Source organism: Schistocerca americana, chromosome 10 (assembly GCF_021461395.2).
Source record: "Schistocerca americana isolate TAMUIC-IGC-003095 chromosome 10, iqSchAmer2.1, whole genome shotgun sequence".
Taxonomy (NCBI): Eukaryota; Metazoa; Arthropoda; class Insecta; order Orthoptera; family Acrididae; genus Schistocerca; species Schistocerca americana.
The window spans coordinates 56,576,604-56,720,782 of NC_060128.1; the positions used below are offsets into that span (position 1 = coordinate 56,576,604).

At 41.4% G+C, this 144,179-nt stretch overlaps 1 protein-coding gene and 1 pseudogene across 1 annotated transcript; one reads left to right on the forward strand and one right to left on the reverse strand.

Annotated features, from left to right (window-relative positions):
- The first annotated feature begins 7,410 nt into the window (after positions 1–7,410).
- Positions 7,411–7,514, forward strand: LOC124552775 (annotated as a pseudogene).
- A 682-nt stretch (positions 7,515–8,196) lies between these two features.
- LOC124552661 (molybdenum cofactor biosynthesis protein 1-like) lies at positions 8,197–92,593 on the reverse strand. The gene is made up of 6 exons (XM_047126985.1): positions 92,521–92,593; positions 65,656–65,882; positions 47,769–47,993; positions 38,499–38,629; positions 29,659–29,744; positions 8,197–8,252 (listed from the first exon to the last, which is right to left on the reverse strand). The coding sequence occupies exons 1-6, from the start codon at positions 92,591–92,593 to the stop codon at positions 8,197–8,199; spliced, it is 798 nt and encodes a 265-aa protein (XP_046982941.1).
- Positions 92,594–144,179: the final 51,586 nt, after the last annotated feature.

Below are 144,179 nucleotides of genomic sequence, written 5' to 3' on the forward strand. Positions count from 1 at the left end.
CTGAGACCAAAAATCGGTCCTTTATACACCCTCACAATAATAGGCACTGAAACTATACATTTTTCGATGTTTAACTTACTGTAACCACAATTAAAACATAACTCACTCAACTAACTGAATACATCGAAAAATTCCTTCTTTTTAACAATTCCTTCTGCCACAAAGGTTAGTTCAAAATGCTTCAAATGGCTCTGAGCACTATGGGACTTAACAGCTGAGGTCATCAGTCCCCTAGAACTTAGAACTACTTAAACCTAACTAACCTAAGAACATCACACACATCCATGCCCGAGGCAGGATTCGAACCTGCGACCGTAGCGGTTGCGCGGCTCCAGACTGAAGCGCCTAGAACCACTCGGCCACTTCGGCCGGCAAAGGTTAGTCCTACTTATTTGTTTAAGTAATGATAATTAACAGATGTAGTTATACAACAATACTTTTGACAGACCTGATAACTATTTTGGAACGAATTAAGAGCTGGCTTTGCTAATATGTTTTCGAATAGAGCCAAACAAATACTTTAAGAATCCTAGTAGTAGATCTTCTTCAAGATGTCTATAATTAGTAGAGAATTTATATTTGTTTATAAGTCAACAATAGAATCTCAGTCACGAAACAATTACTGATCCACCCTATAATGATCTGTAGCAAAAGATATTAACTAGGAATCGTCAAAATAAATTAGGAAATTAATTACATACATAAAACTAAGCACATAATTGAAGATGATGCTATATTCCTTAAGGTTGAGGACCAACGTTTCTCTTTTGTGGAAATGCAGGTTATACTAGTGCATGTTAATGGTAACTAGACATAAATGAAAATAAAATGAATTTAAGCAGGCAGATGGCAAAATAAGAGAGGAAGTAAAGAGATCCCAGCTTGCTTCGTCACAACTTGCAGTACAGACAAGCATATCCAATGTGAAACTGTACTTGGCACAAATTGATCAATTTTGAGTTTTTTAAATTTAAATGAGTAAATACATGGTAACAGAGTTCAGAACCACACAGTTAAACTACTGTTATATAAAGGGCGTGTCATGTTTATGTTTTATTTCGTGACTGGTTCCAGGTATCAAAACAAAGTTTTTAGCACATTATAGTAAACTGCTTGTTAATATTGAGACCAAAACTCTTCGCAATGGAATCTGACAAATGAACTGAAACTTGATAGCAGTGCGGACAGGATAACCATGGTGGTGGAAACACTGCCAAGCGGAGGTCTCATGCTAAGCTCCGTCGTTACAGGCACCAAGACAGGCCTACACTACTCAGAAAAAACACTACATCGATACAAAGTCAGCTATGATTCTTGTGTATGGAACTACGACATACGCTAGCTTCTCACCAAGCTGCGGCAGGAGAATACACACGTATAGGTATTTAATTTGCAAGCTTTCAGAGCCAGTGGTTCCTTCCTGCAGAAGGGCTGAAGGGGAAGGAAGAGGAGTGAAGGAAAAGGACTGGTGAAATTTAGAAAATAGGGAGAGTTCAGAAAAATCGCGCAGATCCCGGAGTTAGAGGAGACTTACCAGACAAGATGAGAAGCAAAGACTGATTTTTGGAAATTGTACCAGACGGATGTGAAAACCTGAGAGTTTAATGGTGGAGGGTAACACAAAAGACAGATATTGTTGGTCAAGTCCTGTTCCAACATATGAAGAATTGTTGCATCAATCTAAAGGTGTTCGTTATGATTATGTAAGATCAAATGCCAACAGACTTACTGTGCGTACTGTATCTGTTCCTACAGAAAGGGCGTACGAGGAAAGATGTAGCCGCAGTGCGCGGAAGCCAGGAAAACGCTGACTACTTGCTGAGTACGTGGTTTGCAGTCTATGGACCCAGAAGACATGCACAGAATAAATGATTATGCAATCTCTTAGGAGAAAAACAAATGATGTGTTTAATTGTAATGTAAGAAAGATTTTGAGTCACTATTAGATCGGCAGCACTCTTGTTTGAGTTCTCACAGAGATAATATGTATTAGTGCCATGTTAATGGACTGAATTGTAAATGCAGTTACGCAATAAACATCTGGAAATGGATGTTCAAACTGAAAATATGCGTTGTCGTCATTTGATAACATGAAATAAGTCCTCAGGTTGAAAGTCAGCAATTTTCTGCAGTGGAGAAGATGCTTCAGTGAAGTCCGCACACACGTGGCACACACCTGTTGGTGTTCATTTGCCATTTTAAACACTAAATTCGAGAGTTTGGGGAAAAATTTTGAAACATTGTCTGTGAACTCACGGAGTTCAGAGGAACGTATTAAAACCTTAATAGACAAACAGGATGCTAAACATTCTACAATAGAAGACATTGTAGCTATTAAGTTTAATGGAAAAAGGATATCATACAGGCAGCTATTACTAGTAAGGTAACTAAAGCAATAAAAGAAGGACTTCACAACTCAAATAAAAGAGCAGGCAACAAAGTTAACAGATAATGACACAAAGCTTGACAGTCTCACAGAAAACTTACCCAATAAAGTACATCAAGTAGTAGGTATGGCGTTTAAGCAGTATTTTTCTAATGTTAGAGATAAGTTCGACAAAGTACAACTTGAAATTTCCAGTACAGATATATGGGGTGGCATCAACAGTAACAAGTAAGACGTGTGGAGGGGAAGTGAGAGGGGCACAAATTTCAGACGATCTACGAAATGGTTGGTGGGTTTAATATAGGAGGGAAGTTCTTGGACTGTAAGTCGCAGGTGTTGATTGACTAAGGGACTGTAGGTCAGTCTGATTCAAAGGAATGGGATCTCGGTGGCACTTGCTGTATGTAAAGGTGTAATACAGCTGATGCAGACCCACACTTACTTGCGTATATTAAGTACCACAGTGGTAGATCTCTTATCCACTGGGAGGATAATGATAGAGTCATTAGTTTTTAGAGAGCATAGATCCTGAAGTTCTACAGAGGACAGATGTACGCCAACTTTTGCAGGGTCACAATTTTTTTTAAACCTAGTGCTGGTCTGGGTCAGGTGACAAAGGATTTAGGTTCACTCTGTAAAGATTTTACCAAGGAAGACACCGTGGTTATTGTGGGTGGACCGCTCAATAGTACTGACAGAGATCCTGAGTATAATATAGAGTGTGACCTGGCAAAGACTACATCAGTAACGAGACATACCAGTGTTGAGTTTGTGTCTGTTCTGAGATGCCATGACCGACCTCATTTAAACTCTTCTGTCGGGAGAGTTAATTTGGAGTTCGAACTGCGATTTGGGTCGGGTGTGGGGTCACATATTGGTTTGGTTCCTGTTGCTTCTCTCAGTAGGTGGGATTATACTAGACATGGCATAAACCTCAACACGAAAGGAAAGAGTAAACTGGCTGGGCTAATAGCAGGAAATGTAAGGGGGGGGAGGCACCGCCATGAAAGGTAATATACCAGTGGTCATAGGTGTTGGAGCAGCACCTTTGTTGCTTCTCTCAGTAGGTGGGATTATAGTAGACATGGCATAAACCTTAACACGAAAGGAAAGAGTAAACTGGCTGGGCTAATAGCAGGAAATGTAAGGGGGGGAGGCACCGCCATGAATGGTAATATACCAGTGGTCATAGGTGTTGGAGCAGCACCTTTGTTGCTTCTCTCAGTAGGTGGGATTATAGTAGACATGGCATAAACCTCAACACGAAAGGAAAGAGTAAACTGGCTGGGCTAATAGCAGGAAATGTAAGGGGGGGAGGCACCGCCATGAATGGTAATATACCAGTGGTCATAGGTGTTGGAGCAGCACCTTTGTTGCTTCTCTCAGTAGGTGGGATTATACTAGACATGGCATAAACCTCAACACGAAAGGAAAGAGTAAACTGGCTGGGCTAATAGCAGGAAATGTAAGGGGGGGAGGCACCGCCATGAAAGGTAATATACCAGTGGTCATAGGTGTTGGAGCAGCACCTTTGTTGCTTCTCTCAGTAGGTGGGATTATACTAGACATGGCATAAACCTCAACACGAAAGGAAAGAGTAAACTGGCTGGGCTAATAGCAGGAAATGTAACGGGGGGAGGCACCGCCATGAATGGTAATATACCAGTGGTCATAGGTGTTGGAGCAGCACCTTTGTTGCTTCTCTCAGTAGGTGGGATTATACTAGACATGGCATAAACCTCAACACGAAAGGAAAGAGTAAACTGGCTGGGCTAATAGCAGGAAATGTAAGGGGGGGAGGCACCGCCATGAATGGTAATATACCAGTGGTCATAGGTGTTGGAGCAGCACCTTTTTAGGATAGGTAGGACAGAACCAAGTCAAGTTCTGAGAGAAGTAAAGATGAAACAAACCTTCAGTTTGAGAAAGAAATCAAACAGCATAATACTGGCACATTGGATCAGCGAACACAGCTGTTGGTTAACAATTTACAGCAATAAGCAGTAATTTTATTTCCACCCGATTTCATCTTGGTAAAAGTGAAATGCCACCTATCTTCAATGCATCAAAACATTCGAAGGCTTGGAAGTAAAATTAATGAACTACTTATGTGCATTGATGAATTAGAGTCATCGAACCCAGTTGATATAATCTGCGTCTCTGAACATCATGTGACCACTGGTATAGATATGTTAAACCTTACAGAATTTAAGTTAGCCTCTTACGTCTCTAGACAAAATATGGAGAAAGGAGGAGTTGTCACATTTGTTAAAAACAGTTTTAAATTTAAGAATATTGACATGAATAAATTTTGCTTAGAGTACCACTTAGAAGCATTTGCAGCAGAGATAGAATTTCATAATAGGTCCTTTATAATAGTAACCATATACAGAGCACCTTCAGGAACTTTCAACCCGTTTATAAACGGCCTTGAAGATTTATATCTCATCTAAAATTAAAAAACAAAGAACTAGCGGTTGCTGGTGATTTTAATATAGATGTCCTGAAAACACTGTCAGTGAACAGTTACTGAAATCAGTTACATTGTCATTCAATTTAATTTCTACTGTAAATTTCCCAACTAGGATACACAACTGTTCAAAGGCTGCCATTGCTAATATCTTGATAGACAATTCTAGGCAACTAAGCCACATTACAAAACCAGTAGCAAATGGGCTATCTGACTACATAAAGAGTAAGCTATTTTTGTAAAACGAAAATTGTAATTTTGTAAATAAAAGTTTTCTAACGATAAAAAAAAATGCTGTTGGCTCCCCTTCATTCTTTCGTTTTCATTTCGCTACCCCTGCCAACCCTTTTTTCATACCACCATTCTTTTGTGACAATGATGCTTCCTTAAGCATTTTAGACTACTGTAATGGTACGAAAATGCAGCAATTAACTCAGCTTGACGGAGAATGTGCTAACGAAGTTTGCCAGGAAGTCTTTGAAGTCGACAAAACAGTACGAATCGGTACATGTGTTCTGAAATACACTCCTGGAAATGGAAAAAAGAACACATTGACACCGGTGTGTCAGACCCACCATACTTGCTCCAGACACTGCGAGAGGGCTGTACAAGCAATGATCACACGCACGGCACAGCGGACACACCAGGAACCGCGGTGTTGGCCGTCGAATGGCGCTAGCTGCGCAGCATTTGTGCACCGCCGCCGTCAGTGTCAGCCAGTTTGCCGTGGCATACGGAGCTCCATCGCAGTCTTTAACACTGGTAGCATGCCGCGACAGCGTGGACGTGAACCGTATGTGCAGTTGACGGACTTTGAGCGAGGGCGTATAGTGGGCATGCGGGAGGCCGGGTGGACGTACCGTCGAATTGCTCAACACGTGGGGCGTGAGGTCTACACAGTACATCGATGTTGTCGCCAGTGGTCGGCGGAAGGTGCACGTGCCCGTCGACCTGGGACCGGACCGCAGCGACGCACGGATGCACGCCAAGACCGTAGGATCCTACGTAGTGCCGTAGGGGACCGCACCGCCACTTCCCAGCAAATTAGGGACACTGTTGCTCCTGGGGTATCGGCGAGGACCATTCGCAACCGTCTCCATGAAGCTGGGCTACGGTCCCGCACACCGTTAGGCCGTCTTCCGCTCACGCCCCAACATCGTGCAGCCCGCCTCCAGTGGTGTCGCGACAGGCGTGAATGGAGGGACGAATGGAGACGTGTCGTCTTCAGCGATGAGAGTCGCTTCTGCCTTGGTGCCAATGATGGTCGTATGCGTGTTTGGCGCCGTGCAGGTGAGCGCCACAATCAGGACTGCATACAACCGAGGCACACAGGGCCAACACCCGGCATCATGGTGTGGGGAGCGATCTCCTACACTGGCCGTACACCACTGGTGATCGTCGAGGGGACACTGAATAGTGCACGGTACATCCAAACCGTCATCGGACCCATCGTTCTACCATTCGTAGACCGGCAAGGGAACTTGCTGTTCCAACAGGACAATGCACGTCCGCATGTATCCCGTGCCACCCAACGTGCTCTAGAAGGTGTAAGTCAACTACCCTGGCCAGCAAGATCTCCGGATCTGTCCCCCATTGAGCATGTTTGGGACTGGATGAAGCGTCGTCTCACGCGGTCTGCACGTCCAGCACGAACGCTGGTCCAACTGAGGCGCCAGGTGGAAATGGCATGGCAAGCCGTTCCACAGGACTACATCCAGCATCTCTACGATCGTCTCCATGGGAGAATAGCAGCCTGCATTGCTGCGAAAGGTGGATATACACTGTACTAGTGCCGACATTGTGCATGCTCTGTTGCCTGTGTCTATGTGCCTGTGGTTCTGTCAGTGTGATCATGTGATGTATCTGACCCCAGGAATGTGCCAATAAAGTTTCCCCTTCCTGGGACAATGAATTCACGGTGTTCTTATTTCAATTTCCAGGAGTGTACATCAGCGCCTATTGTTGTTGCAGCATTCGAAATTTGATTTGTAATCGTAAATTTATTCTTTAGTCGTCTCGTCTCCTCCCGCAGACGTTTCTCGTGCTTGCGCTGTTATAAGGACCACGACCTGAGCGGCAGTCGAGCAAAGTCGAGACGGGGATAGGGATAGGAATGGTGCGAATGCACTGCAAATTACGCAAACATGTCGTGTGAGGCGAGGCGAGGCGAGGAAGCTCACATCGCTAGCAGTGGCGCCCTCCAACACGACACTGCCACACACCGCACAGGCCGCACGCCGGTCGGCCGCGCGCCAGCCCTCCGCCGGACTCCAGGGACAAGATGCGCCTTCCGCGAGTGTCGAAGGCAGCACGCGCCAAGCGAATGAAAGGAGGTGCGACAAGCAGCTGGGCGTCCCACACACGCGGCGGCGCGCCCGCTAAATCGGCAGTCGCTCTGCTGGCACGTCGGGCGCGCGCTCAGCGCCGTCCTCGAGGAACTCGCTGCAGCGGAGGGAAGTGCTTTGCGTCAAATGCGGCCGATTTCGACCGAAAGCTATTTGGATACGAGCCGACTGCGAATTCTGACGTGCGCCTACAGTACATGAACGCCACGGCCATACCATGTTGAATACAGCGGTTCTCGTCCGAGCACCGAAATTAAGCAACATTGGGCCTGGTTAGTACTTGGATGGGTGACCGCGTGGGAGAACCCTGTGCGAAACTATAGAAGACCAAAGGAAATAATTACATGGACACTAACACTAAAATAAAAGCACCGAATGGATTCTCTTATCGAAACAAGTAAAGAGTAAGCTATTTTTGTAAAACGAAAATTGTAAACCACTAAATGTAAACCACTAAATGAACTTGGAAATGAGTTGTCCTAGCTTCAGTATATTATTATTCACACTGTGTTTCTATCGAGCCACTGGGTAAGATCTTAGGAAAAGAAGTGAATAGTCCAATTTACTTACCCTTTAGACGCAACACACGGTAAATCCTGTAAGAAGGATAACTCTATTGATTATCTTTTCCTATAAACAGTGTATTTTATTTGGAAACTAAACTAAATTTTAGTAAGAGGGTTATACGTGGCAACATAGAGACAGGGTTTCTGTTATTTATGTATAAGCATACTAATATAATAATGGTAGTGTTATAAGGTCCTATTAATGTGTGGTCATGACATTTGTTAAATGTCTCACCACATTCCTATTGAAACTATTTACTCTTCTTGTAAATAACACCTATGACAATTTTGTATAAATGTCCACTAAGACTTTGCTCGTCAACTTTCATTTAGGTAACAGCGATCTTTTAGATGTATTTAAATCAGTACTGTTAAGAAATACTGACTAGCTTTATTTTCAAGAATCTCAAGTTTAAGTTATACATACTGTTATCCTCCAATAAGAATCATTGGCCGATTCTTCATCTTTGACAGGTTCATCATGCATGCAATGCAAAACATTATCTTTTGTATTAACAGATGAAATCCAACTTTTTAAATTTAATAAATGCTTATACAAACATAAAGTTTCTTCAAAAAATGTATTTCTGACAACTTCCTGTCACAGATAATTTTCGCTGAATGTTGCAACCCAGTTATATTGCTGATGAGAAGCAAATGTTGATCTTTTCCCTCTCTTCCTTCACCATCTCCTGTTTTGTTCACCTTGACATATTTCTACCAAAAAGACTACCCCAATGGGTCCACTGCTTATATTTAACACACAGTAAATCCAGTGCAAATATTTCCTTAACACAGGATGTGCATTGACAAGCTTGAATTAATCAGAAAAATATAAACAGATACTAACCATTCCACAGCTCTTAGAAAATACTTGCATTAAGTAATCATCAAAGCTACTTTTTGTACAGCAAGAGGACTAACAGTCAAAATGGTGCTACATGCTACAGGCAGTGCAATACAATTTATTTTACTCATTGCTACAGCAATAAATGTACTTATAAAAATATTCAGACTTAGGCTATAATCAAATACAGAGAGAGAAAATATTCTAACTAAAGAGATATAGCAGCCATAGGCAGAAACAAATAAAAAAACTGATACTAATCTTAGCTTTGAGGACCAAAAGTTTCTTCATCTGGAAAAAGTATAAAGAGAAATGAGACTGTTCAAGAATTAAGGATGAAAATTCAGGATCTTGAGTCAAGGAAGATGGATGGTTAAATGAATGAAAAAACTAGACTGGACATGATGAAATTCAGTTGCGAAAGAGCAGCAGATGATGTAATTTTAAATGCTGAGAAATAAGATCTCCTCAAGAGGAGCCACCAAAAGGTCAAATAAGTGAAGAACAAGCTGAAAATACCGGTAAATGGGCTAAAATGGCGGCAAATAGATCAAGGAAACAGAAAGAAAGTGCTGAAGAACAGGCAACCAAACAACAACAACAACAACAACAATAATAATAATAATAATAATAATAATAATAATAACAGCACATTGTAGCAATATATAATAGCAGTCCCACAACATCTGGAGGAAGATTTTCCACTAACAGAGCAATAAATTCATGAAGCCATCAAGTCATTCCAAAACTTCAAAGCAACAAATGAAGACTCCACTACAGCAAAATTATTGAAATAGTCAGAACACACAAATGATCTACAACTGCTGTTTGAGAACATTTGGAAAGCTGAAGAGATTATGGAAAGCATTAATCCACAGCTATGAAAAAAAGGGGACACACAAAATGTCAACAATTGCAGAGATGCCTAACTTCCGCCAGTGGTATACAAAATATTATCAAAAATTCTCTGGACAGAGTTGTAGAAACTTTAGACAAATAACTGGGAGAATCTCAAGGAGCTCTAGAAGGGGAAGACCCTGCACAGAACAGATGTTTATTAGAAAATCGATAATTCTCCACAGACTGTTAATCACCAAACCTATAATAGTATCATGTATTGGTTTCAAGAAAACATTTGATTTGGTAGGCAGAGAAATTATAGGTAAAATCATCAAAGAATTTTGTGTTAAAGCAAACATAATCCTCAAAACACTAGCAAATAGGATGACTGAAGCTAAATTTACGAGAGAAGTATCTCAACCACTTGAAATGAAAACTGGTGTTAGACAAGGGGACAGTTTGTCACCTTTACTGTAACACTGCATTCTAGAAAAAATAGAAAGTATCTGGAATTTGGAGAAAAAAAATCACAAAATTGAACCAATAATTCTAGGATGAAAAACAAATGGGATTAAGGTAAACTGCCTGGCTTCTGCAGATGATTCTGATATACTTTCAAAAAATCTGACAGACAGTTATTGAAAGAAATCTTTTGGAAGAAATAGCAAAGAGAGCTGGTCCCAAAATTTCAGCCGAAGAAACAACATTGATGACAATTTCAAACAATGCATCAACATTCTTAGAAAAACAAAAATGTAAAATAGCATTAGTAAGTAAATTTAAGTATACTGGACAAACTGTACAACAAAATGGACTAGAAGAATTAACAGTAGATGCAAGAGTCAGCAAACTGGAGAGAGCAAATCGTTTGAAAAAGGATATTTACAACAAGAAATGTACAACTAAATACACAAAACTAAAACACTATCCCACAGTGGTATGACCAGGATGTTTATATGGATGAGGATGCCTAATGATGAACTATAAGCTGGACAGAACAGAGGTTCCTCAAAGGAGCATTATTAGAAAATAATGGTTGAAATACAAGCTACAGATGGCTGGAAAATGAGAAGTAATGAGGAGATCTACAAAAATTTTGAGAAAATATCAGAAGTAATGGCTAAAAGAAGATTAATCTTTTTTTAGAGACCTCTACTGAATGAGTAGTTCTGGAAGAAGGAATCAATGATAGCATGGATTACAGAAATAAGAAAGAAACAACATCAAACAATCAGAAGTAATAGAAAGAAACCTTTTTACAGATAAAATACTAAATTTAAAAGGATCATCACCTCTCCAAGATCAAAATTAATTTCATCCCTCTCAATAAGACTGTGAAAACCGGAAATAAAATTCATAAATATGATATTGCGAAGCTCAAAATCAATCAAAACATATTGGAACAATGCCACCAGTAACTGACAGTTGAATCCCATAAATGGGCATACATTGCCTCCATGATCCAACAAGCAGCTAATACTAAAATCCTGACAGCTAGAAAGAGGAATCATACATGGTGGAGTGAGGTGGTGGCCCAAGCAGCAAGTGCATGGAAAAAGTGGAACTCTACCAGGAGACCTGAAGATTTTGATGTATCCCATGAAGTTTGAAAATATGCAGCCAGAACTCTACGAAGGGCTAAGCAATTGCATGAGAAACAGCAGTTAGAACAGATCGATCAGCGTTTCCAGATAAACAATGTCAGAGACTTCTATCAGATGTTCAAATCGAATTTGAAATGATACCAAGCCCCTAGTTTTTGTTTTAGAGACGAAAATGGAAAGCTCAGTGTTGTGTACATAGTTCCGCATATTCGGCGCGTACACAAATTTCACACTAGAGTGCGCCCCACTAAGTACAACAGCGCAGGCGCAGCGCTCGTCCATCTCCGCACTACGAGATGGCACTGCCTTAGAGACAGACCAAATTCTGCTTCCGCCGATCCACGTATTAATATGTAACGCAGCCAATGAGATTGCTGCTAACATAGAACACTTTCTCCTTGCGCATCACACTCGTGCAGTGATACATGAACGCGCGAGGTATTATAACGAGTGTAAAGACCTTCGATCAGTCAGTCTGCATTTGTCTGCACCAGTCTGTACCAGTCTGCATTAGTCTGTACCAGTCTGCATTAGTCTGTACCAGTCTGTACAAGTTCTACAATTGTCTGTACCAGTCCATAGTCAAGATTCAGTCTGCACCTAATAAGATTACCATATTCCTGTACATAGCCATGAAGATAAATGTATAGACACTTTTGTCAAGTATCCGAGATATATGTGAGAATAAGATTAACGTACCAATACCAAAGGAACTTCAGATTGTCAATTGTAAATAGCATCCAGAACCAAGATAAGTAATTTTTATATTTGTTATTATTTTAATAAATGTGTGTGAAAACTAATCAAGTTCTGTTTAAAGTTGCTCACCATCAATCTGCTACTCTAAGCATGCAAGTGGCATTTCTATCATCTGACCTAATGGCAGAAGCTAAACACGCCATGATAAGACCACGAGACATATTGCTGACACTCGCTTACTTTGTTAGAGCAACAAGTCAAATAATCTGATGGTGTGTGTACTGAAGGTCTTACAGTACGCACACCACACTCGGCCTGACCAACAAAGAAAACTCCAAGATCATGTCTCGTTACTTTGAAAACCTACTTAATTGTGATGAACTGAAAGAAAGATTCCCCGTATGTGCCCCAATCCACAAACTACCCCTCATCTCCATCTAGTAAAGAGGAGACCAAAGAGATCATCAACAACTTTAAGAATAATAAGGCAGCTGGAGAGGATTCAATAGTGGTGGAACTACTGAAGCTGGCAAATAATGAAACTCTAGATATACTAGTCCAACTTTTTGAGGAGATCTGGAGAGCTGGGATGATACCAACTGAATGGCAGTCAGCTTTAATCCATCGTCTACACAAAAAAGGTGATAAATACAGTGTCAATAACTATAGGGGTACCTCATTAGTATCTGTTCCATATAAGATTCTCTGCAAAGTGATACAGAATAGAATAGAAGATCATTGTAACCAACTGATTGGGGACTATCAAGCTGGTTTCCGAAAGGGCAATTCTTGCGCAGAACAGATCTTTAACCTGAAGAACATCATCAGGTATAAAAAAACTGGAAGAAATAACTATGTGGTCATGTCTGTTGATTTTCAGAAAGTATATGACTCCATTGACTGACAGGCATTAATGAATATTTTGGAAAAGTTTGGGGTGGATAATACATCAAGAAAGCTGATCAAACAAACTCTTACTAACACAGTGTCAAAAATTAAATTTATGGGTGAGGTATCTGAACCCTTTTCAAACAGAACGGACATAAGACGAGGAGATGGACTATCCCTCTCCTTTTCAATTGTGTCTTGGAAAAGGTCATTCGAGAGTGGAGAAAGTTATTAGCCCAAGAAGAAAGAAATGAAGAGTGGTTCAGACTTGGTCCTAAGAACAAAGGGGTTTTTTATTGACTGCTTAGATTTTGCGGCTGACCTGGCCATTTTTGCTAACAACATAGAGTCAGCAGTCAACAAGATAAATAGGCTGTCAGGAATTGCTGAAAAAAGTTAGACTCCAGATCTCTATTCAAAAGACAAAATATATGACGAACAACTGTGACGGACCTGAATGGATGATAACCAACCTGGGAAAAATCGGACGAGTTAAGAATTTCAGGTATCTCGGTGAAGTCATCCACCAGGAGAATGGATTAAAAGAAGAAGCAATTGTCAGGATGAGGAAGTTAGACCAAGCATATCAACTGACAAAGAATACTTATAACAAAAAGTCTATGAGTATATGGGCCAAGTTCCAACATTTTAATACAGTTGTAAAACCTGAGGGCTTATAAGCATCCAAAACTTTGACCACGAATAGACAAGGTCAAGCTGAGCGGCTGGAAAAGTGTGAGTGTAGGATATTAAGGAAAATCCTAAGGTAATAGATGGGTCGATGGACAATGGCGAATGAGAGCAAATGAGGACTCGTGCAGCAAGACAGAACCTATCACAGCATCCATTACGAAGAAATGATTGTTATTTTATGGTCATCTCATGAAAATGGACGGTGATCGACTAACAAAAAGAATACGGAGTTTCATCCTATCTAAGAAAACGAGGCCGAGATGGTTCAAAGAATGTGAAAAAGATCTTAAGCAGATTGGTATCTCAGAGAGAAATTCCTGAAAGGAACAAATTTAGAAGATTGGTGACCAACTACCAAGGTTTTAACACGGCATCAACATCCAAAAGACAGTGAGGACCATTATCTGAAGAGCATAAAAAGGCACTTCTTGGAGGAGCTCAGAAGATACTGGCAGGAAGTCAAAGCTGGAGCAAGAACAAGACCTGGACACTAGAGTGAAGTCGGTTGTTACCACGCAGTCCGTAGAGTCTCACCTCGATAAAAAAAAAAATAAATAAAAATAAAAGGCTTTCGATGCAGAAGAAATAGGGGATTGAGAACAACGTGAATAGAATAAAGGGGGAAAAACATGAGGAGGAGATGGACGAGTACTGGAAAAACGGGAGACGACAAGGGAAGAAGAAGAAGTGAAGTTATTACATGATGAGAGATGGTGATTGGATTTGATTTGATTCAGTTTTCGTTACATACACCGAAAAAATGAGATGATTCTCGAGGGTGTGGAACATGTCAGAATGTATAACACAAAACATTTTAATATAATGAATACTACCCTGATCATTTGCCACGAGATTGTCAAATTTTTACTTAAGCTGGCCTAACAGTCTCTGTTAGGATATTCATCTATAGAGTAGAAGGCATTGCCTATCAAAAAGTCATTCAAACTCTGTTTAAACTGTGCTTTATCTGAAACCAAGTTTTTAATGGTTGCTGGTAATTTATTGAAAATGTGTGTTCCTGAATATTGGACCCCCTTTTGGACCAACATAAGTGATTTTAGGTCTTTATGTAGATTGTTCTTATTCCTAGTATTGATAATATGTATTGAGCTATTTGTTGGAAATATAGATATATAACTTGCAACAAATTTCATTAAGGAGTAAGTATACTCAGAAGCAATGGTTGGAATTCAAAGTTCCTCAAATAGGTTCTACACGATGTTCTTCAAAGACTGGTCCCAGATACTCTATTGCACCATTCACCGAACCTGATAACCCCGAGCCATCAGTAACAAAAATTAAGTCTTGTTTAAGAGATTTACAACACTACATGCACTTGTTACCAAAGTCTCGTTTACTTTTAGAGTTATCTGTTCCACTTCCTTTTTGGCCCCACTTCTCTCTGTCTTCACTATATCCCATACAGTTCTTATTTTGTTGCCCGATACAATTATCTTTTTCTCTTAATAAAGCTACTTCGATTTCTGGATTACTTGATTCAATATTTTGCAGTATTCTTTGTAATGCATTACAATGCTAATATCAGAAATGTTCCTAGATAGTAGATACAGTCTCCTTTTTGCCCCACATGATATCTTTATTCCTTGTGTAATCTATGGTTTATCTTTTGACTTCTGTGTGATTTGAGTTACCTTTAGGGGAAAACAATTTTCAAAAGAGGAGGTAACTTTATTAATAAATGCTTTGTATTTTCCATTTGAGTTAGGCAAACATCTCTCCAGTTCATGTCTTTGAGCAATTTCCTGAATTCCTCAATTTCTGGCTTATTTATTATCCTCCTGTACTCAGATTTAATATTTTTTTATCCTGACAAGTTTCAACATTTAACACAAGATGCTGCACGTCGTGATCAGATAGTCCATTTACTATTGGTTTTGTGACATGACTTTTTTCCCCTAGATTTGTTCATAAAGATATTATCAATAGCAGTCTCAGAGCATTTACATATCCTAGCTGCGAAGTTCACAGTAGGAACTAAATTGAATGATAGTGTTAAAAACACCAGCAACTACTATTTCCTCTTTTTTTTTTTTTTTCTTTTTTTTTACAAGCCATTCCTTCCGCTTTGTGAAATGAAGCACTGCCTAGTTCCAAAACACAGGACTACTATGACAAGGTGAAATGTTCTCAGAGTGCTACATGTATGATAGTAAATGTAATCAGCACTATAGTTGTCTTCTGAGTAGTTATGCTGTGTGTGTTTCATTCAATCAGATGAAATGGAATAAAATCACCAATTTATTTATTTTGGCTCTTTATCACCAAGATACATTCAATGTTGGTTGAGGTTTATCTTTTGAATTCACTCCAGTGTAGATTGTCAAAATTTTATCAGTTGTCAAAGTACTTGTAACACAGTTTTCGAATTTACTGCCATCCAGGAAAGTCTCGCACTCAAATTATTCTCAGAGACTGAGAGCTGGCTGAAACCCAGAGTAGAAAGCTCTGAGATATTTAGTGATTAATGGAATATATATCAGAAAGGCAGGCTAGACACTGTAGGAGAGGGAGTGTCCATTGTCTCTATCGAGGTCAAAGCTGATTGTGACAGTGAAGTTATCTGGTTGCGTATAACAAGTCTATGTGAAATCACGTTAATTAATGGATGTTTTAATCAGCCACCCAGTTCTGCTATGACAGTTTTGGAGCCATTCAAAGAAAGTCTACAGACAGTAGCACGTAAATACCTAGATCATACAATACTAGTTGGAGGTGAATTTAGCCTACTGAGTATAGATGGTAGCCCATGGCTTCATTGCAGGGGGTGCAGTCAATCTTGTGAAGCACTTTTGAATGTGGTTTTCGAAAATTGTCTTGAGCACCTAGTTTGGCACACCACATGCAATGGAAATATCTTAGACCTTGTAGTTACAAACAGGCCAGATATCATCAATGACTTCAGCATAGAGATGGGGATTAATAATCATGATAACATCATAACAACTAAGGTTACAAAAATTAATAAATCAGTCAAGAAGGCTAGGAAAATGTTCATGCCAGAAAGAGCAGATAGGCAGATGTTAGCATCTCACTTAGACAGAACAGACATCACTTAGTTCCATTAAGATGGACGTAGAGAGATTATGGTAAAAGCTTAAACAGATCGTGAATTGCACTCTCAGCAAGTCTGTACCTAGTAAACGAATTAAGGATGCAAAAGAGCCACTGCGGTTTAACAATGAAATTCGGAAAATACTGAGGAAGGAAAAGCTACTGCAGTCTTGGTTCAAAAGAGAATGCCAAATGGCAACAAGGAAAGGTTACTACCACTGTCATACCTTAGCAAAAGATCTGGCTGAGAAGCAGGGGAAATTATTGTCCTATGTAAAATCACTAAGTGAGTCAAAGGTTTCCATCAAGTCACTTGACCAGTCTGGTGTGGCAGTAGGAGATAAATGTTTTAAATTTTGCATTTAAGAAATCATTCATGCAAGAGAATCATATAAACATACCGTCATTTGACAATAGCACAAAGACACCTAACAACAATCACCACAAGAGGCCAGCGCTAGCACAAGTTGTTCACATGATATTCGTTGGACTGTTGCCTGTAAACATGTGCCATGTCAGTGCTCTTGGAAGAGAGCTGTGGCAGTGACACGGCTCTGTTGTTGTTCCTGTGTAGTGATCTGCAAAGACTGGACGGGACGGGACAGGGCAGGGGGGGGGAGGCGGGTCGAGATTCAAGCAGTGATTAAGTACTTCATAAAGAAAGGTATGAAAGCGAAGGACATTCATGCCGATTTCCAGAATACACCAGGGGACTCTGCTCCTTTGTCTTCAACTGTTGCCAAGTGGATAAATGAATTTAAATTTGGTCAGGAGAGCTTAGATGATGATCATCCATGAAATGGTCAGCCAAGATGTGTCACTACTCTAGAAATCATTGCAAAAGTGCGCATAATGATCAAGGAGGATCACCAATTTAGAGTGCATGAAATTGCTCACGCTTGCCAGATGTCATCTGAAAGGTATCCACAAGATGGGTGCCGCGACTCTTGACGCTGGATCAAAAACGCATGAGAATGGACATATCACAACAATGTTTGGCCTGTTTTAGGAGAAACAAACAAGATCTTTTGTGCTGGTTTGCGACCACGAGGAAACTTTGGTTTACTACTATACCCCCGAGACAAAGCAACAATCAAAGCAGTGGAAACATGCTGAATCTCCGCCGCCAAACTCCTTCAGCGGGGAAGGACTTGGCGTCAGTGTTCTGGGATGCGCCACCAAATTCCTTCAGCGGGGAAGATCGTGGCATCAGTGTTCTGGGATGAGAAGGGGATTCTGTTTGTACATTGTCTCCCCACTGGGCAAACAATTACTGGAGAATACTATGCTAACCTTCTGGACAAATTGCAACATAAGATATGCGAAAAAGGCCAGGTTTAATAAGGAAGAAAGTCATCTAGCATCAAGCCAATGCACACTCGCATGCATGTGTCATCGCCATGGTAAAATTACACAAACTAAGGTATGAATTGTTGCCACACCTGCCTCTTCCCTAAACTGAAAATTTTTCTTTGTGGATGAAGATTCACTTAAATGAAGAATTGATAGCCTGAGTTGACAACTATTTTGTAGGCCTGGAGGAAAATCATTGTCGAGATGGGATCAAGGCATTGGAACACTGTTGGACCAAGTGAATTAATCTACAAGCAGGGTACACTGAAAAACAAAAAAGTTTCAGTGACATAAGTACTTTTCTTCTATTCTGTTTCAAGAACTTTTCAAACCACCCTCGTAAGCATCCCTGATGCCTGAAATAATTAAAAACAAATAAGTCGCCAGTTGCAGATGGAATCTCAATTTGGTTTTACAAAGAGTGCTATATGGCACTGGACCCTTACTTAGCTTGTATTTATTGTGAATCTCTCACCCAGCAGAAAGACCTAAGCAACTGGGGAAAAAATACAGAGGCGTCTCCTGTATATACGAAGGGCGAAAGAACAGACCCGCGAAATTACAGACCAATACCCGTAACATCAGTTTGCTGCAGAATTCTTGAACATATTCTGGGTTTGAATCTAATCAGTTTCTTAGAGACCAATAAGTTTATGTCCACAAATCAGTACAAAGCATCGCTCATGGGCAACTCAGCATGCTCTTTTGTCATACGACGTCTGTTCAAAAAATTCCAGAACTTTGTCCACAAAATTTTCTATGCTTATCTTTTAGTTACTATGGATTGTCTCCTTCGAAATACTCTCCTCCACAATTGATACACTGCTCCCAATATCGTTTCCACTTCCAGGAGCAGTCTTGACACACCTCTTGCTGGGTCGCATAAAGTGCCGTCTGCGAATTTTCTTTTATCTCATCTACCATTGCAAAACTTCATCCTTTTCAACTTTGGAAATAAAAAGACGTCTGCAGGGGTCATACTATTCTCACAAGGAACATCTCATTCTCATTTGTGAGATCCAAAAACTTTTTTTGGTCTTGACTCTTGAGCCGTGGAATGAACTTGGCGGCAACACAATGCGTTCCAAGATTCTGTGCCATTTCATAACATGATCCAATTGAAATGTTACATTCTTCTACAATCTCTCGGACAGTGAATCTTCGACTGGCACACACAATTTCGTTGACGTTCCTGACACAAGCGTCATCAGGGGACATCTAAGAGCGTCCTGAACAAGGATCATTTTTGACTTTTGGAAAGCCATTTTTAAAATGTGTGAATAATACGTAACACCGAGTATGGCTTAAGCACTCATCGCTATAGGCTCCCTGCATCCATCATTTGGTGTGTCTCTGTAAAGGTTTTCTTGAGTTTCACGCAAAATTTAATGCAGATCCATTGCTCCTCTAACTTTGCCATCACAAAATTCACAAACCCAGATTCCATATTTCTTGATTTCTGAGAAGCATTTGACATAGTGCCTCACTGCAGACTTTTAACAAAGGTACAAGCACATGGAATAGGTTCCCAGACATATGAGTGGCTCAAAGACTTCTGAAGTAATAGAACCCACTACATTATCCTGACGGTGAGTGTCCATCAGTGACTAGGGTATCATTAGGATCGTTCCAGGGATGTGTGATAGGAGCGCTATTACTCATATTTTCTATGTGCATAACTGATCTGATGGACAAAGTGGACAGTAATCTGTGGTTGTTTGCTGATGATGTTGTGGTGTATGGAAGGTGTCATCGTTGAGTGATTTAGGAGGATAAAAGATGACTTGGACAAAGTTCCCAGTTGGTGTGATAAATGACAGCTAACCCTAAATGTAGAAAAATATGAGTTACTGCAGATGAGTTGGAAAAACAAATCCATAATGCCAGAATCCAGCATTAGTAGTGTCATGAATGAAGAAGTCACATTGCTTCAATATCTGGACATAACGTTGCAATGTGATATGAAATGGAACAAACTTGTGAGGGTCATGGTAGGGAAGGCGAATAATCATCTTTCGTTTGTTGGGTGGATTTTACTACAGTGTGGCTCAGCTGTGATGGACATCACATATAGGGTGCTAGTGTGATCTCTTCTTGAGTACAGTTCGAGTATCTGGGATCCGCAAGGGGTCGAATTAAAGCAGACATTGAGGTAATTCAGAGGCAGGATACTAGATTTGTTAACAGTAGGTTGAAACAACAACATACAAGTATTATGGAGATGTTTCTGGAACTCAAATGGGAATCCCTGGAGGGATTTTGAGGAACACTGTGCTGACTGCAGAACAATTCTGCTTGCACCAACATACATTACGCATAAGGACCACGAAGATAAGAGACGACAAATTAGGACTCATAGAGAGGCATATAGACATTCACTTTTTCCTCACTTGATTGGCAGATGGAACGGGAAAGGAACTGACTACAGTCGAATTAAAATTACTTGATAGTTGGCACTTCAAACGCCAATAAGAGTAGTCAGCGTCACACTTGAACTGTCTGCTGTTGCCAAACTCCACCAAAATTGGCCAGTCACTTCCAATTCCTGGTTCAGCATTCTTTCTTGATGTATTTGTATCCCGAATTACGAGCCCGACACTTTTATTATGTATTTCGTGACACGCAATAACTACGCCAAAAACAACACACATTAACAATGCTAATGAAAGACACACATTTCATTCATAGCACTAACCAAACACTACCGAATAACTCAGCACTAGGTGTAATTCAGTATCATACATATAGTTATCATATTCACAGAGATCATCTTACATTAGATAAGCTTTTCACTATACTGCGTGAAACTGAAATTTTTAAGGTTGCAATTCATAGTTGCAACTGGGTCACTACATTCACATATATAAATACTTAATGCAGTGCTGTGGCATAGCAGAATGGTTGGCAGATTAATCTAATGTGTAGCATGTCGTAGGTTTGAATCTCATCAATGTAGCAAAATTTTTATTTCTAAATCTAACCAAAAGAGTGTGATTATTATTTTCATTCAATTAATTGGTTTAAATGTATTTTTTTATTTTTAATACTTTGCTGCATCATTTTTCATCATTGTTTTGACTGTTCTATTTGGTCTTATTTTTCTTCCTGTCATTATTTCTTCATTTGGAATCTGCCTCAGTCATCTATAATCCACGACCAAGTGCCCACACGGACTGTTCACTGGTTTCTAACATGGCAGCACGTGCAGCTAGTGTAAGGATAGTTACAGGTAACAAATGACACGGAGAAATTTCAATTTGCTTTCAGCCCTGAAATTGAGTTTTTGTTGTCTTGAGTTTACCCTTAAGGGTTAGCTTTAATCGCCATGAACAAAGCGATCATGATATTAGTACTGCTGCAGACTGTTGACCACAATTTTCTCGGCTGGGTTAGGACACAAGTTTACAGTCAGGGATACAAAACGGGTCGTCTGCCCCAGTTCAGTCACTAGTCACTTTAAATCAATAGTCCACAGAGTATCCAACATTTCTGACATACCTTGCACCAGCCACTAGAAAAATTGCTCTGTGTTAAACATTTAACATAATTTGTGAAGTGAGCCGCTTGTTTGTTGTCACCTGTAACCAAACGGTAGCTGGTAGCCAATGTGGCAACATTGTTGCAGCAAGTGATTGATGTCAACTATCAAGTAATTTTATTCAGACTATTGTAGTGAGACAGGGTACCTTCTGCCATGCACCATATGGTGGCTAGTGGAGTATGTATGTAGATGTGGAATCAGTCTTTCCTTCTCATCCCATCTGGAAAGTCTCCCCTGATCTGCAGTTCTGAGTAACTTTCTCAAAATCTACCCTTTTTCCTAGACCTATACTTCATCCCTCTTCCTTCCACTTCAACCCTTCTGCCTGAAGAATGAGCTACTGGCTCTGAAAGCTTGCCTAATTATAATCTTCTTTTATGTGTGTGTTCTGCCGCCACTTAGCGAGTAGATTGTTTATCTATCCAATTCAATTATCATGTAATCAAAAGCTGCATTTAACACACCAAGTCTCTTTTACCAATCATTTTTAATATGTCCTACAGAATGTACTGTCTATCCTGTCCTTTTTTGAGATTACTGTTTTGTTGTACTTTTCTACAGGCATCATCTTACTTATTAGGAGTCAGTTCCTTCATAGTCAACAGTTAAGGAATGGGTGGCTGAATTCATATGTGGCATATGTCTCTGTAAGATGACTCATGAACAACTTCCTAGAATTACAATCAAATATGAAAATGCTGAGAAAGAACACAGTGTGATATTGCAAGATCAGTAATTAAAAAGATGTGCAAAACAGTTGATGCCGTGGCCGTACCAGAAAGTGAGTGGCATGTCTGTTGAAGCCTGACTACAACCTAATGTGAAAAACAATTTGGGACAATCTGACACACAACTGATTCTATGCACCAATCTGTTCCCGTGGATGAGAGATGACCGAAATGAAACAGCAGTTGCACAAAAATAGCCAAGGTGACTTCATCAGAGAGAAAGAGTGGTCATTGTTTTCTAGGATGCAAAAGGGATTTGTATTTTAGATTAGCTTGCAAGACTGAAACAATACCTCACAAATACTATGCAAGTATTCTGACTCAACTGGATGAAAAAATATGGAGCCAAGACCCAGGGGGGAAAAAAGTTTATCGTCAGTGAAATGCATATGGTCACAAAGGCACTTTCACAATAGGAAAACTGGGAGTTTCAAGTGTGAAGTCTTCAAATATCTATTCCATTCTCCAATTTTTTCACATTCTGACTTTAGCTTCTTCTTCTTTTGTTTTTGTATGAATGATTCACTTAAGACTACATGCGTCACAGCTCAAAACCATTTTGTGAGTCAACAACTGGATATGTTTTCACTGTTCTGTCTCTTGTAACTCCGTTGGACATGGAGGTAGCAAATGAGGATGTAGGATGTCCATGACATACTGCTGTGCTGTCAGAGTGACCTGAAGTCATATCCGATGCTGCCCCACACGCCCTCTCCCTATGTCGTTGTCATACTCACTGACAACTGTCATCACGGGTCTTGCAGAATGTGACTCACTGCTGATCACATGACAGGTGCAGGTATGAAAGGGTTACAATGTGCTCGGCGTACATTACAGCAATTCTCCCATGGGCTCGTCAGACACAGTCAACCGGAAGCTTGCTGACAAGTACGCCGCCCTTACGTTCCCAAGCAGTCCAACATGGGGTCACTACCACATCTGAATGTCTCACAAATCTGCATATTGCATAATTCAATCAGCCTGGCAAATGGAGACACACAATTAGGCCCCTTCAAATTTTGTTAGGTGCTGATAATGTTGACTCACAGAAGTACAGGGCATCTGTGTCCTTCACAGGGATCACTCAACATCTTACACTCTTCACATCTCTTATAGCTCCTACCATTCATGGTAACAATCCGAGACACAAACAAAGCTAATGCAATCTGGTGGCCTTTGTATCCATTTCAGAGAGTTGCAACTCTCATAATTTACCACTGGTATGCACACTCATGAAACTATGTTGCTTCAGGGAGCTTCCCTTTTTTTTCTTCAAGCAGTTTAGTTCTTTGAATCCTTTATTTTTCTTGTAGCTCAGAATAATTATTTTATTGTGTAGCAAACTTACAGACTAGCATTCTGGTCTGAGCTGTCGGAGTTGGCGGTCATGTGTGTGTGTGAGGTGTGCTTGCTTGTGTGAATGAATGGTGTGTATTTCTATTTCTTTTTCTGATGAAGGTTGTGGCCAAAAGCTTATGTGTAAGTGTCTTAACTGTGCCTGTCTGCATTTTAACGTGCCATCTTTATGGTAATTAGCACTCTATCTTTTCCTACACTGCTGATATTCCAACCTGGAGTTTCCATTGTTTGAACTCACAGTCTACTGTTTTATGTTGCAGTGCACTTCTACTAGTGTAATACACAAATGTTGCCTTAGGAAAGAGTCACAATAACATCCATGTCTACCGTTTGCTATTTTTTACGAAATAGCATGTCACACTCGAAATTTAACTTAGCCAATGAAATAAGTTTGAAGAGTTATTGTGCGTAAAAGACACGAGGGCCCACTGTGTGGGAAATGTGGGAAGTTCTGTGCAGAGACGGAGTTATGCACAGACGCGGTAAGTCTGGGGAGCTATACAGGTGTTAAAACATTGCCACCTGCTGGGATGAGGGGCCACTTACTCTGTGGTGGCGCTGTGCCAGCAACGAGCACGACCCATTGATTAGCACCACAGATGACAATGAGCAACCAGCTGCTTCTCTGTGCAGAGATATAAAATTTATCGATTTTGGACGTCGGGTGACAATCTGTCACATGGAGAACAATGTTTACTCTGGCAATTTTAGCACTAATCTAGTGTTCTGCAACATATTAATGTGAAATGTTGTCTATGATGTTGAAGAGTGTAAGTTAAACTGATATCTGAGAATTTGTTGTTTTTGTGGCATTACCTGGAAAAATGGCCTCTCTTGCAGCTCCAAGCATAAATGTCAAGTGAAGAAGAATAATTAGCACAGCACACTGGAACCGAGTAGGGATCCGGTTTAGTGCTCAGCCACTAAATTAGCATATCCTGAGTACACCAGAAGAGACGCTGTACACACTTGCATATACTACATACACAAGTACAAGCATTGATCAAGCTACTGTGAAACCGCACTCTGTGTGACTCATCACTACATCAGAATACTGTAAATATGGTGATTCCAATTTCTTAAGGTCTCTTCCTGTTTGTTTTCATCAGTTGGATCTTATTTTTCAAGTATGTGGGAATCCAATGAGCTGCCTGTTTGGATACATTCTTTCTGTATGTCCCACAAGTTGGATTCTTTGGAGACACATTGTAACAAGAGTTTTTAGGAATTTGCCTGGAGATTTCACACTGGGTTCTGTGTGATGTATTCCATCTTTTATTCTTGGACCTAAGATTTTTACTACAATTTTACATTCTTCTAATTCAGTTTGCTGTTTTCATGTCTTGTGTTGGACAAAGAGTCTCTCTCATGGATAAAGAGATTCTAATTTGATCACTGTTGTACAATGTTAGATTTTAGAGTTCCAGGAAAAATACTTTTAGTTAACTGAGAGACAGTTTGTATTTTCTGAAGTCTGGATTCTATGGCCTTCTTTTCATTATGATGTTCAGTGGTCTTTTTCACCTAATTATTTAAACTCTTTAACACCGAATACTATGTCGTTGCCTATATGAGTTCACCCAGTGCCATTTTGGTATCAGCCAAGAATTTTTTCTCCAGGTGAAATTAGTAGTCCAATTTTCCTAGCTTGCTCCCTTAATATTTCCAATTGCTTTAGCACATCAGTGATGTTTTTGTCAATTAGTACAATGTCATCGGTATAGGTTACACAATATAATTCTATCTTTAAGTTTACGTTCTAGTCAGTGTAATAGTGCACCTGCTCTTCTCCATTATCTTACAATTTTCTTAGGGGCATAGTTGAATAGCAATGTGATATTCCATCCCATTTTCATATTCTTATGTCTCTCTTAAATTACACTGCTTGAAAAAAAGTGAGACACTCAGAAGGTGGGGAGAAAACGAATTGAAACATAGCGAATTTAGAGGGTATGTGATGTTATTTCAGTGATTACAAAACAGAGTCAAATTTACACAGAACTTATCAGTTTGAGCCCACTTATCAATACAGCATTGCACCCTGTCTGGCCTGGACAGTGCGGGAGGATGTCGTAAAGCTGCTGCATACCCTCCTGAGCAAGGTGATCCACAACTGTTGTAACTGGACATTGCAATCATGGATACAGGCAGTGGGATGGAGTTGACATCCATGTTGGTCCCATAATGTTCTATCGGGGACAGGTATGGGGATTTTGCTGGCCACAGGAGTATATCAACATCACGCAGACAATTTAAAGAGACACATACTACATGTGGACAAGCACTGGCCTGTTGAAAAATAGCACCACAATACTATTACACACTGCTGTACCATCAGAGTTCCCTCAGCCATTACAAGCCATGACCTGAAGTCATACCCAATGGCTCCCCACACCATGTGACTCCTTTGTGACCCCTCCCCCCCCAAAATGTGGAAGAATGGGACCTCTCCCCATCTCCCCGGGTCACTGTCAAACTTCTCCACGATAGTCATGTGGAGCAGTGCAGGACTGGGACTCATTAGTGAACATAATGTGACGCCATTCATTAGCAGTCCGTACTTCTCGATCATGGCACCACTTCACCTGCAGTCATTTGCTTGGGTGTTAATGGCAGCCTATGCGCTGGACGGCAATTCCATAGTCTGGCTGCTCCTAGCTGTATGACACAGCATGTTGCAAGGAGTCTATTACAGTGAACTCCTGTTTATCTGAAATGATCGGGACGGTGGCCGGTTCCGATAATGAAAATTTCAGATAAATCAAAGTCCCCCCGTTTTCACATGTGAACACTCCAAATTGCGTCAATATTGCGAAATACAAACGTAAAACGTGCGTAGGGTATGTCAAATGTTACTGATATGGTTGCAAATAACCCTGCACTTTTTTACTGAAAAAATTGTGCTGACATGTTAAAAAGGCACCAAACTATGATTGAAAACTCAAAGTTTTTAAATGCTATATATCAAAGCTCGTTTATTTTGCATTCTTACAGAAAAAATCTCCCTTATTTGGCAGCAGGAAAAAACAGGAGTTTTAATTTTATTACCTACTCTTTTGAATAAAAAATACTCTACTGAACAAAATTATGAAACAAATCTAGAGATTACTTCAAGAAAAGTAAAAAAAAAACTTTTTAAGTTATGGACATAGAAGTTCTAGGATGCTTCATTAGAGTTTATTTTTTGGTAATGAAGTCACGAATGTCTTTTTTTTGTTTTTTTGCTTGAGAAACTATTGCTGCAACAATACATCTCCAACGTTGAAAACAAACTATTTCAGGATAAATTGTCTCCTCCTGTTGGCTGATGTACTCCAGGGCAGTTTGGATCACTTCATAACAGAATGTGTGAGGAATATTTTTCTCTGATTCATCATCAGAAACATAGTCTTCTGACGCTTTATGATCGGTCACAATTTGGGTGATTTCATCCTCAGTCACATGAAAATATGCAATTTTCCATCCACTCTTCAACGTCTTCGAAGTGTGTGTCTTTACAACCAGCTTCTCCAGTAAATTCACCAAAATTATGTCAGCTTTAGTTTCGGTGTTGCCTCCTCCTTCCCACCACTTAGGTTGCCTTACGATCTAAGAGCTTTTTCCAAGACCTAACAAGAGGAACTGGAGGAATTAGATTCCAAGCTTCAGCAATCAATGAATGACAAAACATCGATTTTTTTAAGAGCTTCCACAAAATCATCTGCAGCATCAATCACACCTATTAAGTATTCCAGCATCTTGCGTCTGTAATGTTTTTCCATCGCCTCAAGAATACCTTGGTCCATCGGTTGACATAGAGATGTGACATTTTGTGGGAGAAATACAACTTTGATATCCCCATCTTGCAGATCACCTGCGTGAGAAGGAGCATTGTCCACAAGAAGTAGCGCTTTTCAAGGAAGTCCATTTCCTTCCATGTAATTTACTACAGCTGGAACAAACTCTGCCTGGAACCACTCTCTGAAGATGGCACTGTTCATATATACCTTAAGACTGATTCGTGTACCTCAGTGGCAAAGCTGGTTGGTTGGTGTCTAAATGCTCTTGGTGTTTTGGATTTGCCAATTAAAGTAAGACACAGTTTATGATTGCCAGTGTCATTACTGCAAGCGAGGACAGTAAATCTTTCTTTGATTTTTTTTGTATCCGGAAGCCATTTTTTCTTCTTTAGAGGCAAGGGTTTTCATTGGCAACATTTTGTAATCCAAACAGTTTCATCACATTTGTAAAGTTGATTGCCAGTATAACCTCCTTTGTCAATGATTGTGTGCAGTTTCTTCTTAAAACCAGCGTAGCAGCTTCATCCCCAGATAATGATTTGGCACTGATGGCAATTTCATGAATGCCATGCCGCTTCTTGAAACGATCCTGCCGGCCATTACTTCCGAGGAATTCTTGCTTCTTTCCTTCAATCAGCTCATCTTGACAAAGTAGAGGACCTGAAACTGACACACCTTTGGCTCTTATTTATTCGTGCCACAAAAATAATGCCTCTTCTAACTGAGGATGTGCACCTTTTCTCATTGTTTTTCAAGATTTCACTGCGCTGCCCAATGCTTGGATGGAACAAAATTTTTCAATTCCTGATCAATTTGTCTTCCGATCAGTAATTGTACTCCTACTCTGCAGCCACTTTTGTGGGTGGCTCACCAGCATCAATTCTCTGCAAAGTGTGAAGCTCTTTTTCCAACAAGATCACATTCGTTTTATGTTTCATGCCCGTAGTCACGTTCAGTGTTCTTTTAACAGACACTCGACTGAGTCCTTTATGGTTTTTGGCCCCTTTTATCTCTGGACACTTTAAGGCACATAGTGGGAGCACAAAACCTCAAATCAGAAACACACAGATGCACAACTTGACAACACTCGAGATGCACTAGACAAACTTTTGACTTTTGAAACCAGGCTGTGGCAGCCATCAAATGAAAGCATTTGATACATCTATGCCATTTCCTCTGTTCTACCCAAGCCCACGTGGCAACACAACAGGATGTTGTCCGTTCACTGTTAAACACTCAGCTTTGATGTACTGACAACAAGTGGAAAGTGTTAGGCGGCGCACTCTAATTGTCGGTTTCGACAGGGCTACGTTGCGCTGCATAGAACAATACTGTATGTACTGTACTTCCAAGGAGTTCCAATAGATGGCAGTGGCATGAAACCATGCAATACGAATAAGAAACACACTAGAGCTTCAACCAACACACGCACGAATTGACGATACTTGGACTTTTGACACGCACCAGTGCACTGATTAGCAGTAGATTGCCAAAAAACACCAGCAAATGCTTGGCTCCAGGTGCACGCAAATTGAAACTGAGTTTACTGTACTTGTTCTCAGATGGCAGTCACAGACGTGAACAGGTTACAATGTACTCAGTACACTACACAATGATGCCCCCTTGTAGTGGTCTGATGTAGTCAACTGGAACATTGATGATGAGTATGCCCTTACTTTCCAACATCAGGCCACTGTCAGATCCAAATACTCCAAAAATACAGATGTTGCAAGGTTTAACCAGGCGACCAAATGGACATCCACAATGAGGTTTCTTTCAAACTCTCATCAGATAATGCTGTCCCACACCAATATGCAGCACCTTCATATTCTCCAGAGTGATGATTCAACATCTGACACTATTCGCATCCCTTATATACCACACAATGCTTGCTAAACAGCAATAAAAACAAAGAACACTAATGAATAATGAAGGAAAAGACAGACTGTTACTTACCATAAAGAAGATACCTTAGGCTGCAGATGGGCAGAATTAAAAGACACTTACATAAAGCTTTCAGCCACAGCCTTCATCAGTAAGTACTAATCTGTCTTTTCCAACATTGTTGATATTCCTACTGGAGTTTCCATTGTTTCAAGGACACTGATGCTTTTCTGTGAGTGTTTCCTTTATGATATTTTCTGCATTTTAGCTTTTTTTAAAAAAAGAAAAAAAGAAAGAAAGAAAGAAAGAAAAAAAAAGATTTGTTGCTGGAAAACTTCTGAAGTCCAATAAAGGAGTTACAACAACCATATATGGTTATCTGGTGGACCTTGCAGAACCAAATTCTAGGGCTGAAATGTACTGTTGACCAATGGGCATTAATCAGAATGAATACTAAATAAAAAATTAAATCCAATTTTACACAAAAAACACAGGTTCTATCACTGTTGTTTTTCGTTCTATTTTGCTCTTATGTTTGCTATGACTAGTTAAGCAGAAATTTTCTTTCTATCTATAGAGTTACATTTGCTGTAATGTATCTTACCTGCATGTTGTTTCTTCTCTCTTCTCACTGCTGCCCCAATCATGGCAAGCAAGTCATCCTCACTGCATTTGCTTCGTATTGCATCTCTGAAACAACAGTTAAAACACCCGTTAAACAGTACTAGGCAATTACCACACAGTGAAATGTTGGCACACTGAAAAGGAAGAAAAACTTTGCAGAAATCTTCAACAGTAATCTTGTAGTCTGCAGTAGGCAACAACAGGATAACAAACCCACTGGACAAGAATGGGAAAGTCATGATAGAAGTTACTTTTATTTTTATAAATAAACAGGTATCTTACACAAATGCTCAAGGGTATACATAGGATCTCGGGCTGAAGAGGTGGAGCAGAAACTGACATTTGTTTTGTTGAAGAGGGAGTAGTGGAACACAGCACAATTTCTTGCAAAATGAAGCCAAATTTATTGATAAACTGTTAATTAATTGCCAAGCTCACTAATGTGACCATTTTACAACAGGTACTTACTGCTTGGAGTATATGTGAATTTTCAGGCTTGCCTGATAGATCTGTTGCAAAAACACTTTGGGTTCCCCACCAGATAACATTATGCAAGTCCCTCCCTCAATATTTCAGTGACACAACTTTTTGGCATCTTCAGGTGGTGGTGATTTCCACCATCACTGCTGCAAGATGCAACTGGCAATTTCCACGTGACAGCTTTGAAATTTATCATGTGGATGACTATGACCATCATATTTAGAATTCAGAGGATTTCATAGAATACCTGAAGATGCTTAAACTAGAACTTTCAGATCTTTTAGTTAGCTCAAATGTTATATCATTACTTACAAAAGTGCCCCTGCAGCCCTCATTAGAGGTTATTAGCAGCAAGTTTGAGAAAGAAATTTTGGTGCTGTTTAAACATGTGCATACCTCATCCTATTTCTTATGTAACACCAACTACTTTGATCAAGTGGACAGTGTTCCCATGGGAGATCCTCTATTTCCCTTAGTAAATATCCAACATTCCTCCTTCTGGCAGAATGCTGAAGAGACATTTGTGGTGTGGCCCACATAATACAGACACTACCTATGCTCCTGCAGCATTTGCACTCGCTCCATCTGAATATTCAGTACAAAAAGATAGCAGCTTACCATTCCTGGATGTCACGGTTAGAAGAAAAGCTGACAGAACACTGGGGCATTGTCTCTACTGCAAACTGACACACGCAGAGTTATATTTGCGGTCCAAAAGTTGCCATCACCCTGCACAATGTGGTAGTGTCTTACACTCCCTGGCACATAGAGCACACGTGATCTCAGATACCGACAGTCTGCCTGGTGAACTGTAACACCTAAGAACAGTGTTCCAGCAGAATGCTTATTCTTGTAAACAGATTTGCAATGTGTTCTGAGCAAAGCAAGTTCAGTGTAGGGATGTAAATGAAGATACTTAGACAAGCACTGCAAATGGCTTTCTTGCCATATTTCAGTGGCATGCTTTCAAAAATAGAAAGAATCGCTAAGAGAAACAGAATCAAGTGTGTTTTTCGTCTACCAGCAAAACTAAGGAATTGTTTGTGTTCAGTTAAAGACAATCTTGACCTTAGAAAACACAGATCATATATAAGATCTGATGCCATTATGGGAAATCTTATATAGGGCAGACACCTCACATTGTGCAAGAACACTGTGTTCAACAGTGCTGACAAAAATGCCACCCAGTAAATTAGTGGTAGCAGACCACTGCCTGAACACAGGGCACCACATGTTTCCCAAGAGGACTGAAATTTTATCCTCAGCATCATCACTCTAGGATTGTGTTTTTAAGAATGAGGCATGTTTCCATACGGTGGGCAATCTTACCAACAGGAATATGGAATTCTGACTAAGCACTGCCCAGAATCCAGCACTGACTGCCATGAAATTAAAACAGTAGAAACCAGGTCCTCCGATGTATGACCTGATGCAGCACCTTACAGAGAGTTAATTCAGCTTTTAACCACACGAGTGTCCAGAAGTGCAGTCATTGCCCACAACACATAAGCAGAAGGCTACTATGAATGGCATTTCCATCCAACTGGGAGTGCCTGTCCACACATTCGTAATCCTGCTTCTAGCCTGACAAATTTCAATTCTGCTGTGCGAATATCACCAGTCACATCTTGCAGCAGTGATGACAGGACCCACCACTACCTGAAGATGACGAACAGTTGTGTTGGTGAAATATTGTGAGGCTTGCACAAAGTTATTCAGTGGCAAATCTGAGAAGATTTGCATACATTATTTTTCTGTGACGCAGGTAATGTGCAGCAAAATGTGATAACTTTCTGCATTTGCCTTTTTGTACATTTCAAAATACCCCAAAAATTGGTGAGAAACACTGAACATATGACGTAACCAGATGACATACCCCACAGCATGTGCAGCAGTCGGGGTTGAGTGTAAAGGAATGATTGAGCAGTGCAATACTTTCATTTGAGCAAACAGAGCAAATTTTGAAAACATTTTGTAAATATGATCTGTTGCAAATGTAGATGTTACAAAATTATTGTCCCTGCTGTAATCAAGCAAAAGCAGTTCTGATTTTGTGTTTTTTGCTTCTGTCCCTTCTCTTTTTGTTTACAGACATTAGTTAGTAAAGAAAACATAGGTCATTTAATGGTGATGATGCTATTCAGAAGTTTATACTCATCTACCTGTTATGCAATATGGTAGGTTTTCATTGTACTGTACTTTGCAATAAATCAAGGAAACTGCAAGACCGGTAAATAAAATAATAAACTTCAATATAAATACATAATTGTTTAACACAATAAAAAAATACTGCCTGCCAGATGCAAGACTCAAATCCTGAACGCCATCACTGAAGTCGCACACGTGTGTCCGTAGCCACAATGATATGAATACTTGACTTGAGTTGGGATGATCAAGTGTGACAGACCGAGAGGCTCAACCACTGCAAGCATGGCAAGGTACATCATCTGGTGACATTTGTCATTCGCTTTTGACACATTTCCCAACATTTGTATCGTATCCAACATTTGTGATCCCATGTGTCTTGTATTAAATTACTTGTCTCAGGGTCATCTACAGTGCTTTGGAGGTTTTTAAATATTAATACGCATCACCCTGTGTGTGTGTGTGTGTGTGTGTGTGTGTGTGTGTGTGTGTGTTTGTGTTTATATATATGAAACAAATACTAACAAAGAGATAGAGGGCCTGGCCAGTACTTACCTCAGCTCAGTACAGCCGATAGATACACAAAACAGAACAGAAAATTGACGTATCCTAGCTTTCGGAACTTCGTTCCTTCATCAGGGAGGAGAGAGGGGAAAAAAGGGAAAGAAGGGAAAGTGGATTCAGTTATTCACAACCCAGGTTATGAAGCAACAGAGGAAAGGTAAACAGGGAGGGTAGCAAAGATGGAGGCATGGATGTCAGAGGGAAGCCAAAGATATTCTACTGTAAGTACTGTGCCAGCTTCAAACCAAGGAGGATGAATACAGAAGTAAAGAGGTACATAGTATAAAGATAAATGCAACTATGTAGAATGAAAAGATGCATGAATGGTTAAAGAGGAAAGGGAAAGAGGAGAAGACTAAAGAGTAAATGGGAGTGAGGTTGGTTAACGTAGGTTCAGTCCAGGGGGGTGGCGGGATGAAAGGATGTGTTGGAGTGCAAGTTCCCATCTCCGCAGTTCCGAGGGACTGGTGTTGGGTGGGAGAAGCCAAATGGCACATATGGTGTAGCAGGTTCCTAGGTCCCTAGAATTATGCTGGAGGGCATGCTCCGCTACTGGGTATTGGACATCACCTAGGCGGACAGTTCGTCTGTGCCCATTCATGCGCTCAGCCAGTTTAGTTGTCGTCATACCAATGTAAAAGGCTGTGCGGTGCAGGCATGTCAGCTGATAAATGACGTGTTGTCTCACATGTGGCCCTGCCTTGAGTTGTGTATGTTTTACCAGTAGCGGGGCTGGAGTAGTTGGTTGTAGGGGGATGCATGGGGCAGGTTTTGCGTCGGGGTCGGTTACAGGGGTAGGAACCGCTGGGTAGAGAAGGTGGTCTGGGAATATTGTAGGGTTTGACAAGGATGTTACGGAGGTTAGGGGGTCGGCAAAAGGCAACTCTGGGTGGTGTGGGGAGAATATTGTCAAGGGATGATCTCATTTCAGGGCTTGACTTGAGAAAGTCATATCCCTGGCGGAGTAATTAGTTGATGTATTCGAGGCCAGGATAATATTGGGTGACAAGGGGGATGCTTCTGTGTGGTCTGGGGGTAGTAACATTGTTGTTGGACGGGGAGGAATGTATTGCTCGGGAGATCTGTTTGTGGACAAGGTCTGCAGGATAGTTGCGGGAGAGGAAAGCACTGATATATAATATAAAACAGGGAAACATTCCAAATGGGAAAAATATATCTAAAAACAAAGATGATATAACTTACCAAATGAAAGCGTTGGTATGTTGATAGACACACAAACAAACACACACACAAAATTCAAGCTTTCGCAACCCACAGTTGCTTCATCAGGAAAGAGGGAAGGAGAGGGAAAGACGAAAGGATGTGGGTTTTAAGGGAGAGGGTAAGGAGTCATTCCAATCCTGGGAGTGGAAAGACTTACCTCAGGGGGGAAAAAGGACAGGTATACACTCGCACACACACACACACACACACACACACACACACACACACACACACACACACACACACACACATATATCCATCCGCACATATACAGACACAAGCAGGGTATATGTGCGGATGGATATGTGTGTGTGTGTGTGTGTGTGTGTGTGTGTGTGTGTGTGTGTGTGTGTGTGTGGCATACTGATCTGAACTATGCAGCCCTCAAATAGAAGTTTTTTGATCATTCCTTATTTTGCACCCTGCCACCTTGGCAATATGTACCGCAAATCATCAGACAGACGACCTTCCTGCATGCTTCGAGCATCCACTGGTGCTGTTCCGAACCAATGCTAATCTTTGTAACTGTGACGAGCAGTGTGCAGATTGCATCTTTGTATCCCACAAAGAGGTGACAGTTCCCAGTGGCATGATTGGTTACTGTTTATTGACTGTCACTGAGTTGGTGAGTCATTTGCTACATTGTGGCCCACCTGTTCGCTGCTAAAGCCATGCTAGTCAGTGGTAACCCCTGTCAATGATATCCTGTTGCCCATAGCAGCTCACTCTGCTGATTGTGGTAGTATTTTCCTTCAATAAATCTGCTCACAGTACACCTTTGACACTGTGGTACAAGAAAGCCCAATGACTACACACCCTTATAGAATAAGTGTCTCGAGCCATGGGTACCTACGATATGGCAGTGATAAAATCACCCTGTGATCAACTGTCACACTGCAGCTGTAAGGTGCACCTCCTTTTTCAGAATACTCAGGTTTATTAATTTGAAGTAAATCAGATCTTTTGAAGGAAGATTTAACAAAAAGAGCACATCCAGGAAAGGATGAAACCATGTCTAATTAACTGGCACACAAAATTAATAATTAGTGGTGACAAAGATCCTCTGCAATAAAAAATAATGTCCACTGACTTCATGTATTAGTCTTCAAGTGACAGAATATATGTAACTGTGTCCTTCTTATTTACACTGATTAAACAATGGAAATTCCAGGTAGGAATATCAACAGTGCAGGGAAAGATAGATCACTATTTACCATAAAGAAAACAAAGTTGCACACAGGCACAACACACAAGCAAGCACACTGCGCGCGCACGCACACACACACAGAGAAAAAAAAACTGCCAAGTCCAGCAGCTAGGGGCAAGCTGCTGGAGTTGGCAGTCATGTGTGTGTGACATGTGCTTGCCTGTGTGTATGAATGTGTGTGTTTCTCTGTATCTCTTTTGCTGATGAAGGCTGTGGCCGAAAGCTTTGTGTAAGTGCCTTTTTAATTGTGCCTGTCTACAATGTAACATGTCTCCTTTACAGTAAGCAGCAATCTATGTTTTCCTATATTTTTCATTTACACAGATGTAATTAACAAATCAGAGTCTATTTATTCCAGAGAAGTGACAGTTTGTTCATGACAGTTCAGCACAAATCTGATTTTTTATATATAGCAAGGCTACCTATAAATTATTCTGTGTGCCAGTGTTCATGCTGACTATAGGGATTCACACTGATCATGTGTAATTTGACATCTGGTCCTGTAAACTTACTTCTGCTCTACGTGAAAAATTCTCCAATTCACATTTTGTAATTAACCTTAATATATCAAATAATGCACCCTTCGATATAACTGCTTATTGTCCACTTCCCATCACTCTATTCCCAATGTCAACCCAGCTGACCTCTACTTCTAATCCAAAAACCATGGTTGACTCAATGTTTGCTATTGCAAGCTATTGCTATTGCAACACAAAAGTGCCAGAGGCACCAGTAATGATATATAATTAAAAATACTAGAAAGTAAGGCTCACCGGTTAGTACATGCTAAGACAAACACTACAAGTGTCTAAGACACTGTGCTCTCACACAACAAGTGCGAGGTCTGAATACATTCCAGTTACGATACACTAAACTGTTTCATTCAGAGTGGCAATATACATACTCTCTCCCCAATAAACAGAATAGTTATAACTCAATTGTTCACAAGTGTATATTATGCCTCTTGCCACAGCTATGCAGTAAGTATGCCACAGGTGTGCCATAGAAAGGGATCAGGTTCAATTCCTTGTAGAGCCGGAAATTCTGCTCGGTGGACAGACTGGAATAGGGTACACTCTGCTTGTAGTTCCAGTTGAGGAGCTACTCAAGTGAGAAGTAGTGTCTTCAACTTCTGGAAGTTGATAACAGCCTGGAGAGTTGTATACTGACCCCCTAACTCTCCATAGATATATAGTAGAGGACATCTCTCGAAGAGCATTGCGTGGTCTTCTGGGCCCAATGCAGAGTTCCTTTATCAATGTATATTGTAAATCACCACTTGTACACACTCATCAGCACAGTACCATATTGTCTCTTCACGTGGCAAATTTTTATTTCCTTGTTTCCAGATCAATATTTTTCCTCTTCTTCTTCTTCTTCTTTTTTTACTTGTACCACACATATTCCACACGGTTTATGCTCACTCCTTCAATGATACTGCCCATCCTTCTCTAGTGTGTGAGTTGTCCCTGCCTTCCTGCGTGTTTGTTGGTTTAAACACCCTTGTTTCAAAAGAGAGTGACAGCTTAGATACAGTCTTGTCAACATTTTGTATTTTTATTTAGCAATTATTGTTTGAGCCTTATAGGCGAATGTCACAAGATATTGTCAACCACTGCATTCACTAGATTGGAATGGGGTTTATGGTAATTTATCAATTCATTTTTTAAGTTGCTGTTATCTTTTTCATCCTATCTTGGACTAGCTTTTCCATACTCCCACTCTATTTTACGTAGTCAAACAGTTATCTGCCCTTGCAAACTTGCTCCTTTACTACCAAGTTAACTAATACTGGGCAGCCTAACAGAAGTTCCAATATCCAGTCTTTCACCACAATTCACCTACACACACTTTTCACTCACTGATTTTCTTTTTTCAATGTCATAAATATTTTGCTTTTACAGAATGCTGTGCTTTGAACATAAAATTGTAGGAACATCTGCCTCACATGTCAGTTTTTTTCTTATTTATTAAAGAATATGCTCCTTGCTTATTCCTATCTGCTTCTGATACATTTCCATTCTCACTTTCATTTTGTTTTGATCCATTTCTTTTTTCTTTGATAGACAAGTCAAACAACAATGGAAATATGTTGCAGCCCTGTTTTCACCCTACTTACTACGAACTTACTTTTCTTAGCTTCCAATTTTATTAGTCATTTGGTTTTTAAGATACTTAAATTAATTGTTTGACCCTGTATTTTTATATCTTATTTTACCTTGGGTTGATAAAGGATTTCTGGTATGCTCACAAAGAGAGAGCTGATTCTTCCCACCCCCCACCCCCCTTACCTTGTCCTGAAACAAACTTATCACCAAGTATCTTGCAGTTTTTTTCCTATTACTAATCTCTTAATCTAGTCATCAATTTAAAAGTGTCAGTTGTTGGTCCCATTGTCTAATAATTTGTACATTTATACACATGAAGTTCCAATTTTTATTTGGAACATATAGACTCTGATAATCATGAATCACAGTTCAAATGGCTCTGGGCACTATGGGACTTAACATCTGAGCCAAGGCAGGATTCAAACCTGCGACCGTAGCAGTCGCGTGGTTCTGGACTGAAGCGCCTAGAACCGCTCGGCAACTGTGGCTGGCGAATCATAGTTACCATCACATGGACAGAAATACTGTGTTAACTTTATTACAACCTAGGGACATAGCTAAAAATGTCTTTACATAATTTCCAGTCCTGATTACTTTCCTTTAATTTAATCTCACAAATAGGTTAGTGTAACATGATGTTGACAGAGGAAAATTATATATACTCACAAATTATTTAGCTAGAGGTATCTGGTTTGTATGTCTGGGAGGGAGGAGGGTGCAAGCTGAAAACTTCAAGAAAAGATTACTCATTTCATACCTGCTGAATTTAACTGCAGTTTATCTCTTCCATATACCAACCACATACCTAATGTGCATGGCAAACAGTCTGAAAGTATTATTCTATACTCAGCATTTGGAACTATCAGTTCCTTCATGAGAGAGGAAAGAGGGATAAGTTTCTGAAGGTCTGAAAGGTCACTCGGACTCCACAACTAATGTGAGGACAAGAGGAACGAATGTGTCTATAAGAAGTTTTGGAATTTCACCTCCTGAAGGTATAATACTGATCAGTCTGTCAGTCTTCTAGTAATTTTATGGTTTCCTCACATGAATTTTCACTTTGACACGATTATTCTGTGTTTCATCACTCACCTGAGAGATATCTCTGAATTCCCAAAATTGCCATCAGCTGTTATCTGTAAACGGTTGCACGTGCCACAGAAGTGTTCACTCATTGAGGTAATAAATCCCACACGTCCCTTGAAGCCCGGGACATGGTACGCCTGCAAAAAGAAATTGTAAGAAAATAGCTACTGCTGTTGTGAAAATACCATAAATGTGTTGCTCACCAAGTGGAGGAAGGGGGGAGTTTGAACGCCCTATCCTGACAATGTTTAATTTAGTGACTTAACTTCCCCGTATTTCATGAACAACTGTAGCCATTGACAAGAAACGTTTACAGGACATTAAACTATATGTTCTGAGTCTTACAATAATTGCATTTCAGCCACTGCTTTTTGAAATACAATTTTTTAATTACACAGTTACAATTTTGTGTACTTTTTTGTATGTTATTCTAAATAATTTTATTTATACATAACATTATGTTCTTCTTTTAGTTCAGAAGACTCAGGATACGTATGTTATTACTCCCTGAAAATTTGAATTCGCTACTCGAAGTAGTTTCTGAGATTTAGGAAAAAATGCAAGAGAAAATGTAAATTTTCAGGAAGAGTTTTTAAAGTTTTAATAGACTGTAACTCAATATATGCTTAACATTTTATTTTTAGTCACTCAGAAGCACCCTGCACCATACTGTATATCATCCTCTTGATCTTTTTTAAGTTTTTTCTTGTTTTCTTCTTTCTGGACTCCATAGTGGCCAACTGTGCTGCATACTTGCTTTACCAGTGCAAACCTTGTCCATCCATTCAAATTCTCTGGTGCAGTTTGCTCCAGAATTAATTCCCATATGTTGTAGCACTTTCACGCTACCAATGTTGCCATCATTATAAGCAATAACAGCATGACTGACCCCCACTTTAGTGTCTTCATTACAAGAAAAACATTTTTTGGTCTACATCTACATCTACACCCATACTCCTCAAGCCACCTGACGGTGTGTGGCGGAGGGTACCCTGAGTACCTCTATCGGTTCTCCCTTCTATTCCAGTCTCGTATTGTTCGTGGAAAGAAGGATTGTCGGTATGCCTCTGTGCGGGCTCTAATCTCTCTCATTTTATCTTCATGGTCTCTTCGCGAGATATACGTAGGAGGGAGCAATATACTGCTTGACTCCTCGGTGAAGGTATGTTCTCGAAACTTCAACAAAAGCCCGTACCAAGCTACTGAGCGTCTCTCCTGCAGAGTCTTCCACTGGAGTTTATCTAAAATCTCCGTAACGCTTTCGCGATTACTAAATGATCCTATAACGAAGCATGCTGCTCTCTGTTGGATATTCTCTATCTCTTCTATCAACCCTATCTGGTACGGATCCCGCACTGCTGAGCAGTATTGAAACAGTGGGCGAACAAGTGTACTGTAACCTAATTCCTTTGTTTTCGGATTGCATTTCCTTAGGATTCTTCCAATGAATCTCAGTCTGGCATCTGATTTACCGACGATCAACTTTATATGATCATTCCATTTTAAATCACTCCTAATGCATACTCCCAGATAATTTATGGAATTAACTGCTTCCAATTGCTGACCTGCTATATTATAGCTAAATGATATGGGATCTTTCTTTCTATGTATTCGCAGCACATTACACTTGTCTACATTGAGATTCAATTGCCATTCCCTGCACCATGCATCAATTCGCTGCAGATCATCCTGCATTTCAGTACAATTTTCCATTGTTGCAACCTCTCGATATACCACAGCATCATCCGCAAAAAGCCTCAGTGAACTTCCGATGTCATTCACAAGGTCATTTATGTATATTGTGAATAGCAACGGTCCTACGACACTCCTCTGCAGCACACCTGAAATCACTCTTACTTCGGAAGACTTCTCTCCATTGAGAATGACATGCTGCATTCTGTTATCTAGCAACTCTTCAATCCAATCACATAATTGGTCTGATAGTCCATATGCTCTTACTTTGTTCATTAAACGATTGCAGGGAACTGTATCGAATGCCTTGCGGAAGTCAAGAAACACAGCATCTACCTGGGAACCCGTGTCTATGGCCCTCTGAGTCTTGTGGACGAATGGCGCGAGCTGGGTTTCACACGATCGTCTTTTTCGAAACCCATGCTGATTCCTACAGAGCAGATTTCTAGTTTACAGAAAAGTCATAATACTCGAACATAATACATGTTCTAAAATTCTACAACTGATCGACGTTAGAGATATAGGTCTATAGTTCTGCACATCGACGTCCCTTCTTGAAAACGGGGATGACCTGTGCCCTTTTCCAATTCTTTGGAACGCTACGCTCTTGTAGAGACCTACGGTACACTGCTGCAAGAAGGGGGGCAAGTTCCTTCGCATACTCTGTGTAAAATTGAACTGGTATCCCATCAGGTCCAGCGGCCTTTCCTCTTTTGAGCGATTTTAATTGTTTCTCTATCCCTCTGTCGTCTATTTCAATATCTACCATTTTGTCATCTGTGCGACAATCTCGAGAAGGAACTACAGTGCAGTCTTCCTCTCTGAAACAGCTTTGGAAAAAGACATTTAGTATTTCGGCCTTTAGTCTGTCATCCTCTGTTTCACTACCTTTTTGGTCACAGAGTGTCTGGACATTTTGTTTTGATCCACCTACCGCTTTGACATAAGAGCAAAATTTCTTAGGATTTTCTGCCAAGTCAGTACATAGAACTTTACTTTCGAATTCATTTAACGCCTCTCGCATGGCCCTCCTCACATTACATTTCGCTTCGCGTAATTTTTGTTTGTCTGCAAGGTGTTGGCTATGTTTATGTTTGCTGTGAAGTTCCCTTTGCTTCCGCAGCAGTTTTCTAACTCGGTTGTTGTACCACGCTGGCTCTTTTCCATCTCTTACGATCTTGCTTGGCACATACTCATCTAATGCATGTTGTACGATGGTTTTGAACTTTGTCCACTGATCCTCAACACTATCTGTACTTAAAACAAAACTTTTGTGTTGAGCCGTCAGGTACTCTGAAATCTGATTTTTGTCACTTTTGCTAACCAGAATAGTCTTCGTACCTTTTTTAATATTTCTATTTACGGCTGAAATCATTGATGCAGTAACCGCTTTATGATTGCTGATTCCCTGTTCTGCGTTAACCGTTTCAAATAGTTCGGGTCTGTTTGTCACTAGAAGGTCTAATATGTTATCGCCACGAGTCGGTTCTCTGTTTAACTGCTCAAGGTAGTTTTCAGATAAAGCTCTTAAACTTTCATAACGGGTGGCAGGGACAAAGAATCCAGTGAAATTTTTTCGTGTCCCAGTCTATTATATCCGGCAAATTAAAATCTCCACCCAGAACTATAACATGGTGGGCAAATCTACTCGAAATATTTTCCAAATTATCCTTCAGGTGCTCAGCCACAACAGCTGCTGAGCGAGGGGGCCTATAGAGACATCCTATTACCATGTCTGAGCCTGCTTTAACCGTGACCTTCACCCAAATTATTTCACATTTCGGATCTCCGTCAATTTCCTTCGATACTATTGCACTTCTTATCGCTTTAAACATGCCTCCCCCTTCACTGTCCAGCCTGTCTCTGTGGTATACATTCCAATCTGAGTTTAGAACTTCATTACTCTTTACATCTGGTTTCAGCCAACTTTCTGTCCCTAGTACTATGTGGGCATTGTCACCGTTTATTAATGAGAGCAGTTCTGGGACCTTTCTATAGACGCTCCTGCAGTTTACTATTAGTACATTAATATTGTTATTCCCTGTTGCATTTTGTCTACTCCTACCTTGCCGCATCGCAGGAGATGTCTTGTCGGGCCTAGGGAGGGAATTCTCTAACCTAAAAAACCCACATGTGCACTCCACACATACTCCGCTACTCTTGTAGCCGCTTCCTGCATGTAGTGCACGCCTGACCTATTCAGGGAGACCCTACATTTCTCCACCCGATAGCGGAGGTCGAGAAATTTGCACCCCAGATCTCTGCAGAATCGTCTGAGCCCCTGGTTTAAGCCTTCCACTCGGCTCCAAACCAGAGGACCACTATCGGTTCTGGGAACAATACTACAAATAGTTAGCTCAGATTCCACCCCGCGAGGCTTTCCGCCTTCACTAACTCCGCTAACCGCCTGTACGAACTGAGGATGACCTCTGAACCCAGACGGGAGGAGTCATTGGTGCCGACATGAGCAACAATTTGCAGTCGGGTGCACCCAGTGTGCTCTATCACCGCTGGCACGGCCTCCTCCACATCTCGGATGAGACCCCTGGCAAGCAGACAGAGTGAACACTGACCTTCTTCCCCGACCTTTCCGCTATTTCCCTAAGGGGCTCTATCACCCACCTAACATTGGAGCTCCCAATAACTAATAAACCCCTCCCCCCATGTGCCTGCTCAGATCTTGCTGAAGGAGTGGCCACATGTCCACTCAGAAGCAGAACGGGTGATGCCACACGGCCAGCCTCCACACTGACCCTCCGCCTCGTGTGCCACGAACGCCGCTGAACCCGCCACTCCCCTTGGGAAGAGGGTGGCCCAACCGCGTCCGGTACCCGCAAAGATGTCTCAACAGCAGGGTCAGTGGGTAAAGCATGTAACACCTGGGGTGTACCATGCAACGCACCAGACTCCCCACTGCCGCTACACTCCGAGGCAGCAGCCTGAAGATGGCTGACCGCGGCCATCAACACGTTCAGCTGTTCGCGAACAGTGGCCAGCTCCTCCTGTGTCTGTACACAGCAGTCACACATCCTATCCATCCTAAGAAATCAATTTACTGTAGAGAGTTAATCAACTTATAACTAGACTGCTAATTCACTAAAGGCGGCTGATAGTTGACTAAACTGTGGTTACTAGACACTTCCTGTAGAAAACAATGAAAATAGCACTACCTGTCTCTGGACTGTATTGAAAACAAACACTAGCACTACTGGCACTATGGCTGACTAAACGGACTCTCTCTGACTGTATTCAAAACAAACACGAAATCTATGGAACACTATTACTAGCACTCGACAATTAAAGCTTCCTAAAAGCAAAAACACACGGAAGAAGAAGTGACAAGTAAGAAAAATAGAGTTAATACTTAAATTAGCGTAGTTCGCTGCACAGCAGACGTGACGCAGACGGCAGTTACGATGACACTGACACTATAAGATTATTGAACGACTCATTGGGATTTTGAGTCTGACAATGGAGACACTTCTTAAATAATTCAGGATTGCCAGGTCTCTGTAAACAGGTTTTATGATATCCACAACTGCTGCTGGGATAGAATGTTTATGGTTGTATGACCTGTTTGAGTACTGGGCATTGCGGTAATTGCACCATGAACCAGATCCAGGAGGGCAAAGATGGTGTACTGGTTTATCATCAGCTGACAGTCTCTGGAAGAAGGTAGCCCATACTGCCTGCTTCATTTTCAACAAATCCTCAGTATTATTTCTAATGGCAATCTCATAATACTGTTGTAGTACATCAGTCATTTTGTCTGTCAGCCTGCTTCTTATGGCCTTACCACCTGAAAGTTTCTTGTCTCTCAAACTTTGTTTCAACTTCCTCAATCTGGTACCCATCCTCTTCTGGACATGACCAACACATTCCAGTTCTGTGATAAGCTTCTCACCATAAGGCTGAGTGGCTACTACACTGTTATATGCATTTGAGTCTGCATAACCTAAGAACTTAGTGTAACACACTCCCCTTTAGTTTACAGATCGATTATAAATTTCAACAGCTGCACAGGCCTCCGTACGACTAGTTGTCCTTCATAATTTCTGTCACAGATATGCCCTTCTTCATTCCCTGATTTATACTTATAACAATGTTTGGTTAAAATCTGGAAATCTATTAGCTTTCCAGTATCCACACTGGTCACTGTAGCAACAGAATTCTTAGAACTGTAGCTCCGCTTCTACCAAGTGCCCCAAAAGCTACTGATATGTCAATCATACCATCGTTTATTTCAGCAGCTTCATTTGCAGCACCCTTAATTGACTCACATGCAGCAGATTTCACAGCAGCTCCAATAAATCCTGCATACTTGTCGATTTTACAAAGTGGGCGTGGCATATACATCACGACACACATTGTTTCTGCTGCAGTGTGTCCTTTGCCAATAGCTCTCAATCCATAAAACCACCTAACATTTATTTCAAAATAATTATCTTTACACTTATCAGAATTCCAAAATGAATGAGTATATTTACAACTGGCAGAATTAATGATAAGTTTTCTGGCTAGTCCATTTGATACCTCAATGTCTTCATGTAAACTAACTGGCCCTCCACATACATACAGCACACACATTCACATAACACCCCTGTTAGGATGTGTAAATGTACCAGAATATAATCTAACCTACCGTTTACATGACTTTTGTTTTGAGAAAACTGTGTTATCACTATGTTTTATTTTAATCTTCGAAGCACTAATGGGTGTTTCTCTAGATACTGATGAGTTTGCCAGTATTTCATTGTCTGTAACTTCACACACCATATGCTGAACACAATGTTTCTCTTTATTCAAAAATTTATTACCATGAAACCCACATTTCTTAAAAACACTTCATTTTGGAGTCATAATTTTTGAGAGATTTACCAGTCTATTCGTCACTTTTCCTTGGAAAAACGTTAGCACTTCGATATACAAAGCATGTTTATATTATGAAAAGATACGATACTATTTTTGACAGTGCTACCAATACAAACACATAATTTAACCTTATAACACAGCAATCCACAGCTTTCTACAGGGTGGTCCATTGATAGTGACCGGGCCAAATATCTCACGAAATAAGCATCAAATGAAAAAACTACAAAGAAGGAAATTCATCTACCTTGAAGGGAGAAACCAGATGGCGCTATGGTTGGCCTGCTAGATGGCGCTGCCATAGGTCAAACTCATATCAACTGCATTTTTTTAAAATAGGAACCCCCATTTTTTATTACATATTCATGTAGTACGTAAAGAAATATGAATGTTTTAGCTGGACCACTTTTTTCGCTTTGTGATAGATGGGGCTGTAATAGTCAAAAATGGTTCAAATGGCTCTGAGCACTATGGGACTTAACTTCTGAGGTCATCAGTCCCCTAGAACTTAGAACTACTTAAACCTAACTAACCTAAGGACATCACACACATCCATGCCCGAGGCAGGATTCGAACCTGCGACCGTAGCGGTCACGCGTTTCCAGACTGTAGCGCCTAGCACCGCTCGGCCACTCCGGCCAGCTGCTGTAATAGTCACAAACATATAAGTATGTGGTATCACATAACATTCCGCCAGTGCGGACGATATTTGCTTCGTGATACATTACCCGTGTTAAAATGGACCATTTACCAATTGCGGAAAAGGTCGATATTGTGTTGATGTATGGCTAATGTGATCAAAATGCCCAAGGGGCGTGTGCTATGTATGCTGCGCGGTATCCTGGACGACATCATCGAAGTGTCCAGACCATTCGCCAGATAGTTACATTATTTAAGGAAACAGGAAATGTCCAGCCACATCAGTAGCAGACAAATTGCGCGAGAATCGGGAATCTCAAAAACGTCGGTGTTGAGAATGCTACATCAACATCGATTGCACCTGTACCATATTTCTATGCACCAGGAATTGCATGGTGATGACTTTGAACGTCATGTACAGTTCTGCCACTGGGCACAAGAGAAATTACGGGACGATGACAGATTTTTTGCATGCGTTCTACTTAGCGATGAAGCATCATTCACCAACAGCGGTAACCTAAACCGCCATAATATGCACTATTGGGCAACGGAAAATCTACGATGGCAGCGACAAGTGGAACAGCAGCGACCTTGGCAGGTTAATGTATGGTGTGGCATTAAGGGAGGAAGGATAATTGGCCCCCATTTTATCGATGGCAATCTAAATGGTGCAATGTATGCTGATTTTCTGCGTAATGTTCTACCAATGTTACTACAAGATGTTTCACTGCATGACAGAATGGCGATGTACTTCCAACATGATGGATGTCCGGCACATAGTTTGCATGCGGTTGAAGCAGTATTGAATAGCATATTTCATTACAGGTGCATTGGTCGTCAAAGCACCATACCATGGCCCGCACGTTCACTGGATCTGACGTCCCCGGATTTCTTTCTGTGGGGAAAGTTGAAGGATATTTGCTATCGTGATCCACCGACAATGCCTGGCAACATGCATCAGTGCAGTGTCAATGCATGTGCGAACATTACGGAAGCCGAACTACTCACTGTTGAGAGGAATTTCGTTACACGTATTGCCAAAGGCATTGAGGTTGACAGACATCATTTTGAGCATTTATTGCATTAATGTGGTATTCACAGGTAATCACGCTGTAACAGCATGCGTTCTCAGAAATGATAAGTTCACAAAGGTACATGTATCACATTGGAACAACCGAAATAAAATGTTCAAATGTACCTATGTTCTGTATTTTAATTTAAAAAACCCACCTGTTACCAATTGTTCGTCTAAAATTATGACACATATGTTTGTGACTATTACAGCACCATCTATCACAAAGCGAAAAAAGTGGTCCAACTAAAACATTCATATTTCTTTAAGTATTACACGAATATGTAATAAAAAATGGGGGTTCCTATGTAAAAAAACACAGTTGATATCAGTTTGAGCTATGGCAGCGCCTTATAGCAGGCCAACCATAGCGCCAGCTTGTTTCCCCCTTTGAGCTAGACAAATTTTGTTCTTTGTATTTTTTTCGTTTGACACTTATTTCGTGAGATATTTGGCCCGGTCACGATCAATGGACTACCCTGTATATAAAAAATTACCGATTTTATTAGGTCTTGAAGTAATGCATGTAAAAATTTTAACATTTTCAACTGGTGTAGATTATATTTTAGAAAATAAAATAAAATACTTCCCACGCAAGTTTATAAGTAATATACATATCATTTTATTTGGAAAATTGCAAATTTTATAATCAGATAAAAACCCAAAAAAGTGAAAAAGAATGTTTTCCCCTTCTAACTCCCCTTAAAGTTACGGAAATGTGCAAGCTTTCGGAGCCAGTGGCTTCTTCTTCTGGCAGAAACAATGAAGGGGAAGGAAAAGGGAAGAAAGAAAAGGATTGTCAAGGTTTAGGAAATGGGGAGAGTTGCAGAAAAGCTGCACAGAAACCCAGGCCAGGACAGACTTACTGAATGGGATGAGAAATATGTAACTAAACCAGTCCATCTCTCATACCACCAGCAGATGTGAAGTATTCTTGTGATTGGTAGTAAGTCACAAACATTAAATTATTTTCAATGTATGTTCATATGTAATACTGTACGTACCTTTGAGGTATCATTGGGCCCATTGGGAAGAGGTTCAAAATCAGGCCACTGCTTTCTAATTATTTGGAGCATTTCACTAAATGAGACCATCTTCCCATCATTCCATTTGTTGCCGCTGAAAGGCATGTACTCGATAAATCTTACATCAACATTTATCTCTTTTGTTAACTCCACAAAACTGCACACTTCATCTTCATTAAAACCTTGCATTACAACACAATTTATCTGTGGAAGAAAGACACCATTAAAAACTTGGTATAAGATAAAGCATGGTTTAAACAGAGTTTGAAAGACTTTTTGATAGGCAACTCATCCTACTCCATAGATGAATATCTTAACAGTGGCTGTTAGGCCAGCTTAAATAAGAATGTCTGTTAGATTTCAGTTCTGAGAGCACTTTGTCATAACAGTCAAGATTATGTACTTTTTGTTTGATAAATTTATTAATAGTGCATAACAATGTTTCAGTCTGACAGCGTATCAATTCTGAAAATATTAGCTGTTCCAGTTTGTATTGTATTCACCTAGTTTGACAATCTCCTGACAAATGATCAGGGTATTCAAATGTTTTATATTTTTTATGTTATACTTTCTGGCATGTTACTCACCCATGAGAATCATCTCATGTTTTGGGTCTTGGAACAAAAGCTGAATCTAATCTAATCTAACCTACAAAATAATGGTTCTACAAGTCTGTTGTTATATTTGTATACCTCACTGATTCCGTTAAATTAATCTTTTTCTCTCTTTTTAGAGAATGTGGGAATTTATCTTAGCATGCCAAGCTGTTAACCTTCTTAACAATTTACGAAAATTAAACTACATACATCTCCAATCATTTTCCCCACTCCAACGCACACATCTTTTGCTGAAGGTATTATTTTAACTATTACATTAAATTAAGAAGCTTTCTTGAAACTGTGCTGCCATTTGTGAAACAAAGTTAAAAGTGTTCTCAAGATAAAAGGTCTTCACAAAAGGAGCATTTAGTACCTGTGCAGGTGGTAATACTGACAGCCTTCATATAAACAAGCCCAAATGGTAGATCATCCTGCTTTACACATACACGCAATGGCAGAAAAAAGGAAAGGAGCACACCTTTCATTCAAGCATTGAATATATAAACTGATGAGACAAAACACTATGACCTCCTGTGTTTGTCCACTGTTGCAACACAATACAGCAGTGATTTTGTGTGGGACAAGTTCAGCAAATTTCAGGTATGTTCCCAGCATTATGTGAGGTATGTTCCCAGCATTATGCAGCACCACATGTCTAAGCACAGGTCATGTAATTCCCATAAATTGGAGATCAGTGGTTTCTGGGTGCAGAAGTGGTATCTGATAGCATCACAGATGTATTCCATCAGATTCAGAAGGGGTGAATTTGATTCTGGCCTCGTGACACTGAAAGTCATATTGTTGAAACATGTCACCTTCATTAGGGACAGGGTGCGGACAGTGCAAAATAATGTTCACACAGAACAAAGCTGTTATGGAGCCTTCAGTTACTACCACAGGACCCACAGAAGACCAGGTGAATGTCCTCCATAGCATAATATTGCTCCCACTGGCCTAAGTCTGTAGCAAAGTGCACCTTTCAAGCACCAATTCACTCTGTTGACAGTGTATGTGCACAAAACCGTCAAGCAGGTGTAATGCGAAACACGAATGATTCAACCAGATGACATATTTCTATTGATTCACTGCCCAATCTCAATGCTCCTGAGCCACAGAAATTGTAATTCAACAGTGTTGTCAACATGGGAACATACAGGGGTTGTCTGCAGCAGAGCCCTATGTTTAACAATGTGCAATGAATGGTGTGCCCTGAAATACTCGTGCTTCCAGCAGCACTGTGTCATCAGACCTGCCACAGAAATTAGCTTCCTCAGCCGAATGTCATCTTTTTCAAAGGAACCATCCCAGCATTTGTCTTAAATCATTTAGGGAAATCAAGGAAAACCCAAATTTTGGTGGCCCGATGGGACCCGGGTCCATTGTCCTCTCGAAGGCAAGTCCACTGTCTGACCACTGTGGTGGCATGACCTAGTCTTAATTAAGCCAGAAAATCCTGGGAAATGCTGACATACTTATTGATTTAAGATATAACAATTTAAAACAATCCTTTCATGAATTTCACTACAATTTTCTGCTCTTTTGAAAAAAATTTCTTTTGACTGTTTTGATGTGGTTCATGGTGTGGGTTCCTGTAGTCATGTCCTAGTTCATGAACCACGGGCAATGTATGAGTGGCCAAGTAAGTGGTCCCGACAGTCGGGATACCAGTTACTTTGGAATAAGGCTGGGCATCTCGGACATATTCTGAGTCATGGTCACCTTTGTGCTCATACGGCAAAGACTACCAAATCCACCGGTTAGTGCCTCAGCCGTTAGGGATAAAACCCAATGGGACTTGGGGCAAGTAAGGCTAGCTTCCCTGGTGCTTTAAATATGATGCTGGTAACAATCAGAGCAAAATGCCTCAGACCTCTAACTGACAAACCAGGGACTCCTAAGATACGAATTGGCAAACAAATGGTAATGAGATGGGGAGCTATTAATATCAATGGGGGCTGCTCTGGGAAGAAGGTAGAGCTGGCAGAGGCTGCAAGTAAGATGGGGCTGGACGTTTTAGCTGTTAGTGACATTCAGGTAAGGGGTGAGAAAGAAGAGGAAGTGGGAGAATACAAGGTCTACTTGTCAGGAGTCAAAGCAGGAATAGCACAATGGGGTGTAGGGCTTTACATCAGGAAAGAAATGGAACCCAGCGTAGTTGCAATAAGGTATGTAAACGAACGACTGATGTGGATAGATTTGACAGTGTCTAGCAAGAAAGTTAGGATTGTGTCAGTATATTCGCATTGTGAAGGGACTGATCAAGATAAGATGGATAGTTTTTATGAGGCACTCAGTGATGTAGTTAAGGACAAGGACAGTGTTCTGCTCATGGGTGATTTTAACGCCAGGATTGGAAATCGAACAGAAGGGTATGAAAAGGTTATGGGTAAATTTGGAGAGGATATGGAGGCCAACAGGAACGGGAAGCAACTCTTGGATTTCTGTGCTAGTATGGGCTTAGTAATCACAAACTCCTTTTTTAAACATAAGAACATTCACCAGTATACGTGGGAAAGCAGGGGAACCAGATCTGTCATTGACTATATGATAACAGATCAGGAATTCAGGAAGGCTGTGAGGGACACACGTGTATTCAGGGGATTCTTTGATGACACTGATCATTATTTAATCTGCAGTGAAATTGGGATTGCAAGGCCGAAAGTGCAGGAGGTCAGGTCCATATGTAGGAGGATAAGAGTGGAGAAACTTCAGGATAAGGAAATCAGGCACAAGTACATAACAGCGATCTCAGAAAGGTACCAGTTAGTTGAATGTAGTCAATTACAGTCATTGGAAAAGGAATGGACAAGGTACAGGGACACAGTACTAGAAGTGGCTAAAGAATGTCTTGGAACAGTAGTGTGTAAAAGTAGGAGGAAGCAAACATCTTTGTGGAATGACACAGTCAAGGCAGACTGTTAAAGGAAAAAGAAGGCGTATCAAAAATGGCTATATACTAGAACTCAGATAGACAGAGAAAGTTATGTTGTAGAAAGAAACAAAGCCAAACAGATAATTGCAGCATCCAAGAAGAAATCTTGGGGAGACTTTGGAAACAGGTGGGAGACTATGGGTCAAGCTGCTGGAATACCATTCTGGAGTGTAATTAGCAGTCTTCGAAAGGGAGGTAAGAAGGAAATGACAAGTATTTTGGACAGGTCAGGAAAACTGCTGGTGAATCCTGTGGATGCCTTGGGCAGATGAAGGGAATATTTTGAAGAGTTGCTCAATGTAGGTGAAAATATGATCAGTAATGTTTCAGATTTCGAGGTAGAAGGGGAAAGGAATGATGATGGAAATAGGATCACATTTGAGGAAGTGGAGAAAATGGTCAATAGATTGCAGTGCAATAAAGCAGCTGGCGTGGATGAAATTAAGTCGGAACTCGTCAAATAGAGTGGAATGTCAGGTCTTAAATGGCTACACAGGATAATTGAAATGGCCTGGGAGTCGGGACAGGTTCCATCAGACTGGACAAAAGTAGTAATCACACCAATCTTTAAACATGGAAACAGAAAAGATTGTAACAACTACAGAGGTATCTCTTTAATCAGTGTTGTGGGTAAAATCTTCTCAGGTATTGTTGAAAGGAAAGTGTGAGTATTAGTTGAGCAGCAATTGGATGAAAATCAGTGTGGGTTTAGGCCTCTTAGAGGTTGTCAGGACCAGATCTTTAGCTTACGGCAAATAATGGAGAAGTGTTATGAGTGGAACAGGGAATTGTATCTATGCTTTATAGATCTAGAAAAGGCATATGACCGGGTTCCTAGGAGGAAGTTATTGTCTGTCCTACGAGATTATGGAATAGGAGGCAAACTTTTGCAAGCAATTAAAGGTCTTTACATGGATAGTCAGGCAGCAGTTAGAGTTGACGATAAACTTAGTTCATGGTTCAGAGTAGTTTCAGGGGTAAGACAAGGCTGCAACCTGTCTCCACTGTTGTTCATATTATTTATGGATCATATGTTGAAAACAATAGGCTGGCTGGGTAAGATTAAGATATGTGAACACAAAATAAGTAGTCTTGCATATGCGGATGACTTAGTTGTGATGGCAGATTCGATTGAAAGTTTGCAGAGTAATATTTCACAGCTAGATCAGAAATGTAAGGACTATGGTATGAAGATTAGCATCTCCAAAACGAAAGTAATGTCAGTGGGAAAGAGTGCCAAATAGGAGGAACAAAGTTAGAACAGGTGGACGGTTTCAAGTACTTAGGATGCATATTCTCACAGGATGGCAACATAGTGAAAGAACTGGAAGCGAGGTGTAGCAAAGCTAATGCAGCGAGCACTCAGCTACAATCTACTCTCTTCTGCAAGAAGGAAGTCAGTACCAAGACTAAGTTATCTGTGCACCGTTCAATCTTTCGACCAACTTTGTTGTATGGGAACGAAAGCTGGGTGGATTCAGGTTACCTTATCAACAAGGTTGAGGTTACGGATATGAAAGTAGCTAGGATGATTGCAGGTCCTAGTAGATGGGAACAATGGCAGGAGGGTGTCCACAATGAGGAAATCAAAGAAAAACTGGGAATGAACTCTATAGATGTAGCAGTCAGGGCGAACAGGCTTAGATGGTGGGGTCATGTTACACGCATGGGAGAAGCAAGGTTACCCAAGAGACTCATGGGTTCAGCAGTAGAGGGTAGGAGGAGTCGGGGCAGACCAAGGAGAAGGTACCTGGATTCGGTTAAGAATGATTTTGAAGTAATAGGTTTAACATCAGAAGAGGCACCAATGTTAGCACTGAATAGGGGATCATGGAGGAATTTTATAAGGGGGGCTATGCTCCAGACTGAACGCTGAAAGGCACAATCAGTCTTAAATGATGATGATGATGATGATGATGATGATGTTTTGATGTTGTTTAGTATGTTTAAATAATGATGGCAGTCTCTATAAAAGGGCAGTTTGACTTTTAAGTTTAGTTATACTGTTTTAAATTACATCCTTCATCTATTTGTCCACCCAGAAGTGCTATAGGATATAACTTGAAGACTATGGTGAGGTGGTGGGGGACAGTCATGTGTTGAGAAGGGGGTGCTGCCAGAAATGAAGTGTGTGAGGTGACGTTATTGACACTGCATACAGGGAGAATAAAAATACTCTATTCCATATTCATTTACAATCTACATCTGGCCCCCATATGGTTTTACTTTTCTCCAATAAGAAAAAAGAAATTGTCAGTAACTGTCTTTATAAGGTCTTAAAAGGAAACAAACAATAGAAAATCTAGGCTGGAATAATGACCATATTATAAAAAAGATACATTGCTATTCACTGTATACAGGAGATGTTAGGTCACAGACAAGCACAACAAAAAGACTACTAAACACGTAAGCTTTCGATCAGAAAGTCTTCTTCCAAAGTGGACAAAACACACACACACACACGCACACACACACATGACCGTTGTTTCTCCCATGATGTGCAGTTGCTCCCAGTCTGGCCCTAGCAGCCAGAGACAGTGGTCATGTATGTGTGATCTGCATTTGTGCGCATATGTGTGTGTGTGTGTGTGTGTGTGTGTGTGTGTGTGTGTGTGTGTGTGTGTGTGTGTGTGAGGGGGGGGGGGGGGGGTTTGCACCAAAAGCTTACGTGTTTAATAGGTGGTGATTTTTTTTTTTTTTTCCCTGCCTGCAACACAACATCTACACTATACAGTGAGTGCCATTCTATCCTTTTCATAATACTGTCGTTACCACCTTGCCAAGAGGCATATTGTGGAGTAATCCGAAGGGCTCTACTAATTTGTACAAGAGGAAGGAGAGCACAATCTCAATGTAAGTTTTTAGAAAACTGGTATGTGCATTACTTCTGCAAACCTTTCAGAAAGGACATGGTATGCACTTCATTCAGCAAGATGAGTAATAAACAATATTAGCAATACTGCATCAAACTTGTCCACTTTCATCTTTGGATTAAACATTCGATTTCAGAGAGTACAGAATTTGGCAGAATCAAATTTTGGGGATATGTGGAACTGGGACAATGGCATATTTTTTACCCATTCAACAAACTAAGCACTGCTGATTGCTATTTTTATTGTGTCTGCTGCTGCAATGCATATATGAAACTGTAAGTGCAGCATCTATGATGGAATAAAATGTTATACAAATGAAACAAACAGGCACAGTGAAATAGAGTAGTATGGCTCATCATTTCGGTCTCACAGATTAGCAGGTGTTGACTTGAAAGATAATACTGAAGAAGTTGAATCCAAAGGAGAGGATGTACCGTATTTACTCAAATCTAAGCCGCACTTTTTTTCCGGTTTTTGTAATCCAAAAAACCGCCTGCGGCTTAGAATCGAGTGCAAAGCAAGTGGAAGTTCTGAAAAATGTCGGTAGGTGTTGCCACAACTAACTTCTGCCGTCGAATATATGTAGCGCTACACAGGCATGCTTCGTAGGCACAAAGATAAATACTGGCGCCAAAACCTCTGCGTCAGTAAATAAATTAAAAAAAAAAAAAAAGGTGGAAGACGATTTTCATACATTATCCAACAAAGTAAATACAAATTCCGTATTGTTCATCTTCGAATGTAGCAGAACTTCAATGTATTACGAAAATCCGACTGGCAAGACTGTTTGGGATGTTTGTCAATATGGCCAACTCTACGTTCTGAATTTTTTCCTACCTGTGAGAATAGATGGTTGCTAATAGGAACCTGAAAGCAAAATAAGCAATCGATTCAAACCAGACGAAGCACGTGAAAAAGGAAGGGTACCAGTATAAATACAGACGGAGCGCCTGACGCATAGCAATGGCTACCTGGTAAAGCTTAACTGCTAAGCTTACGACTCGAACCAAACTACTGTAGCTGTATCGTCATTCATTCGACCTAAATTGTGTCTCATATTACAATGGACCGACTTTGTTTCGATTTGGAGGTGCGGCCTAAAACTTTTCTCTCCCCTTGAATTTCGAGTCTCAAATTTCAGGTGCGGCTTAGATTCAGGAATTTTTTTTTTTCCTTCCTTTATTTCGAGTCTCATTTTTCAGGTTTGAGTGCAGCTGAGATTTGAGTAAATACGGTAGGTGGTATTTCAACTAATTCTAACTATGAAATAAAACAAAGTACAGCAGGGAGCTCTGACGAATCAAAGAGCAGCGATGAAGATTCTGATGAATAGTAAAGTATGAGTTAAGAAATAAGATGCTACTGAGATCGTAAATTTTTGTTGTGTTGATGAATCTGTTAACAATCATATTCAAAAATGCACTGAAACATTGGCACATGTAGTGTTGGGAGGTGATAAACTGTCATTACTGTTAGAGGAGCTATGTATTTCTTGCTGTTCTACTCCTACATGACACTGTATCTGAAGGTATAGAATGAATCTTCACTGGCTAGAGAAATGGGTAACACAATTTTACAAGTCTCTGCTGTCATGTAATCTCTTCAGGGAAATCATGACTGTACTAAGATTCGGTTTGTGGTTGACAAGGTCAGAGTCATTAAGAAATCCAAGGCAGCTACCATGTCAGTCCTAGAAGAGAGAGACGTAGCAAACTGTCAAAGCATGTACATTCCCGGTCCATATACGAGGGCGGTTCAGAAAGTAACCTCCGATTGGTCACAGTGCGGGTTGTGGGGGGAGTAGCGACGCCATCTGTGAGTTCACGCACTCAACAGGTCAGTCGGCATCAAGCCGTGGTCGAGTGAACGTCGTACCTGCGCTAGTTTAGTTTTTGTGGCAGTTTGAAATGTGTGCTGCAATAGAAAACCCCGCCAAATGTGAAGTGCGTGCTGTCATAAGGTTTTTTACAGCCAAAGGATATTCTGCAGCAGCTATTCATCGTGAGCTTTGTGCCGTGTACGGACCAAGAGTTATGAGTGAAGGAGTTGTCCATGAATGGGTACGTTTATTTAAAAGTGGACGAGAAAGCGTTCATGATGAAGAGAGGAGTGGTAGACCATCATTGGTGACTGACGAACTCGTTCAGACAGTTGATGCAAAAGTTCGTGAAAATCGACGTTTCTCAATGTCGGAGTTGTCTACTGGTTTTTGACAGATTTCTAAGACTCTCTTGTACGAGATAGTGACAGCAAGATTGGGTTACTGTAAGTTCTGTGCACGATGGGTGCCCAAAATTCTTACCGACCACCACAAAACTCAAAGAATGGCCTCTGCATTAGACTTTCTGTCACGTTATGAGGACGAAGGAGAACCATTGTTAAACAGAATCGTGACCAGTGACGAAACCTGGATTAAGTATGTGAACCCTGAGACAAAAGAACAATCAAAGATGTGGGCACATTCAAATTCGCCTACCAAACCAAGAAAAGCCTCGCAAGATTTTTCTGCCAGAAAACTGATGGCAACGGTGTTTTGGGATGCCAAAGGGGTGTTGTTGGTTGAATTCATGGAATGTGGTACGACCATTAATCAAGAGGTGTACTGTGAAACATTAAAAAAGTTACGACGGGCTATACAGAACAAACGCTGTGGTATGCTGACTTCCGGTATCGTTTTTTTGCACGATAACGCACGTCCTCACTCTGCTCGCAGAACAACGGCCCTTCTTGAGTCCTTCAAGTGGGACGTTATCAACCATCCACCTTACAGCCCAGACCTGGTGCCAAGTGATTATCACCTCTTCATGCATTTGAAGAAATGGCTCGGGTCACAGCGGTTTGATGACGACGAAGAGCTCAAAGATGCGGTCACAGGCTGGCTCCAGGCACAAGCGGGTGATTTTTATGCAGAAGGAATTTCAAAGCTTGTGTAGAGATACGATAAGTGCCTCAATCACTATGGAGACTATGTAGAAAAATAGTGCAAAGATGTAATTGTAAGATGTATATATTAAAATATTTTTATTTAACTTGGTGTATTTTTTTAAATCAACCGGAGGTTACTTTCTGAATGGCCCTCGTATTTGTGGTGATGTACTAACCAAGTAATACTGAAGTGTGATCCAAGTGGCACAAATATGGCTTTAATAATAACCTCCGAACAATATGCCTCTAAGGACTCAACAAGACACAGAACACTGATGTGCACATTACAAACTAGAATCACACAGAGAGTCAGTCAGCACTGTTCCACACTTATATATGTGCGAGTCGCCAGCAGATGGCACGGCAGGGACCGCGCCGCACGCTTGGCTCCCAGAGACGGCCTCCAGCAGCCAGCCTGCAATGATCAGTCGGTGACCAATTTAAAGACGCATGTACGGCAACACCACTCACACTGACACGTACTAGCAGCATGGTACAGCAGTGATGAGCAGTAGTACCCCTCCTGTCTTGCGCGCCTTTTATCTGGCTCTACAATTTACTTTCCTAGACCCACACAAATGCCTGATCCTCCTAATTCAATTTGCTCTGCAGACTATTTAAAATTCACAAAGAAAAAGGAGCCACAATTGCACTTTGTGTGCCAGTTACTTTCCAATACATTGGCACCAGCTGATCTTATTTAAGAATACTCAACTTTCGTAGCCATACTTACAGCACATCCTTTGCTTCCTGGCCTAAATCCAAGTTAACTCCCAGCCCCCCTCCCCCCCCCCCCCCCCACACACACACGCCCCTCCCCCCCTCTCCCCCCCCCCCCAATCAGCTAGTTGTGTGCTGTTATCTCACGTCACACCCTAGTCTATGAGTGCCCAGCTGTCTGTCGCCTGACCCCTCTACCTGCACCCCTAGCTAGCCCACAGATGGCTCCCCACTCTCCCACGAGTCACTAAATGCTTCCCTCCAAACCTCTCCCTGCCTCCCATCTCTCTCCATCCCTCACATTGCCTCAACCCACCCCATCCTACCCCTCTCTAAAGCCCCACCTCACTCCAGAACATCCACCGTGGGTCAGTAAAGAGCTGGCAGTTGGGCGACCACAACATAAGGAGACATGCATGCGCATGTGTGTGTGTGTGTGTGTGTGTGTGTGTGTGTGTGTGTGTGTGCGCGTGTGCCCATGTTTTCCCTACACCTAGAAAAAGAAAGTGCATTCTGGAAGCTCGCCAAGCAACGTACCTTTTAGTTTGGAAGGTAGAAGACAAGGTACTGGTGGAAGTAAAGCTGTGAGGACGGGTCGTGAGTTGTGCATGGATAGCTCAGATGGTAGAGCACTTGCCCACGAAAGGCAAAGGTCCCAAGTTCGACTCTTGGTCCGGCACACAGTTTTAATCTGCCAGGAAGTTTCATATCAGTGCACACTCCACTGCACAGTGAAAATCTCATTCTACATACCTTTTGTTCGTGTCCTATCGATTAGACAGTGCTTCTGCCTTTTGGTGAGTCATCTCCTTTATTCCTAAATAATTCGTAATTTTCAACAGAAATTTTCCGTACGTTATTATTGCATCCTACATTACAATATGCAATTTCCACAATATGTGGTCATCTGTGAATATAGTGGGGGTAACAACTGTAGGAGACCAAAAACTGACTGCAGTAAGCAAGTTCAAGTTATTGTACGCTGCAGTAGTTATGCAGAGGTGAAGAGGGTCACACAGGATAGGCTAGCATGGGCAACTCCATGAAACCAATCTTCAGATGGAAGATCACAACAATAAAAACATTTGATTCAGCATACACCAGACTCCAAACAGCGTACACAACCTGTATGCTCAGAAACACAGAAAATCATATTGGTTCCATCAGCTGGAAACTTCAGCCCGTAATTGTTATGGAACACTGCGGCGATTTTGTTCATTAATAAAACCTAAAACTGGGGAGTAATAAGAGAGTATTGTTGTAACTTCTTATCAACCTGGTTACCAAAATACATATTAAGAAGACTGGTAAAGTGTTATTTTAAAGGGGTCACTCCAAAGCGCCATGAATATTGACAGCCTATCTACATTATCTATATCTGCATGACTAGTCTGTAATTCACAATTAAATGCTGGCAGAGGGTTCAGAGAACCACCCTCAACCTATTTATCTACCATTCCACTCCCCTACAGCATTTGAGGAAAAACAAACACTTCAATATTTCCGTACAAGCTCTGATTTCTCTTATTTTATTACAATGATCATTTCTCCCTATGTAAGAGGGCTCTAACAAAATATTTTCACATTCGGAGGAGAAAGTTGATGATTGAAATTTTAAGAACCTGCTCCAGCAAAATGCTTTTGCTTTAATGACTGCCACCCCAATTCACATGCGGTATCTGTGGCATGCACTTTCCTGTTGCCCAATAATACAAAATGAGCTGCCCTTCTTTGAACTTTTAAATGATGTCCTCTGTCAGTCCTATCTGGTAAGGATCCCACACCATGCAGAATACTCCAAAAGAGGACAGACAAGTATAGTTGTAGATAGTCTCTTTAGTAATCCTAATCTTCTAAATGTTTTACTATTAAATCACAGTCTTTTGTTTGCTTTCCCACTGCATTATCTATGTGAGCATTCCAATTTAAGTTATTTGTAAATGTAATTCCTAAGTATTCAGTAGACTTCACACCCTTTAGATCTGCGTGAATTATCATGTAACCAAAATTTAGTAGATGCCTTTTACTACTCATGCAGATGACATAACAATTTTTATTATTTAAGGTCAGTTGCCACTTTTTGCATCATATGGATAGGTAGCCTAAATCATTTTGCAGTTCATTTTGATCATCTGATCACTTTACAAGACAGTAAATGATTTGCAAGACTGTAAATGATAGCATCATCTGCAAACAATCTAAGAGGACTGCTCAGATTCTCTCTTAAATTGTTAATGTAGATTGGCAACAGCAGGTGGTCTATAACACTTCCTTGAGGAATGTCAGATATCACTTCTGTTTTACTTGACGATTTTCCATCAATTACTATGAACTGTGACCTTTCTGACAGGGAACCACACATCCAGTTGCACAACTGAGACAATACTCCATAGGCACACAATATGATTAGAAAATGCTTGTGGGGAACTGTTTCAAAAAGTCTTCTGGAAATCTACAAATATGGAATCAATTTGAGATCCCCAGTCAACAGCACTTATTACTTTGTGTGACTAAAGAGCTAGCTGTGTTTTAAAAGGTCGATATTTCTGAATCTATCTTGGCTATTTATCAATGAATCATTATCTTTGAGATAATTCATAATATTCAAACACAATATATGTTCCAAAATCCTAATGCAAATCAACATTAGTGATATGAGTCTGTTATTTAGTAGATTACTCCTCTTTTCTTTCTTGAGCATTGGTGTGACCTGAGCAACTTTTCAGTCTCTCGGTATGGATCTTTATCAAATGAGCGGCTATATATGATTTCTAATGGAGCTATTGTATCAGCATTCTTTGAAAGAAACATAACTGCTTTATTACACTGAGGAGAGCTACTACTAAGTTACTCACAGTTGCAGTTGTTCTTGATTTGAATACTGCAATATTTACTTTGTTGTCTTTGGTGAAGAAATTTCAGAAATCCGTGTTTAGTAACCCTGCTTTAGTAGCACTGTCATCAGTAACATTACCACAGCTATTGCACAATGAAGGTATTGGTTGTGTCTTGCCATTGGTGTACTACACATGCAACCAGAACCTCTTTGGATTTTCTTCCAGATTTCAAAACGAAGTTTCACTATGGGAACTATTAAACACATCTTGCACTGAAACCCACCCTAAGTTTCGAGCTTCAGTAAAACATCGCTAATCTTGGAGATTTTGCATTCTTTTAAATTTTGACATGCTTTTTTTCATTGCTTCTGCAGCTGAGTTTTGACATATTTTGTGCACCACCCTTTTAATTTATTTGGTATCCTTTCAATTTATTTGGTATGTATCTCTTAATTGATGTCGATACTATTTCTCTGAATTTAAACCATGTCTGGTCTACACTTACATAGACAGACTAGAAGGAGTAGAGACTTAGTAGAGACTGTCTCCTTGGAAGGCATCAAGTTAATTTTTATCTGCTTTCTCATTAAATGCCCTGTTGTGTAGGGCTGAAAATTAATAGAGATAAGGCAAACAAAATGTGCAAAGTAAGTGGAAATTACTCGTCTCTTCCCCGATTACAGTGCAATAGAAGATACTACAAGATGTTGACAGATTTCCATATCTCGGTAGCTTTATATGTAATAATGAGGTCACAGATGCAGAAATCACCAGCAGAACTGGAAAATCAGTCCATATGGCAATTAGGTCTGTAATATGTCAACAAAGCTTTGACTGTACTCCTTTATCGTTTATATGTGTGAGACTTGGAAAATGTCAGTAAAATCAGCACACAGTCTCCATATTCTTCACCAACAATGCTAGAGATGAGTTCTGAAGATGTTAACCCAACCAAGTTACAAACGATGAAGTGCTGAGAATACGAGGTCTACACAGCCAGCACAAAATTATTGTTGAAAGAAGACTGAAGATTGCAGGTTATGTTCTACGCATGTAAGGCGGAAGAATCCTAAAATCAACACTGTTGTGGAAATCAATGGACAGATAGAGATGTACAGGAAGACCTTTTAACACCTGGAACTTTTGAAAAGAATCTTCAATGCATGGACACAAACTTGGAGGAAGGTGAGAACTTGGCAGCTGATCGAGTGAACTAGTGGTAACCAGTTCCTTGTATGGTACACAGCAAATCTGAGTAAGTAAGTAAGTAAGTAAGTAAGTAAGTAAAGTAAGTACAACTGGGGATTTTGCAAAACTGTTGGATGATCGATATTATTGTCTAGATTTGACACTGTTGGACTTCTACCTTTTCCTTGATGTGTATTCTTCAAATTGTGAGTTTTATGAGAAAGCTGATAGGTACTTACCAATCAACCTTCCCTCACACGAACTGACATTGTCTCTTTATAAATTCTACTGTGCTAACAATTATCTACTGAGAATCCTCGACTAGGTCTCCGCAGCTCAAATGAGCCAGTTTCTTTTAAATTTCTGTCTTTGGCTATAATTGTCTTCCAAGTATGGTGACACAACATTCTGTCATGAAACTTTTGCCTTTACACTTGTTTACTTTTCTGGACACTGCCTTTTTCTGCACTGTGCACTAAATACACTATGTGAGTAACGCCCAATCTCCAACAACCAATCGTGAACTGTAAACAGTTGTAAACTCTACCAGGGCACATAACAAACAATTAACGTTTGTGTTTTAGTGTTCTAAGCTGTGAGGTCATCAGTGGACAAATAATTTAGTACCTATTCCTGGACAGCCGGAGTGGCCGTGCGGTTCTAGGCGCTACAGTCTGGAACCAAGTGACCGCTACGTTCGCAGGTTCGAATCCTGCCTCGGGCATGGATGTGTGTGATGTCCTTAGGTTAGTTACGTTTAATTAGTTCTAACTTCTAGGTGACTGATGACCTCAGAAGTTAAGTTGCATAGTGCTCAGAGCCATTTGAACCTATTCCTGACATGCTGTTGTTTGGAACAACAACTGACATGACCCAAAATATTACTTTCTTTTATTATAGCTTCACTTTTATTTTGTCTAATGATTACTAATTTCAGTATCAAATTCCATCATCAAGCCACTATATGATCAGAAAGCATAGTGTATCGTTAAAATATTGTTTAATAAACAGATTACCATTATGTCATCATTCCTTAAAGTAATGTCCAAAGTGGAAGGACAGATGATTAATTTTGAGTATATACAAATGTCAGAGTACTGAACCGGATATGAAAGAAGGAAAACCAGAAGGGCAGTGAGAGACGGGTGCCTTCTATCACCTTACTTCCTTAATATGTTCATCAAGGAAGTAATAACAACAACTAAGAAAAGATGACAAGAATCAAAAGGTAATTTCTGGAATACTCCAAGGAAATGTGATAAGACCATTACATTTACAATGTATATAAATGATCCAGTAGAAAGTGTCAGAGGCTCCTTAATATTGTTCACAGGTACTACACTTGTCCATCAGAAAGTAGCAACAACAGAAGACAGTATCAAGTTGCACAATGACCTGCAGAGGATGGGTGAATGATGCAGGCTCTGGCAGTTGACCCTGCACATAAATAAATGTAACATAACACACACACACACACACACACACACACACACACACACACACACAGGAAAAGAAATCCAACACTGTACAACTACACTATTAATGACAAATTGCTGGAAACAGAATCTACCGTAAAATATCTAGAAGTAACTATCCAGGGCAACCTTAAAGTGGAATGACCACATAAAACAGCAATAGAAAAGCAGATGCCAGACTAAGATCCACAGGAAGAATCTTAAGTGAATGTAAATTACCCGTGTCCTTACCCAGTAGGACTGACAGAAGAGAGAAAGAAGATCCAATGAGTGCGGAGTGTTTTGTCACAGGATCATTTAGTCACCGTGAGATCATTACAGAGATGCTCAGCAACTCCAGTGGTAGATGCCATAAGAGAGCAGTTGTGCATCACGGAAAGATTTACTACCCAAATTTCGAGAGAGTAGTTTCCGAGAAGAGTCTGACAACATAATAGTTTCTCTCATATACAATTCACGAAATGATCACAAGAAGAAAATTTGAGAAGTTAGAGATAATACAGAAGCGTACTGACAGTCATTCTTCCCAAGCACTGTTCACAAGTGGAACAAGGCAGAGGGGATCAGTTGGTGGTATGAGACGTACCCCCTGCCACACACAGTTTGGTGGTTTTTGGAGCATGATGTCAATATGGAAACTTAATTGCATGCAAATACACTGCAGATTGATGACATTGCAATAGCAAATCAGAGTAGGAACTAAATAAAATGTTTCAGGCCTTAAATCAAGAAATGGTAAAACTAAAGCTAAAAATGAATACAAAGAAGACAAAAGTTATGGCTACAGACAAGAAAGGAGGTGGAGGTAGGACTGACACAAAAACAGGCAATGAGCAACTCAAGAAAGGAACTGAAATTCACTATCTCAGTAGCATTTTGCAAGAAAACAATCAATATTTCAAGGCATTCAAGAAAAGAATAGCACAGGTGAAGAGTTCCTTCCAAAATAAGAAGAAGCTGCAACTGAATAAACATATCAGCTTCCACATTAAGAAAATATTTGTAAAGACCTTTGTGTGGAGTGTTCTGACACACAGATGCAAAATCTGTACATTAGAAAAGCCAAAGGAAGCTCGCCTCAAACAGGCTGAAATGTGGTTCTGGAGGAGAAGTACAAGAACTAGCTGCATTGACAGAAAAATTAAAGGAAATAGGAGAGAAGAAAGAACCACTGAAAGTTATAGGCCAGGGCAAAGCAAAATACACTGGACACTTAACTGGAGATGATAATCTTTTAAAAAACATTTCTGAAGGCAAGATCGTAGGTAAGAACATCCTACTTAAACAATATGATCAATGAATGGGATTTTCTTCACACATGGAGATGAAGACAACTGCTGAAGAGAGGAAGCTGTGGCTGCAGAGACAAGGTTTAACCTTTCGGAAGAGTAAGGACAAACTAATACAAAATATGATTCTGCATGGTAGCTACATATGGAATAAATGACAACTTCTTGTGTGCAATCATCGAGTCACTTACCCCAGTAGGTGTCTTATCTACTAAAAGAAAAGGTCACTGTTGCGCTTTCAATAGATGTGAACTGCACCCTGAAAATGGTATGTCTAGTTTGCAGTTGTACAGAAGCTTTTTATTTTGCAAAATGGTTCAAATGGCTCTAAGCACTATGGGACATAACATCTGAGGTCATCAGTCCCCCAGACTTAGAAGTACTTAAACCTAACTAACCTAAGGACATCCCTGCCTGAGGCAGGATTCGAACCCACGACCGTAGCAGCAGCACGGTTCCGGACTGAAGTGCCTAGAACCGCTCGGCCACAGTGGTCAGCTTTTATTTTGCAACGAAATTTTTGATAATAAGATGAACTGATGCTGGTACTTGCTACTGAAACCAGTAGTACTTAGACACAACAAAAGTGTGACTATAGAATTAAGAATAATTTTTCCAAACAATCGAGTATTTTTTTCAAAACAACACCACAATAGAGGAAACTTATTTTAAACTAAAGACACAAAAGAAAAAAAGAGAAACTGTAAAGATCTTGAGTCTCATAAGACTCTCTTGGGAGGAAAATATAAGATATTTAATTGGTAAACTTGCAAGGCATACTTTTTTATGTTGTATAAACTACGAAACTGTTCTCATCGTCAGCTAAAATTTACTTCTTCTGTCTTAATATACCTTCCTTCACTTACAGCTGCAGTGTGGAGACAGGGGTGATGGTGGGAGCGGGGGTGGGGCTGAGGGTGAGGGCGCACTGCTTTAAAATGGTGATTCTTGTACTGATATTCTTAACAACAGATTTATATCTTTTGCTTATGAAAGTCTGCATGCGATGACAGCTGCACTAGGAATACCTTCACAGGTTCGTATTCAAGTTGCAAGGCTAGATCTATGCCTGCCATGACACGCTCCCAGCCTTTCCTCCTCGTGATCTGGTTGTAGCGTCGGGACTGCAGGGTGTCTAAGCTGATGTTCAGACCGTCAAGCCCTGCCCTCTGCAAGGCAACCAGCTGTCTTGTCAACATGAGGCCATCAGTTGTCATTAAGACAATTTCGAGATCTTTTATTTTCTTCAAGGCACCTGTGAAACAGCAAATTATTCTAAAGAAACTGAAACAAATGATTTGTAACATTGATGCTGCATATGAAACAAAACTCCAGTTGATAAATTGAAAATACAAATTCCTTAAAAGTTAACTGTACATTTGCCCTAATACAAAGAGATAAGAAGGGTTAATAAACTGAATTGAAGAATGCAAGTTAAGATAGCAATGAAAAAATAATTAGAGGCATAAGATCACCTACTGCAACAGGGGAATGGGAATCAATATGAACCATTACCCAGCTACTGTCAACTGATTCCATGTCTCCATGCACACTGTATAAACCACTGTGGGTTGTACGACAAAGTACATTGTTGTACCACACATTATGGTTTTTCCCCATTCAATGCTCATGTGGAGTGTGGGAAGAATGATTCTTTAAATGGTTCTGTGCATGCTGTAATTAATCTTGCCTTCATGGTCCCTATAGGAGTGATACATATGTGGTTATTGTATAATCCCTAAATACCTCGCTTAATACAGGTTCCTGAAATTTCATAAGTTGGGTTTTGTCATATATTTGGCGTCTATCTTCACTTGTCCGGCATTTCCAATTTTTAGTAGCTTCTTGATGCTCTCCCATGCATCAAATAAATCTATGATCAATCATGCTACACTATTTTGTATACATTCAGTGTCTGCCATTAGCTTTGTTTGTTATGGGTCATACTTAAGCAATATTCTAGAATGGGCCACACAAGTATTTTGTAAGCAATGTCCTCTATAGACTGATTGCATTTTCCAGTATCTTACCAACGAATTGAAGTCTGCATTCTGCTTTGCCTACAAGTGAGTCTATGTCACCATTTCATTTCATCCAGATATTTGTATGAGTTGACCAATTAAAACTGTGATTATTTGATAATGTAGTCATACAATACTGTCTTTTATTTGTTTTGTGATGTGCTCCAATTTACATTTCTGAAAACTTAAACTCAGTTGCCTATCTTTGGACCAATTTGAAATGTTATGATCTGACTCAATATTTGTGCAGATTTTTTTCAGGCAATAATTCATTATAGACAACTCTATCATCCAGGAAAAGTATGAGGTTCCTTATAATATCGTCTTCCAGAACATTAAGGTACAACATTAATGTAATGGTATAAATTACTATAACTGTATAAATAAGTTTATAAGTGTGTAAAATACATTGAACTATTTGTTACAACAAAACATTGTACTGGTATACTCAGCAAGATGTTAAATCAGCAGATAGCTACATTTTATGTTCAACATTTTGTGTACAGCATATATGCTGGAAAGGATTTATACCCAAATTAAATAAATCTGAAGAAATGGTAGTGTGTCTCTGGAAAAAAATCCATAAAAACTCATACAGTCCAATTTGCTATTATGTCACTGTTACTGAAATATAATACAAAGTAACTGAATTCGATGAACATTCTCAGAGTGCAATATGCCTCAGAGTGAAATGCACAGTAATGTCAACATTATTTTTCAAGGCTATGTTTGTGAAAATGGATGAAAGTAAACCACACATTTTGTTCTCAATCTGCGGAAGCATTATGCACTGTGAAACACTGTACTGCTGTTCTACATAAAAGCTGTCTCATTGCCAACATCTTTCCCCTGCTGGCTGTTCTACACTTCTCATCACTGATTCAACACGTTGTAAGATATTTTATGCTGTATGACACCACAGTCCAATCTGGTTAGGATAGCATAAAAATAATATATGAATTTCAGTATTGAAACTGGAACAGCAGAAAAGGTAGGAAACGGCAGAAATTTACTTGCAAGGGTGCATACATGATTAAATTTTGGGAGTATTGGGTGCAGACTTAAGTACACAGAGCTGCTGCCGACTGACAGGAACAACAGCTCTCATCACACTGGATATCAAATAGAGCTTGGATTACAGCCATGGGTACATCATTTCATGCTACTCAACTGTATGTCATATGTCAGAGTGGCTGTAGTGGCTGGTGACTGGTGACTGGCGACTGGTGGCATACCCATCTCTTGGCATCCTGTGAACAGACGTTCTCCACAGGTGACAGATTTGAAGAAAATGCTGGATACGGCAACAGTGGAACACTCTCTGTATCGAGGTAGCTCAGTACAGCTCAGGTGATGTGTAGTCTTGCATTATCTTGTTAAAAGATAACATCACGGAGCCCTCGAAAATAGGGCACAGCGATAGGCCTTAACAAAACACAAATGCAATGGCTGCTGTCCAAATTACTGGCTATGTGAACCAGAGGTTGTGACATGTATCCAGTTGCACCCCATACCATCACATCACATGCTGGACCCGCATGAGAATGACAGGTACAATCTGGCCAGGTCTGTTGGCATCAGAGCCTCCACACACAAGTACATCAATTGTGACGATGTTGCAGAACCGAGACTCATCTGATACGATGACACAGTGCCATTCCTGTGTCTGGCATTGTTGTCAGTTGCACCGCTGTCAGTTCACCTCTCTCTAGAGCTGCATTAAGGGTATGACAGTCTGTGCTGCTCCAGATGCCATCACATTGTCTGTGTGGATACTTGTCTCACTGTATACAAGCCCACTTCCTGACTAAATGAACACAACTTCACTGCAGGATCACGTACGCATGAGCGAACACTTGTCTGCCCTCTCAGGTGCTAGTTGGGTGGCACTACTGAGGCCCTGCAAGGCATTTAGCATGGCCCTCCTGAACCTACCAATTCTATGTTCGCACAAAATGAGGTTCTGAGCAATGCAAGCAGCAATATAGTGAAACAATAAACCAGAGTCTCAGCAGACCATGAGCCTGCCACTGCCAAATCTGGAATGCTGATAAACATTTCTCCTTCTTCCATTATGCTTAACACGGTCTTCGTGTAAACAACCAACACTGAAATAGAATTTCTGAATGAGAAATCTGCTCCATAAGCTTTTCTTGCATACAGAATATGCATGGGAGTGCTGAAAAGTAATGCCTCTGAATTTTTTATTCTGTTCTCAATATCGGTCGAGGTATGACACGTCATGCATATTACTTGGTCAACTTTCCCACTTCACTGACTCGTGGCACACCCCCCTCCCGCAAACAGATGGAGTCGCAATAGGCAGCCCACTCTGACCAGAGATTGTAAATATGTTTACGGTGCACTTCGAGGAAGAGGCCCTGATGTCATCCAAATGGAAATCCATCTTCTTCTTCTTCTTCTTCTTCTTCTTCTGTTATGTGGATAACACACTTGTCATCTGGCCTCATGGAAGAGACAAACTTCTTGACTTCTTTGTACATCTGAACTCCACACACCACAAAATCAAATTCACTATGGAGACCAAAGAAGAAGGAAGACTACCATTCCTGGACGGCATAGTCAGGAGAATAACGGACAGCACCCTGTGCCACAGCGTGTATCTGACTCTATAAAACATATAAACTCAGTTCTCCCTATGGCACTGTGAATAATTTCAATAACAAAAAGTGAGATGAATGTTGCAGCGTAAATTTAATTTTCACTTTGGATTTGCATTCAAGACCAGTCTGACTTGAGAGTGCAACATTACATCTTTGGTTAATTTAATTATATGTTCATTAGATTTTGGTTATAAGGCACATTTTGCTGCCTAATGTTTCATCTCCAAATGCTGGAAACAATCCATGGAGGAAGAGGAGTATGTAAGACATTGGTGGACCAGGTTGGAAGAATCTGTGAATTTCAATACTCTGTAGAAGAGCTCAATCATTTGAAAATAACTTTCAGACCTTGTGGCTATTCTAACAGATATACATAAGGCACTACATTCTAAAATATTTGCATCTTTCACTGAAAAACAAGCAACTAGAGGAAAAGTTCTCTTGACATTTGTAAAAACAGTCGCAGATCGCGACCTCCGAGTGCTATGAAGAGAAGGTATTGACGCAGTGCTTAAACCAAACTGAAGACCACAACAGCAGCCATACTCAAGTAAATTGCTATGCAGTAGTTTCAGTGAATTTGACAATGATGTGGCTGCTTTCATGGTGGCCCAGTCATATTGTGGGGTAGGGAATGCCAGTGACAGGGCTGGAATTGTAGGTGACAGATGGATTTTTGGCAAAGCCTTGTATCAATACCTCCTTAATTATTGAGCTGAAAAACTGTAAAAAACATTCATACAGTAAAATCACACAAAAAAACCCTATTTCTGCAGGTATTGTGCCTTCTGTTTCTTTTTCATTACAAAAACATATTGATTCAAGTTTATAAAGTCACAACTATGTCACTGTGATTTGTGTAACACACATTCTGTAACATGTTCCAGGAATGTCATGAAACAGACAGCTTTAAATACTTACTCTAGCTCATCTTTCAAGACTTGCATGCCAACAACAACACCATCTATCCAATCTGTTTTTATTTCACTTTCATGTAAAGATTTCTCCACAAAGGATATCATCTGCCATGTAGGCAGTGCAAGAGGAAATTCCACTCACATTTGGGTAATCAAGTGGATTCTGTGTCTTGTCAGAACCAAGTACAATCAACCCAATTTCATCTTTACCACTGGTAAATATCTGGAAACATATTAAATGGTAAAAATAAGTTTTGTTTATAACAAGTTGTATACCAATAAAAACATCACACACAGATACTCTTTATAAAATTATTTAATTGGATAGATAAAAAATCTACTCACCAAGCAGTGGCAGAACACACACATAAAAGACTGTTGTGATAGGCAAGCGTTTGGAGCCAGTGACTCCTTCTTCAGGTTGAAGGGTTGCAGGGGAAGCAAGAAGGGTGAAGGAAAAGGACTGGAGAGGTCTAAGAAAATGGGTAGATTTTGGGAAAGTTATCCAGAACCGTGGGTCATGGGTGACTTACCGTACAGGAAGAGAAGGAAAGACTAATTGTTGGGGACTGCATTGGGCAAGATTTGGAAACCTGAGAGCTTAAAGGTGGAAGACAGGGTAATATGCAAGACAGAGATTACTACTAAAACTGTACATGAGTTAATAAGAGTGAGAAGCTAAGTGTATTGTATGCAACAGCTGTGGGAGGGGGCAGTGAAAATAGACGGGAAAGACAATGAAAGATGTAGAAAGCTAAAACGGAGTGAAGCAAAGAGTAATTACAGTGAAGAAAAGCTGAGACAGGAGAAATTAACGTAAATTAAGGCGAGGTGGGTGGTGAGAACCAAGGACACGTTGTAGTGCTAGTTCCCACCTGCGGAGTTCTGAGAAAATGGTGTCTGGCTGAAGAATCCAGGTGGCATGTGTGGTGAAACAAGTGCCGAGGTCACGTATGCCATGTTGTAGAGCATGCTCTGCAACAGGATATTGTGAGTTTCCAGTATATACACTATGCCTATGCCCATTTATCCTAACTGATAATTTGGTGGTAGTCATGCAGATGTAGAAAGCTGAACAGTGTTTACATAATAGCTGGTATATGACATGTGTCGTTTCTATTTTTTGCCTGATCCACAGTTCTGGGTGACTTTCCCAAAATCTACACCTTTTCCTGGAACTCTCCAGGCCTTTTCCTTTACCCTTTTTCCTTCCCCTTCAACGCTTCTGTCTGGAGGAGCCACTGGCTCCGAAAGCTTGCCAATCACAACAGTCTTTTATGTGTATGTTCTGCTGCTGCTTGGTGAGTAGATTTTTTATCTATTCAATTAAATAATTTTATCAATAATTTATTGTTTTTGTTGTTATAGTTACTCTTTATAACCTACTTAAAATACATCCCGTACCCTCCTCTCCACAATTCTTCGAACACATAGTTTTGCCTTTTGTAAAAAATCACTGCGTTTCTGTATAACATACTTGGAGTCAAAGTGTGTAACATCTATTACAATTATAACTGCATCCTATGAAACAGAAGAAAGAAAGTCATTGTATTTATTGGCAGTATTTCGCAATCAAATATTTTGAAAGAGTTCCAGTGGTATAAATTTACAATATCTTACAAATAAATATATACGTTTATTCTTTAAATCAATTCTCAGCAATAACATAATAGTATAAATTGCAGAATCAATATAGCCAATTTTAATGTAATGACTGCAATACAAATACAAAATAACAGCAGTAAGTTATAACAAATGAGAGAGAGAGAGAGAGAGAGAGAGAGAGAGAGAGAAAGAGAAAGAAGAGAGAGAGAGAGAGAGAGAGAGAGAGAGAGAAGAGAGAGAGAGAGAGAGAGAGAGAGAGAGGCATTTAGACAATGTTTCATTACAGTGTGAAACTTATTAGAATTAAAATGAAGCCATAGTGAATTATTACATTCCAAAAATAATAATTATTGTGTTCTTTCACCCCAAAATAATACATTCATTAGGTAATATATACTTTTAATTTCAGAAATTTTTACAACAGCTCTGAACTTCACTGCCTCGATGAATTTATTACATGTGTCAATTAATGAGGGTTGATAACACTGCTTTAGTCATTCAATTGTTCGTCATGTGATCTTCACAATGTTCTTAATAACTTCTTATGTAAAGTTCTATCATCAAAAAGATAATCTACGTAAGTCTTAAAAGTTGCGAATCTTTAAACAACAACTTGAAAATGGGTATATCAGTATTTTGTATACATTCTAGCATTGCTAGATTTGCTTTTAAATTTTAAAGTATATGAGCAGATTGAGCGACTTTCCATCCAGAAAATTTGCTGTTGGCAAGACCTCACTACAAAGAAAAATGGTCCTTCCGGAGTCAAATGCTAAAAAATTCATAAATACCAGCATTGTAAGTGATACAAACAGGTAATAAGTAACGGGCATAAATATCGTTCTGCTTGACAAGAAAAAAAGTAGGTAAATGAAAGAGTAAATTGGGTGCAAGGATTGAACATAAACTCACCCAAATTGCAAAGGTTAAAAAAAAAACAAGAGGGTCACTGCTCAAGAATTGAGAACTGCCCCCCCTCCCCCCTTTCTTTTACAGGCTTGCTTTCACTTTTCAGATGAGTTCATGTCCCCCATATGCGAAGAAAATAGCCACTATGTAAAGAGAATTACAGATAAAGAGTTTTCTAGAATGATATTTTCACTCTGCAGCATATTGTGCACTGATATGAAACTTCCTGGCAGATTAAAACTGTGTGCTGGACCAAGACTCAAACTTGGTGATAGTAACCCCAGACCTGTGTTGCCGTTATGGGAGGTAGATCTCGTATCTGGAAAGAGGAGATGACAATTAGGGTACTATGGGCGAGCAGCTGCCATCAATTTTTGATGGTGCAGAACCCACAATAGTGGAACTGCTGCCTAGTCCAAAGGCACCTGTTACCAGTCTTAGCCCACAATAGTGTATCGAATCCAGACGTAATGTTGAAGCTGATAAAAAGTCATATGAGAGATTCCTGTAATCTAGGTGTGACTGCACCAATGCTGCATACAGCCATATCAAAGTAGAGTGGACCACACCGTGGTCGGTGTCGCTGAGGCATAGAAGAGCATTCAGGTGTGACCTACATGTCTGCTTTAGTTGACAAAGATGGGGAAGCCATGTCAACTAGGCATCAAAGACCGGTCCTAAAAAACACAATGACAGAAGTGCATAACGTAGGTCATGGCAGCCAAAAAATGGATGCTATGAGTGAAAGCCCAGGATTGTGCTTGGTGTATTGCTCCCTGTATTCTGCCTCCAGCAATAGCCGTCGTGGAGGAACAAAAAAGATGGGGACACCATATGTCATGCAGCTGCCGCCAGATCATTGATAGCCACAAAAAGGAGAGCGACACTCAAAACATAACCTTGTGCAAGCCCCTTCTCCTGCAGGGGGGGGGGGGGGGGGGGGGGGGTGCTGGGTGCTACAGGAGGCACCAACCTGTACCCAAAAAGTGTGACATGGAAGAAAGTTCTGGATAAAAATCAGGAGTGGGCCATGGAGGCCCCACTCCTTTAAGGTGGCAAGGACGTTATGGTACCATGTGGTATCATAAGATATATACGCAGATCAATGAAAACTGCAACAAGGAACTGATGCTGAGCAAAAGCACACTTCAAGTGGACTAAATTATCTTCAGTAGAGCGCCCTTGGCGAAAAGCGCCCTGGATAGAAGCCAAAAGATCCAGGGATTCAAGGACACAATACAGCCTTCGACTAACCACATGTTCAAGTAACTTGCAGGACACTGGGCAAACAATCTGGACGACAGCTGTCCGTTTGAAGAGGCAATTTACCTGATTTCAAAATTGGAATAATGGCATTTTCTCGCTACTGGGAAGAGAATTCTGCATTGCACCAGGGATGGTTAAAGAAAGGCCAGGTACACTGACGGAAAAATTTGCAACACCAAAAAATAATTAATGTAGAGTAATGAAATACCAGGAATATATTTGTTGAGGCAACGTATGTAAAGCGATTAACGTTGCAGGATCAGAGATCAATGGGAGTGTGAGATAAGCCACTGCAAATGTAAATGTCAATGCTGGTACGTTGTTGTACACGTGTCATGTGTCAGTTTGTGGGATGGAGTTCCATGCCTGTTGCACTTGGTTGGCCAATATATGGACAGTTAATGATGTTTGTGGATGGGTTGAAGCTGTCATCAGATGATGTCCAGTATGTGCTCGATTGGAGGTAGAGCTGGTTATCGAGCAAGCCAAGGCAATATGTTGACACACTATAGCATGTTGGCTTACAACAGCAGTATGTGAGCAAGTGTTATCCTGTAGGAAAACACCTCCTGGAATGCTGTTTGTGAATGGCAGTACAACAGGTCAAATAACCAGATGGTCATACAAATTTGCAGTCAGCGTTCGTGGGATTCATACAGACAGTTTTGTCAGTGGAAAAGGGAAAGCCATTGTCGATGCTCCAGGAGTAAAGACAATCAAGACATTGCTGAAGATGCCACTAAGTGAGACAGGTTCATAGAGAACTGCAATAGAAGGCAAAATCGTCAAAAAAAAGGGAGCCGGAGATGCCCAGTGGGAGACAGGCCATTATAGGGTTAATGGCGATAGCAAAGAGAACGACACTCAGAATGGAACCCTGAGACACACCATTTTCCTGGATAAAGGTGTCCGACAAGGCAGACCCTTCATGCACCTCGAAAACTCGGTCTTTTAAAAATGTCTGAAGGAAACAGGATAGGTGGCCACGGAAGCCCCACATGTGAAGAATATGGAGGGTACTAGCTCTTTAGCAGGTGTCATAGGCCTTCTCCAAATCGAAAAACACGGCGACAGTCTGGGATTTCTGCAGAAAACCATTCATGACATGGGTGGGCAAAATAATGAGATGGTCAACTGCAGAATGCCGTGTTGAAAGCCACACTGTGCATTCATCAAAAATTGTGAGACTCGAGCCACCATATCATCTGGGCATGAATCATATGTCCCATCAACTACTTGCGAACACACTGGTAAGAGAGATGGAGTGGTAGCTAGAAGGAAGAGAGAGAGTGTGTGTGTGTGTGTGTGTGTGTGTGTGTGTGTGTGTGTGTGTGTGTGTGTCTGTGTCAGAGAGAGAGAGAGAGCTAATTTCGGCAAGAGCTGGATTTCCATCAATAAACTGAGTTGAAGTCTGCTGTTGTGGTCTTCATCCAACTACTGCTTTGGTGCATCTCACCAGCCTATTCCAGCCTTTGTAAGCCTCTTCATCTCTGCATAGTATTTCAACCTAAATCCACTTAGAATGGTGAACCACCATTCAGAGAATAACTTTTTAACAACACAGTTTGACTTCTGTAAAGGCTTCTATACTGAGAATCCAACATAATATCTCACAAATTCAATTCCAGTAGAACTAAATAGTGGGAATTATCCCCTCTGTCATCTTGCCAAAGCCTTTGACTGTTCAGGTTAAAAAATTCTGTGAGGGGAAGCTAAAATAGTATGGCATTAAAAGTCTTCCCCTTGCATGGATTGAGTTGTACTTTAACTACAGAAAATGGAAGGTCACATTAACAAATGATAAGACAGGAATAAGATTAAACTCAAAAAAGGAGAACATAAAATATGGTGTGGCACACAGTGTTTGCTGCCAAGTCCACAAAAATGATTTACTTGGGGCACTGGAGGGCTTTGGGAAAACTGTAATGTTTTGCAGTGTCACAAACTTATTGATGCAAGATCTAAACTCATCCATACCAGAAACATCCAGGAGAATAACAGAACAGGCTTGTACTGATCCACAGGTACCAGCTTAATGCCTAAAAACTTGTATTGTGCAGTTATAAAGAAATAAAAGTGACTTACAGATACGAATATCAAAAGTAGGGATAAATGGGCAATTAGGCTCCCGTGTTCTAAGTTCCTGGGTATGCAGATGCCACTCACGTGTGAGACCAGCATGTGAGTCAGTTAACCGAGAAGCTCAGTTCCGCCCATTTAGAAATCTCTTACTGTATCAAACTGGACAAAGGATTGCTAACACACTTTCAATCAGTTTACTCATATGGCATAATCTTCTGAGGTACTTCAGCTGTTGTTGTGGTCTTCAGTCCTGAGACTGGTTTGATGCAGCTCTCCATGCTAATCTATCCTGTGCAAGCTTTTTCATCTCCCAGTACCTACTGCAACCTACATCCTTCTGAATCTGCTTAGTGTATTCATCTCTTGGTCTCCCCCTACGATTTTTACCCTCCACGCTGCCCTCCAATACTAAATTGGTGATCCCTTGATGCCTCAGAACATGTCCTACCAACCGATCCCTTCTTCTGGTCAAGTTGTGCCACAAACTTCTCTTCTCCCCAATCCTATTCAATACTTCCTCATTAGTTATGTGATCTACCCATCTAATCTTCAGCATTCTTCTGTAGCACCACATTTTGAAAGCTTCTATTCTCTTCTTGTCCAAACTATTTATCGTCCATGTTTCACTTCCATACATGGCTACACTCCATACGAATACTTTCAGAAATGACTTCCTGACACTTAAATCAATACTGGATGTTAACAAATTTCTCTTCTTCAGAAACGCTTTCCTTGCCATTGCCAGCCTACATTTTATATCCTCTCTACTTCGACCATCATCAGTTATTTTGCTCCCCAAATAGCAAAACTCCTTTACTACTTTAAGTGCCTCATTTCCTAATCTAATTCCCTCAGCATCACCCGACTTAATTAGACTACATTCCATTATCCTTGTTTTGCTTTTGTTGATGTTCATCTTATATCCTCCTTTCAAGACACTGTCCATTCCATTCAACTGCTCTTCCAAGTCCTTTGCTGTCTCTGACAGAATTACAATGTCATCGGCGGACCTCAAAGTTTTTATTTCTTCTCCATGAATTTTAATACCCACTCCGAATTTTTCTTTTGTTTCCTTTACTACTTGCTCAATATACAGATTGAACAACATCGGGGAGAGGCTACAACCCTGTCTTACTCCCTTCCCAACCACTGCTTCCCTTTCATGTCCCTCGACTCTTATAACTGCCATCTGGTTTCTGTACAAATTGTAAATAGCCTTTTGCTCCCTGTATTTTACCCCTGCCACCTTTAGAATTTGAAAGAGAGTATTCCAGTCAACATTGTCAAAAGCTTTCTCTAAGTCTACAAATGCTAGAAACGTAGGTTTGCCTTTCCTTAATCTTTCTTCTAAGATAAGTCGTAAGGTCAGTATTGCCTCACGTGTTCCAGTGTTTCTACGGAATCCAAACTGATCTTCCCCGAGGTTGGCTTCTACTAGTTTTTCCATTCGTCTGTAAAGAATTCGTGTTAGTATTTTGCAGCTGTGACTTATTAAGCTGATAGTTCGGTAATTTTCACATCTGTCAACACCTGCTTTCTTTGGGATTGGAATTATTATATTCTTCTTGAAGTCTGAGGGTATTTCACCTGTTTCATACATCTTGCTCACCAGATGGTAGAGTTTTGTCAGGACTGGCTCTCCCACGGCCGTCAGTAGTTCCAATGGAATATTGTCTACTCTGGGGGCCTTGTTTCGACTCAGGTCTTTCAGTGCTTTGTCAAACTCTTCACGCAGTATCGTATCTCCCATTTCATCTTCATCTACATCCTCTTCCATTTCCATAATATTGTCCTCAAGTACATCGCCCTTGTATAGACCCTCTATATACTCCTTCCACCTTTCTGCTTTCCCTTCTTTGCTTAGAACTGGGTTTCCATCTGAGCTCTTGATATTCATACAAGTCGTTCTCTTATCTCCGAAGGTCTCTTTAATTTTCCTGTAGGCGGTATCTATCTTACCCCTAGTGAGATAGGCCTCTACATCCTTACATTTGTCCTCTAGCCATCCCTGCTTAGCCATTTTGCACTTCCTGTCGATCTCATTTTTGAGACGTTTGTATTCCTTTTTGCCTGTTTCACTTACTGCATTTTTATATTTTCTCCTTTCATCAATTAAATTCAATATTTCTTCTGTTACCCAAGGATTTCTACTAGCCCTCGTCTTTTTACCTACTTGATCGTCTGCTGCCTTCACTACTTCATCCCTCAAAGCTACCCATTCTTCTTCTACTGTATTTATTTCCCCCATTCCTGTCAATTGCTCCCTTATGCTCTCCCTGAATCTCTGTACAACCTCTGGTTCTTTTAGTTTATCCAGGTCCCATCTCCTTAAATTCCCACCTTTTTGCAGTTTCTTCAGTTTTAATCTACAGGTCATAACCAATATATTGTGGTCAGAGTCCACATCTGCCCCTGGAAGTGTCTTACAATTTAAAACCTGGTTCCTAAATCTCTGTCTTACCATTATATAATCTATCTGATACCTTTTAGTATCTCCAGGGTTCTTCCATGTATACAACCTTCTTTCATGATTCTTAAACCAAGTGTTAGTTATGATTATGTTGTGCTCTGTGCAAAATTCTACCAGGCGGCTTCCTCTTTCATTTCTGTCCCCCAATCCATATTCACCTACTATGTTTCCTTCTCCCCCTTTTCCTACACTCGAATTCCAGTCACCCATGACTATTAAATTTTCGTCTCCCTTCACAATCTGAATAATTTCTTTTATTTCATCATACATTTCTTCAATTTCTTCGTCATCTGCAGAGCTAGTTGGCATATAAACTTGTACTACTGTAGTAGGTGTGGGCTTCGTATCTATCTTGGCCATAATAATGCGTTCCCTATGCTGTTTGTAGTAGCTTACCCGCATTCCTATTTTCCTATTCATTATTAAACCTACTCCTGCATTACCCCTATTTGATTTTGTGTTTATAACCCTGTAGTCACCTGACCAGAAGTCTTGTTCCTCCTGCCACCGAACTTCACTAATTCCCACTATATCTAACTTTAACCTATCCATTTCCCTTTTTAAATTTTCTAACCTACCTGCCCGATTAAGGGATCTGACATTCCACGCTCCGATCCGTAGAACGCCAGTTTTCTTTCTCCTGATAATGACATCCTCTTGAGTAGTCCCCGCCCGGAGATCCGAATGGGGGACTATTTTACCTCCGGAATATTTTACCCAAGAGGACGCCATCATCATGTAATCATACAGTAAAGCTGCATGCACTCGGGAAGAATTACGGCTGTAGTTTCCCCTTGCTTTCAGCCGTTCGCAGTACCAGCACAGCAAGGCCGTTTTGGTTATTGTTACAAGGCCAGATCAGTCAATCATCCAGACTGTTGCCCTTGCAACTACTGAAAAGGCTGCTGCCCCTCTTCAGGAACCACACGTTTGTCTGGCCTCTCAACAGATACCCCTCCGTTGTGGTTGCACCTACGGTACGGCTATCTGTATCGCTGAGGCACGCAAGCCTCCCCACCAACGGCAAGGTCCATGGTTCATGGGGGGGTACTTCAGCTAAGCAGAAAAAAATATTTATTCTACATCTTGAAAAAGCTTCTTCAGGGACCCATGGATTCTCACACTTTCATGCCTACAGAAGTTATATTCCCTAATGGCATTTGTGATTAATAACAAGAGTTAGTTTAAGATGAACTCAGCAATTCAGAACTGCAATACTAGAAGCAAAAGTAATTTCCATATATAAAAACCTAAAATCAGGGTTGCCACAAGTTTCTCCAAGTGAAATTCCCTGATATTTCTCTGATTCCACAGACACGTTTTAGAATTTTTCCCCGACAAATTTTGAGGTCTCAAGGGGAGGGAAAGACATAAGTCGACAAAAGAATGTAAGGGCTTTGTATTTCTCCCCCATTTTGTTTTAGGACACAAAAACAACTAGGGTCATATGTGTCCATGCCAAAACTGAAACACAAAGACGAAGAGAGGAGTTAAAAATGATTACATGTCAACGTTTAATGACAGAAGAGAGGACAGCTACAAACAGGGACGTGCAGAAAGGTCTATAAAGTACGCAATAGGGAAATGGAGGCCCAGAACTAAAAATTAAATGGCCTTCACCATATTGCTACAACTGATAAAAAGTAAAACACGGTCAACAGCCCACGCATTGTTCACTAAAACGGCCAATAACTCAAATGGCAAACCCGAACGGGAACGTAAATGGTAAAAAAAAGAGCATCCCCTCAGGAAACGGCAGACAGTTAAAAGTTGGGTGCAATGTGCACAAAGTAGTGGGGGAGCACCACTTAACAAATGGTGATGGCTAAAAAGGCAGTGCCCAATATGCAACCTAGTTAAAATGACCTCCTCGCCGCAGGAGGACTGAGAGGAGGTTGTCCAAGCCGCTGGGAGAGGCTTAATAACCAAGAGCTTATTCCTATGAATGGAGGACCAGTGGCGATGCCAAAGTGACACCACCTCCTGACAGAAAGCAACAAGAGATCATCAGAGGGAATGCAAGAATTATTGGGCTGAAGTACGAGGAATGCAGCTTTGGCAGCAGTGTTAGCAACCTCTTGGACTGATATGACCTGGAACCCACATAAACATCACAGTGGCTCCATAAAAAGTGAGCAAGTGGAAGCTTTCCTGGAACCGGTGCACTAAGGGATGGACAGTCTACAGTGCACAGAGGCTTTGAAGGGTGCCGAGAGAGTCTGAGCAGTGACACAGTTGAAAAGCGTATGTCACCAGATGTACTCCATAATCTGATACAGGGTGACCATGTAAGGCGGGTGCCAGGTTGAGATTCATTGGGAGAGTCCTTAGAAAATGTAGTCCATCAACAAAGGAGGTGGCTTACAAAACACTTGTTCGACCTATACTTGAGTATTGGGGATCTGTACCAGGTTGGGTTGACAAAGGAGATAGAGAAGATCCAAAGAAGAGTGGCACATTTTGTCACAGGGTTATTTGGTAAGCGTGATAGCGTTACGGAGATGTTTAGCAAACTAAGGTGGCAGACTCTGCAAGAGAGGCGCTCTGCATCGGGGTGTAGCTTGCTGTCCAGGTTTTGAGATGGTGCATTTCTGGATGAGGTATCGAAGATATTGCTTCCCCATACTTATACCTCCCAAGGAGATCACGAATGTAAAACTAGAGAGATTTGAGCACGCACGGAGGCTTTCCGGCAGTCATTCTTCCTGCGGACCGTACATGACTGAACAGGAAAGGGAGGTAATGACAGTGGCACGTAAAGTGCCCTCCGCCCCACACCACTGGGTGGCTTGCAGAGTATAAATGTAGATGTAGAACCCTGTTTTTCTACATAATCTCCATTCAATATGATGGCCTTTCTCCATCTTACTACGAGGCCCTGTATGCCCAAGTGGTACCACCATAATAGTTGATGTCAGAGCTGTCTTGATGTCAGAGCTGTCTTGCTGCATCAATAGCCTCCCCATCATCCACATACTGTTTTCTGCAGGGTGCATCCTTCATTGAGCCAAATAGATGGAAGTCGTGAGGTGGGAGATCTGGGCTGTAGTGTGGACGAGGAAGAATAGTCCAGTGAAGTTTTGTGAACTCCTCTCAGCTGTGCAGACTTGTGAAAGGCCTTGTGTTGTCATGGAGAAGAATAAGTTTGTTTGCATTTTTGTGGTGGCAAACACATTGTGGAGTCACAACTGCATGCGGCCGGTTGGCACGTGAGAAATCAGACATGTTTGTGCGACCTCTTTGTGATGCTGACAGGCGCCTTGCCCAACAACTCATTGTGCTTTTGTTTACTGCCAGATATCTGTAGATATTCTGCAAGCACCTATGAATATCTGTGATGCTGTGGTTTTCCACCTAAAGAAACCCAATGACAACTCTATGCTTGGTACGCATCTCCATTACATATGCCATTTTGAAGACTACATACAACACTGCCACCTATTGGAACTTCATGAAACCGTAGGTGCTGAAGTGGGAGTATTCCACAATGTCCCGTAACAAATTCTACATTTTGGAAACTGAAATTACAGGGTGGCGCATGAAATTTGTTACTATTTTGTTTTTGAATATAAACTTTATTGTCAATACGATCTGAAAGGAACATATACTACAATTAAGAGCTGTCCATGGAGATTTGTTCTAACTCAGCACATGCTCAATATGTCCACCATTTCATTTCTTAACTTCCCTCAAACAAACACTGAAGTTAGTGATTACCCTACAGCACATGTCTTCCGCAATTTCACTGCAAGCTTGAAGAATAAGTCTTCTGAGCTCCATTAAATCACATGGACGTTTCGGGAAAATTTTTTCCTTTGGGTACCCCCCAAAGAAGAAAGTCACATGGATTGAGGTCTAGACTATTGGTGGGCCAATTTTGTCTGTCATTGAAGCGACCTGGAAACCTGAGTGAAATGATCCGCATGTCGAAATGCTCGTGTAAAAACTCCAATACAGTGTTTGCAGTATGTGGCCTTGCTCCATCTTGCATGAACCACTGTGTGTTGAAGGGCAAGGCAGTATCAAGAAGCTGCGGAATGAAGCTATTGCGAAGCGTACTCAAATAACGCTCGCTGTTCACAGTTTCTTCAAAGAAAAAGGGTCCATTAAGTCTGTGACTGGAAATTGCTGCCCACACTGTAGTCCTCGGAGCATAATGTTGTCGTTAATGAAGCACTTGTGGGTTTTCAGTGGCCCAAAAGCGTACATTTTGTTTGTTAACCACACCATCTAAACGAAAATGCAGCTCGTCTGAAAACCAAACGTTGTTGAGAGTTTCTTTCCTATCCTCTGCCCACTGAGCAAACAGTAGTCTCTGCTGCTTGTGTTCTTCAGTGAGATTCTGTGCACAGGTCATCTTGTATGGGTACATATGGAGGTCACTTTTAAGAATGCATTGAATGGAGTGTCTGGATATTCCCAGTTGCACTGCTGCCTTTCTACACGATTTCCCGGGACTTCGCTGTACAGCAACTCGTACCGCTTCAATATTGTCTGGTGAACAAACAGGGTTAGGCCGAGGTCGCTTCGCTTCCGATACTGTTCCTTCCTGAACAAATGTATCGTGCAACCTGTGGATGGTCTTCTTGCAAGGGACGCATCGTGTGTTAAACTGTTGTCAAAAACGCCTCTGAGCCACAACAAGGCTTTTTGTTTCATGAAAAAGTAACACAATTGTCGATCGTTGTTGTGTCGTCAGTCTCCCATTGTCAGCCATTGCTGCTTACTAGTCTCCTAGTGGCAGTATCGTGAATTACATGTCATTTCATAACTCATTTGTTTTTCCAAGCTCTGCTGGTACTGCTGTAGAGATCCCAGCTGGATATCTAATGTGCGTCGTAAATTTGGAAAGAAACAATTGGTAACACATTTCGTGCGCCACCCTGTAGCTGAGAAAAATAATTGTTGCATTACTTATTGAACGCTCCTTGTAGTACGTGACTTGGAGGTTACTTCGCACATCTGCCACAGTGGTTAGGTCCATTTGAGATGGGCAGTGCCTGTGGAATTCTGCTGTATAGGAAAACTGAAATTCTTTTTTTGATTGAAATGAAATGAGCGTATGGCATCGTTGGCCGGGAGTCCCCATTCGGGGAAGTGCAAGTCTTATTTCATTTGACGCAACATTGGGCGACTTGTGTGCTGGTGATGAGGATGAAATGATGACGAGGACAACGAGTGGAGAAAATCTCGAACCCGGCCTGGAATCGAACCCAGGCCCGCTTGCATTGGAGGCAAGCACATTGCCACCCAGCTAGGCAAGCGGACATTTTTTGATTATAATGTACTCTTTCCAAACATCTTAGTATGTTATAATCTTCCTGCATCTGTACACTCCCATCCCCAGTCGATTAGCACTACTGATAGTTTTTGAGTGTGATTGGAATTTTCCATCTTACGAGTTCAGTCACAAGGGTACGATTGCTAGGTTTGGATACGCCTGAGATCTTCCATTTGTCATGTACATCAAAGCTCTCCAGTGCTCCACATGTTTGCCAAAGTGGGGATGTGGATATGGGGTGGCCACTTCCTGTTAAATCCTGCTGTAAGAGAAGATTGAAATTGTTGTTCATGTTAATGTTCTGATCTTGTAAAACTTCAGCTGTCTTAATCCTCCTATATCTGCATGCCTACTCTTTTCCTCACTCAGTTGCCACCACTAGCAGTTTCTTTGTGAGGTTGAAATCTTTCAATTTACTTCCTGGGTCAGTCATATATGAGTATCATTACTAGATCTGCAGGTCTGGATGTGTCCCAGGTCTTTCCACAGCTTTGCACAATGCTTTGAACATCTGCCGTAAATGGAATCTGGATTTGAGGTAGTCTGTGCTTGTGGAATCCTGGTGTTGGGAAGACTGAAATTGTTGTTGACCTTTATGTACTCATCATGTAGACCTTACTCTGTTGTAATATTCAATCATATGCTCATGCCTGTCCTCACTGTCAGTACCAACTACCATTTCATGGTTGGGTAGAAGCTTCGTGATGCTGTTCATAGATGATGCTGTTACAGAACAGAGGAGTCAAAGTGCTAGAAAATTGTAGTGAAGTACAGCAAAACCAGCAGATGATTGTGCAGTGATTAGTGGTAGACCTTCAACATAAACAAATGTAAGGTACTGTGCATAAACGGATAGAATGATTATATAATTGCTGAACAGACACTGGAAGCAGTCATGCCCATTAAATATGTGAGATTACAGAGCAGTTCAAAGTGAACAAGTACAAAAATAATTGTTAAAAAAGCAGATGCCAGGCAGATTCATTGTAAGAATTCTCATGGAGGTAGGAATATTAATGGCCCTCTAATACTGAAATTATTTTTACTTCTTAACATGTCTGTTAATTAAAAATGACAAGCTGTGTTCTAATTGCAAGGAACTCTTCTAACACAAAACTGGTATGCCCCATCTGTTTGCACTAGTGTTATCCCATGTCAAAGTGTGCAAACATTTTTGAAATGTTTGCAAATCTTGTAACTGAGATGGGACATGGGTACCAACCTGATGTTCACCTAGGCGGATGTGGGAAACTGCCTAAAAGCCACTCCAGGCTGGACAGCACAGTGGTCTTCATTGTTAATCCACTGGGCGGATTTGATTTGGGGCTGGTATGAATCTTTGAATTCTGGAAGTGGTTTGCTAACACATGTGGCTGCCCAGGTGGGTCCATCACCTTTCCTAGAACTTCTCATTGTATTCATGACATAAGATCACCGGGCCAAAAATTAGCCACTCCATGTGCATGGACAGATGAACAGTTACTGTGTTACAAATGGCACAGTGATCAAGTCATGTGCTCTAAATGTCTGCATACTGCTTCTACATGAGCATAATGAATTATTGGTCAGTGAGACATTTATGTTTGATGCTGACATTGTATTTAAATGTGGGTAAATGTAAGGACGTGACAGAGTGGCAAAAGGGGGCAATTGTGTTTGGCCGTGCCCATGGTCATATGGCTGTGAAGTTATTGGATTTGTTCATGTTTTGTGGCGGACTGTTCAATGTGTCTACAGGCAGTGGCATAACACATTTGGCCACGAAACACAACGTCAGAAGTATGATTGGAAAAAGATCCCGACAAAGAGGGACTGGAGATGCGTTTTGTGGCTTGTGAATCAAAATCGATTCCAAATCCAACAGGAATTGGTACAGGCAGTGAACAAAGGTCCATCCCAACTTGTTAGTGACAGAACATTGCGACGGACACTGCATGACAGTGAACGTTTGGAATCGGTCATCTAGTAACAGGCCGTTGCTTACACTCGTTTATAGAGATGACAACAGGAAACTTGATTGGGCTGGAGGAATTGTGACTGGGTTTCTGGACACTCACCCAACTGTTTCATCTTGACTGGCCAGCAAAATCACCTGAGTTGAACTGCACAGAAAATCTGTGGGACATGATGGAACAGCAGGCAAGATGCCGATATCAGCGTCCTTGCAATTTGGTGGAACTGCACAATCAAATCCTCAGTGAGTGGCTTAACCTGGATATGACATACCTGCACAACCTCTTGTACTCGCTCACTAGTGGAATCCTGGAAGTCCAGTGATGGAATTATGCGGTAACAAATTATGCTTGTTGTGATTTCTTTAGGGGCAACTAACGTTTTGTTCAGTGAGTTTACCTGTCACAATGTAAGAGCCTAAATGCTTGCTGCTTTCTGCTTCTTGCGAAAAATGTAGCCTTTATGTAGCTAGTTAAGCTCCACATTTCATCAGCAGTGACACATACTTTATTCAGTGAGCAGCTCTCTTCCTCACCGACTAGCAATGTTCAGCTGCAGAGATACAGCAACAACTGGTTGTTCTTCTAAGAACAGAAGGCCTTACTCCATTTGGTGCACGCCTATTTCCTGCTCCAACATTGTAGGCTTGCCTGAGGAGTGCTATGGACTGTCGGTGAAATGCAGACAACTGTTTGTTATTGATATAAGAAACAGAACTCAAATACAGTATCCATTTACAGGTGTCCATACTACTAAAGTACAAACAGAAATATCACTCCTAGATGCCAACTGGGATGTGCCTACATGATGAAGTATCTTGAGTCATAGTGGGCATAAGAGCAGAAGGGCACTGAGGATGATCAGTAATATAAAATGTAATTGTCATGTGATGAGGGCCTCCCGTCGGGTAGACCATTCACTGGGTGCAGGTCTTTCGATTTGACACTTCTTCGGCGATTTGCATGTCGATGGGAATGAAATAATGACGATTAGGACAACACGACACCCAGTCCCTGAGCAGAGAAAATATCCGACCCAGCTGGGAATCGAACCCAGGCAGTTAGGGTTGACATTCTGTTGTGCTGACCACTCAGCTACCAGGGATGGACATAAGTGATATGATCCAACATGACATGTGAGAGCATGTCCTCAAGGACAGTGGTGCTTCTGGGATGTCGGTGGTTGTCAGAGCACGGCTCGATGATGATAGTTACCAGTGTATGATGAGGCTTCAGGGGTGTCGGGTGTTGGTCGAAGTTGGAGGTGAGGCCTCAGAGTCAATAGCTGCCGGTGGGTCAATGGTGCTTTTGGAATGTCGGGTGTCGGCAGTTGTCAGAGTTGACGGCTCGATGATGGCAACTGCTGTCGGTACGACATGTGGCAAGTTGTGGCACCAACGAGAGGAGGAAGGTGGTCTCGCACAGCGTCGGTGACAGGTGCTCGTGGCGAGAGCGGTGACTCCTATCAGTGAGTAGCCAGTGTGGCCGGCGTGACTCCCGGAGTTTACTGTTCGCAGCAAGGCCTGGTGGTAGCATATGTACTCTCTGGTGGAGCAATACCAGTGTGGCACTGAGTGAGAGTGTGATGTGGTGTAAGAAGTGACGATCTCTGCTGTAACAGGCACGCTGCTGTCGATGAGGTTGTCACCAGCGAATAGCATGGAGGCTGTGTGTAGCTACACTGTAAACAGCCTGACCTGTGTGAGGCCAGGTTTGCAAACAGCTCAGTAAGTTATGTTTATGTGAATTGTTTACTGCATCCTTCTGGAGAGGCGGCAGCCCATGATAGGTGTCTTGTATGTGAAGCAGTATAGTCCCAGGCAGATACTGCATGCTGTATATTCTATGCGATTCTTGTAGGTGAGTGACCGATCTCAGAACTGCGCAAGTGGTGCATTAGTAAGTGGCTGGACTTGTACGCAGGTTGTACCAAAAGTAAGGTTCCCATATGTTTTACAAATAGAAAACGTTGTTTATTGTTATTAATCGTCCAGAGTTATTGTTCATCTGTATGGGACCCTTACCAGTTGGGTCTTATTCAAGAAATCGAGAAGGTCCAAAGAAGAGCAGCAAGATTCATGACTGGTACATTTAGCCATCGCGAGAGCATTACAAATCTCATAGAAAGTTTGAAGTGGGACAAACTTGCAGATAGACGATGTGCTAAATGGAAGGGGCTGCTCACTAAATTCCGAAATCCGATCTTCGCCGAGGATGTAGAGCATACATTATTACCACCGACTTTCATATCGCGCAATGATCACCATTCAAAGATAAGGGAAATTAGAGCTTGTACCGAGGTGTTCAGACAGTCGTTTTTTTCTCGCATTATCCGTGAGTGGAACAGAAGGGGGGGGGGGGGGGGGAGGGGAACATGACTTTGGAGTGAATTGTGCTCTCCGCCACACACCGCTTGGTGGCTAGCGGAGTATATATGTAGATTTAGAATTTATACATCATTGACAAGCTTATACTTTTCTCTATTTTTCAACATGGTCTCAATTTTTTTTTGACACACTTTTGAAGACAGTGCTCCAGCTTTTGTATTCCTAAGCCAACCTGTTGATGAAGCGTGTGACCTCTGCTCGGACTTCATTGTGGCTCTTAAAGCATTTGATACCTAACTGTTCCTTTAGCTTTTGGAAGAGGTGATTATCGCTGGGGTCTAAGTCCGGTCTGTACAGGGGATAGGGCATAACAGTTCACCCAAATTTCTTCAAAAGCTTCTGTGTTTGACGAGTGACATGGGGTTGAGCGTTGTAATAAAGAAGCACTACTCCCTCCTTCAGTCGTCCTCTCTGGCGATTCTGGATTACTCGCTGGAGTTTGGTCAGTGTTTCACAATATCTGTCTGATTTTATCATCATCCCAAGTTGCATCAAATTGATGAGGATACCCCCTTCCAATCCCAAAACATGGTCACCATAACCTTTCCTGCTGACTGTGTTTGAATTTATTTGGTGGTGGTGAGCCGGACTCAGCCCCCAGCGATTATCACCTCTTCCCCAAGCTAAAGCAACACTTTGGTGGCAAACGCTTCATGACTGTCAATGAAGCCTGAGCAGAGGTCACATGCTTCCTCAAGGGGTTGACGGGAGACTTCTCGATTTAGGAATACAAAAGCTGGGGCACAGTCTTCAAAAGTGTGTAAAAAAATGGAGACTTTGTTAAAAAATAGACAAAAGTGTAAGGTTTTCAACAATGTATAAACTAATAACAATAAACAATGTTTTTATTTGTAAAAAATATGGGAACCTTACTTTTGGTACAATCCTCATATTTGGGAGGGTGGTGGTTCAGATCCTCATCCGGACGTTCAGATTTATTTATGTTTCCCGAAGCATCTGTAAAATTCTTAATGTTAGTGCTGGGATGATTCAGTTCAAAAGCACACAACAAATATCGTTCCTAGTCCATCAAGATTCAAGCTCATGCTCCATCCCTAACAATCTTACTGTCAATGGGACATTAAATTCTAAGCCCCCACCTTTCTACCTGTCTAAGATAATTCTAGGTTATCTGTTTCCCTTGTGTACGTAAGTGTGGAAGTGATGGTGAGATTCACAATGGATTTGGACTCAGACCCTTTGATGTAGTCTGTGTGCTGGTAATTATGCAAATGTTCTAATCAATAGCACACATCCTGAACTGTCATAAGATAAGGTGACCATTCTTGTGAGGTTGAAGTTAAGTTAGCAGTGGTTCAAATGTTGTGAATGTAGTAACTGAGTGCTATCAGTAATTCAGTTCCCAACAGCCACAGTAGCAGAAAAGTGTTTCCCCTCCTATAATTCCTTAAAGGTGGTTGATTGAATGCATGCTAGTGAAACATATGAGGGGGACCCAAAAATAACCGAAATTTCTTTCTATAAAGCATATACTTTATTGTTTTCAAATACAACCTTAATCTCCTTCGAAGTACTCTCCATTAGCAGTAATACATTTGTCCAAATTTTGATTCCAATGTTTGAAGCACCTTTTAAATTTGTCCTCTTTGATACCTGCTAGCTCTTTCATGACATTGCGTTTTACGTCTTCCACATCCGCAAAACGCTTCCCTCTTACGTCTCTTTTCATCCTCGGAAATAGGAAGAAGTCCGAGGGCGCTAAATCCGGCGAATAGGGCATGTGGGTCAAGGTAGTCGTCTTCGTTGAGGCCAAAAACTGGCGAACACTGAGAGCCGTGTGTGCGGGAGTGGTGTTGTGATGCAGGAACTACACGCCAGAATCCCACAAAGCCGGACATTTTCACGACAAAACTTCTGCGAAGCCATTTCATAATCTCCAAATAGTATTGTTGGTTTACTGTCTGGTTTTCAGGGACAAATACAGAGTGTACAATCCCTTTGATGTCAAAAAAAAAAAAAAAAAAAAAAAAAAAAAAAAAAAAAAAAAAAAAAAAAAAAAAAAAAAAACAGATCAACATAGTTTTCACATTCGATTTCACTTTTCGAGCTTTTTTTTGGTCGATGTGAGCCAAGTGACTTCCATTGTGATGACTGTTGTTTACTTTCTGGATTGTACTCATAGCACCATGACTCATCACCTGTAACGATTTTGTTGAAAAAATGTGGATAAACGTTGAACACGTCGTTCATTTCGAGACCGGCTTGAACACGACGATCCATTTGATCTCCAGTAAGAAGCTTCAGCACGAATTTTGCTGCCACTCTTCGCATCCCCAAATCGATGTCAAGATGCGCTGAATTGAGCTCCAGGACAACCCGGACAAGTTCTCGAGTTGGTCGATTGTCCTGCGTTGATCTTCACTGATGAGATCACGGATTTTGTCGATGTTGTCTTCGCTTCGAGCAGTTCAAGGTCGACTGGAACGGGTCTGATCTTAAACCACTATTTCTCCCTTTTTAAACCGAGAAAACCATTCATACACTTGCTTTTTACTAAGCTCACGGTCTTTGTAGGCTGTCTGAATCATCGCAACAGTTTCTGCTGCATTCTTGCCGAGCAAGAAACAAAACTTCACTGCCGCATGTTGTTCGTAAGAACTAGTTGTTTCCTCATGTCACATCTGCACTATACCCACACTCAAAGAACTGCCAAAGAAACCACACTTCTCACTGTTGGGTGACGCCACGTGGCATAATGTCTCAGTAGAGCTCCTACTACAACCCTCTGGCGGCGCAACCTGCTACTACAAGTATGATTCCGGTTACTTTTGGATCCCCCCTCGTATGTCTGGCAGGGCACCGTGTTAACAGAAATAGGGTAACACAATAAGAAACTGCAAATATTGTTTATGAAGAGTATGTTACAAAACAATACTTAACTTTGGTACAGTTTCATGTGTGGCACCTGATGTGCTGAGCCTAATACAAAGATATCTAAATAACTTTGCTGTCTCTTGGCAGTGCATGATATTGTCATTCTGATAGTGCTGCCGATAGTGTTGCACCTAGTCCTCTGTAGATAGTGACTGCTAAGTCAGAATACTTCACTGAGGTGCAGACAGTGAACTGAGCTGTCGAAGTGTTTTGTGCCTGTCGGTGGAAGACTTTCTGTGTCCACCAGTATGAGGCGGAAGCAATGTAGTCCACGGTTGACAATGTGCTCTGACGGACATATGCGATGTGCTGAAGGAAGTGGTGTGGAAGCAGGAACAGATTTGGGTTTGTGAGTGCCATCTGGAGTCCGCCGCTCGGAACAGAGAGGCACCGGGTGAGTAGTTGTGTCTGTGTGGTGGCAGCTTCTTGCAGCATTGTTGCTCGGTTCACAACATCAAAGAAGCACAGTTTGTACCATCTATGAGAATAGTATGAGAAGTGATTCACAAAAGGGTCTAGCGGTATCATTGACATCCGACTGCCGGAGCATCTCGGAGTTCACCACGAGTTCAAAAGTAATGTGTTAACTCTTTAACAGGGTAACCTCCTTATTGTCCAGTTTGAATTCCAAAAATATGGGCCGTAATAAACTCAAACTTCTCTCACCTGACATCCTCAGAACTGCATCGAGGCAGTCGTGCAGATTCAATGTTTCCTCACTCCTGCAAAGTAATTGAGTCAGCACCACAAAAATACTTGTTAATGAAAGACCAATCACTAGTGACTGAAATGAAAATTTCTTGGTAGGGAGACTGCAGTACATTGTCTCAGATGGAGTATCATCGACAGAAGTAAAATTAACTTCAGGCGTACCCTGGGGAGGTGTGTTAGCAAGTTTGTTTTTCATATTGCGTGTTAATGACATGGTAGACAATATTAACAGTAAACTCAGACTTTTTGCAGATGGTGCATTTGTATATGACAAATTACTCTATGTGAAAAAACAAAAATGAAATCTAATCAGATTTCAAAGTGACGTAAGGATTGGGAACCTGCTTTAAATTTTTGGAAATATAAAATTGTGCATGGCATAAAAGACAAAAATGTAATATACTGTGACTATAATTTCAGTCAGTCCAGACTGAAACCAATCGACTCATACAAAAAATATTCCCGACTTTTGTGGGACCCGTACCAGTCTCCAAGTGGCGGCAACAGGAGCTCCGATTGATGGACTGGCAATGGCGGTCGGCTCTCGGACCGGAGCAACTCCCAGTGCGAACTGGTTCGGGTTGGCTGAGAGGCTTCCTTTATAGCTGCCCGGCAGTCGAATACTGCTGCAAAGACTGCCAGAGGAATAATTGATGGCAGTGAAAGGAGCACTGACTGCAGAGACCCCCCTGCCTCTAGCAGTGCACCTGGGCACCACGTGTTATCTGGGCTGTTGCAGGAGATGCAGCTGACAACAAACACGGTACACTTACGTTTGTGGCCGTACTGTTTACTCTGTGCCTGAGTCACCAGTGGCCTGGAGAGCTGGCAGCCCACAATACACATCTGCGTCACATGCTCGAATTCACATATTTGATTGAAGGGAAAGTGTCACAGGGATATTGAAAAACCTGAAGCAGCAGTGCCTAAGGACAGATATGAAGTCTCTCAAAGTGGTTATCACACTGGACTTGCATTCGGGAGGATGACAGTTCAAACTCACGTCTGGCCATCCTCATTTAGGTTTTTTGTGATTTCCCTTAATTGCTTCAGGCAAATGCCGGGATGGTTCGTGCGACAAGCCACGGCCGATTTCCTTCCCTATCCTTCCCTCATCTGAGCTTGTGCTCCATCTCTAATGATCTTGTTGTTGACAGGACATTAAACACTAATCCCCCCCCCCGAAGTCTCCCAAGGAATCTTACTTAAGAAGTTTCAAATACCAGTATTAGGTGTAGAATCTAGAAATAGACTGCAGCCTCTCCTGTATCACAGAGAAGCCGTGAATAACGTAATTACAGTGTTCACAGAGGAGTTTTTTTGTGATTCTCAGTAGACAAATAGAATGAAAAGAAACCCTAATATATGATACAGTGGGTAGAATCCTCTGGTATGGCTTCTCAGTGGTTTGCAGACTACAGATGTCGATGGAAAAGTATCCTAGTGAAGCTTGAAAGGTTTTAAAAGAACATCTTTTACAAAAGATCTTCGGCAGAGATTTTTTACAGTGTAATATGGACATAACATTAAGGGCTCCAATGTTCAAACTCCCAACTTTTGTAAATACTTCCTAACTTTTGTAATTCATATTGTTATTTCTTTCCAGTGATGGCTGAGCATCTGTTTGCTTAGTCTTTTTTATTCACTCTACACACATGAGAATGCTTCTCTGCATAGTAATACGTTGTTAATGAGGCAAGCTTTTCTTTTATGAGACAGCTTCGAACTGGACCGTTTGAGAAAAGTTGTAGTCTTTCAGACACAGTGCCTGACAGAAAATAAGAAGCACCCGGAAAACACTGTTGTATGTCAATGTTACATCGTACATGTACACACCACTGGGAGGCATGTAAATGATGGAGTTGCACTCCTCCATGATAGGTATAGAGGCCAGCAGAGTGCGTTAGGGTTGTTCGTGTTTATTGTTGGTGCTCGGCACAGTAGGGTGTATAAGAGGTGTGAACAGCATTAGATATTGAGTGTTTACTGTGAACGACACAGAGATACAGTGTACTTGAGTGAGACAATGTTGATGCCAGTTGGCATAGTTTGAAATGAGACTCACTGTGGGTCTAGATTGGGCTGACAAGTCAAATCTTTCAGTATCGAGATTTCTGGTGCATACGGATGTGTCAGTAGCCGGGTGTTGGACTTCATGAGAATATGAGGGCAGGCGTACTCGTGATCAACATTCTGGTTGAGAACTACGTGGGAGAATCACCATATTGTGCATTGAGCACATCATAACGCCATGACCTGTCATCTGTAACACTGTTTGTATGGTATAAATCCCTGCACTTTGCAGTCAGATTGGTAGTTGAGCAACGAAACTTGTCAGACTTTGTATCAATAAGTTCAGTCAACATTCGAGAACAAGTAATGGATTAATGGATTAATGGATTACCTGCAACATTCTGTGTCATCCTACATATCAGCAGCCACATTAGGAAATTACCATCGCATGCATAGGCTACTATTAATACTTTGCCATCCGGCGACACCACAGTGGTGTCGTGTGCATAGTATCGCTCAGTGGCCGGCGACACCACAGTGATGTCGTGAGCATAGTATCATGCAGTGGCTGGTGACAGCACTTAAGTATCTTTTTCATTCTGTTGGTGTTTTGTTTAGGTAATAATAAGTTACACATGTCAACAAGTTTTTTGTGCACTTTCATCATGGCAGACGAAAGAGACAATACGATTAATTACGATGAATGTGCGGACGTCTTGTCTTACGTTCCGGACAACTTGGCTGATTGGGAAGAAAACATTGGATATCAAAAAAATGAAAGTGAAGCAGAATCGTCGGAAAACAGTGAAATACGTCCAAGAAGAATTCGGCAAACGCTACGGTTGCCAACTTATTTGGATGAACCAGAAGAAGAAGACAGACTATTATTTACTGAGGACCAGTATTAAAGTTGAAGGATCTTCGCATCCACACATATTTTCCAAAGATACACAGAGCATCACGAATATCGTAGAATTATATATTGGGAAGGATCTATTTGAATATATTAGTGATGAAAGCAACAAGTATTACAGTCAAAATTGCAATAGAAGGCAACTGGATTTAAAAAATGCCAAATTTGTCAACGTTACGGAACCTGAACGTAGAAAATGGTTTTGGCTTGCTATCCTTATGGCAATTGTAAAAAAAGCAAGGATTGATGATTACTGGTCAACGAATCCGTTGATACACACACAGATATTTTGCAAAACGATGTCCCGCAACCAATTCAGACAAATATCATTTTTACATTTTTTCTACAACAACAATAAATCGGATAATGTCACCCAGCTTTTCAAAGTGCAATTTGTAATTGATTATTTTTCCAAAAAGTTTAAAGAAATTCCTAATCTTAGTCAAAACATCTCAATTGGTGAAGGAATGATACCATGGTGTGGACAGTTAAAATTTAAAGTTTACAATTCATCGAAAATTACGAAATATGGCGTACTCGTTCGAATGCTGTGTGAATCGAGTATGGGATACATTTCCTCATTCAAGATATATTCTGGCACTGGACAACCTTTAGCAAAAACAGTGATGGAACTATTGACACCTTCTTATGGAAAGTGGCATTACCTTTACACGGATCATTATTATAACAGTGTAGAACTTGCGGAGAAGTTACTCGAAAAGAAAATTCGAGTTTGTGGAATGATACGGCAAAATAGAGGATTTCCGGAAAAATTAAAGTGTGCAAATGTCAATGTGTTCGAAGCTTGTCATCAGTGGAAAGGTGACAAGCAGCCGGTGACAAGCATTGTAATCTGAATTAGTGTTGCCAACGCCAAGCAAATAAATTTATACGAGACATGTGAACGGCAAAGTGTTAACACTGTAATGCAGGCTGCTGTGTTTGGAGTGGCGCTGAGACCAGGGAGAATAGTCTGCTGATGAATAATGTCACAGAGTTCAGTGATGAATTGTGCTTCTGCACTACCCCAGACGATCATTATCATCAGTCAGTACGGTGGTAACCTGGGAGAGGTCCAATTCTTTCAGTGTTTTGGACAGTCACAGTGGTGTCATTCCTGGCGTAAGTGTAGGGACCAATTGGGTATGATTTCAGTGCATGGCTGGCAGTGATTGAGGGAACCCTGACAGCACAGTGGTACATCATGGACATCCTGCATCCTCACATGTTACCTCTCATGCAGTAGAGTTGGGGTGCCATTTTTCAACAGAGCAATGCTGAACCACACAATATGTACGAGGCGCATTCAAGTTCTAAGGCCTCCAATTTTTTTTCTAACTAACTACTCACCCGAAATCGATGAAACTGGCGTTACTTCTCGACGTAATCGCCCTGCAGACGTACACATTTTTCACAACGCTGCGAAGGCTTCTTTAGGAGGCTGTTTTGACCACTGGAAAATCGCTGAGGCAATAGCAGCACGGCTGGTGAATGTGCGGCCACGGAGAGTGTCTTTCATTGTTGGAAAAAGCCAAAAGTCACTAGGAGCCAGGTCAGGTGAGTAGGGAGCATGAGGAATCACTTCAAAGTTGTTATCACGAAGAAACTGTTGCGTAACGTTAGCTCGATGTGCGGGTGCGTTGTCTTGGTGAAACAGCAGACGCGCAGGCCTTCCCGGACGTTTTTGTTGCAGCGCAGGAAGGAATTTGTTCTTCGAAACATTTTCGTAGGATGCACCTGTTACCATAGTGGCCTTTGGAACGCAATGGGTAAGGATTACGCCCTCGCTGTCCCAGAACATGGACACCATCATTTTTTCAGCACTGGCGGTTACCCGAAATTTTTTTGGTGGCGGTGAATCTGTGTGCTTCCATTGAGCTGACTGGCGCTTTGTTTCTGGATTGAAAAATGGCATCCACATCTCATCCATTGTTACAACCGACGAAAAGAAAGTCCCATTCATGCTGTCGTTGCGCGTCAACATTGCTCGGCAACATGCCACACGGGCAGCCATGTGGTCATCCGTCAGCATTCGTGGCAACCACCTGGATGACTTTTTTTGCATTTTCAGGTCGTCATGCAGGATTGTGTGCACAGAACCCACAGAAATGCCAACTCTGGAGGCGAGCTGTTCAACAGTCATTCGGCGATCCCCCAAAACAATGCTCTCCACTTTCTAGATCATGTTGTCAGACCGGCTTGTGCGAGCCCGAGGTTGTTTCGGTTTGTTGTCACACGATGTGCTGCCTTCATTAAACTGTCGCTCCCACGAACGCACTTTCGACACATCCATAACTCCATCACCACGTCTCCTTCAATTGTCAATGAATTTCAGTTGGTTTCACACCACGCAAATTCAGAAAAAGATTGATTGCATGCTGTTCAAGTAAGGAAAACGTCGCCATTTTAAGTATTTAAACAGTTCTCATTCTCGCCGCTGGTGGTAAAATTCCATCTGCCGTATGGTGCTGCCATCTCTGGGACGTATTGACAATGAACGTGGCCTCATTTTAAAACAATGCGCATGTTTCTATCTCTTTCCAGTCTGAAGAAAAAAAATCGGAGGCCTTATAACTTGAATGCACCTCGTATACCTATGAACTGTCTGTATGACGCTTATGTTTTCCTGTGGCCAGCAAGGTCCCTAGATCTGTTCTCCACAGAAAACATTTGGGACCAGTTCAGATGTCAACTGCATTCCATTGTCGGTATGCTGGATATCGAGGACCAGTTACAAAAGTTGTTGGCCAGCTCGCATCTGGACGGGATACTATGGCTTAAGGACACCCTTTCCAACCATATATTACATGTCTTGAGGTTAGAAAGGGTGCATTGTCATGCCGATAAGTGGGCTCGTACTGCCAAATTCCTGTAGATTTGAATGGATTTTGTGATCACTGAAACAACACACATACCAAATCAATCAATATTGTTGAGGCCCCATATGGAGGGGCCCCGATGGAATCCTTGTCAGTTTCTATACCGGATTTGCTGCTGAGTTAGCCTGTCTTCTAACTATAATATGTCATAGATCCATTTAGTAAAAATGTGCCCAGTTCTTGGATAAACGCACAGGTCACTCTCATCTACAAGAAGGGTAGTAGAAGTGATCCACAGAACTACCATCTGGTACCCTTGACATCTATTTGTTGTGGAATATTAGAACATATTCTGAGTTTAAACATCACGAGGGATCCTGAATAGAATGACCTCCTCAATGGCAATCAGCATGGATTCCAAGAACATTCATCGTGTGAAACCCAACTCGCCCTTTTCTCACATGACATACTGAAAGCTTTGGATCGAGGCATCCAGGTAGGTAGATGTAGTGTTTGACTTGGTACTGCACCTATGTTTATTGTGAAAAGTACGATCTTATGGTGCATCAAGTGAAATTTGTGACTGGATTAAGGACTTTTTGGTAGGGAGGGCACAGTATGTTATCTTGGATGGAGAGTCATTGTCAGTTGTAGTAGTAACTTCGTGTGTGCCCCAGGGAAATGTGTTGGGACCCTGGCTGTTCATGTGGTATCTAGTGACCTTGCAGACTATATTAATAGTAAAATCAGGCTTTTTGCAGATGATCAGTTATCTATAATGAAGTACTATCTGAGAGAAACTGCATAAATATTCAGTCGGATTTTGATAAGATTTCAAAGTGGTGCAGAGATTGACAACTTGCTCTGAATGTTAAGAAATGTAAAATTTTGCACTTCACAAAATGAAAAAACGTAGTATCCTATGACTATAATATCAGTGACTAATTGTTGAAATCGACCAACTCATACAAATACCTGTGTGTAACACTTTGTAGGGTAATGAAATGGAATTATTTCATAGGTTCAGTCGTGAGTAAAGCAAGTAGTAGACTTTGGTTTGTTGGTAGAATACTGGGAAAGTGCAATCAGTCTACAAATGAGATTGCTTAAAAATCACTCATGTGACCATCTACAATATTGCTTGAGTGTGTGGGACCTGTATCAGATAGAGCTAACAGGGGATATACAGAGATGGGCAGCACAAATGGTCACAGGTTTGTTTAATCCATGGGAGAGTGTAACAGAGGTACTGAAGGAACTGAACTGACAAGACTCTTGAACACAGAGGGATACTGTCCAGAGAAAGTCTATGAACTGGCTTTAAATGATCACTGTAGGGATATACTGCAGCTTCCTATGTATCTCTTACATAGGGATCATGAAGATAAGATTAGAATAATTACTGAATGCACAAAGGCATTCAAACAATCATTCTTCCCGCACTCCATACATGAATGGAACAGGAAGAAGCCATAATAACTGGTACAATGGGACGTATCCTCTGCCATGCGCTTCATGTTGGTTTGCAGAGTGTAGAAGTAGATGGTTTCATTTCATTTCCTCTTTCTTTCTGGTGTTTTTTTTTTTGTGAGTAAGTGTATTTAACTCTTGAGCTGTCTTACAGTGTCTCATATTTCTGGCCTCCTTCATCACAAATACATATTTTAAGCTGTATATGACGTTTTATAGAAGTTTTGTTTCTATTTTTGTAATGAATGAAATTTCTTTATAGGCTGGAAAATCCAATGACATCCAAAAGATGCTGGATGAACATTACCTTGCAGACTCTGTTTTCCATGGAAAATTTCATGCAGAGCAAGATACAAGCTTTTGAGAATGTGAATGTGGAGAACAATTCACTGATCTCGTGCATACTAACGGTACACTACGCGAGATCTCTCGGGCATCAAGAGTGTGTCTACGAACAAGCAAGGTAAGAAGCATTACATTTAACATTCAGCACTTTGCATTGAGGTGGGAGACCTCACGAGATAGCGATTATGAGCAAAAGCAGATTGTGGTAGCACTGCTTACACAAGATATAAAAGGGCAGAGCTGTCATTTGTATTGGGTGTTTCATGTGAATAGGTTTCCAATGTGATTATGGCCACACAGCGAGAATTAGCAGACTTTGAGTGCAGATTGGTAGTTGGAACTAATGCATGGGACATTCCATTTTAGAAATCATTAGGGTATTCAGTAAATCTTAGATCCACAGTATAAAGAGTGTGCCAAAAATATCAAATTTCAGGCATTACCTCTCATCTCATACATGGCAGTGGCCAGCAGCTTTCACTTAACAACCCAGAACAGCAGTATTTGTGTAGAGTTGTCAGTACTAACAGACAAGCAACACTGTGTGAAACATCTGTTAGCACAGTGCGGCAAAATTTGGTGTTAATGGACTATCGCAGCAGATGACTGATGTGAGTGCCTTTGCTGACAGCACGACATGGTCTGCAGTGCCCCCCCCCCCCCCCCTGCCCCCCCGTGGGATCCTGGCCATATTGGTTGGATGCTAGATGACTGGAAAAGCCTGGCCCGGTCAGATGAATCCCGATTTCAGTTGGTAACAGCTGTTGTTAGGGTTCACGTGTGATGTAGACCCCTTGAAGCTGTGGACCCATGTCAACAAGGCACTATGCAAGCTGGTGGTGGCTCCATAAAGATGTGGGCTGTGTTTACATGGAATGCTCTGTGTCCTCTAGTCCAACTGAACCAATCATTTATTGGAAATACAGTTACTTGGAGACTATTTGCACCCATTCACGGACTTCATGTTCTGAAACAACAATGGAAATCTGTGAATGATTATGCACCATCTCATTGGGCCACTGTTGTAGAGAATTTAAGTAAATGGTGTGGTCAGCCAGACTGCCTGCACGAATCCCATCGAACATTTATGGGACATAGTCGAGAGGTCAGTTCGTGCACAAAATCCTGTACTGGCAGTTATAGAGGCACCATGGTTTGATATTTTGGCAGGGGACTTCCAATGACTTGTTGAGTCTATGCACAATCAAGCTGCTGCACTACTCTGGGCAAAAGGAGGTCCAACACAATATTAGGAGATATACCATGACTTGTGTCACCTTAGTGTATATTGAGGTACTAGTACCATTTGTTTAAGTAAGAGATAGAAGTAGCCATTCAGTTGTGGTGATGGAGGTGGTGGTGGCAGCAGCAGCAGCAGTAGTTTTATTTTCATTAACTGAATTTTCTGTTCATGCTTGACAGAGCAAGATAACAGTATTAAATGAGCAAAATTATATTTGATCACAAACTGGCTTTCAGCTTCTTTTGCCATCAGCAGGTGACAAATGTATGTTGCAAACACAGATAAAATGATGTGCCGCCCACATAGATATTAATTCTACAAAAGATGAAATGATACAAAAATGATGACATGTAGAGCACTTAAGTACTAAAGTAATACTTTTTTTTTTAATCACACAGGAATAGTTCTGTTAACTAAAAACTCCCTGTGTTACACGCTGATGAGCTGAAATTGAATGACTGCTGCCCATTGCAAGAGTGAATGTTGTTTGGTAGTGTTGCCTGCATGGGATGTGGTGAGGAGATGTATATAAGTGGGGCAGGGACAAATGGGGACTTGTTCTAACAATGTTGTGGGCTGCATGTATATTAAACAGAATGGGCAGGTGATTATTGAGTCTGAACAATTCAAATTTCTAAGAACATGGACTTTCCGTAAAGGTTTACCATCTATCTGAACACCCAAATAGTTGAATTGTTGTGACAGGTAGTGTACTACTATCTATTTGAACAATTCAAATCTGTGGGTGTTCAGATAGATAGTAAACTATCATGGGAAGCCCATGTTCAGGATCTTGTTTAAAAACTGGATGGTGCTCTATGTACCATTAGAACAGTGTCTGCAATAAGTGAGGGTCCAATGCAAAAATTAGCCCTCTTAGCTTACTTTCATTCACTTCTGGCATACATCATTATATTCTGTGATACTCTGCCCATTCACATAGAGTATTTTTGGCTCATAAAAGAGCAGCTCGATCAGTAAGTGGTATAAGTTTGTGAACATCTTTTCACTCCTGTTCTTCAAGAGTCTAGGAATTCTGGCAATGGCCTTTAAAATTTTCTTTTCTTTTATGTTGTTTGTTCATAACAATTTGAGCGTATTCCCAAGACTTAGCAGCTTTCACTCAGTTAATACTAGGCAGAAAGGCCAGTCTGCATTTGGATCACACCTCCTTGACTTGTACAGAAAGACATGCAGTATTCTACTGTAATCTTTCTCATTAAGCTACGTCAAGAATTAAAAAATCTTAGCAATAATCTTCACACACATTCAATCCTAAATAGAGCAATTCCATTGTGAATCACTTTCTATTCTGTTAGGGATTTCTGGTAATTGCTGTGTTATATTGTTGATTACGGTTATATATAGTCACAGCTTATCATGTGCTTCGGATTTTTCTCCATTTTATTTCATCTATGTTAATGTCATGTGTTGACTCATTCAAGTGTTTCAGAGCACACTGATCAGCACATGTTTTTGAATGCGGACCTCTACAGCAGTCGACCTCTGTGTGCTCCCGTGTTGAATCATTGACATTGTCAGTTATGATTCCAGTGGGCATGGAATTGTTGTAATTGCTCCATGGATCAGTGGAAACATCTGTGTCTACATCTACATACATACTCCGCAAGCCACCATATGGAATAATAATTTCCATTCCTGTTCTACTCACAAATAGAGCAAGGGAAGAAGACTGTCTATATGTCTCTGTATGAGCCCCAATTTCTCTCATCTTATCTTTGTGGACCTTATGTAAAATGTACATTGGCAGCACTAGAATCACTCTGCAGTTGGCTTGGACGCTAGTTCTCTAAATTTTCATTGTACTGCCTTGCGAAAAGAGAGTTGTCTTGTTGTCTTGCCCCCAGGGATTCCCACCTGAGTTCACAAAGCATCTCTGTAATAATTGGATGCTTATCGAACCTACCGGTAACACAAATCAAGCACATGCCTCTCAGTTGCTTTGATGTCTTGCTGATGGAGATCCCAAACACTTGAGCAGTACTCAAAATTGGGTCACAGTAGCATTCTATGCAGCATCTCCAGTATAGGTGGGCTAAACTTTCCCAAAATTCTCTCAATAATACAAGCATTCACCTTCCCTACCACCAATCTGAAGTGTTCATTCCATTTCATATTGCTTCACGACATTACTCCTGGATATTTAATAGATGTGACTGTGGCAAGCAACTCCCTAATAATGCTGTATTCAAGCATTACATTTGCATTATGTTACATTTTTCTACATTTAGGGCCACCTGCCATTCACCTCTGCCTAAGTCATCTCATTTACTTCAACAACCGCTCAGTGATGATACCTTCCCATAAGCTACAGTTCCATCAGCAGCAAAGAGGTGGAAGTTGTTTGTCACCCTGTCCGTCAGGTCATTTATATACACTACTAGCCATTAAAGTTGCTACACCAAGAAGAAATGCAGATGATAAACGGGTATTCATTGGAGAAATATATTATACTCGAACTGATATGTGATTACATTTTCACACAATTTGGGTGCATAGATCCTGAGAAATCAGTACCCAGAACAACCACCTCTGGCCGTAATAACGGCCTTGATACGCCTGGGCATTGAGTCAAACAGAGCTTGGATGGCGTGTACAGGTACAGCTGCCCATGCAGCTTCAACACAATACCACAGTTCATCAAGAGTAGTGACTGGCGTATTGTAACGAGCCAGTTGCTCGGCCACCATTGACCAGACGTTTTCAATTGGTGAGAGATCTGGAGAATGTGCTGGCCAGGGCAGCAGTTGAACATTTTCTCTATCCAGAAAGGCCCGAACAGGACCTGCAACATGCAGTCGTGTATTATCCTGGTGAAATGTGGGGTTTCGTAGGGATCGAATGAAGGGTAGAGCCACAGGTCGTAACACATCTGAAATGTAACGTCCACTGTTCAAAGTGCTGTCAATGCGAACAAGAGGTAATTGAGATATGTAACCAATGGCACCCCATACCATCAAGCCGGGTGATACGCCAGTATGGCGATGACAAATACACACATCCAATGTGCGTTCACTGCGATGTTGCCAAACGTGGATGCGACCATGATGATGCTGTAACAGAACATGGATTCAACAAAAAAAATGACTTTTTGCCATTCGTGCACCCAGGTTCGTCGTCGTGTACACCATCGCAGGCGCTCCTGTCTATGATGTAGCGTCAAGGGTAACCGCAGCCACGGTCTCCGAGCTGATAGTCCATGCTGCTGCAAACGTCGTCGAACTTTTCGTTCAGATAGTTGTTGTCTTGCAAACGTCCCCATCTGCTGACTCAGGGATCGAGACGTGGCTGCACGATCCGTTACAGCCATGCCGATAAGATGCCTGTCATCTCGACTGCTAGTGATACGAGGCTGTGGGGATCCAGCACGGCATTCCGTATTACCCTCCTGAACCCACAGATTCCATATTCTGCTAACAGTCATTGGATCTCGACCACAAGAGCAGCAGTGTCACGATACGATAAACTGCAATCGTGATAGGCTACAATCCAACCTTTATTGAAGTCAGAAACATGATGGTACGCATTTCTCCTCCTTACACGAGGCATCACAACAATGTTTCACCAGGCAACGCTGGTCAACTGCTGTTTGTGTATGAGAAATCGGTTGGAAACTTTCCTCATGTCAGCACGTTGTAGGTGTCGCCACTGGCGCCAACCTTGTGTGAACGCTCTGAAAAGCTAATCGTTTGCGTATCACAGCATCTTCTTCCTGTCGGTTAAATTTCGCTTCTGTAGCACGTCATCTTCGTGGTGTAGCAATTTTAAAGGCCTGTAGTGTATATAGAGAATAAGTGCGGTCCTACCACACTTCCCTGAGACACTCCGGATGATGTCCTTTTCTCTCTTACACGTGCTGCCAAGGAAAATGTACTGAATTCCATTACCTAACAAGTTTTTGAGCCACTCGTATATCTGGGAACCTATTCCATATGCTGAGATGTTTGTCAACAGTCTGCAATGGGGCGCCATGTCAAACACTTTGTTTAAATCTAGGAATATGGAATCTGCCTGTTGCCCTCCATCCATGATTTGTAGGATATCATGTGAAAAGGACGAAGCTACTCCGTCTCAAGGAAATTTGTTACATTCGAACTCTGAATGTGCTCAAGAATTCTGCAGCAAACTGTTGTTAAAAGTACTGGAAAAATAAGTGCCTCCTTCAACCATAGAGGAAATAGGTATGCTGTTTCTTACAGAGAAATAGAATACAGAAAGAATATGAAGAGAACACCCAAGCTGTATGACACACAGTGACCGACCAGGATTAAGATTTCAGCGAATGTGCAAAAAACTGGAAGGAACTGGAAATACTGTGCAGAGGCTGAGAAGCAAGTCTGCAATGACTGGAGTGAATGAAATAAATTTTGTGGCAGCTGTTGCTCCTCAGCGACATGTTGGCTCCAGAGAAACCTCGAGTCCTTAGGAATAACTTAACTGAACTTTTTTGAACTTTCCACACAAACGTGTTCCATCCATACTGTGTGTCACTTCACTAGCACTTTTGCTTCTGTGGGCATGTATACATACATGTCCTGCTACAACAGTCTCCTGTGTTGTGGACGTGTATACGTGCACCAATGTTTTCCTACAGTGCTATGGATGTCTGAATGTGTCCTGAATTGCTGAACTCTCACTGCTGTGGACGAGTTACTTCCGTATCTCAGTGAATAAAAAGGTTTCAAGTATTTATGATACAACATTGTGCCTCATTGTGTGCTGGCATTTGCAAAAGCTCCGTTTCAGTATCTTGAATCGTTTATGAGATATGGCGATTGTTATGACCACGTGACTTGTGACGCGCAATGACCTGAAGGGCGTGTCATATGTGACCATCTATCAGGTATAAAACCTGGTAGCTTGAGACTGAAATGAGATATCTTTCTGCTCTAAGTTTTTAAAGAGTTTCAACATCTTATCTACATTTCATTCACTCAAGTGTACTAACTAAAATCAACCAAATGCCAAGTTTACACAGTGCCTTTTTACCACTGCAAAATCTTTAAAATTTTGTGTAGTCTTTTACTTAATTTGATGCAGCACAATAACTATGTCATATAATGAAAAGAAGTTCAGTCCTTTATCAAGCAAAGATATCATACTGTAAGATATGCAAAAATCAAATTTTTTTGCCTAACAGTTTTTGTACAAATGGATGATAAGTATTTCATAGCAGCTGGCCTGTCTGCAGAGACAGAACTGAGCATTTCATGCCTAGCTGTCCATTGGATATAAAACCCTATAACTCGAGAGCAAAATGAGATACTGTTCTACTCTCAATTGTAAATAAAATTTCAATATAAGATCTGCATTTCATTCCCTGAAATGGATGAGCTAAAATCAACCACATGCAAAATTTATGCTATGCCTTTTTACCTCTGCGAACTCTTAGAATTTCATGCACTGTTTCGCTTAATGTCATGCAGTGCAGTAAGAATGACAGATAATGAAAAGTAATTCTGTTCTTTATCAGGTGAAAATATCAGACAATATTATGAAAAGGATAGTTGCTACTCACCACATAAGACGCGATGCTGAGTCGCAGATAGGCACAACAAAAAGACTGTCACAAAATAAGCTTTCAACCAACTCCCATTTGGGAGGACGATGGTTCAAACCCATGTCCGGCCATTCCATGATTTCCCAAGCTCACTTCAGGCAAATGCCAGGATGGTTCCTTTAAAAGGGCACGGCAACCACCCTTACCATAATCCTATGGGACCGATGACCTCGCTGTTTGGTACCAGCCCCCGAACCAACCAACCAACACACACATGATCGCGGTCTCTGGTAGTTGAAGCCAGAGGGTCTGGCTGGTGGTCTGGCTTCAGCTGCCAGAGACTGTAGTTATGTGTGTGTGTGAGTTGTGTGTTGCCCATTTTTGACAAAGGCCTTGTTGGTTGAAAGCTTATTCAGTGACAATCTTTTTGTTGTACCTATCTGCAACTCAGCATCTTGGCTTATGTGGTCAGTAGCAACTATCCTTTTCATAATATAGTTACATTCCATCCTGGATTTTCCATTGTTTGAAGCTATCAGACAGTTGTTGTTGTTGTTGTTGTTGTCTTCAGTCCTGAGACTGGTTTGATGCAGCTCTCCATGCTACCCTATCCTGTGCAAGCTTCTACATCTCCCAGTACCTACTGCAACCTATATCCTTCTGAATCTGCTTAGTGTTCATATCTTGGTCTCCCTCTACAATTTTTACCCTACACGCTGCCCTCCAATGCTAAATTTGTGATCCCTTGATGCCTCAGAACATGTCCTACCAACTGGTACCTTCTTCTTGTCAAGTTGTGCCACAAACTCCTCTTCTCACCAACTCTATCCAATACCTCCTCATTAGTTATGTGATATACCCATCTAATCTTCAGCATTCTTCTGTAGCACCACATTTTGAAAGCTTCTATTCTCTTCTTGTCCAAACTATTTATCGCCCATGTTTCACTTCCATACATGGCTACACTCCATACAAATACTTTCAGTAACGACTTCCTGACACTTAAACCTATACTCGCTGTTAACAAATTTCTCTTCTTCAGAAACGCTTTTCTTGCCATTGCCAGTCTACATTTTATATCCTCTCTACTTCAACCATCATCAGTTATTTTGCTCCCCAAATAGCAAAACTCCTTTACTACTTTAAGTGTCTCATTTCCTAATCTAATTCCCTCAGCATCACCCGACTTAATTCAACTACATACCATTATCCTCGTTTTGCTTTTGTTGATGTAAATCTTATATCCTCCTCTCAATACATTGTCCATTCCGTTTAACTGCTCTTCCAACTTCTTTGCTGTCTTACATAATTACAATGTCATCGGCGAACCTCAAAGTTTTCATTTCTTCTCCATGGATTTTAATACCTACTCCGAATTTTTCTTTTGTTTCCTTTACTGCTTGCTCAATATACAGATTGAATAACATCGGAGATAGGCTACAACCCTGCCTCACTCCCTAACATCTGCTTCCCTTTCATGGCCCAGTAAGATAAACAAAAATCAGATTTTTTTCACCTAATAGTTTTCGAAAAATCAGATGAGTATTTCATATCAGCTGGAACCCCATCTCTTAGCACAGGCACAAGCATTTGGCGAGCAGTTCAGCCATAATAAAAGCCGCCCTCAGTGCGGTAGGCAGAGCAGTAGTGAAATGGCTAACCAGACTGATTGCAGAAGATGCATAGCATTCTGTTGCTCCGTTGTGATGTGATGTCAGGACAATAGCCATTATTTTCAGAGAGTTCTCTTTATCGATAAAGCTACCTTTAAAAATCGTGAAAATCTAAACGTAAGAGGTTTGCATTATTGGGCTGCTGAAAACCCATTTTGAATGAGGCTGACTGACCATCAGAAGCAGTGGAATTTGAACTTTTATTGCGAGATTATTGGAGACTACGTAATAGAACATTACTCCATTGAAGAAATGTTAAATTGTGGTAATTTTACACAATTTCTTACCAAGGTGCTACCAACTCTTACTGAGGAAGCACAACTTGAAATGTATCAAGGTGTATATAATCTGGGACAACTGGGAAGTCCAGGAAAAATGCAGGAATTTTTACATCCAGGAGAAACATTGGAAAAACGCAGGATTTTTTAGAATTATGTGAATTTTTCATTCCTTTCATTCCCAGTTAAATTTTTGTAATTTTGGCTGGTAAGAATTGATACTCTACCAAAGAATTTTACTTTAGCTCACTACGCAGAATAATACTGCGGCAATAAAACACAAACGAGAGAATAATACCAAAATAAAATTTCAGTTGCGAAGAAAATGCGCCATTTACAACAACAAAACACAGTGCACACACAAGCGTCTGCTGACAGCAAAATGTAACAAGAACCTTAGCATGAAGACAGTGCAATACTTTGTAACAGCAGACTGCTTTTGATGAGTATGTTGTCACAACTGTTTACATTTACAGCAGGTTGCAGAAAAATATTGCAAATGATGATTTGAGAAGCCTTACTTTCAAAGTAAATTTCCTTTTACGCAAGATGAATTATGTTACATGTGGCAGTTTGTAACAAATTTGTTAAATCGTGGAGCATTTTATTCAAAACTCAGCTCTTTGAAATCCAGCCACTTAGAAAAATTTTGACCATTACTTAAAATTTTACAGCTACATTCATATTTTATATGTCTTAAAAAGTAATGCATGCTAAAAATGACCAATATTATATGTGAAAGCTTAGCTTTTCTTGTAACTATACTGTATGTAAATTAATTTAAAGAATTAACTTTTGCTATTTGTGTGTTCACTCTGCTTAGAACTCATGTTGCTATTGGCTGATTACATCACATGTTGCTATTGGCTGACTACATCACATGTCTTATGCTCTGAGTATCTGCAGCACATCGCACAGCACAACCTCGATTTCAGTGCTTTGGAAACTATTGTGCCATATTTGATGAAATTCATATTTATACTTTTGTAATAAAAAATATGCAGGGTACATGTTGTTGCATATCAAAGATCTTATCAAATTTATTTATTTATTTATTTTTATTTATTTTTATTTTATTTTTATTTATTTATTTTTTATTTATTTATTTATTTTTTGCTAGGTTTTATTTCCAAAAACGCAGGAAGTTCAACACCAGTGTGTAAAACTTTTACCATTCAAAGGGTTGATAAGTTTTACAGCATTGAGGGAAAGTATATCTTCACATAACATGGAGAAAATGTACTTTCACCTGTGGTACAGTGTATTTTCATCCATAGTATAGTGTATTTTCACCCAGAAGTAAGTAAATTTGTAACCGATAAATATGGGAAAAATCCAGGAATTATTTATTTGCTGTCCATATATACACCCTGTTTGTAGATGTATGTGGTACTAGCACACAGGATGCTCAGTAGAGATCAGACGTGACATGATTACGAGTCCATTGTTGAGGGTCTCATACATTAGAAATCAAGGCACTGCAGTTTTGTCACTACGGTACTGGCTTGCTTCCCTCCCACTGTAGCCTCCGTGAGTAACGAGTTTGAGAATGGTGTCACTGCTGTCACTTTGTACCCATTGACTCATTCTCTCTTACTAGAGTGTGCAGGATTTTAAAGCTGTAATGTAGCACAATCTTGCTGTTGTACTTTACCTCTGATAGAGGAAAGAAAGATCGACTCTCTGGATTAGATGGCCTTTAATGATGCTGTGTTTTGTGAGACTGTGGAGGTTGTAAGATGAAAGTTAACTGGTGCAATTTATACAACTATAAATTTGCTCCATAAAAAGAAGAGTGATGTTTTGAGAAAATTTGATGCTATAGTTGACACTTCCGACTGAAAACATACAAATATTGCTAAGTGCAAACAAATAATAAGTTTACAGCAATTTTCCATTTTTTTATTAAAAACAAAATAATATTCACCACTAATGGACAGGTCAATTTGTTGGTATATGCAGGGTCCATTCAAAAAATATCTGGAAAAGTTGTATAAAAAATACAAAACTTTGACAAAGTTGGAGTGTCTGTATTATTTTTTGGTGATATCCTGGAACTGTTAAGAGGTGGGGCTTGTGATGTATCATGCATCTGCAATGATCATTTTTCGTGCATTTTACCATCACTGTAGATTATAAATTTTACCTTCTTGCACTTCCATGGTCCATCTTGCTTGAGACTCCTTTCCCTCCATAGTTATGTTCGTGTGAGCCTGTAGAGTTACTTAAAATACCAGCTACTGCTGAATGATTTCAGACTCTGCTTCTTTGCCATACATGCATTCATTTTACATTACAAACAAATACATTGCATTTATACAGTTGGCTATACTTCAAGTTATAAGACATTTACCTTGTACAATTTCTCTCGTATATTGTGGCTGTCGACCAACAACTGACACTTCTTAAAGATATCAACAACCAAGTTTCCAACTCTCTGGGGTCTGTGGATCGGAATGTATCTCCCAGGCGGGACATAATGGACAGGGAATTATCGCTTGTCGCAGCAGGTGCCACGACACGGACAAACGGTGGAAGATGATGCAAAGCTCGGGCACGGGACACTCACAGCACTCCTGCCACATGAGGTGTGCTTGGCTTGGGAATCAAAGTGTTAAATGTGCTATAGGATCATACAAGGTGGAGCAGAGGGAATGTGTTTTTTTTTTAAACTGGTAGTACTGGACAGCGAGTGGGGGTACTGACCTGGAGGAACCATTAGCAGACAGCCCAGACAGTGCAGTTTCAGTTGCTACGTACCTTCGGAGGGTAGTGCATTGTTTACGTATGTGTACAGAGAAGGGGGAAGAAGGTTGCAGCATCTGATTTATTACGGCAATGTACGGGAGGTCAAATGGTCAGGGGTTGTAAGACAGAACAGCAAATTAGATAACATAAGTGAATATATTTCAGTGTACGGTATACAAGGGGCAGAAGTTACCAGGTTTAGGCCAGTCTAGGAGGTTGAACTACTAATTGAAATGGTCAACGGAAGGAGAAGCGGTTCATTTTAATTGATGTTAGTGGCCAGTCATGGGGTGCAGAGCCAGAGGCTCTGCCTCCCAAAAAGACATCTGTTCTGCTCGAGGTCTGGATCATGAGAGAGCGAAGCAACTGCATTCTGCACTGCAGAATCCTCCATTGTTCACACATGTGACCTGTGTCCCGTGCATGCTATTGGCTGAAGCCAATGGTGGGAATTTGCTACAAGTTTCAGCAGGGGGCTTATGGTGTCTCTTGTCAGCAGCTTTAACTGGACAGAACTGCCTCAGGCAAGTTGTGTCATGTAGGCACAGCAGAAGTTGTTCTGGGAGAAAACTTGTAAAGATTTGACTGGGCCTTGTAAATAAATATTTTAAACTAATTCCCTGAAATACTTTTTGACTGCTGCCACTCTGTACATTTGTTTATGATTGAGCAGTTCTTTAAAAACAATGATTATGTGGTCACGGTTCAATGTCATTTCTGTGAAAAGTTTAATATCGGATGTTTAGAAATGCTGGATCTGTGATACAGTTCAAACTCTGGAAAATGTAGACAGAGTGAGAAGCAGTTCTTGTTAGTCTGATATTATCCACTAGGTGACAGGCTGTACTGCTGGAGATGTCACGTCTTATGTTAATCAGATCTCACATCATGATCTCAAATTTCACCTGTGCAAAATAATGATTGTCCAGCAACTAAGTGAAACAGATTTTGTGCAGCACAGAGAATTTTGTGACGTAATGGATGCTATTTTTGCAGATGCAGATGTCCCAGTGTTTGAGTGATGAAACCAATTTTCATGTAGTTGGTTACATTAATGTGTGGAACTGCTGTTACTAGGCATCAAACCCACACGCACTACACCAAAAGCCTCTCCACAGCTCAAAGTAAGAGTGCGGTGCAGAATCTCCGAGGAAGAGTGAGGAACCTTAGTTACTGTGCCATCAGTGTGCTATGCCAAAATGTGTAACAACTTTCTTCATCCAGAACTTGAAAGGCGTCCAGTGAACATGAGAGAAATTTGGTAACAACAGGATAGTGCCACAACTCACACGGCAAGAGCATCCGTATAAGTGGTTTGACAGATGTTCCCAGGACATTTCATTTCACTGTTTGGTGAAGTTCCTTGGTCGATGTGTGACTTCTTTTTGTTGGGCTACTTGAAATCAAGGGTGCTGCACAATTGATGACCTCAAGATTTCATTAATAATAATAATAATAATAATAATAAAGATTTGATTGTCTTTAGGCCATTACAGCAATTGACAACGTCAAATGAAGTTACAATTTATAATACAGTGTGATAAGGTATTGACTACTGAAATATTTTAGCTTATATTACAATAAACGTACAGTGGGTCATCTGTTGGATTACTGCATTTTACAGTTGAAGAATTCATTGATATCATAGAACGGGTGGGCAATAAACCATTCATGCAGTCTTTCTTTGAATGTATGGCATGTGGCAGCTTATTAAATAGCTTGTGCCCTGTGACTTCATAGCTATTTATTGATTTTGATAGTCTGTGGTAAGGCGTGTATATGTGTTTGATGCTTCTTGTGTTGTAACAATGTACATTTTCTCTACGTTTCACATCTTATAGGTTCTTCTTCGTGAAGATTAAGACATTGTATATATAGAGGTTTATTACAGTCATAATTTTTTGTTTAGTAAATAAGGGTTTGCAGTGAGCCTTATGTGAAGAATTTGTAATTATCCTAATGGCTTTCTTCTGCAATAATAGGATGTCATGTATATGACTACAGCTACCCCCCAAGATAATGCCATAGGATATTATACTCTGGAAAAATGCAAAATAAGATGATCTGATGTATGTTTCAGGTACATAATTTCTGAGTTGTCTTAATAAATAAATTACTCTAGATAGTTTACTACTAATATAGTTTACATGTTGGCCCCAGGATAACTTTTCGTCTAAATAAACTCCCAGGAATTTAACAGAACTAGGGTCGTCAGATAGTGGCTTGTCTCTTAAAGTGAAGATTATCTGCTCAGTTTTATTTTCATTTAGCAGGAAACCATTTGCTCTGAACCAATATGCTGCATGAGTGAGTATTTTCAGCACAGGTTTTAAGATCATTAAGATTGTTACTGCTATGGAGAAAAGTCGTATCATCTGCATACAATACAGTGGCGGATCTAATAAACGAGGGGAGGTCATTGATCATTATCAGAAACAGGAAGGGCCCCAGTACAGATCCCTGAGGCACACCTACTTTAACATTTTCTATGTTTGGCATTTCCTTACCAACACAAACTACCTGTTTACGGTTGTTGAGATAAGCTTTTAATAGTCTGAGACTGTTTTCTTTGATGCCGTAGAATTCTAGTTTCTCTAGTAGTGGCATGTGCTCAACACAGTCGAAGTCCTTGCTTAGGTCACAGAATGAGACCTGAGCAAAGCCTTTGTTCTCAAAAACTTTGAGGATGTAACTGACTACCGTGTCGATTGCATCAATGGTAGCATTAATTATTCCTAGGTTCTCAAAGTGAGATGATAATTGTCTATACATGATGCATTCTATTACCTTGGGGAATGCGGGTACTATTGAAATAGGCCTGTAGCTAGATGGAGAGTCTTTATCTCCCTTTTTGTATACTGGGACGATCCTAGACAGTTTTAACTCACCAGGAAAATATCCCTCAAGTAAGCACTTGTTTATGCAATGGGTTAAGGGGTAGAGAATGCGGTCACACACTTTTTTTAGCAGGTTGCATGACATGCCATATATATTTAAGCTATCAGATGATCTCAGTTGTTTTATGACCTTTGTACACTCTTTGACAGAAAACTCGACCGGCGGCCGGCCGCTTCAGAGGCTAAGTCCGCGCCGATCGCGACATGGGACAAAAAAACTGGCCAACTCGCTAATTCTCTAAGTCCGGTTATCTGCACAATCTGGCAACACTGTAGACTGCGGCACTTCCTGGAGGAAAACTTGTCCCATGATAGAGAAACTCTAGGCTGATTACGCCTGTGGTCTAGCGGTAGCGTGCGTTGTTTCTGTTCATAATGTCAGTGGATCGAGAGCAGCTGGCATAAAATATTTTTATAGCCTCTTCTGTCTGAATGCTTTAGACGTGAATGTAATGGTAGCGCAGATTCAATCTATTTCGCTTTGTGACACACTGATATCAAAATTTTATCCAGTAACGATTTTGCGGCAGATTTCCTGCAGACTGTCCTCCTCTGGACGCCGTATGCGGCAAAGCTCCGGGATCCATTTGCTGGCTACTGGCAGCGGCCGTGGCGACAGCAGCGGCGCTGCACTCCCCCGTTCTTTATCGAAAGCGCCTGCTACCGCTCATCGCTTTTGATGATTTAAAACGCTTTATTCTTAAATGTTGCTCCACAGAAAATTTCTACAATTTCCATTCACGCTCAAAAGCAACGGAGACAGACGCCCTGATTAGTAGGCGGGTATTATATTACATTAATCGGCAAGAGCTGAGTATGGCCCGAAATTAATTCTATAGACTGGGACGAAATTAAACCACCTCACTACATTCGATGAATTTATAAATGCTTCATACCTCGTTTCTTTTTCTTTCAAACTCAATTAGTTGTGCAACTTTTGGTCAATGTTTGGATGTTTTCGTCAAGCCAGAGTGAGCGTCTGTGGTGTAAAGTGTATTACAGTTCTTGTTTCATTCCTTATGGTAAGTCTATGCGATAAACTGTGTGAATACCTTGCAATGCATGCTCTGTAGCAGTGCAGGAACACTGCACATTTGGAGTTCCATGTATGGGTTCATGAAGTATTTTTTGTTGATCGGAAGTGATAGTTAAGGTCATCAGATTTAAACCAGAAAAATTTGTCGTTTTGAAGGTTTCAGAGAACGGAAAGGAATTGCTAACGCCGGTGTTAGAAAACGTCTACAGTTAAATGCTATTGCAAAACTTTAGAAGAAGGGAGAGTGTGGCCGAAAAGGAGACAAACCGCATCTAAAAGCAAGTAAAACTGCGTAAAAGAGGGATGAAAGAGGGAAGTTGATAAGGAGGTAGGGTTGGGGGTACATCAGCCCTAGTGTGCAGCGGGAGATGCTCAAGCTCCAATCATACTGTCTCTCCCCCGAAGGTCCCTTAAAACCTTACACGTGAAAGCGTCCATGTATCGTCTCCCATTATATGAGGCAAATAATACGAAAGGCCATGCTTAACATGGAAGGCCAAAAGACGGGGTCTTTCCACCAGGACATGACACACTGCCTGAAACGCTCCACACCCACTATGTGGCGGTGGCTCGTTACACAAACTGACTTGAAGAGGTTAAACCAACGTAACTACATTAAATCGCTTCACGTATTCTGTCCACTCATATTTGCCAAATAATGGCGGTCGAATTCTCCATTTCTGTAAATGCAGTCATTAACTGCTGTATCAATAGTTTATTAATACTGACAGCTACTGTATATCCAACTCCTGAAATGTCTTAAAAGAGATTAAAATGCAAATCGAGAAGGCACAGGGTACGGGTCTGTGATGTTGTCCATACGTTTGGGAGCAATCAGCCGTTACTACAATCCCATCGAGAAGGTGGCAGACGGGAAAGCGACGGAAGGGTTGCGGTTGCAAGGGCAGAGAGGAAAAATTGCCACGTCAAGCGCCATGGGGGACAATTACTGCGCCAGTCTGGTCGGGTAATAGTGGATTTGTGCGAGTAGCGACCGTTCGTGCGTGGGTGTTGGGAAATGTTAACACAAAGGTACAGTATTACCGTTGCAGCTGGTCTCCGATGACATCTCCTGGGCCGTGTGCACCCTCAGCGTGCCTGTAACATTCCAAAAGTCGTCATCAGAGAGGTCAAATTGATTACAAAAGCGGCAGCACGTCGCGTAGCGTCGTGGCGAGTTTGTTTGTGTTCCGTGTGATCGGCTTCCCGCTTGTCTCTGCTAGTTGGCTGCACTAGCGCAGCAAGCGATACCAGTCAGGTCTGCTCTAATATAGCAGATCGCCGTTACTGCATTGTGTGTGTGTTCATTTAAGTCTAGGTAGTTAATTTTTCCAATGGAAAATGTGTTTTCTCGTCTGTTTCTTGCTTCTAATGTGGATGTGATGTCTGTATTCAGTCTTCGCTATAATTTTTCCATTTGGCACTGGTGCTGTAAATTAAAAAAAAAAATGGAAACTGTGAGACCATAATCGGCGAACTGTAACACACAACAAGGGTGACACTCAAGTCTAGTAGTAAAAACTCAAAATACATATGGCTAAACGCACTAGTGCTTTGACATAAGTGTATAACTGCGTAACTATCACAGATGGAGAGACTATATTCATGAAGTATATAGTATGGTAGAAGAGACAACAGCTCGCTTACGCTCACCGTGTTCTCATCTTTTGTATGATCTGGGCCTTCGCTTCAGCCCTGCCGTGAAGCTCCTGTGGAACTCTTCTCGCGATTCTGCTTCCTCAGTCTTCGACATTTGTCCTCTTCTTTCAGTCCTCCTCATCCAGCGGAGCTGGAACGGCGCAGCTGAAGTCTCCTTGTCCATCGCGGCTCAATTCGCGCCATCTCCGTAACAGTCGTCAGTATCGGGAAAAACGCGTTCGTTTGTTCGACATAAAACGTTGTAGAAAAAAGAACAAAAGAACCGTGCCCGTCCGATATGTCAACACTTCGCTCTCACCGATTCTTCGTGTGTGATTCGCCTGACCGTACCACTGCCTCGCGGTTATGCAGCTGGCTACAATGTACTGTAGTTTACCTTCCGATGTCAGAAGGAACGGCACTCTGAATTCAAAGCACTTGACTCATGACACAGTGCAAGCATAAATTCTTCAGGTTTCTTAATGCTAAAACCAAAAGGAAACGATTTGCATTTATCGAACTACTTTTTTCGCTTGCTATGATAACGGCTCACGGATTCCAGAAATGTAAAATTTCCATGTGTGAGTTATCAAATACAAGGGAAACGAACTTCAACATAATTTTAAAGAAAGGGGAGGGAAAAACGATGAGTGGGAAGGGTGCTCGGGGATGCGATTCTGCGAGAATAATTTGATAGAGCCTTGAAAGATGTAAGTCGAAACAAGGTACCAGGAGTAGCCGACATCCGTCAGAATGATTGAGATCCTAGGAAGAAAACACCACGACAAACCATTCCACCCGTTATGCAAAGCTTTACGAGACAGACAAAATACACTCAGACGTAGGATGTAGTAATTCCAGTTCGCAAGAAAACAGATGTTGACAGGTGTGAATATTACAGAAGCATCAGTTTAAGTAAGGATTTCAAAATATTGACACTAATTATTTCCACATGAATGGAAAAACTGGTACACGTTGACTTCGGGGAGGATTGGTCTGGGTTTCGGAGAGATATAGGAACACGCGAGGCGGTACTGGCCCTATGACTTACCTTAAATAATAGGTCGAAGGGAACGAAACGTAAGTTCATAATATTTCCAGGGTTAGAGAAAGCTTTTGACAATGTTGACTGGAAGACTCTCTTTCAAATTATGAAGGTAGCAGGGATAGCATATAGGGGGAGGAAGGCTATTCACAACTTGTACAGAAACCAGACTGAGTTATAAAGAGTCGAATGACATGAAAGGCAAGCAGTAGTTGAGAATGGAGTGAGGCAGGCTTTTAGCCTATGCCCTGATGTTATTCAGTCTATCAATGAGCAGGCAGTGAAGTAAAACAAGCGGAACCTTGGAAAAGAAAGTTTAGGAAGAAAAAATAAAAACTTTTATGTTTGCTGATGACGACGTAATTCTGTCAGAAACGGCAAAGGACTTGGAAGAACTGCTGAACGGCAAGGAACATCAACAAAAGTAATACAAGATGGGTAATGGAACGTAGACGATTTAAATCAGGTGATGCTGACATAATTACATTAAAAATGAGACACTAAAGTAGTAGATGAGTTTATTTGCGCAGCAAAATTACAGACAATGTTCTGTATACGTAGATGGATAGCAAAACTCAAACCGTTCTGAGCGCTAAAAATGGCGATACATCGAATTAGACGTACGCTTAAATTATTCTCTCCAACCTATATACATTGAGGCGCCAAAAAACTCGTATAAACATGCGTATTCAAATACAGACACATGTAAACAGGCAGAAGACGTTGCTGCAGTCGGCAACGCCTATGTAAGACAAGTGTCTGGCAAAGTTGTTAGATTGTACCGCAAATTGCTGCAGATTTTGCTGCTGGGCCATCAACAAGTGTCAGCGTGCGAACCATTCAACGAAACATCATCGATATGGGTTCTCGGAGCGGAAGCCCCACTCGTGTACCCTTGACGATTGCACGACACAAAGCTTTACGCCTCGCCTGGGCCCGTCAACACCGACATTGGAGTGTTGATGACTGGAAACATGTTGCCTGGTCGGACGAGTCTAGTTTCAAATTGAATCGAGCGGATGGACGTGTACGAGTATGGAGACAACCTCATGAATTTATGGACCCTACATGTCAGCAGGGGACTGTTCAAGTTGATGGAGGCTCTGCAATGGTGTGGGGCGTGTGCAGTTGGAATGCTATGGAACCCCTGATACGTCTAAATACGACTCTGAGAAGTGACAGGTACGTAAGCATCCTGTCTGATGACCTGCATCCATTCATGTCCATTGTGCATTCCGGCGGACTTGGCCAATTCCAGCAGGACAATGCGACACCCCACACGTCCAGAATTGTTACAGAGTGGCTCCAGCAACACTCTTCTGAGTTTAAACACTTCCGATGGCCACCAAACTCCGCAGACATGAACATACTGAGCATATCTGAGATGCCTTGCAACATTCTGTTCAGAAGAGATCTCAACCCTCTCGTACAGCCTTGTACGACTCATATTGTCAATTCCACTCAGCATTACTTCAGACATTAGTCAAGTCCATGCCACGTCGTGTTGTGGCACTCCTGCGTGTTCGCATGGGCCCTTCGCGATATTTGGCAGGTGCGCCAGTTTTTTTGGCTCTTCAGTGTATAAGCACAGCTGCTGTTTTAAAACGTAGCATATCGCTATTTCCTTGCAGAAAGCGGCAATGGATTATACGAAGCGAAACGCATATGTAATCGAAAATACAATAATCTGCGAAACTGACAACACGGATGCCGAAATATATGTGAATTGTGCCGTCAGGTTCGATACGATTCATTGCGGAATGAGGCCTGAGTATCTCAAGCGTGTGACGTGTTGACTCTGCGACGCGCAGTAACCCGTGTTCGAGAGAGCGTGGGGCAATCACAGCTTGACATTTGCCGAGCTGCGTCACCTCGTGTGGGCAGCGATGCCCTGTGTTTGTACGACCGTGTGGGGGGGGGGGGGGGGGGCAAACGCTTCGCACGACACCAGCAGGATGTGGGTCCAAGTCCGCTGGCTGACTCCACACAAAACACTCCTACATGCAACTGCATCAGACACAAAAATAAAATGAAAAATGTACGGTGTAAATTGCCGCCAGGTGTCAAACCTGAGTGTCCCAAAACAGGATCCAGTGTTGTCAAAAGCTGCGACGAATACCCAACCTCGCGAAAGTCGTACACACGACATTTTTTTAGTTGCATCGACGCCTTCGAAGCCTGAGACGACGACGGCAAAAAAAAATCTCCGTTGATCACCATCGCTGTGAGGCAGGAAAAGGATATGGCAGGATGTATGGGTGTTTAATCAGCCATTCACACATTTTCTTTCATGCTCACATATTGGTAAGACCGTTCATGGTACGTCCAAATTCATAAAGAACAATGTTCTTTTGCATGATCACCCAACAATGCAATGTTAACTTTCATCCTTAACTGAAGAATAAAACGTAGAAACATACGCAACCTGAACACAGTAAACTTAACTTTAATTATTTACCTCGTGTGTTTGCCTGTGTAAATAGAATAGCTCTTACCCATTTCCTGTGTATGAAGACTCGGTCGATAACGCACTAAAGCATAAAACAGTTTTGTTTCTCCAGTTTCAGTTGGCAGCCGCCTGAAAGGAATCCTTTGAGCACCAAATTTCATAAAGCGATTTGTTAGCACCTCTGCCCGACCAAACTTGCTTCATGTAGCATACAGTACCACGAAGAAAAACGTCGGGGGTAGCTATCTCCCAGACTGAGATGACAATTTGACAGACGTGGGCCAGCATACAGCGAATGCCAGGTGATCCATGGTACACAACATATAGCTTGCAGGGAAGCCTATGCACATCTATGTTTTTCAAATGTCCTTGGAGATGCAGTTGGATGTGAGTTCTACGACAGTGCCTTGCTTCCAACTGTTTTCTTGTCAAGTTCTCAACATGAGCGAATCCAATCTCCTGGCGGATTAAGACTGTCTATCGGAGAGAGACTCGCGCCTGGGTCCCTCACCATGTGTCTGCAATGCTTTTACCATATGAGCTATTCGGGCTCGCCTGACTGAATGCTACAACCTGCCAGTGCATCCCTCCTGCAACACGGAAGCTTCCACAGAGTGCTAGTTCAGAGAGATATACAGGAGAGAGGAAATATCAGCGAGAGACAGTGGCTGCTTGAATCTCTCAGCCAGGTCTTGAGGTTATTCAGGTGGCTCAGATGGTATGGATACTAGCTAGTTCCAGTGTTATTGTGTCACTCCGGCAGACAATCCCGAGTGAAAGATACAACCATGTGTGTTATTAAAGACTCTGTATCGTTCGCGCTAATTTTGTTTATTTTAAGTCCACAGATAACACGTTTCGGTGACTCCGTCGTTAGACCATAAAAAGTAACAAAAAAGCTACGTTTCGGTGACTCCATCGTTAGATCATAAAAAGTAACAAAAAAGCTATCTCAGAAACAGATACAGTGTGTATGAATGTGCAGTTTCGCGACGATATACGAGTATACTGATAAAAGTTTTCCCGAGCTTCCAGCTGCGGTGAGTGACTGTATGGCCACGAGCTTTCGGTCGAGTGCTCGTTGGTCAGTGTCAAGTGACGACAATGGCCGGCGAGCACTCAGGCAAAGGCCCGTGGACGTGTAGTCACAGCGCGGCTGGAGGCTCGAGAAAACTTTACCAGACACACAGTATCTCTTCGGATCATTACTTCCTCCTACACACATAACTGATAAAGTGTGGCAGTGATACTTGCAGAAGAAGAAAGCAATGGTATACTGACGAGGTACTGGGCATTTCTAACGAGTTTTATGATCTGATGGTGGAGTTATCACAACGAGTCAACAATTAATAACTGCCAAACCAATACGATCGCGGATTTCTACACAGACTTTTTAGCTTCTCATTTAAGGGACTAAATGACATTAAAAGCTGATTGTCGAGGCATAACAGGAATCTATAGCTCTTCTCGCTGCTAGACACTGCCGTACCTGCCGGTCTATCAAATATACTGCACAAAATCTCAAGGTAGCAACTGGCAACTTCAGCTTACCGTTACTTCTCTCCTGATCTCTGTCGTAGCTTTACTGTCGCACTGTCTCTCTTCAACATTTCCAACGAAGGCCTCATTCTCTATGACGATAAAATTGGAATAGGCTCACTTACGTGATTAACATTGGATATTTATGAAAGAAAAGTCTACAGACAGCCACCATTATACCATTTATTGCACGAGATAGTTGCTTTCAAGAGTTCACCTCTAAGTCTCAAATGTCACAAACATTGGTAGTTGTTAAGGCATTAAATAAAAAAAACAACATTAAAAGCCGCTGTTGTATAAAATTCTCTGCCGACAGCCGGGTTGCTACACTGCACAGTTACCAATGCTTATGGGTTGACACTCTGATGCACCGTTTTGTGGATGGTTCGGTAGCGCAGAAGCTTTTAATGTCTTTTTTTAATGGCTTCACAAAAAGTAATCTTTTGACATTCGAGAACAAGAAGTGAAACGAGATATATCCGATATAAATAATAAAAAAGTTTCCGGTTGGAGAAATTTCACAGAAAATTTCAAATTTACATCGAAGGGTAATATAACGGGACGTCGTAAAGTGTTAATTACAGTTATATAATTAACTATTTTGTTTGTTTACAGGCTCATGTCTGCAGTCCTGGTGAACACTGAAATCCATGCGCCACAGTGCCATATCACGCCGCTAGACCAGGGAGGGGAAAAACCGACCAGTTAAAACCGATACCGGTATTTTAGTTCTGAATAACCGCACTTTTCTGTACTTATCTGCTTTCGGTTATAACAGCTAGTTCAAGTTTTTACTAATTACCGGATCAAAAAGCCGACAAATCAGTCACTGCAGCTGCGCTAAAATTTTCCGTTTTTACATAACCTTTTTTGCAGAACGAGCAATTTTTATCCGTAAAATCTGCATTGCTTTTAAATATTGAGTCATTACAGAAAATGAGAAAAGCGAACAGTGCTATTTTAATAACAATGCCAACAGAAATGAGCAACAAACACTGGGCATAAGGATTGGTATAGAACTGCTGAGACAATAACGTACCTGCTACCATTTGATGGGCCTATTACACGGTGTGTACTTGCCGCATCTGCTCTATATAGTAGTTTCTCCCTGTCGTCTTCGGACACCAGTTGTATCACAGAGTGGCACCATCGCTAGTCTGAAAGTTTTTACTAAGTCCAATGTCAATGAGGTACAAAGCCCCATTTGCTTTAAAAGCTTAAAAACGGGAGGGGCCACAACGGAGGTGTGACCTTACACAAGCAGAAAACTTAAAACTTAACAGTTCATTCAAGGATTGGAATAAAAACGGAAAACAGCAGATTAGCTGCTTTTGTCTATATAACATGCCTTTATCTGCTCGTAGCCCTAGAGAAGGGGCAAATTAACACGAAAAATACAGCTCTTCAGCCTCAGCTTTCACTCTGTAGCATTGACTATTGGTTCAAATGGCTCTGAGCACTATGGGACTCAACTGCTGAGGTCATTAGTCCCCTAGAACTTAGAACTAGTTAAACCTAACTAACCTAAGGACACCACAAACATCCATGCCCGAGGCAGGATTCGAACCTGCGACCGTAGCGGTCTTGCGGTTCCAGACTGCAGCGCCTTTAACCGCACGGCCACTTCGGCCGGCCAGCATTGACTATTCGTAATGTCCACATAGTGGTACGGTGCCCCATTACAACATAATTTTTGAGCAGAGTTTAACTAAATCGGAATCAATAGGAGAATACTGGTAATTTTTTGTAGTAGCCAACCACTTATAACTTTCAGAGAAAAGCAGCAAACGATGGACGGACTAAGTTTTCTTTTACTTGCCTATTTAATTTAATATTTTGATTCTATGCATCTTGAAACTGAGGGAGTACAATAAAAAACCGGAAATCGGTATTTCAGAAACCGGTTATTTTGAGCGGTTTTAATAGTCCAGTTAAACTGGCGTTGGAGAAATATAACCGAAAACCCGTTGTTTTAGCGATATGCGCCATCCCTACGCTAAACAAGCCAAAAGAAAAGACGTCACCCATTGACAAAGAGATAAAATGGTAATTCGTTTTCGGCAGCAGCGCAACCGTTACGGCTCTGACAGCCAATCCAAACGGCTAAAGAAGCCGCCTGGATCGGCCTGACACAAATGCAATATTTCCGCTGCTGGTGAAAACGAGTTATCCCACGACATTCCACGTTATTACAGATATGCCGCACCATTTTTTTATGTCTGCCCTAACGTAGTCCGACGCTACTGTGGCGCGGAATACTACGGCTGCATACAGGTACTTGCATACAAACAAGACAATCAATTGCGCAACTATATTTTTTCGAGGCACTAATTAACACTTTACGACTAGAGCGCGCAAATATCGCAGATTAAAGTTTTAAGTCAACATGTGTCATATTCTCCGATGTCTAAGTTGTTACTGACTTGTCTGTGGGAAGTGAGGGTTCGGGTCTTGGTGTAATTTCTTCAGGCTGTTGCAATATTTTAGCCCAGCAGAGTACTTACGGACGTCTGTAGCAGGTTCCACTCACCCTCAGTACAACGCCTACGAGGCCCTCGAATACAGGAGCTACTTTACTGCACAACAGCTGAACGTTGGCCACTTGTTGATCAGACAGCGCCACTGGATAGTCAGTATTCATCCAGTCGAAACCGGTCATGACGACATTAAATTGTAAAAGGAAAGTGCAGGTGTGAAGGTATACACAGCAGCCGCCCACAACCGTTAAGACATGGAAAAAAAAGCGACAGTTGGGTCAGTACTCACCCCTGGGAGGTAGATGGCTCTGAGTGCGACGTGACCACTTCCTGTGCAGCATGTCGTGTTCCCAATTCGTCCTTCTGTTTGACATCGCTCGCTTCTGCCTCCTCACTGCCTTCTGCAAAATAAAATAAGGCGTAGTATCTCAAGCGACATTTCTATTCCGCAGTCGATAATTGAACTGCATCAGTTCCACGCCATTAAGGGGCCTGCACACGTTGTATTTATTGACAGTATTTGTTTGTCAAACCTTCAATATATTGAAGCGATCGTCAAAATAATTATACTGTTAGTTGGCAACACGATTTACCAATGTTAAGGTTCCGAATACCCATAACAAAGCCGGATATTGGAAATTTGCGGTGACTTCCTATGGCACCAAACTACTGAGGTTATCGGGCCCCAGGCTTACACTCTACTTAAACTAACTTAAGCTGAGGACAACACACACACACACACACACACACACACACACACACACACACACACATGCCCGAGGGAGGACTCGAACCTCCGACGGGAGTAGACGCGCGAACCGTGCAAGGCGCCTCAGACCGCGCGGCTACATCGCAACAAAGTGTGTACCGCAATTACACTGAAGCGCCAAAGAAACTGTTACATCTGCCTAATATCGTGTACGGTCCCCACGAGCACGCAGAAGTGCCGCAACACGACGTGGCATGGACTCTTCTAATGTCTGCAGTAGTGCTGGAGGGAATTGATACCATGAGTCCTGCAGTGCTCTCCATAAATCCGTAAGAGTAAGAGGGCGTGGAGATCTCTTCTGAACAGCACGTTGCAAGGCATCCCAGATATGCTCAATAATGTTCATATCTGGGCAGTTTGGTGGCCAGTGGAAGCGTTTAAACTCAGAACAGTATTGCTTGAGCCACTCTGTAGCAATTCTGGACGTGTGGGGTGTCGCATTGTCCTGCTGGACATCAGGATTCGTGACCCGGTCCGGCACAAATTTTCATTTGTCTCCAGTAAATTGTGTAGCTGTGGTGGTACTATATTCTCAATATGCGGATACGTTTCGTAACTTTATCGAGCAAAGCCGGTCGCAGTGGCTGAGCGGTTCTAGGAGCTTCACTCCGGAACCGCGCGACTGCTACGGTCGCAGGTTCGAATCCTGCCTCGGGCATGGATGTGTGTGATGTCCTTAGGTTAGTTAGGTTTAAGAAGTTCTAAGTTCTAGGGGACTGATGGCATCAGATGTTAAGTCCCATAGTGCTCAGAGCCATTTGAACCATTTTTTTTATTTATTTATTTTTTTTTTTTTTTTTTACCGAGCGAGGGGGCGCAGTGGCTAGCACACTGGACTCGCATTCGGGAGGACGACGGTTCAATCCCGCGTCCGGCCATCCTGATTTAGGTTTTCCGTGATTTCCCTAAATCGCTCCAGGCAAGTGCCGGGATGGTTCCTTTGAAAGGGCACGGCCGACTTCCTTCCCCATCCTTCCCTAACCCGATGAGACCGATGGCCTCGCTGTCTGGTCTCCTCCCCCAAAACAACCGAACCGTTTCGTAACTTAAACAAATAATTAGGCACGTAAATAAAAAAAAAATAAAATAAAATGGTAGTGCTAAAATTTATTAATTTTGAAAAAGCATGTGATTCAACAGATCAGATCCCTGAAGGAATTTGCAGTAGACACAAAAACTCTGGAAATAACTAAACCAACTCTTATTCGAAAAACTTCGAGTCCCTTACAAACTGTGCCAGGAGTCAGACAGTGAGAAGGTTTCTCACTATTATTATTCAACTCTGTGCTGGAAAAAGTTATACGAGAATGGAAAATAAAGTAAGAAAAACAAAACATTGATAACAAATTCTGAAGGAAACAGCTGAGAATGCAGATCTACAAACATTGTTTGAAATGACACAATACATGACCAATGAAGCAATTCACTCAGAATTTCAAAAATCAGGTAAGGATATATCAAGGGAACAGACAACTTCAAATATCAGTGTGAAAATATAAAAAGTGAAAACGAAGCAATTAAAATCAGGACCAAAAAACAAAAAGAGCATAAAAACCAAAAGTCCTTATTGGGTCGAAGACACTACTATTATCCGGGTGCAAAAGGGCGTTAGAAGATTTGGAACAGGTGGAAAGAACAATCCTCTGAAAAATAATAAATCCAATGAAGAACAGAGATGGCTCAAAATGGTTCAAATGGCTCTGAGCACTATGGGACTTAACATCCGTGGTTATCAGTCCCCTAGAACTTAGAACTACTTAAACCTAACTAACCTAAGGACCTCAAAAAACATCCATGCCCGAGGCAGGATTCGAACCTGCGAGCGTAGCGGTCATGCGGTTCCAGACTGAAGCGCCTAGAAACGCACGGCCACACCGGCCGGCACAGTGATGGCGATTGGGTTTTGAGACCAAATAAAGAAATATGCTCCTTCTGCGCTAAAATAGAAAATGAGATCAGGAAAAGACGTGTTACACTCAATGGACATCTAGAGGGATGAAGGAAGATATACTACGAGGTGACAAGTCGTGGGATAGCGATATGCGCGTGCACAGATTGAGGTAGTATCGTGAACACTGGGTAAAAAAGAGCAGTCATTTGTAGGCAGCAGGTAATCGGCTGCAGATCCTCTCTTGGGCTCCTGACCGTATCGGCTGAACGACTGGAAAATCGTGGCCTGGTTAGATGATAAGAGCTGATAGCAGAGTCGGCGTGTGGCGAATACCCCACGAAGAATGGACCCAAGTTGTCAACAAGACAATGTGCAAGCTAGTGGTGGCTCCTAAATGGTGTTAGCTGTGTTTACATGGAATGGACTGGAACCTCTGGTCCAGCTTAACCGATCACTGACTGGAAACAGTTATGTTCGGCTACTTGGAGACCATTTGCAGCCATCCATGGACTTCATGTTCCCAAACAACGATGAAATTTTTATGGATGGCAATACGCCACGTTACCGGGCCACAATTGTTCGCAACTAGCTTGAAGAACATTTTGGACAGTTCGAGCAAATGGTTTGGCCAGCAAGATCGCCGGACACGTATCCCATCGACATAATCGAGATGTCCGCTAGTGCACAAAATCCTGCACCGGTAACACTTTCACAATTATGAGCGGCCCAATATTTCTGCAGAGGACTTCCAGCGACTTGAGTCCACGCCACGTCGAGTTGCACCACTACGACCACTATGCCAGTCAAAATGAGGTCGGACACGATATTAGGAAGCACCCCATGACGACGATGAAGTCTTATCGGGTTATCCACAGAACCACCAAGGCGTTGTTCTGCGCCAACGTTTTGTGGTCTTCAGGCGAAGTGTCGGACTCGGCACTTTACAGCTGCTAGCCTGCAGGCTCCTTTGCCTCGACTGCGTCGGCAGACCCGAGAACTCTTCACCATCGAGATTCGCAGAGAAAGTCTAAATTCGTATATAAATTTCATCACCTCCGTGTTTTAAAAAAGAAGATTCAGACTTCCTTCCACAACTGGAAAACAGACAAGAAATGGGGGGGAGGCAAGACAAAAAAGGACTTACAAGAAATCGAGAGTGAACAGATGACCTTACTCAACAGAGGCAAATTCAGACTAGAAGTTTCTCCTTTACACAATTGAATTCAGTATCTACTGTGATTCCGAGGATTTCTACTGTGCCTTTTCATTTTGCCTACTTGATCCTCTTCTGCCTTCTACAGTTCATCTTTCGAAGTTATCCATTCACATTGTATTTCTATTCTCTGTTGCAATCCAACGTTATCTAATGCACCCTCTAAAACACTCTGTAACATCTAGTTCTTTCAACTTATCAAGATCTCGTCTCCTTAATTTCCTACTTCTTTCAATTTCTTCATTTTTTATCTGCAGGTCATAACCAATAAATTATGGACAGAGTTTACGTCATAATCGATCTGAAATCTCCCTGTGTCTGTATCTCTCTCCCATCTAAACTGCCTTCTTTCAACATTTTTAAACCAAGTATCAGTACTGATTAAATTATGCTCTGTGCAAAATTCTATCACGCCGCTTCCGCATTCATTCCTTTCTCCCTGTCTATGTTCCCTAACGATTTTTCCTTCTCTTTCTTTTCTTCCTACCGAATTTCGATCTCGCATCACACTTTTAAGTTTCAGCTCCCTTAACTGTCTGAATAATTTCTTTTATCTCATCACACAGTCTTTCAATGTTTTCGTCACCTTCAGAGTTAGTACTAAAATTAACCTGAACTACTGCGGTGGTTGTCAGCTTTGTCTTTTTCTGAGATACGATGATGCGTTCACATTACTGTTCACAGTAAAATGGTTCAAATGGCTCTGAGCACTATGGGACTTAAGATCGGAGATCATCAGTCCCCTAGAACTTCGAACTACTTAAACCTGCGACCGTGGCAGTCGCGTGGCTCCGGACTGAAGCGCCTAGAACCGCTCGGCCACTGCAGCCGGCTGTTCACAGTAGCTCCCTCGCATTTATATTTTCTTAATTATTATTAGACCTACTCATGCATTACCGCAATTTTATTTTGCACTTATAACCTTGTACTCAGCTGACCAGGGCTGCTGTTCTTCTTGCCACTACAGTTCATTAATTCCTACAGCTACCCACTTCTCTTTTTGAAGTCTCTAAGCTACTTAGCCGACTAAGGAATTTAACATTCCACGCTGCAATCCGTAGAAAGCCATTTCGTTTTTCCTGATAACATTTAAATGCTAGGAACCCTTTCCTGAAGGTATTTGTCTGGAGCGCAGCTTAGTACGGAAATTAAATGTGGACAAAGATCAAGCTCAATAATGACGAGTTACTGAATCGAACTACGGAGAGAAGAGCGTTACAGCACGATCTGACTAAAAGGCGGAATCGTTTGACAGATGACATCCTGACGCTATAAGCAATCATGAGCAATCTTTAATTCGTTAATGAAGTGAAGTGTGTTTGTGTGTGGTGGGGGGGGGGAGGGAGGGGGGGCAGGTGTTGTTAGGGAGGGGTTAAAATTGTAGAGGAGGAGGAGGAGGAGATTAGTGTTTAACGTCCCGTCGACAAAGAGGTCATTAGAGACGCTCAGGTGAGGGAAGGATGGGGAAGGAAGTCGGCCGTGCCCTTTGGAAGGAACCATCCCGGCATTTGTCTGAAGCGATTTAGGGAAATCACGGAAAACTTAAATCAGGATGGCCGGAGACGGGATTGAACCGTCGTCCTCCCGAATGCGAGACCAGTGTGCTAACCACTGCACCACCTCGCTCGGTAAAAAAATTGTAGAGGAAGACCAAGACTTGACTAAAGTAAAAAGGTCCAAATGGATGAAGCTGCGGTAGTCATACAGAGATGAAGAAGACTCAACAGCCCAAACTAGCGTGAAGAGTTGCATCAAACTAGACAAGTTTTCAGGCTGAAAAAAGAAAAAGCAACAATGTGGGGAGTATCATTCAGTATGCTGAATAATCCTTACGTATGAACGTGGCACAAAATAACGCTGTTATCTCCTGTTACTATTACAAAAAGGTTTTTCATTCCCGTCAACTTCAATAACGTCATATTTTCTTAGTCAACGATAGTCTCTTTTCTCTGCTTTGCTTTGCCTTGTTTAATGTCTATAATAGAGCAGCATGTATCTGTGATGATGATTCCGCTATTATTTGCTTTTTCGTGAGCAGAGTATTCAAACTGTTCGAGAACCTGCTTCTGTATCAAATTATGGTTTCGCATTTCCATCTATGCCAACTTCGACCTGCAAATCACTCCCGTGTGAAGTACCCATGCGACAGCCTGCATAAGAATAATATGGATAACTGAAACCGACACAGAGTTACATGGGATAGGCCCACTGGCCAAATAATTATTTTCGGTTCTGATTTACCGCATCCAGAAGAAAACGGAAGGAAGCATACAAATATCACAAATAAAAACACAGTAGAGTCCTGGTCATCCGACTTTCGCTAATCCGGTCTTCCATTTAATCTGAACCATGGGCGTCAATTCTAGGGAGGAGGAGGAGGGGGAGGAGGAGGAGGAGGAGGGAACGTGTCCAACCCACCCCACAACCCCTCGAAATTTTGTGATGAACAGTTTCAATTTTTTGAGTTTCAGCTGACAAAAAAACCATCGTTGTCAGAATAAATCTAAGCTTAACCCTTGGCTTCCCAGGCCATTTTTTGGTCACGCACTGTCCCAGATGCAGTGTGTGTGACTGCTACATTTAATAGCCACAGTGGAACAGTTCAGATTTTATGTAAAAGGTTACATTAATATCACACAAAATGAACTATTTAAAGTTTATTTTTACGAAGAAACGCATTTAATCACAAAACTACACAAAATGAACATAATATTACATGACAACGTTAATGCTATGAAAGCTCAAATACACTGCACTCCAAATTTTATTTTTTGATATATTTTTATTGTTTATTACACATGTAATAACAAAAACATAAAAAACGCCCACAAAACATTCAAAAAGATAAAAATTATGCTATAGTTGGGGTCACGAACGATGGCGGCCCAGTTCAAGTCAGTTCTGCGCATCTACATCACGCATTCTCCGACAAGCAATGAGCGTTCAGTAGTATTCTCCACGCTCTGTTATGAATGTCGTATGAGATGCAAGCATTAAACGTGATTGTAGCGAGTTATTAGGGTATTTCTGTCCCATTAGTTGCGAGTTGTCACCGCAGATGGTAATGGTAAGCGACAAATTCCGCACAAGCAACCGGGACACGCAATTTGCAGCACACACGCTTTCTTCAAGCGCAGAATTAATGTATGCGCTAACAGCAACCTGGGCGAACCGCCATTGTTCATGGATCAGAAGCACTTTTTAGATGTTCAGTTTCTTTCTCGGAGGTTTTCTTTACACTCGCCGGAAATGTTTGTAGAGATTCAAGTGAGACTGGCTTCTTGCAACAAAATGGTTCAAATGGTTCTGAGCACTATGGGACTTAACATCTATGGTCATCAGTCCCCTAGAATTTAGAACTACTTAAACCTAACTAACCGAAGGACATCACACAACACCCAGCCATCACGAGGCAGAGAAAACACTGACCCCGCCGGGAATCGAACCCGGGGCTTCTTGCAACAATGGCAAATATAAGGTGCCTTTCTCTTCTCTTTGTGGTCACAGGTGGAGCATGTTTTGCGTTTTTCCAGTCGTTCTTCAATGACTTCTATTCGTGGTTCTGCCTCACCCAGAACACGGTTGGTTGGTTTAAAAGACGGTGGGGGGGGGGGGGGGAGGGGGGGGACCAAACTGCGAGGTGCCTTGTTCCCAGTAGAACAATTACCTAAAGGAAAAAAGGAAACAAAGAAGACGTACGGCAATAATAGGAGAAAGGAAGAACCAGAAGAACGATAGGAGGACAACAAACACTACAATGGACAAAACAGGACGAGATGAACACAGAGACGCAAGAAACAGGGAGAAGAGATTAAAAACAAGAAAGCAGATTACCATGGCTGATTGAACATGAGAATAAAAGAGAAGCGAAACACATTAAAACCTCCCCCCTAAAAGCCCTAGGGGACAAAGGACATGCGCTAAAACTCAGATCAAATGATAAAACCCACGCTCACGAATAAAACGTAAAACTAAAGCTGGTGTTGAGGCACTGTCGCCCGACACACCGAAAGCAGGGTGCTGGGAAAGTTAAAAGTCCGCCGCAGGGCGGCTAAAAGTGGGCAGTCCAGCAAGAGGTGGACGACTGTCATTTGGGAGCCACAGCGACACTGAGGTGGGTCCTCGCGACGGAGGAGGTAACCATGGGTTAACCAAGTATGGCCATTGCGCAGCCAACAAACGACAACAGCTTCCCTGCGAGAAGCCCGCAGGGAAGACTTCCACACATTCGCAGTCTCCGTAATGACACGCAGTCTGTTGTGCATACCGTTATGCCACTCCGCCTCCCAAAGCCGAAAAACCTTGCGGCATAAAACAGAGCGCAAGTCAGTTTCAGAGGTGCCCGTCTCCAGGAGCGGTTTCCGCGTAGCCTGTCTGGCCAGCCCGTCAGCAAGTTCGTTGCCTGGGATTCCGACGTGTCCTGGGGTCCACACAAACACGACTGAACGACTGGACCGTTCCAGGGCAGCGTCCCCCTGAATAGGTCAGGCGTGCACTACACGCCGGAAGCGGCTACAAGGGTAGCGGAGTATGTGTGGAGTGCACATGTGGGTTTTTTAGGTTAGAGAATTCCCTCCCTAGGCCCGACAAGACGCCTCCTGAGTCGCGGCAAGGTAGGAGTGGGCAAAATGCAACAGGGAATAACAATATTAATGTGCTAATAGTAAACTGCAGGAGCGTCTATAGAAAGGTCCCAGAACTGCTCTCATTAATAAACGGTCACAATACCCACATAGTACTAGGGACAGAAAGTTGGCTGAAACCAGACGTAAACAGTAATGAAATCCCAAACTCAGATTGCAATGTATACCGCAGAGACAGGCTGGACAGTGAAGGGGGAGGCGTGTTTATAGCGATAAGAAGTGCAATAGTATCGAAGGAAATTGACGGAGATCCGAAATGTGAAATAATTTGGGTGAAGGTCACAGTTAAAGCATGCTCAGACATGGTAATTGGATGTGCCTATAGGCCCCCTGGCTCAGCGGCTGTTGTGGCTGAACACCTAAAGGATGATTTGGAAAATATTTCGAGTAGATTTCCCCACCATGTTATAGTTCTGGGTGGAGATTTTAATTCGCCGGATATAGACTGGGAGACTCAAACGTTCATAACGGGTGGCAGGGACAAAGAAACCAGTGAAATTTTTTAAGTGCTTTATCTGAAAACTACCTTGAGCAGTTAAACAGAGAACCGACTCGTGGCGATAACATATTAGACCTTCTGGTGACAAACAATCCTGAACTATTTGAAACAGTTAACGCAGAACAGGGAATCAGCGATCATAAAGCGGTTACTGCATCGATGATTTCAGCCGTAAATAGAGATATTAAAAAAGGTAGGAAGATTTTTCTGTTTAGCAAAAGTGACAAAAAGCAGATTACAGAGTACCTGACGGCTCAACACAAAAGTTTTGTGTCAAGTACAGATAGTGTTGAGGATCAGTGGACAAAGTTCAAAACCATCGTACAATATGCGTTAGATGAGTGTGCGCCAAGCAAGATCGTAAGAGATGGAAAAGAACCACCGTGGTACAACAACCGAGTTAGAAAACTGCTGCGGAAGCAAAGGGAACTTCACAGCAAACATAAACATAGCCAAAGCCTTGCAGACAAACAAAAATTACGCGAAGCGAAATATAGTATGAGGAGGGCTATGCGAGAGGCGTTCAATGAATTCGAAAGTAACGTTCTATGTACTGACTTGGCAGAAAATCCTAAGAACTTTTGGTTTTATGTCAAAGCGGTAGGTAGATCAAAAGAAAATGACCAGACACTCTGTGACCAAAATGGTAGTGAAACAGAGGATGACAGACTAAAGGCCGAAATACTAAATGTCTTTTTCCAAAGCTGTTTCACAGAGGAAGACTGCACTGTAGTTCCTTCTCTAGATTGTCGCACAGATGACAAAATGGTAGATATTGAAATAGACAACAGAGGGATAGAGAAACAATTAAAATCGCTTAAAAGAGGAAAGGCCTCTGGACCTGATGGGATACCAGTTCGATTTTACACAGAGTACGTGAAGGAACTTGCCCCCCTTCTTGCAGCGGTGTACCGTAGGTCTCTAGAAGAGCGTAGCGTTCCAAAGGATTGGAAAAGGGCGCAGGTCATCCCCGTTTTCAAGAAGGGTCGTCGAACAGATGTGCAGAACTATAGACCTATATCTCTAACGTCGATCAGTTGTAGAATTTTGGAACACGTATTATGTTCGAGTATAATGACTTTTCTGGAGACTAGAAATCTACTCCGTAGGAATCAGCATGGGTTTCGAAAAAGACGGTCATGTGAAACCCAGCTCGCGCTATTCGTCCACGAGACTCAGAGGGCCATAGACACGGGTTCACAGGTAGATGCCGTGTTTCTTGACTTCCGCAAGGCGTTCGATACAATTCCCCATAGTCGTTTAATGAACAAAGTAAGAGCATATGGACTATCAGACCAATTGTGTGATTGGATTGACGACTTCCTAGATAACAGAACGCAGCATGTCATTCTCAATGGAGAGAAGTCTTCCGAAGTAAGAGTGATTTCAGGTGTGCTGCAGGGAAGTGTCGTAGGACCGTTGCTATTCACAATATATATAAATGATCTTGTGGATAACATCGGAACTTCACTGAGGCTTTTTGCGGATGATGCTGTGGTATATCGAGAGGTTGTAACAATGGAAAATTGTACTGAAATGCAGGAGGATCTGCAACGAATTGACGCATGGTGCAGGGAATGGCAAGTGAATTTCAATGTGGACAAGTGTAATGTGCTGCGAATACATAGAAAGATAGATCCCTTATCATTTAGCTACTATATAGCAGGTCAGCAACTGGAAGCATTTAATTCCATAAATTATCTGGGAGTAAGCATTTGGAATGATTTAAAATGGAATGATCATACAAAGTTGATCGTCGGTAAAGCAGATGCCAGACTGAGATTCATTGGAAGAATCCTAAGGAAATGTAATCCGAAAACAAAGGAAGTAGGTTACAGTACGCTTGTTCGCCCACTGCTTGAATACTGCTCAGCAGTGTGGGATCCGTACCAGATAGGGTTGATAGAAGAGATAGAGAAGATCCAACAGAGAGCAGCGCGCTTTGTTACAGGATCATTTAGTAATCGCGAAAGCGTTACGGAGATGATAGATAAACTCCGGTGGAAGACTCTGCAGGAGAGACGCTCAATAGCTCGGTACGGGCTTTTGTTAAAGTTTCGAGAACATACCTTCACCGAAGAGTCAAGCAGTATATTGCTCCCTCCTACGTATATCTCGCGAAGAGACCATGAGGATGAAATCAGAGAGATTAGAGCCCACACAGACGCATACCGACAATCCTTCTTTCCACGAACAATACGAGACTGGAATAGAAGGGAGAACCGATAGAGGTACTCAAGGTACCCTCCGCCACACACCGTCAGGTGGCTTGCGGAGTATGGATGTAGATGTAGATGGACTCCTGGATATTCGCTACCAAAGAATGGCGTGGGTAGCACTCGTTGACAGCTTGTAAGTTGCTCACGGAGTCCTAACAGAGAAGAAACGACTCTTCACAACAGGAACCGATGTACTGAAGTGCACGAGATATGGCCACAAGCTGTGCAGCCAGCGGGCAAGGAATGCTGTTCAATATGGCCTCTGTGGACATAGGCGAAGCCAGCATTACCATCAGCCATCGAGCCGTAGGTGTAAACAACTTCAGACCCGCGGAACACTTCAACAATCGAGAGGAAGTAACAGCGGAGAGCGGTGGGCTTAACGGAGTCCTTAGGCCCAGACGAAGCTCCGGCCGACGTGTACACCATGGAGGTGTACGTGAATGGACCTCAAGTAGAGGTGGTAAAGGGAAGGACTTCAGTTCGGAGCGAAGGGACAGCACGAGAACCGCAATCGTGAGCGCTGCCCTGGGCCGCCGAAGCGGAAGATGAACTGCCGCCAGTGGGAAAGGGAAACGGTAATTTGGATGCTCAGGAGAACTATGAGTGTGTGCAACATAAGTGGGAAGCAGTTGCACACGTCGGATCCGCAATGGAGGGACTCCAGCCTCCACCAGGGCACTGGTCACCGGACTCGTTCTAAAAGCTCCCTTCGCTAGGCGAACGCCACAGAGGTGCACTGGGTCGAGTAAACGCAACGCTGAGGGTGCCGCCGAACTGTTAACCAGGATCCCATAGTCAAGGCGGGATTGAACAAGGGCTCTGTAGAGCGGCAGCAGCCTAGAGCGATCTGCCCCCCTGTAGGTGTTGCCGAGGCAGCGGAGAGCACTGGGATGCTGCCAGCACTCCCGCTTAAGCTGACGAAGGTGAGGTAGCCAGAACACGCTGAAGGATGCAAGAAGTTCATGGGGTGTGTGATACTTGTTGACTAGCTTTTTATCTATGGTGTCAGAAACGAGTTTACAAGATTCTGAAAAAATTAAAGCCCTACACCTGAGTATTGTCTTTGTAGGAATTGTGAATGTCATACGCATTCACTTCACTTATGCCCAACATTCGGAAGAATAATGCCACTGGCCGTCATTGGAAGAGTCCACTCAATGTTTCGAAACTGTCGTTCTGTTTTGTTCCTTCCTTCGCTTTTCTTTCGTTCCCGCATTATGGCTCTCGATGTTAAGTTTCGTGACTGCCTGAGTTCGATACTGATATAACTAAACTCAACATCGAAAATCCTCACATGCTGTTAGCTACTGTTGATATTCTGCACGTCAATCGGGGGAAGCAGGCTTCGAGGTTTAATGACCTCGAAAAGTTGGCTGGTTATGCTTTCTCGTGAGTCTCTTATTAAATTAACTTGCCTTTTGATAAAAAGTGCAGAGGCTTTATCCGTTATATCAGTTGATCCTAGTCCACCATTTTTAGGATCGTAAGTGGCTACTTTAGCAGGTACTCTGAACACTTCACCTCTCCACAAAAAGTTGGTGATTTTGGACATTATTCTCCTCGCTATCATTCTCGGTATTGGAAACAGCTGGGCAGTATAATAAGCTTTAGCAAGGATGCATGAGTTGATATACTGTGTTCTCTGAAATTGGTTCATACATAGAGTTAAATTCTCTATAATGGTTCCTTGCACTTTATATGCTGCAACGTCCCAATTTAAAGCCGTCATTTTCATAGGGCATGCTGTCAGGGCGATCCCAAGTGTTTTATGTTGTCGGACTAATTTTGCCCACTCGACGTTGATATTATCAAAACCTCTGAGATTTAAGATCTTACTTTTCTCCGTTTGCATTGGCTCCAGATGCTCTACAGTACGAATCAATCACTGTTGCTAGCGTGGTTACTCGTCATTGTTCCTTATAATGAGCCCTATATCGTCAGCATAGGCTCTTATAACTGTTCTATTTCCTGATAATGTCAAGCCTTTTAATCTGGCATGGACATGTCGGAGGAAAGGTTCCAGCGAAATGGCGAAGAGCGACATGGTCAGAGGACTTCCTTGACGAAAGCCTCGTTGTATTTGCATCGGCCTGGATTGTTGACAATTCACCGCTATTTTAGCATTTATTCCAGTTGCTATGTTCTTAATCAACTGTATGACCCTATCGTTGAAACCTATTTTCTTCTATATCTGTAGAAGATATTCATGATTTACTACATCTAACGCTTTATAAAAATCTAAAAACAATAAAGCACACAAATCCTCCGCCATCAGTGGCGCAACTACTCTATCGGATTCTGGGGAGACTAGGCTGAAACGCTATATCCCAAACCAGAGGAAATCGAAGTCTTTTGACCGACTCATGCCCAAGGTCGAAACATTTTTTGGAACTATCAATATTAACTCTCTCTTGACACCAGGAAAACTCTATAAATTAGGAGACATACTAAAAGAACAAAATATCAAAATTTTAGCCCTGCAAGAAACAAGGTTGCCTGATGAGAATACCATGGATTTTGGAAACTACCGATTGTTTAAAAGTAAAACAGACAAAAGAATTCTTAAAAACACTCCGCATCTGGGTGTTGCATTCGCAATTTCGCAAGACATTCTTGGCTCCGTAATCGAAGTAAATCCAGTAAACAACAGACTAATGACAATTTCCATGAAATGTGCAAATAAAATGTACTGTTTAATTAACGCACACATGCCTATCAACCAGGAGAATAAAACAAATCCAGAAAAAGTAAATAAGTCATGGGAAGTGTTAGAGAATACAGTCTCCAAAATTCCTCAAAATTATGTAAAGATTTTAATGGGTGATTTTAATGCACAGTTAGGGAAAGAGAGAAAATTTAGAAAAACGGTCGGTGAATTCCCTGCACATAAATGGACCAATCAAAATGGAAAGAGGCTGGTAGAATTTTGCAGAAATTTCAATCTCAAAATTATGTCAAGTCATTTTAAGAAAAAACCTTCAAAACAAAAGACATGGCGATCACCTAACAAGGACATAGGTGAATTCCAAATTGACCATATTGCAATCTCGTATCCATGTCACAAAGAAATTTTAAATGTTCAAGTTCGTAAAGGCGCCAATATTGACTCAGACCATTACTTAACCCGTGTGAAACTAAAGCTAAAACCCCAAAATTTCAACAAAAGGACACCATTAATCCCCAAATTTGACACCAGTAAAATCCAACCATCATTATTAGCAGACGAATTTGACAAAACAAGTGCACAAAATTGGGAACAACTCAAACACAAGATTATCAAAACAGCTCAAGATCAAATTCCTTTACGAAAACACAAGAAACATGCTTGGTGGAATGAAAACTGTGATCATGCAATCAAAGCCAGACAAGAGACATTTAAAGCATGGAATAGCAACAAGACAGAAGACACATATGATACATTCCTGACAACTAGAAAAGACACTTCAAAACTAATTAGACAAACAAAAAGACAATATGAGAATAGTCAACTCTTAGAAATTGAAGAAGATTTTCAGAAATACAATACCAGAAATTTTTATAAAACTTTTAAAACCAAAATAAAGGGGTACCAACCCCAGAATCTTTGCTTCAAGAAGGAAAATGGACAGTTGGCTCTTAACAAACAAGAAAATTGCAAAGAACTTTCTAAATATTTTAAGAATCTTCTAAATTGCCCCGAGCCCACAGAAAGATTTCCACCAAAAATTCCCCAACAATGCAATCCAGTTTCACTTGCACCAAATGAAGAGGAAATCATTAAAGAAATTCATAGGTTGAAAACAACAAAGCATCTGGTGAAGATGGAATTGTTGCAGAACTTTTAAAGGCAGCTGGTCCAAAAACCGTTAAAGAAATTACTTCAATCATGCAAAACATTTGGCAAACTGAAAAAATTCCTGATGAATGGAAAACCGCCTTGATTCACCCACCTCATAAGAAGGGAGACAAAACTGATGTTAATAATTACAGAGGAATTTCTCTTCTTCCAGTCACATACAAAATCCTCTCTCAATGTCTTCTGAACCGAGCACAACAACTTGAATGGAAAATTGGCGAATATCAAGCAGGTTTCAGGCCAAATAGATCTTGCCCAGAACAGATTTTAGTCCTCAAACTAATTCTCAGACATCAAAAAATTTACAATAAAAAACTAGTTTGTACCTTTGTAGATTTTAGAAAGGCTTATGACTCAGTGGATCGTGAATCTCTTTTCAAAATTGTGAAAGAACAAGGCCTGGATCCTAAAACCACGGCAATTATCAGAGACACGCTAACTGGTACAAAATCAAAAGTAAAGTTCAGAGGAGAAATTTCAGAATCCTTTGAAATAAAAACAGGCGTGAGGCAAGGTGATGGACTCTCTCCGTTGCTATTTAACTGCGTTCTAGAAAAAGTAATACAAGAGTGGCGCGAACGAAAATTGGAGTTCAAAATTGACCAACCAGTGAAATTAGGACGAACAAATATTCGAATAGACTGTTTGGCCTTTGCAGACGACTTGGTTATTCTAACGCAGGACATCCAAATTGCTCAGAAACAAATAGAAATTCTTAAAGAAACAGCAGAAAGAGTAGGTCTCCAAATCTCATTTGAAAAAACACAGTATATGACTAGCAACAAACTGGCACCCAAACTTTTGGAAACTAAGTATGGAAAAATCAAAAGAGTTTCGCAATTCAAATATTTAGGTGAAACAATCTCAGAGACTGGTCTAGAAAAAATTGGAAATGAAATTCGTTGTCAAAAGATGGAGACAGCTTTTAGACTTACAAAAGACATCTACAACAAAAAATGTCTCTCGAGGTACTCTAAATTGAGACATTACAACACGGTCATAAAACCAGAGTGCCTTTATGGGGCTGAAACGCTAATTTTAAACAGAAAAAAGGACATTCAAGAAATCCAAAAAAGAGAAAGAAAAGTAATCAGAAAAATTCTAGGTCCAAAATATACTGAAGAAGGAACATACAGGCTAAGAGCAAATAGTGAAATTCAACAATACACCAGCATATATTCGGATATGAAAAAACGCAGATTAAAATTTTATGGGCATATTAAAAGAATGGATGCTACCAGACTAACTAAACAAGTAGTGGAATTCTACGAAAATCGAAGTAAAGCTAAATTTGAGACAATAAAATGGATTGCTGCTATAAAAGAGGACATGAAAGAGGCAGATATAAAACAAGATGAAATTCAAGACAGAAAATTATTTAGGCGAAAAATTCATGACTGGGTAGTTGGTCAAGCTGAAAAACCAAAGAAAACTGGAACCACATGGTCTGATGAAAGGAAAAGAGCTCATTCCGAGAGAATGAAAACAATTTGGGCAGAGAGAAAGTCTAAAAGAAAATAACTGAATGCCCCGTGATTGTACTTCGCGTGGTCCAGTAGGGCCCAAACGTGAATAATAATAAATAAAGCACACTTTATGTTAGTTGCAGAAGTTATTGCAATGACATCCCTGATTCTGCTAGATTTTGAAAAATGGTTCTGCCTTGCGCGCAGTTCTGATGTTGACTAATAATTTTATGTGTAAGGCATGAAATTCTCTTGTTTACTATTCTAGCTATTAATTTATAATCAGAATTCAGCAGTGAAATTGGACGAAAATTATTTAAATCTTTGTTTCCATTATTTTTTGGCACCAGAACAATTTTACTCTCCTTAAACTCAGCCGGAATCATTTTACCCTGAATAACCTCATTTACAATATCCGTGATTTTCGCACCTACTATTGGCCAGTAACGGATGTAAAACTCTGCTGGCAGACCATCCGGTCCTGGGGATTTTTTTGGTGGTGAGGCGCACAGAGTCTCATACACGTCTTCACTGACAACCTCGAGAAAATTTTCGTTTTCTTCTGTCAGCTGTGGGGCTATGATGTCAAGGAATTCTTCCAAGGAAGCATCACTACTTTGGTGTACAGCATATAGCTCGCAATAATAGCGATAAATCTCATCCATGATACCCTGCTGGGTTCTGAGAATCGTGCCGTGTTTTGTTCGAATTTCTTCAATAAAAGTCCTTCTCCCGGTCTTCGTATGCTTCACTAAATGATATAGGGAAGTAATTATCTTCAGACACCGAATTTGCCTTCGATTTTATTTTCAACCCTTCCATTTGACTTGTCTTGATATTAAGTAACTTGGATTTGACTTTTTTGATGTCTGCTATCCGAAGTGAGGAACCTGCTGAGACTTGATCATATAGACCTCTCAACACGGAATAGTAATATTCTATAGTGCATTTCATTTCCGTTGGGTTCTGGGCACTGTATTGACTAAGAACCTTCCTCAACTTTGGCTTTGCCATTTTAACCCACCAGTCAACAGCAGTGGCAGTGGCTACGGGCTCGCAGGCATATTGCCCATGTTTCTTTAATCAGATCTTCTAAATCATGATTTACTAACAAGGAAGTGTTCAAATTCCACTGATTCTTGAACTGGCTGTCTTGTTAGATTTATGCAAGCTAAGACACTTCAATGGTCTGAAAAGTACGTAGGAATGGTTTCTACTTTTGTCACGGAAGTTTCAAGATTTTTAGAAATATATAGTCTATCAATCCTGCTACGTGATGTTGCCGTGACATAAGTGAACTCAACAATGGAGGAGTATTTGATTTCCCCTGTATCCTTTAATTCTAAACCAGTAACTAGTTGTTTTAGTTCACTTGAGAAATTAAAATTAGGTAACTGATCTTTTCGATTTAGAACACAATTAAAATCACCTCCAAGTAATAACTGTCTTGGAGTTTTCCTTAACAAGTATATCAGGTCATCTTTGAAGAAACGTGCCCTGTCAGCTCGGTGAGAACTTCCTGAAGGGCCTACAAGTTGATGATAGTCACAACATAGATATTTGGTCCTATTCCTCTTCCGGATTCCAGTCGTTCCACCTCGCTTACTGTAATCCCTTCCCTCACCAAAACAGCTGTTCCAACACTTGTCTCGGGAGACACATTTATGTAACTGACAAAACCAGGAATTACTAAATCACTTCTTGTAGCAGGGCAATATCAGTCGTGGATTCGTACAAAAATTCCTTAAGGGCTGATAATTTCAAACTGGTCGCAATTTTATTTATGTTTACAGTGGTGACAGAATAAGTTTGCGTCATTGTGCTGTCACTATGTAGTTGTTTTGATGAACTAATTTAGTTTCCTGTGGTTCAGGGTTCAGTTAAGCTGCCGGCCGGAGTGGCCGAGCGGTTCTAGGCGCTAGTCTGGAACCGCGCGGCCGCTGCGGTCGCAGGTTCGAATCCTGCCTCGGGCATGGATGTGTGTGATGTCCTTCGGTTAGTTAGGTTTAAGTAGTTCTAAGTTATAGGGGACTAATGACCAAAGCAGTTAAGTCCCATAGTGCTCAGAGCCATTTGAACCATCAGTTAAGCTGTAACAGTTTTCTCGAAAGGCTGAACATGGAATAACACTTCAATCAGAGTATTAGTTACTGTCCCATTTTTTCTTTTTTTTTTCTACTTCTGATGTTTTCTCTTGTACCGCAAGCAGGCTGATTTCCTGGTGAACTTTCTGATTTTTCCTCCAGTAATTCGTGTAAGACCGTATCGGACCGAACATTCTTTGGGCTTGGGTCGCCCCTCCCGGATTTTCCCTTCCCTTGGTTACGAGCTACATTCTCATTTGGTTGGATCGGTATTTTAATTCGTGGCTTATCTGGAGGAGCAGCAGCAGACGCTTTCGCAATTTCGGTTGCCGGCGCCTGCCCTGAGATGTTGACCGTGATTTCAGTTTGGCCACCACTTCCTCGTTCTTTATTAATTTCACTCACTTCCTGATTGAGGGAAACAAATGGAGACTGCAGTTTTGCAACCTCTCCATGAATCTGTTTATTAACAGATAGCTGCTGATCTTTGCAATCGGCTACAGCACCTGTTGTTCCTTGCAAATTAATGCTGATTACACCCCCTTCGCCGGCCGGAGTGGCAGAGCGATTATAGACGCAACAGTCTGGAACCGCGCGACCGCTACGGTCGCAGGCTCGAATCCTGCCTCGGGCATGGATGTGTGTGATGTCCTTAGGTTAGTTAGGTTTAAGTAGTTCTAAGTTCTAAGGGGCTGATGACCTCAGCAGTTAAGTCCCATAGTGCTCAGAGCCATTTGAACCATTTTTGAACACCCCCTTCATTTTCTGGTACCGTATGTGTATAATCTTTCTGTTCATCAGTTTCTATTCACATTTTGCCTTCAGGTTCCTCTGCCTCCTCATCGCACTGTTTTTGCTTGCGAAGCGAGGGAGTGGGACAAGACAGCTCGTCCTCTGAACAACTATCAGTTATCTCCAGAGGTCGTTTTTTCGTTTGCATTTCAGTTTCACGAGTAGTGGTAATAGGATTTCCCTTTGTTGTTAACGGGGGAAATTGAATGTTATCGTGATCGCGATGGGAGACATCAGCTTGGCCCGCTGCGTTAACATCCTCAACCAGTTGATCCGGGCTATTCTTTGGTAACAGATCATTTAAGGTAAGCTTCTGACGCTGTATCAAATTACTTTTAAGAACAACAGTTCGCCGCGGACATTCCTGTCTGAAGTGGCCGGTTTCGTTACATATATGACACGTAGGTTCCTGACCTGTATAAACAATTTGTGCCTTATACCCACAAACAGTTATGTGAGACGGAATGTTCGTCTTAACGTCCATCTCCACACAGCGGACCCTGTTGAAACACTGCAGTTTAAAGCGAGGCGACCATCTTTCATTTGCAATTGGTTTAACGTCTCCGAGGAAGAGGAGGAGATTAGTGTTTAACGTCCCGTCGACAACGAGGTCATTAGAGAAGGAGCGAAAGCTCGGGTGAGGGAAGGATGTGGAAGGAAATCGGCCGTGCCCTTTCAAAGGAACCATCCCAGCATTTGCCTGAAGCGATTTAGGGAAATCACGGTAAACCTAAATCAGGATGGCCGGAGACGGGATTGAACCGTCGTCCTCCCGAATGCGAGTCAAGTGTGCTAACCACTGCGCCACCTCGCTCGGTGGTTTAACGTCTCCGTAGTTTGAAAGAGCTTCCTTAATCTTATCATTTTCAATTTCAATGGGAAGATTCAAGACACGAACGGTTTAGTAATGAATG

Bases quoted from the DNA above. Each gene is read 5' to 3' on its own strand.
- LOC124552661 (XM_047126985.1), bottom strand. From the start codon at position 92,593: ATGTGTATTGTGGGCTGCCAGCTCTCCAGGCCACTGGTGACTCAGGCA. The intron at 29,745-38,498 runs GTGAGTGATGAA...CTGTTGTTTCAG, and splicing joins AATTCAGAGATATCTCTCAG to AGATGCAATACGAAGCAAAT. The intron at 8,253-29,658 runs GTAAGATACATT...TTTGCATTGCAT, and splicing joins AGAGAAGAAACAACATGCAG to GCATGATGAACCTGTCAAAG.